Consider the following 122596-nt stretch of genomic DNA (forward strand, 5'->3'; position numbering starts at 1 on the left):
ATCTCCACAAGCCAAGGATTGGTCTGATACCCAGTATCAACAGCTTCCCCTCTCCAGTGGTAAGGGAAAAAGGTGGTATGAGCCTTTGCTACCCGAAACATCCCCTTTTTCAGCGGACTGATGATGCAGAGGGCTCTATCGTCACCAGCAACATGGTAGGTAGGAAGCAAAGCGAATAATGGACTCCTTGGAGCCTAACTCAATTGTTCTCCTTTGGGAGACCATATATTAATTGCAGAGAAATATACAAACCACCTTGTCACTCTAAGTCTGCCCTCCTTCTGTTCATTAACACATGACTGCCCTAGATGAAGCAACAATTCCATTACTCTTAAAATTCTTCTAAATGGAGTTTCTTCATGAACAGTCTCTTCAGTGCCTGAACTACTATTTAAAGCATGGATACATTTTCCAAAGGAGTACCTAGTAATTACAGAATCACAGAATCACAGAATCGTTTAGGTTGGAAGGGACCTCTGGAGATCATCTAGTCCAACCTCCCTGCTCAAGCAGGGTCACCTAGAGCATATTGCCCAGGATCGCATCCAGACGGGTTTTGAATATCTCCAGCGAAGGAGACTCCACTACCTCTCTGGGAAACCTGGTCCAATGCTCAGTCACCCTCACAGTGAAGAAGTTTTTCCTCAGGTTCAGATGGAACTTCCTGTGGTTCAGTTTCTGCCCGTTGCCTCTTGTCCTGTTGCTGGGCACCACGGAGAAGAGACTGGCCTCATCCTCTTGACACTCCCCCTTCAGATACTTGTACAGTAACTTGTAATTACTTCAGTAATTTGTACTTCAGTAACTTGTAATTACTGCTGACCATTTCTCTAACGTTTCCAAGGGCATTACTTCCCCCTTCACTAGCAAGGATTTCACACAGTTATAACCCCTTTCCGTTCACCTGACATAATCTCTTTCCTATATATGCAGTACATCCCTCTTCAGGCTGTACCTAATAATAAGGCCTGAAGCATTAAAGCATAAAATATTCAAAACTTTTCATCTTCAGAAGATATCATATGTTTAAAGAAAAGAGCTAGACAGAAATGGCAGCTCACTAAAACCAACCATAAAACATGGATTTTTGATGTAGTTTGATTAAGTGAGATTTCCTCGTATCAGCTTCTTCAAACAAATCATATGGAAACAAATAACACAAACCGCTTTCAGAAGATTTATGAATCAAATCTCTCCTTCTATATCTAAAGGAAGAATGCAACCTTTTTTCTAATGCTAATAATATCTACAGGATTGGTACAGTCAATAAGAAGAATATGATGACAAAAGCAATACAGATATGAACCTAATACAACTCATGAAGAAAACCAAGGAGAACAGATAGCATGGAATCCTCTGATTCTCTGATTCCTCTGATCCGACTTTTCAGTCCGTGATAAATATCTTCTTGACAATTCAATTATTTGAAGAAGCAATCTAATTAAAAAGTTTAATCAAAGACTCTGGCTTTTTAGAACATACACTAGCACTGGGCACTTTCTTATTTTTATTACAGTATTATTATGGATGTTAGCCAAACTGATTTGAAGAAGGCTATCATGTTTTGACAGCACATTAGGTTTCATTCTATTGCTTGGATACAACCTGCAGCTCTATGCCAAAAACACAAATCTCAGGCAAAGAATTACAGCAGAGGGCTAATTCTTTTTTGTGACATTTCCAGTATCTTTCTTAGCTGTATCCCAGGTGCTAACAGACGTTTCTTGCACTTGTCATACGGATTCCCAGACACAACTAGCCAGACTATGGGAGTCAGCAGAGCCATCTGGAAATTATCAACACTACTAAGACATGTGGAGATATGCCTGTTTTTAAAAGAAATTGACTTGAATCTCTGCATTATCAATTATGACTAAAAAATGTTGTGTTTTGGAAGAAAACTTAATGTTCTATGTGTTTCTATGTTCCTTGTCCAAACTGTAAAGCAAAAGAAGAGCTTCACACGCAGAGCTCTGAGGACATTTTAGAGATAACGGAGTGTGTTTGTGCCTAAGGATGTCTGAGTTAAATGTTCAATTCAAAAGATTTTCTGCTCTCAACAGCTGGGAATAAGGAATGGAACGGCAAAAGGAAATTGAATAGCAGGCTACCAGGCCTTTCCTCTGTAGGTCACTAGTTTGAATCCAGTCGCAGTTAGGGTAAAGCAAAATTTCATATTGGATAACTGTCTAGCAACATGTATGAACTGCATCAAGCCAGGCGCAGAGCAACAGAAAACGGCTCTGCTGGAAAAAACTTCCTTTTCAGTTACCACATCACAAGTCTCATCAGTGAAGCAAAAAATAAGATGAGCCTTGAAGCAATTCATTTGATGGATAATTTTCCAGTTTCACTTTAACAGGAAACTTCCTAGTCTTTGCCTCAAGGACTCTTAATGTATTAGCTGTACAATAGAGAGGTAACATCTTACTCTGTTTTTGGTTTAGGCACAATTTAGCTAGCAAGTGAATACTGAACACTTATCCTGGCTCAAGCGCCCTGGTATAGGGAGAGGAACAACTTTGTCGCATGCCCGGCTGGCACAGCCACCATGAGCTCTAGGCAATGGGCTGCCAAAGTCCTGAGATATTTGAAGGAACATCCAGAAGTTGAACTTCATGGGCATGGTGAATTTTAAAATGAAAAGTCAGGCACATCCAAGTTAGAAATCAATTTTCTAGTTTAGAAGTGCACATGACAAAGCGATTAACCAGTATGTCAAATAGGCATGCCATCTTGAACCCAGGGTGGTATAAGGTCATGACTGTTTGCCTTGGGCATTTTAAAAAAGTACCTGAATGGTTTTAAAATAAGAAGGGTGATCCTGGAGATGAGAAGAGCAAGGGAAGCAGCTATCAAAAAAGATTTTCTCTGAGACTGGAAAATATACCAGGTGGCTTTATTGAGAAGCAAAATGAATTTGCCTCACCATCTCCATTTTCCTTTCCTCAGATGTCTCGGTATTCAGAAAGAAAATTCTATCTATTTTAGCTAGCAGTTATTTGATTTGTAACTCATAATCATATTAGGACAGAAGAGATTATTTGTTTCCATTCTCTGAAAGAAATACTGATAACAATTTTAAATGGCCTGTTTACAATGATTTACTCCATTTCCAAAGACCATATTATCAATGCTCCACATTCTCTTGGGACTCTAAGGATGCAGATTCTCTTTCCTTTACCCTACTGTCAAAGGCAATGCATTCCTAGTTAACACTGATCACCATAAATCTTCTTAACTTTTGTGATATCATCTCCCGAGCTACCCTGAGGATCAGTGGAAGATGTCTGACTCTTCAGATGGCTTGGAGAAACATGTTAGGGTTCTGGCCACTGAAAACGTGACCCAGAACTCTGCTTTAAAGATGAAGTGCCATAGAGATGTTAGCCAGCCACCTTGAAATCCACATAGCCAAAGTAAAAAAAAAAAAAAAAGCAAATAAAAGCCTTTATTTTTTAAAAAGAATCAAAATGAACAGCATAGTTGCAAAGTTTACAAATATTCAGGTGATGGGCATGGAAGTAAAGCTACATTTAACGTACTTAGTCTAAGATCAGATTTTAATTTTTTTTTTAATAGTAGTTTGTCTCCTTCTGTATATCCCTACAACGAACTATTCAGAACATGCAGGGTGAGGGACCTGGTCTGTGTGCATGTACTAGGTCTTCAGGTTGTATTCAAAGCAATAAACTTTAGTATGAAGAAGATTTCTTTCTCTAGGCTATTTCCTCTTCAGAATTTCCCTGATGCGTAATTACACTGTCAGCCAACCATTAGCCCGTTGTAAGGTAAAAGGCTCTTTTCTTCCTGGCTAGACAATGCAGACAATCCACACTCAGACTTTCACAAAGCATATAACTGGACAGCCAAAGATTATTCAATCGTATAAATAGGACTAATGTATTCAGTTCATTACTGCCTCCTGTTTGTGACCAGACAAAACAGTAGTTTATCATTTGGGGTACTAATATAGGGTAAATTTACTTCACCCTTCTCCTCCCTCACCCTGTCTCTCTGAACTTGAAATCTCACAGCTGGAAACTTATTTCATTATTCCCACTTCCAGAAAGTTATTACATCAGAATCTAATGTGGAAGATCGTAATAAAAGGCTAAGATGGAGTGACTTTAAAGCTTGTTAATGGAATATCCCAAACATTCTTGCTTAAAAATCAAGCAAAGACCATAATATCCTAGTTGTGTAACAGTTTTTAAAGATTACAAAAATGTTATGTGATAGAAGATGGCAAGAAGCAGTAAGCAGTTCTGAATACTACCATGTTTTATGTTAAAAACAAGCTAATGTTCTTTCATGAAACAATATGAGTCCACACCTCAAAAGCTCATATCCTTGCCCTCAGACTCATATTTTCCTTCCCTACCACCATCAGTTCTACCAGATGAGTAGCAATGAGTTCTCGCTAACTTCTTCCTCTCAGATATTATTATATTGTTGATAGATTAAAAGAAATATAAGATCAAAGGTCTAGATCATCTCCAGAGATCATCTCATCTAACCTCCTCAACTAGAACAAAATCATGTACGTTTGTCCATCCCTGACAGATTTTTCTGTAGCCTGAAATTAACAAGTTCTAGTGAAAGGGATTTCTCAGTCCCTCCAGGTTATCCAGTCTTGTGTTCCACCATCCTACCCACACATTTCCTTGAAGTTTCCTAATTTTTTGCACTCGAAATTGTCTTTGGTGAAAGCTAAGCTGATTTCTTCTGACCGTGGAAAACAGTTAGGGATCACCAGTATTATAACAACCTATAATCAAGTCATCCTTGGTCACCTCTCAGCAAGCCCAGTTCCCTCATTGGTCATGCTTTCCAAATCCTTTACTATTCACACTGCTGGATTGTTTCCACTTTGTTTTCATCTTAAAAATGCACTACCCAAAACCACACACAGTACCTACCAAGGCTTCTCTGAAGGTAAGTGACAAATATAACTCTCTTGTGTGCAAACCTCTGGTTCATGAATCCAAGAACAGGAACTACTTCCCCAGCAGGACGACCTGTTTATAAACTCAGTTTTGGCTTACCACTCACACTAATTGTATGCCTTTTTCTGCTGGACTGCTTTCTTTATTCAGTTATCCAGCTTCAAATTGTCATTTGCTTTCTTTTAAGTGCAGAACTTTGTACTTGTTCTCATCAATATTAAATATCACCTTTCTGTTTCTGACCAACTCTCCAAACTGCCAGCAGAATTTTTACTCTTTTTCCCAAAATAGTTAGAACTCCTTCCAGCTTGGTGCAAGCCATAAATTTAGAGGTATATTCTCCATTCTATTACCCACATTTTTTCATGAAAATACTAAGTAGAACTAAATGAAAAAATAAATCTTTATGGAAATCCAATCGGGATGTCCTACGTTCTATGTGAACCAAATGATACCTAAGTTTTCAATTAGTTATAAAGTTACCTGCAAGCAATTACATGCATGCCATACTTTGTTAACAAACTTGTGAGAATTTAATGTTGGAAAATGTCTCAAAAGTTTACTAAAGCTAAGTTATAGATACTAAAGTTTATATATCTATATATATATGTTCTATATATATATGTATGTATATGTTCTGCTTTTCCTTTCTATGGTAGGCTGTCACCCTTCCCAGAGGAGGTAATCAGACAAGTTTGATCTGATCTATGCTTGACAATTCCCTGTTGCTTATTTTTATCACCTTCTCATTTGGCAGTTACTTACTATTACTTTAATAATTTGTTCCAGATTGTTTCTAGGAACTGAAACTAGACTGCTTGATCTATATATAATTCCTCAACTCCTCTTTAAAAAGAAAAAAAATGTTTTCCTCTAGTCTTCTAGGATTTCTCACGTCTGTGAATTCCCAGAAATAATCACTAATCATTCAGAGATTACTTTGGCTCCTCTCTTAGGGTGAATTTCATCAAACCCTGCCAACATGAATGTACCAATCTTACATAAATATTCCATGAACTGTTCTCTTCTGTACTCTGGCCTGCATTCCAAACAACTTGTTAAAATTAATGTGGTGAAGTATCCAGCACAATTTACTTTTTCAATGAAGATGAAAGCAAACAATTCAGCTTTCTCTGTAGAACCTCTTGTTTATTCTCTTTTCTTATTTTCTTTCTTATTTCTAATTTATGCATAGAAACGTTTTTGGTTTTTTATGTCCCTTGCTACTTGGAACTCATTTAGTGTTTTTGTTTTCTTATTTTATCTTATCTTTCTTATTTTATTTTATTTTTCTTATTTTATACTTATACCATTCCTTTGTATTCATCCTTATTTATGAAGCAGCTTGGCTTTGTTAGATTAAACGGCAGGCATTTCCTTATCCAGTTTATTTAGACTGAAGCTGGTTGGGAACACTTATTTGAGCAGCTCCAAGAGCAGGGCTGGGGAGACTGCAAAGCCTGTGACCGCCCATGTCCTGAGATCCTGATGAAGCAAGGAAGGCTGCAGAGGATATTGACAGTGTGCAAGAAAAAGAAAATGGGGAACAGTGTGCAGGTTTTACTTGTTCCATGCTTTCAAGCCTTTGCGCGCATGGTATATGCTCTCTCACAGCTTTAATGGCCATTTTTGTTTACTTGTGACCCTCCCCAGCCCCCATTTCCTTGGTCTCTGCACTGGTATTCCCAGAAATGTTGGATTCTGGCTGCAGCTAGAATGACCTGGTCCAATGACCACAGAAATCAACGATGGCATCTTCCTGCTGTCCTCAGAGGGCATCTCTTCACACCTTCAGGCTGTAAAGGTGAAAAGGGCCTTCAGAGAGTTGGGGAAAGCAGCTGCCACCTACATGTCAGATATGAATCATCATTCTTGTAACCAAGCATAGTAGAATCTGGAAAATCTGGAAGGGTTGAGATTGACTGAGATGAATAGCTTAGTGTCGGGTGTGCAGCGGGAGATACCCACTCTTTCTCTCTTTACTAGTGTGTAATTCTTAGAAAGTACCCACCGCCTCCCTCTACTGTAGATACACTGATCTAAATCCACTGATCCATAAATAGATAATATGGGTTTATCCTGGATTTTTTTCATATAAACCATTTCTGAAAGTGTTATGAAAAGATTCACATTAGACATTGAAAGTTACCGTCAGAAAATTGGAAGCAATCATATACAAGATGAGATATCACGCTCACTATGTCTTAGAAGGGAAATTTAGAATTATACTCAGGTCTCTCTGAAAAATAACAATGAGTCTTTAACTGATGTCTGTATAGCACTTTTCCCAAAGATGTATCTTCATTTTTATTTTCCTTCCAGCTTCTCTAAGTTACCTCAGCCCACAAAGCTGCTATAAAAATGACTTTCTAAAGAACCTTCTTTCTAAACATTTAATTTAGAATTTGAAAAAAATGTTTCTGACACAAAAGCCCTTCAGAAGATAAAGATGAGATCAAAAATCCAATTTCATTTTCAGTGCTTCATTCGTTTGCATTTACCCATAAGCAGAATAAACAGCCACAGGTTATGCTCCAGAGTAGATTCCAACAGGGCTTGTCTGAATAACACAACCAGACAGGGCCACAAAAAAAAATTTGTAGTAATTAGTCCTGCGCGTGCACTCTTCTGGAGATGATAGTTAAGGAATTGAACTAAGATGTAGGACATTTAGGATCAATTTCCAGTTCTACTAAAGGTGTATTTGGTGGATTTTAATAGAAATCACTTTCCTGCTTTTACTTTTTGGGTTTCTTTAGTAGCTGAAACTACAGGAGAAATAGCCTGAGCATGTGCACAGCAAGGCAGCCCAAGATAGTATGGTCCTGAAACCACCTGGGACCTGTGTGTATTCCTGCATTTATCACACAACAAATAATCAGAGATAAAGTTTGCTCGCCCTCTACAAAACCTTTCCTGAGACAGATTTTATTATGTATTATAAATGCAATGCAGACTTCACCACAACCTCTGCCAGTTTTTTTTTTTTTATTCTGCTGAGGTTTGAAAGCCATACTAAGCTGCCTAGAGTCGCTAGCATTGCTCTGTCCAACTGTTAGCTGAAAATACGGTTTCCCGGAGCTGACTTAATCTGATCTGTTCTGATTACGTACCAAAATAACAGAGGAAGAATCATAACAAATGTTGGTCACATACTCATTCAAAGCACTCAAGAAAACAAGGAGTGATTTATGTGGTCATATACATTCGTCCCATCAAGGGGGAGCATTTACACATCAATCTGACGGTCGTCTAGCCAAGGAGAACAGGTTGTTCTCAACGCAGCGCTAATGTTGGCAAAAGTCATAAATTGTGAGCAACTTTCATGGAAAACTATCAATGAAATGCATGTTTTAAAAAGAAAGTAATGAACTTTTAAGTCCTGCAAAAATAAGCTTCTAGCACTTAGGAAAGGGGGAGAATTTGAGGAGTTTTCACGGTCATGTAGCCATATTTTTTTGATATTGATATACAAGGATATCTACGCAAAGGGAAGGTTTCATAGGAGGGAAGGAGGGAAGGTGGGAGAGAGGGAGGGAGGGAAGGAAGGAAGGAAGGAAGGGGTTTCTGCTGGAAAGAGAGGAGCTAAGGAATGGTAAAAACACAGACCCCATCCCAGGTTTTCCTCTCAGTAGGACAGACTCCTCATCAGCGCAATAATTCAGAAAGCATTTGACTATTTAGAGAACTAGGGGAAGGGGTCTCGGTAGAGTTTTCTTCCCTCCTGCAGCTTTTACCCTGGAGAGTGGGCAGTTTGGGTAACATAAAAGTTATTCTGTTAAATGAAAGTAGATGAATTTGAATCTAGGATCAAATTCACTCTGGTCTCAGTGATGGGGATATAAACCGGGAGAAAAGTAACGAAATCAAAAAATCAGTCCGGTTCTCTGTGAGGGTATGAAGGAGTAGAACCCAGTCCAGAGAGTCTGACTTGTGCCCAACCTTCCTCCTCTTTTCTCTTTGACATAGAGGTTGCTAGTCTTACACATGATTATATTTGTTCCCTTTGATGACTTATTTGGGCTTGATTAAATATTTTTTTGCTGGTAGCACTTGAAATATGCAAATTACTTTTCTTCTTCAGGAATACCACTTTAACGGGAACGTACAAAAGCTCTGTCCCCTAGCAACAGCTCTCTGCAAGCTGTACTTATAAATCAATGCCAGATAGATGGAACACATAGAAGGGACAGAGATATTAAACGGGTTTTACTGGTCATGTCATCTTTTTTGTTTGTGTAAAATCCAACTTAACTCATTAATTAATTCAGTAAAACAAAATAAAAAAATCACTTTCCATCCTCCTGTTTTTCTAACACCTATTGATTATCAACATTGATTATCTATCTAAGAAGGCACGAACAGTTTTGCAATAATTAAATGCTACATGAAATATTATATTAAGTGGTTACTTTGCAGACTTAATGAGACCTGGGTGTTTCATTAGCAACAATAATAGTGCTAGATAATTGCACTAACTGTAAAATTTACTTATTATAGATAATTGATCTCTGTATGGTTTTCAGGGACTAGTTCTGCCAGTCTGGCTCGTGTTTAGTTTCCAGAAGCATTTGAGCAAACGATATATTTCAACCGCAACCGCAGCTGTAAGTGTAAGGACAGTTAAGCTTATTTTGCTAAATTTTTAGTTATTTTAGATATCACAGATCCAAATGTTATGCTCAAGATGTGAGACTAATACATTTTTAACTTGTTCTCCATATAATGTTTCTTCCTTAGGAAAAGAATTACTTTGATATGGAAAAACAGATACTATAAAAGGAAAATCCATTTTGCCAGTATTCAGAAGACAGAATTTAAAAAATGGTACGACAGGCAAAGCCAGATCAAGAAATATGTGTAATGCAGTTCAGTTGTATGCACTGCTTTGGAAGGACCTACATAGCAAGAACAAATGCTCTAGCATGAACCTGTTAAACTTTACATTTCTAACCTTAATAATTGAAACACCACTGTTGTTCAAAATAATTTGAAAAAATAACCTACTTTTCATTCTTAAAAACAAATAAATCTATTTTGATCAAACTCTCCAGAAAACCTCTAAGAAACATACCAATAACAGAAAGTTTCAACCCCCAAATGGTTAGAAAAAAACGTTAATAAATCAAAGGGCAAACCAGACAGAAAGCATTGAGTAATATACCTCAGCATAGCACTGGATGTAATTTAACTCAGAATTTGTTTGGCCACCCATAAGTCATTTATATTTTGGAAATGTGAAAAAACCACAAAGATGGAAGAAGTCTGCCATGAAGGAAGGCAAATATAGCCCCATAAAGGATCCCATTAACATCTCAGTAATTTGATCTTATACCCAATGCTGGCAGAAAGCTGATTACCCATTCTGCACTCCCTTCAGCTGTAAATATTTCAAACCTGACTGTTTTATATCCCTTCTCCATAACAAAGTTACAATCTCTAAAATGTTTTTAACCTATAGAGCTTGCTGTAAAGGCTTAATGGCCTTGGCCCAAGAAAGAAATTGTGCTCAAGAAATCAGCTTTGTTCCATTTTGGCAGATTAAATTCAAAAGAAATACAGTATTAGTATCTAAGCGATGCAGTCTCTCAAAATAAAAGAAAGGCAAGAACTGTTATGTCTAGAGTAATGAGCAATAAAAGCCAAGGGACCAGTTGGAAAGTAGCTGGGCTTAATATGAGCAACTTAGAGTTAGAAATGTCTTTCTCAGATGCAAAAAGCAAAGCTGAGATAGGCTTCATATTCAGGGAAAACCAAACAGCCACTTTTATACCCTATCTAGTTCATGGCACCAGTCACTGGGACATTTTTCTGATATAAAGTAGCATTTCTTAGTTTTATAGAAGCTCTGACCAGCCCCAGCATTACAACTCGGACAATCACGAGAAGCATGTGTGCCAGAGTGTACAAACTTCTGGTTTGGCCTAGGCAGCCCGGACACGCACAGACTCCACTTCCTCTCTCTTTTCTCTGTTACTAGCCAGCATATCTCTTATCAAGAACTGATGCACTGAAGGCTATGCCCTGGAAGCTCTCAGCTTCTTCAGTGGCATCACACGCACAAACACGATTCCTCACACAGTGCTTTCATCTTGCTATGACAGAAAGTATTTCCAAAGGAATTATAAAAGAATACAGGAAGGTGCAAATCTGGTGACAGTTCGGTTCATATTTCTCATAAATCTGGCCATGACTGTGGATAAATCTTAGAGGTGTCTTAGAGGTATAAGGCAAAATCCAGCTCCGTAATAGCAATGAAATGACTCAGATTACCTGCCAGAAGCTGGAATAGGAACACAAAAAGTGCAAGGGAAGAACAAAACAGTGAGGTTAAAGTGACCAAAACGTTCTGTGGAAAGCAGCATTGCACTTAGAACTTAGCCAACAGCTCCAACAGAAGTATAACAGCTCTACTTGAACTAAAGCAGATGTTTAGCCTTTCTGCACTCAGTGCAGTATTTTATGGTGCATTAGTTGACCTGCAGTAACCGTGCCATCAAAGTAGCTAAAATCTGTTGAAGCATTAGTTTGTATGGGAAACAAGGCAGCAGCTAGGAGGGAAGTACTGCAGGGCAGAAGTGCAGGAGTGTAGGAGGAGGTACAAGTCCCTTCTGCCGTTCTAGGAGCAGTGCAGTCAGAGTTGATCTATTTTGCCAGCTTTTTTGGTAAATCATAGAACTGTAGAATTTGGTTTGGAGACAACCTCAGGAGGTCTGTAGTGCAGCCTCCTGCTCAGAGCAGGATCAGACCTGCAGTCAGACCAGGTTGCCCAGGGATTTGTCCAGTCAGGTCCTGAAAACCCCCAAGGACAGAGATTTCACCAGCTCCATGGGCAATCTACTCCAGTTGTTAGTTATCCTCACGGTGAAAAATTTTGCTTCACATCTAGCTGAAACCTCCCTTGCTTCAATTTATGACTCCTGTCTTCGTTTTCTCACTGTGAGGAGCATGGGTCCACCTTCTCAGTAACCCTCTCAGAGGTACGGGCAGATTGCCCTTAGGTGTCCCACAGTAGCCTCTTCTCCCAGCAGAATGAGCCCTGCTCCCGCAGCCTCTCCTCGCGGGGAAGTGCTCCAGCCCTGACCAGCTCAGGGGCCCTCTGCTGAACTCACACTAGTTAGTGGATGTCTTTCTTACACTGCGGGGCCCAAAACTGGACATAATATTCCCAGTGTAGTCTAGCAAGTGCTGAGAAAGGAGGAGCAATCACTCCCCTTGACCTACTTACTGCTTATGCTTTTGTTGATATAGCCCAGGATGCTGGTAGCCTTCATTGCTGCCAGGGCACACTCTTAACTTATGCTTAACCTACTGTCTTCCAGGCCTCCCAGGTCCTTTTCCACAGAGCTGCTCCCCAGCCGATCAGTGCACAGGCTGTGCTGTTACAAGGGTTTCTTCCTTCTTGGGTGCTTGACTTACTTTTAAAATTACTTTACCTCGTGTTTGCTTTATATACACCTGGAGAATAGGTGCACTGGTAAGAAAGTTCAGAGATTGGGCACTTTTCATTACACTTTTGACAAAAATTAGTGAATTGCTGTTTTTGCTGTTTGCATTTTGTTGTTTGTACAGCCTTGCTCAGGCCTTGCACATACCAGATTTTAAAAGCCTGAAAAAGTGTCAAAAAGTTCACACAGTAATAAGAGGAGAGGGGAAAAAAGGGATAGTAAACTCTAACAGTGATCCTTTCAAATTGTCATAAAAGTGTTTCACTCATTCTAATTTTTCTCACTGAAGAGTACAACTGTGCTGCTACTGCTTGAGAAGCACTGATGGTTCTCCCCATTTTTACCTTTCTAACACTAAGTAAAAGCCAGGCTGCTTGGCCAAAGACTTTCTGTGTCCTTAGTGGTAAAATCAGGATAGGCTCCTACATTGCCTATATCCAAGTGCCTCAACCCTTCCTTTAGGGATTATTTTTAACCAGAGGGAAGGTGATCTGTGTCAAAAGCAAATCAAAAACAAGCAATCCCTTAAGCCACTCAGTTCTGCTTTATTTTAGGTTAAAGTAACATCCTCAACTCTTCTAATAGCCTGGAAGTGAGATTTAAAGCATGTTACATAGAGTTTGAGATGAAAGTTCAGGTAAAGCTCTGCCTGCAGGAAATTACCTTGGGCATTTACATTTGTTTGGAGCTGTCTCTGAAAGGCTGTCATTAAGCAAGTGGGCAGCAACTGGCTCAAACAACAACTAAGCCTTTGGAGATCGTTTCTTCCTCAGTCACCCTGACCTCAGTCAGAGTACAGTCCACTTCTTGACAATGTGAGTTATCCACATGACTTGAGGAAAGACATTTTAGGTGGGTGAATGTATTTTCTATTTCCTCCCACCAATGCCAACAAGAGTTATTATACACTTCAAGAACAGGCGTCTAAATGTAGCTTTTCTCCTAAGCTAACAGGAATCCAGTAGTGACTTTGTGGAGAGAGCTATGGGACTCGAGTTATAAATGAGTTACAAATATGAAACTCAAGTCTATCCTTTAATAATAACTATGGTGTAGCTGGATGTCAAGGCTGTGCCCAGCATACTTTAGACATTAATTCTCTGAGTGGTCTAAGAACTGCTGAGTCACCTGCATAGATCAGATAATGGACTGGTTTGGGACAATAGACCAACTTGAAACCAGGTGATGGATTGAACTCCTAGCCACTTTCACAATTAAGTGCTCGACTCTTTGTTCCTGGAGCCCATCAGGTAGGAATTTCGGGCAGTTCTCGCAATTTTCCCAGGAAGCTTCTGCCATTCCAGTCCAGTTTATAGATGTATTGATTAATACCCAAGGTACAGTGTCTCGGATATTCCCAGTATCTGCAGCAGAATAGATCAGATTGTACATAGATAAGACTTTCATAAATAGTCCGCAGCAACTGTTCCTGCAGATGCTGAAATAATCACAAAGAAGAGTCTGTAGTATGTAATTGAAATATTTAGCAGATGTTTGGCATGTACAGATACTGAATAGCATTGATCATGCAAGTGCTGGAGTCTTCATATAGGACCACAGATCTACTATAGGAATTGAGCAGACCAATGGTTTAGGGAGTTTCACCCAATTCAGCTGAAGATGCTGCTGCAAAAACGCTTGCAGCAGAGACCCCCATTGCTGCCCTCACAGCAGCCAACCATCCTGCTGAGACATTTGATTCCCCGTGTGAGCGTTACCCTGTGCCAAGATCCCAATAAATTAGTTTTTCTTTTTAACCAACTCTCTCTCTGCAGGAGTGTCTGTGCAACAAATTTCTGTCCCAGATGAAAATGCAACTCATGAGGCTTGGCATTGCTAAGAGAAAGCATGGCATGAAAGCAGTGTGTAGGTGGATAAATTGTGGCACCACCAGAAATGACTATGAAGAAACATGTATGTAAACTCTAGCCAACACCAGTACCTGAAGGTAGTCTCAGAGCTGTAGCAATTGTTGAGACCAGATCTTACTGAAGTAAGAGAAAGTCTCCAAAAATGCCTAATAAAGCAACTGTAAAGCAGAATTTAGGACACATTACGACACAATGTGCCAATAAGAAGCTTCACGATAAAGAAAAAAAGAGAAATTGGCAACAGAAGTTGTCAATGAAATTGGATGTTTAGATCACCACATAGTATCAGATTGGTGCAAAATTTGAAGAGCCTTGTGATGGATTCAAGAGGAAAGGACAAAGTACAAGAGATCCTCTTTATTCTGTATCTAGTTCCATCTGGCTGTGCATCAAAGAAACTAGAGTTTCACAATGTTGTGCTCAACTTTGCTGTCAAGGAAGTTCAGCCCTTCAAAGACACTGTCCCCTACTACATGATGGTTACACAGGTTTCATCTGTGTTCAGCAGCACATACACAAAGGAGGACTTTCTCCTGCACAGAGCTTTGTTTTACTGCACTGCTGGAGTTCAGCTGCTGAGAACATGGTAAGAGAAGGTATTCAAAACAATCTGGCGAATATAAAAAGAATGAAAGAAATAGCCTCCTTTTCAGGCCAGAATTAGGACAAGATAAGAATTTCAGGAGAAAACTATGGCAGAAAACTACTTCTAAAATGAAAGGGAGAAGAATGGTATGATTGGATCCCATACTGAAGTTCCTCCTTGAAGATTAAAGAATTGGTCCAATATTCTACTTTTTTTTTACAAACATTATGCCGAATTTACACTGTTACTGAAAATCAAAAAAAAAAAAATTATATTCCATAATCTTTATAATCTACCTACCAGAATTGCAGCTACAATTACTCTAAATCCTAAAATTTTTCCATACTCAAATGCAAGCTATCTAAAAATTTGGTTATACATACTTCTCGTGGGCTAACCACTGGCTCTATGGGACACAACATTGGGTCTATACCGACCTAGTATAGAGGAGATGCAGAGCAGGTAGAATCATCATGGTTTAATATTAAGCCAAAATGTTATTTACCTAATTATAGTTGGTGAAGCTACATGCTTACATGGATCATCAATATGGAAGACACTTTCCCTGTAAAACGAAAGGTTGGTAACTTCTGGAGCAAGTGGAGAAGTGATTTTACTTGGAGTACCAAAGATAGCACTAGTTTTACCATAAGACTATATTTCACACAGAGGAAGTTTTTCAATCCTAGTGGAGAGTCAAATATTAGGATGCTAACTGAGTAGCCCATAAAATAATTACAACATTACTTCTAGGAAAAAAAATCCTAAGACGACTTCTTCTAACAACTGTGGAAATATAGAAAATGTGTTAGCTGCCTGAGAAGCAAAAAAATAGTGCATATCATCCTTCACATAGGACATTTCACTTTGACAGCAAACTAAATGGTTCTGTTTTCTGAGATTCAGCCTCAGCAGAAAAGATAAATTTCAGCAAGACAAAAACTTCATATTTTTGTAATAATGCATTAACTCTTCTTATAATTAAAAAAATAAAAATAAAAACAGGATTAGATGAAAGGGGTGTTTCTTGTGACTTCTGATGCCTAAAGCATGAAAATTTCAAGAATGTTTGCAATAATTTTTTGTAACCATACAGCTGAAAGGAGAATAATCCCTTATCTGCTTGATTAACTTTATCACGGCAGTTAATCTGCATTAAGATTCTCTGAAAGGGAAGAAAGTATGTCACAACCAAATGATTTGAACATCAGCAAGCTAGCATCTTTTGCAGCTGATAATGCAAATGTTAACTTTAGGAAACACCCATTTGATTTAAATAAGGAAGAAAATGAATATTTTCTTCCTGCTGATTCCCTGATCTGATATGCTGCATCGTAAGATAAAGTGAACTATAGCTGAATTTCCACTGGATCTTGTAAACTTAAAAGTTTACAATCGTTTGTCCTTGTTTACCAGAAGAATTTCAGAATGACAAGAAATATTGTTTTCTGTCAGCATTAATACATGGAATATTGAGGCACATCCTTATAAGTGGGTTATCTCTATTCCCTGACATTGCAAATATTTTAAGGTGCTCTCTAGTTGTTAAAAGTTGTTTTTATACTTATCATGAGGATTGCCCAGTTGCAATTTTTAGGTTCTTTGAGGACAATGACAATGAATAGGACAAAAAATGCTTTCAGGAACTGAATAAGGTGACATCTTATTCAAGATATATTAAAATAGTTAGAAAATTAAAACAAACATTCTCTCTGTGCTCAGGCTTATGACAATGCATTCACTATATGGCTGATATCTGATCATAAACCTAATTTTTACAGAAAACACACAGCAATTTAAGCAGAAAAAAAAAAGCAGAAAGGAACTTAAATATCTATTTTATATTATCTCTTAAATGTCTTAAATGACTTCACACTTTGATTTCAACACAGAAATCTCCCTTAACCTGAACTTTCACTGAATTCTTAACTTTCACTTTCTGAAAAGATATGTTGGTTATTCAGAATGTAAACATCGTTTAAAGGTTGAAATTTAATAACAAGCTGGATATGGACTGTTTGTATGAGAAATGTTATACAGTGAGAGATGGACTTTGCATTAGGAAATAGTTTCAGCTATCTTCACATCTTAATTCTCTCAGTTTCATAAAAGTGTGACATTTGTTATGTCTAATCCTATCTCAACTGCAGCAGTTAGAATACTGTTCGCAATACAGTAGATTTGGAAAGGTTACAGAAACTTGCTAAATATTGATTCTATTTAGGCAGAATTTAGTATTAAAGTTTATTTCAATTTTGCATGTTAAAGACTTTATGAACAGATTTTTTTCAAGATATACTGAAGTAAATTGATGCTTTATAGTTGAATTATACAGTAAGAATAGCAAAAGTATGTACTTAAGATACATATGCATGAAATAGTAACAGAAATAGCACTTCTCTGAAAGGGCCCCTAAAAACAACTTTTTTCATTATTTCCCTTCAGAGATGATGATTATCCTAATGCTGAACATTGCATGCTTGTTGGCATTTGCAGACTCTTGAAAGTAACAGAATTCTTATTGCGATACCACATGTGGGTGTTTTTTGTAGGGTTTTTTCCTCAGTTTTGTGCTACATCATTTGTTGCGCCATACACTGTATTTGCTGGATTGTGATTTTTCTTCAGTGATGGTTAGTACAGGGTTTTCTCATACCCTGTGTGTTTTTGTATTTATTGTCAATTCATTCAACTCCCCAAGATCTTGTCAGCCTTAAATGAGTCCCAAATTCTTATTGAACCCCACTCTCTTTTCTGTATCTTATTTAAGTTACCCTTTAGTAGAAAGTTTAGGATTCATCAAATACTTGTATTACAAATTCTATACTCAACCTGAGCTAAGCTGACTGAAAGTCATTCAATAATCTGCTGTCAGAAATGAACCTTCTTCCTGGCACTTATTGCCTACAGATTGTTTGCCACGTTTCCAGAGATTTTCATCTCCCCTGGAAAGCTGAGTCTGCTCAGGACACTATTTTAGCTTCTTTTTAATCTTTCTGCTATGTGGTGTGCAACAGGGCCCGCTGCACTCGGGTGCCTAATTAACTTAAATTGTGTTTGCTGGTGCCTCTGTGCATCAGCAAGATGACAATGAAACTTGCTCTGCTCTAGGGAGAGACTTTCCCTCAGAAAGGCAGTTCCAAACACAGCATACCTATGAGCTTAGAAATATCGTTATCTAGGACTGTTAATGGGACTTGTCTGCAGAAAACATTTGTTGATTCTGTATGGAGATATCAGTTTGAATTCCCCTTTGAATCAACCCACTGCAGATGCCAGGAAAGAATATATATTTTCACAATATTCTCCTAAAACAGCTGTAAAGTAAGTTAATACTGCCAACTTCATCTGCAGTGTCTTACTGCAGCACCATCAGAAGTGCCCTCCCGGCCAAACACCATGGCTCTGGGCCACAGAAAATGTAGGAGCACCTGGAAACATCACAGCACATCCAGTGTGGCCCTTGGCCAGCACAGGTGGTCTAAGGGGGCCGTATCCTTGACAGGGTGAGCACCAGTGACCCAGGTCCACCAGTAAACGCTCCATAAGGCAATATAGTGGAAGGTGCACGTCAGTCCCTACTTCCCCTTCCTGTATCTAGTATGGGAAGAGCCCCTTGGGGCACTCCTCAGTGCAGTGCATCCAGCCACATCATTTGCTAGGTTCCTCTCAATACCCAACTAGCAACTAACTGCTCACAAAGGATGCTCGTACAGCTCCCATGCTACTGAGGAGTCACATGCACAGCTTCAACTAGTGGCTGAGCTGCACCCTGATGGGCAAGAAGCTCACTCGACAGGATGGTCCCCAGCTGCGTGCCCTGGCCCTCAGAGGCTGGTGGCCCAACACCAAGGCTAAGACCCAAATCTGCTCGACGGCCAGTCACCTCAAAGCCGGAAAGTCACAGGGAGCTTGCATGCCCATCCACTTAGCTGCCACCACGTACAGTCACTGCTGGTAGCTGTTCAGGCCTCCCTCCCCCCTACCACTCTTCTACTAACCAGTTTGAGCACTCACTAGGAAACGCTATGGATCGTGACTATACTGTCTCATCTCTTGGTTCAGTGCTACGATAAGGAGAAAATTCCCAATAACCAAAGCTCTACATTCCAATCCTTCATGTACAACCACGCAAAGATCTCCTTCCTCCCCCTGGCAGCCCGTGCCATGTCCCAAGTGCTGGAGAGGATTTCTATTCCATCCTCGCAGGAAGACATCCTTTACTATGTATGTAATAGGGGGGCCACAGGCCCAGCCCCTGGTTCACTTTTTTCCATCCCTCCATACTCCTTTGCTGCAGGGCATGGGCAGATAATGTCATAAGAGACAGGCAGTGCCCCATACGTAGGGGTTGTATTTGGGGGTTACAGAACCTGCATGGTACAAATGAGCAACGGCTGGGCGAGTGGCAAAAAGGCCATGCTGGAGGTACCACAAGGGTTTGTTATTGCTGAAGGTCCCTCAGGCAGTGCATGCTGGGACAGTGAGTAGAGCAGTCCAGACGTGTCCCATGGGCCATGGCTGTGGCCACAGCAGGTGCTTTGCCTGAGTTGCTTTTAAAGGGGCAGCCTGCAGGAGTCAACCGCTAGGGCAGCGCGGCCACATCTGCGCTGCCAAACTGCTACCAGCTCCGCCTATTTCCTATGCTTGCTTCTCTAAACAACATTTTTGACTCAGTTTCCATCTCCTGAGCTTCATGAAGGTCTGTCTGTAACTCCAGGAGAGCCTCACAGGAAAAAGTCAAAAGTGAAACTATGAAATGGGTCTAAGGGTTATTACCGTAGCTGAGGTGTACACCAGCTTATCTTGAAGTGGAACAGCCTTTCAAAGATAAGAAAAGGAAGAAAACTTCAGGATGCAAAAGAGATACAGGGCATTTGAAAAGTTACTTCCAGCAGCTCCTCAGAAAGCCATGATTTGGGATTACAAAGACCTTAGTCTTTTCCAGATATAGAGCGAACACCAGTTTCAATAGAAACCTGTTTGATGGAAGGTTCAGTTGAAATCTGTTTTGGGTTTATTGTTTGTTTATTAAGTAATAATAAACAAAATCAAATTAAATACAGTCCTTCATTAAAATTGGATCTCATTAGCCTACCTACAGTAATACTGCTAAACTTACATAAGCATAAACAAACACTCGAGCTGCAGCTTCTTGAGGAAAGGGAAAGAATTGGTTTTTTTATCTTTACCTTAAGTAAACCCACCCTTTCATCTTCCTGAGCACGAAGAAACTGGGAATGTAATTTCTATATTCAATGGTGCCCTCTGCTGGAATGAAGATTCAATGGGTTTAATAGCATGTTAAGAGTTCCTGATCCTTCAGGCATCGAGCACTGATTTCAAGTTAGCGCCCTTATTCGAGTGCAGGACAGGGTCAAAGTTACTGTCCTTTCCCTGATTTGTTTAAAGCAGAAGCTTTCAGGTTCCTGACAATGTTAAGCAGAGCCAGGATAGTGAAATTTTATTGCTTTCTCAGTAGCTAAATGTCACTGCTTATTTTATTGATTAGAAAGGTGTTGAATTGCGATTATGCTTGTTAAAACTGGTGTCACAGGATATTGATACATGATTCAATTATCACATAATTAGATATGTATCAATCGTAGAGCAGCCTGTGTAGTTAATCTGAATCATGAATGAAACAAATATCCCATTTCATCCAATATGCTCAGAGTAAATGAGAGTCAGGCTGGAAGGAAAAAGGTCGGGTTGGTACAGTTTGTAAGTCGCTTATTGCAAGCATTATAGTTTTATGCTTTCAGTTCTTCTTCTGGGTTCTCCTCCCCTGATGGTGCTCTGTGTGGGCACAGACCGTGGAGGTGGGCACCCCGAGCTCTGTTTGGGTACAAACGCATTCACTATCAGATTAGGGCCTCAGGTATGAGCGGAGATGTTCTGCCATGGAAAGGGTTGGGCAGGCATCTGCTGTGCAAGTCAGAAGTTAAACAACAACAGCACCAAATCCTGGGAAGCTGAGAGGAGAGTAACTGTAAATAATGCACGTGTAAATTTACAGTGTGATACAAATCTTGAAAAATGAGATAGCCAAAAGACTCAAAAATCCACTGTGAATTTGATAAATGCAGTAAGTTCTGATAGAAGAACTGGAATAAAATCCACTCTTTTATTCTTTGCATGCTTTATTTGATAGGCTTGTGAGAGCTTCAGCATACATTGTTCAGCATGCTGCACAGGTAGCTTGTAGCCTTGCTCTGGCAGAGACTGTGTTCCTCAAACACTGATGCAGAAGAAACTTCTTAGTCCACTAATAGTATTGATTGCAGTCCTTACCAAAAAAATTATTTCAGATTTAGCCAGCTTATATAAAAAATTCTCTCTAAATGGATACCAAAAAAGCAAATGCCTCAGTCACCTTTCATTTCTGAAGCCTGTATTCACTACCTGTATACACTAGCCTGTATACACTACCTTAGGTGGCCAGCAAACTGAAGAATAAATCGTAAATCAGATAGATAGGCAGAAATTTTCCTTCACAGAAAATTTTAAAATACTCGAGATCCAAACTTGAAATTAAAATTTGTAAAATGTATTGTCAAACAAGGTTTTCCATTTTTGACTTTTTTATGTTTTGATTATGGGCTTTAAAATAATTTTCTTTGGAAAAAACATTCAAAATTATATATAAATTTTATCCATAAAATATTAGAAGAACACTTTTTAACTTTATCAGAACTTTTTCCTTTAAAAATGAAACTGGTAAAGCCGTGCAGTTTTGGGAAAAAGTTTAAATTTTGATGGAGCAGACTATTCCACTAGAATGCAGTTTCTAAGGATTTTTTTCAGATGACTATAATGTCCATTATATGTTAGGGAATAAGAACAGTATTTTTTGACCAAATTATCATAATATATTATAACAATATTATTTGCCTAAATAAGGCAACAGATTCAGAAACCCTTATTAACATAAAATACTTTTGTGCATATAGAAATATGTAGTAACATTCCCTCTAAGACTGCTCTGTAATAGCATATTCCATGTGAGCAGGAATAACTGAATCTGCCCAAAAACTCTTTTCAAAAACTCCACTAGAATAATCTTTTCACTGCAGTGATTAAAATATAAAGGAAACCTTTTGATAGATATATTAACATTTTCTATTACCTTTGCATGGGGTAGCACACCTAAAATTTTCATTTGATGTTACTTCCATTTAACTGACATTTTATGAGTCAGTCAATTAAGCCAAGGCTGTCATAGTTCTTCTAAAGGGCTGCAGCAAAGCATCTCTGACAGAAACAGCAAATCTAAGAATCAGCCCCGTTTTTCTCATGATAATCTCAAAATTACAGATGATTTGGGCAAAGAAGTCAAACACTTTTTCAGTGTATCTAATTTTCAGAAGAGAAACTCACTAGACTGGTAGCTTTTTACACATGGGAGCCTGAGAAAGAAGCAGAGAAGTGAAGTGGCATGCACAGGGTTACACAGTGGCAGAGTCAGGGGTAAAGAGTAAGGAATAAAACCTTCACATGCTGAGGGGGGCTGTGGAAAACAGAGCTCATTGCAGTGTCAGGACTTAAATCATGAGACAGAATCTTAAACTAAGGCATTTTGGCACCTTCCTTCATAATTCAGCTACCTGATAGATACATAGGCGTGGTGTATCTCTACCTTCACCGTCACCTTCGCCAGGGACAGCGCTGGGGCAGGAGATGGCAGTCTTTGCTTAGAGTGCATTGCTGCCACCTGCCTCCCAGTCTCGTCCAGACCAGTAAGTCATTACAGGTGTGGACAGCTATCTTATTAACTCAGTGCTAGATTGCTCTTTGCAAGGGGTAGGAAAAAAAAAAAAAAACAAGGGCAGGGAGGATGGAAAAAAGTTGTTTCCTTGTGTTCTGCATGTCTCTAGGGAAAGAAATCCTCAATGTCTTGCATCTTTTATAACTTTGGGGTAACAGGTAAGCAGGTCATGAGTTTTAGTTCAGTTACTTATCCTGGTTCAGAACTGTTAAATTTAGTTCAGCTGCTAAATGCATAATTCTCCAGGTCTGAGCAACTCATGGGAATGAGGAGAAGATTTATTCAACGTAAGCAGGACTGTTTCAGTTTTTCCTGTTAGGATTCACAGTTCATTACGGAATGTTGGAAATGTCTTAACTGCTTATTTTGTCAATCCAGATGTTTGTGGGTGAATAAGCGTTTATAAATTATTTCTTCAAGGTGTGTTACTGTAATGAGCAGAATCTATTCTGATTAATCTAGGAGCCACAGTCCAGGAGAAGAAGTATTTGTTAAGACGAACAGCATCTGCAATGAAAAGAGAGGTCTGATAAATACAGGACTTACATTTCTTAATGCTCATTTGTTGTTTCATGATATGCTCATTTGGAGTTTTTTTGGTTTGATTTTTTTTTTTTTGAAAGAATCTCCAATTTTGGTATAAAAATCCACAGAGCTTAAGGTTCTCTTATGCCTGCATTTTCCATCTGAGAATTTCAGCAAGATTCATTTTGCTACGTTTGAGCAGCTTCCTGCAACTTCAGCAGTGAATAAGTTTTGGCTTGTCTAATTCCCCCACGTGATCAGACATACCTTTATGCTAAGTCACTGTCACGATCGGGTCACTCTTTTGTTTAAATTTAGAGTATGTGTGGGAAACTGAAACGAAAAGTTTTAGGTAGGTACTGGCCATCTTTGGATCTTCTGCAGGAGAAGTAGAGGATGCTGACTTTTTGGGAGGGAGAGGAAAGGTAAAAGGTCCTATAATTTCCCTCATGCATAGAGTTTTGGCCTAAACTTTCACCTATGCCACCCTCCATCACTGGACAACAAAATAGTAGATGCAGTGTAAATACGTCAACCCTAATATGCTCTCTCAGGCAAAGATGGTAGTGATGACAGTTTTTCCGGTGTATCTTTGAAGGAATATTTTGTAACTTCTAAAAAAAAATCCCTAAAAAAATACTCTATATTCTTGCTTCAAAATCAGGGACCTGTAAAGAGAGGTAAATATGATGTCCTTCAAGCCATACTCATGCCACTTGTGCAGAAACAATGCTGGACCACTAACTTTTGGAACTTTCTCCTTCCTCCAGCTCAGCCTAAAAGAAGTGAGGCCTGCAACTAAGGGCTGCCTACTGCACACTTACTTCAAGGAGGTGAAGATGCTTAAATGTTATCTGAAGGCAAGCCGTTATCCTTTAACTTTTCCCTCCAAAGAACAAATACTGTTCTCAATCGGTTGCTTAAACGCTTATCCTTGTATATTCCCTTCTTCCGTTTTAGCTCTAAAATCCTTTTTTTTTCCTACTGTGTAGAAGGAAGAAAATTTTGCATAATTTTGTGAGTGTAAACACATCAGTTGCCATGGGAGCAGGTGCTGGAGCTATGATTACTATCTGCAGTTGCCACATTTGCCAGGTACCCAATTCCCTTACCTGGTTACTCTAATTCAAGGGAGAACGAACACAATGCACGTTATTTAAGCAAAATACTTCTTGACTGGCAAGTGCAAGAGAGGTGGTCCAATGAGCTCATGATCAGTTGCTTGCAGCAGCATGCTTCATATATTTTCATAACACTATATGTTACATAAGGAGTAGTTGATTAAAAGAGACAAGAACAAGAAAAGAAACAAAGATGAAGAAATGAGTTTATAGAATACGAGGTAATTTTACAGTTTGAGACAAACAGCACTGGAAGTGGGAAGTCTGACAGCTGAGAAAGAGAAGAAAATTAAGCTCTTTTTCTACAGCCAAGTAGCTTTAGAGGCACTTCAAAACAGAGGTCAAACAGGTATCTGCCTTGGATGATGTCAGGAGCCAGAATGCCCTCTTCCTGTCTCTTAATTCTCCTGCTGACTTCCCTCATTTTGAAATCCACTTTATTTTTACTAAAACTTTTTTCCTTTAGGGGTGAGCCTGTTCTAGCTGGCTGACACAGCATCAGCCAGAAACCAAAATAAAGATTCATGAAGGATATATTTGGGTAACGAGGTTTCCCTGAGATTTCTTCTGTGGAAATGTGTGTATCAGTCAGTGTAAGTGTTAATGGAGACAGCAGAGAGGCAATGAAAAGCCAGGGCTATGTTTGCAACAAGCAAACAAGGGAGGGAAATCTTTTGAACTAAGTTCTGACTCGACAACGCCTTGAAAATATAGATGTAGAAATGGTTTTGTTTTATTTGAACACAGCAGGAAGTAGGACTCCTTGTTTGCTCTTTACAAATAAGCAGAACTGCATGCCATACTTGACTCCACCAGAAGTTCTTTCTCCTAAACAAAACTGACCCCTCTAGACCCAACATCTGGCTAACAACAGGCCAAAAGTGCTAATGTAAATGTAAGATAAATAGAATAGTATGTAAGGATGGAAAGTCTGGAATTTATTTCTACTCATTTCTGTGCTATGAAAAGCAAAGGACCTCTTCTGAGGGGCTGGGTGCTCTCCAGTACTACTGATGACAGGGCATCAGGTCATGTCCCAGAGTTTTATTCCTTTCCAGTAAGCCTTGTCCGTGCAGGGTCTGTCCTGGCATGTTTCCATAAACACACATGGAGGAATAAGATGAGTTGAAATGCCTGATAACTGCACGGGGTCTAGGCTCTGATAGCATCTCTAGTAACACCCTCAAGTTTTCTCATCTTTCTGTCCCACCCTCAGGAACAGGTTTAGTGTGCTGTAAGAGCATCTCCACTGGGACATCAATAGAGAAACTCATGAAGAGATGACCCTTAAAGTTCCCTTCTGTGGACAACCTCAGGCAGTCCAGGAGACCTGCACCACTGCTTTCAGCCACCTCTATCTCCCAGCACCTCTCCCACAAGGCAGCCCAAACACGTCCCGCAGCCAAACCTCACGCATCACATTCCTCTTGTGTAAACCTGTAGCACGGTCAGGTTTGAGGCAACTTCCTCACAGAGGACTGCCACCTGGGATTCTGATCAGGAAAGACCGTATAGGGCGTCACAGCTGGAGCCAGGGCCTATAGGGTGCCACAGCTGGACCACAGCCTGATCCCATCTTGCCAGTGCTAAGCAGAGCCTTTGCCCTTTCACCTGGCCCCTGGCTCCCATGCAGCTGGCCAAACGCAAAGAATAATCTGTCACTTGCCTTGTCCCCTCATTCAGTGCTTTGGAGAAGGACATTGAGTCCTCAGTCCTTTTCCAGGACTGAGAAAACTTTTCCAGGTTTTGTGTCTGTGTTTCCTGTGTGCAAACACAGACACAAAACCCCAGAAAGGAGCTTTTCCCTAGTCAATCAGTATCAAGTGCTGTTGAGTGGTAATTGCTCCAGGCCTGACCTATACCTGCCCTCTAAGAAAGAAGTTGCTCAGCAGGGAGATATTGGCAGGCATGGCCAGTAAGTCCAGGTTTGAGAATCTTCTGTAGGCCCTCTTCCTCCATTATATACTCCAGAGAAGTAGCTAATGGCCATGGCTTGCCAGATTTGGGGGCCAAACGACCTCTAGAGGAAACAAAGGTGCCCTGTGTTCATGTTCCCCTCCCCTTAAGCCTTTCTTAGTCTGATAAACAGTGGTGTATCTCAGGCAGTGTCTCAGGCTCGTCATTTCTCCAAGCACTGCAGGCAAGCTGAAGGGAAGGTACCTGCTAGAAACACTTTGCCAGGCATGTCACATGGGCTAAATGACAAGGTTACGGATGTGTCATCCAGTGTTTGAGGTAGAGCTGCTGATAAGGTATTCTTGTCCTGAGGACCCTTATGGGGGCAGCCCTTGGGAATGATTTAGGAAAGCAGGGCTGCTATCTAATAAACTACAAATCAGTCCAGCTCTAAATCCTGATTCATTAGATTATGTTATAAGTTTACTTCTAAAGGCATTACCACTTACCCACTTATTAACACATGTACTTAGAGCTCAAAGAGCACCCTGAAGGAGTGCTCAAGTGCTTTGCAGAACTGGGACACTAGCACGTATATATTTCTGAGGTGCTAAAGAAAACATATAAATTAGAAAATAAAGATTTGAATTATACTGCATGGATTTATCTGTCTATTTTAAGATAATTCACATAACAAATATTTCCTTCCTGTTCGAGGGCACCTGTTATCCAAAGAGACTGTTTCTTTCATTTATTGTGTTTCGTAAAAATCTACAACAAACTAAACTGAGCAGTGCCAAGTGAAGTTAAACCATGGATATATATTACAGGAAAAAAGCTTAAACTCTTTAATATATGAAATTAATACTTAAGTCACTATATATATTACAGGAAAAAAGCTTAAACTCTTTAATATATGAAATTAATACTTAAGTCACTAAGCTCCAGATAAGCATCCACTAGATTTTTTTAAAGACTATCTAGAAAAGCTACAAAAATAAAATAATTAAGCACTTTTGTGAATCCCACTGAACGTGAATCCAATTCTAACATCTAAATACCTTTGAAAATCTGGCCCGTGGATCTAAGGCAATTAATTCTAGATCATGAAGGGCAATGAAGTTTCATAAGGCTAGTGTTTAAGGCATATTGGTAATATAATGTCTAACACTGTGTAATGAAATAAGATCTTAACTGAATAGAGGCAAAAGCCTTAGTACTGTTAATCCTTAGCTTTTTATGAGCATTTCGGGTAACTCAGTGCATAAAGCATTTTTTAAAACAAAATGATATGTTTTTATTGTTTTTAACACAACGAAATATTTATAGTATATCTGAAGACACACTTCAGAGAAAAGGTAAGAAACTCTCTGGTATATTGTCTTCTAATTTAATTAATTTTCAAGATATTGTACATAAATATCTTAGCAAGGAGCTGTGATAATTTAATTTGAGATAGATGAAATGCAATTTGAGTTTTCCCCTAATTACATTGTCAGAGAGGAATTGGAAATAGTTTTAAAACAAACCTGAGAAAGTTCTCCAAGGGCCAAGAACATTTGTATTTTGAAGATACATGTGACTTGTACAATTGCGCAGATCGCATTGCACAGCATTTATAGTGTTGGGACTGCAAACACTCTTCTCAGACAGAAATTAACCAGTTTCAGCCAGGTCTCTGGCCTCTTTCTTCACTATTTAATCATTCAGAGGTTGTCGTGGGCAAGGAAAGAGAGCTGTGCAACCAAATTATTCCAAGTTTAGGACTGGACTTTAATGGATTAGCCATCTATGTACATAATAAATATAAACTAAAACCGTGAATACCCCTCACTACTGTACAGAATGCCTTTTTTCCTCCTTTTTTTCTATATTATGACAGTTAATAAACTGAATAGTCTTAGTAATATTTTTCCTGGGATTCAGTCTGTATGCCTGTGAATTAACTAAAATCAGGACTGAAGCTGTTTTTATTTACTGACAAAAAATAACCAGCAATGAGTAAACTATTCAGGATTCAGGATCAATATCAGCAATACAACAGACAAATCACCATACCGAGCACTTAAAAATGTTAGTAAACACCTACGAACCTCTAAACACCCTTCTAGAGTTATTCCCCCACAGTTCTAATTGCCTGTCCCAGACACACACACATTCACACAGTTACGCACCCACACACTCCCTGGCCTTGGGGATGTGGGGGTTACGGGTGCCCACGCCCTTTTCGGAGGATGTGGGTGCTCCAGCTTTATGTGTGCCCATGTGGTTCCCTATAACCCGCACGCCAGCAAGAACGCATCCCTCAAGGTTGCATGCACACACCCCAGATGCAGGTCCAGGCTTGCTGCACCCCATACCATCAAGTCCAGCAGCTGGGTGCAGGCTACTCACAGCATCCAACAGGGAGGATGCTCCAACAGGCCTAGACAGAGGTCATAATGCAGGGGAGGTGACTTCTGGTAGTGTCAAACCTGGTTTGGTTGGTTACTACTTCTCATGCCATGGTCCTTCTCCGTTGTTACAAATTGTTGTACTTCTTTTATACATCACACTGACTCCTTTTCTCAAAAATCTCTGGGCAATTCCTGGTTATTATTTAATCCTGCAAGTGGTCATCTCAGGTGAATTTCATTATTACTTTCTTCTTAGTATTACATGTTTTTGGTCAACCCCTTTTCCAGAACAGACAGTGTGGAGTACTGCAATCACTTGCGCTATTTGCACTCGCAAGGCCATCACACCCTCTCTGGGTATCCACAGCATGTTACCACAGGCGGGCTGTGCTGATTTCCCCACAGAGGGTCATTCAGGAGGAAGAGGCTCAACTAGACTGACACGCGTTACCATCAGCCCTGACCAAACTGTTACTAGTGCACTGCAAGCACTTGCCTCTCTGCTTTTTGGATCCTGGTTGACATTGCTACCTTCTGTATTAAAAACAAAAGCAAAAACAAAAGCATACAAACAAACAAACAAAAAACTCTATTCCAACAGAGGAAGAAGAAATAAGGAAATTATATTGATGCAAAATAGCAAGATCCCAAAACATTTTGGAATGAAATTCCAGTGATGCTTTGATACCTTCTAGCACACTGCAGGCCACCTTAAGCACATAGCAATTTTGGACCTTTCTGTGATCCATCACTGTAGCTTTTGCTATTCCAAGCTTTATAACAGCATGCTATCTTCGCATTCTCTTGAGGCAGACAAAATTCTTTCCTCACTTTGAAATTTTCTGCATATTGGGTGTTTTTTCTCTTTATATTTTAAAACTAATGAACAAGCTTGCTCCTGAAGTCTGTCTGTGCTGGCTCCACTGACTCTGCTAACATATATAGGTTGCAGCTGTAGGATGTAGGAGAGAGATTCATCATGTATTGAATTTATGTAGCTATTAAACAACAATTAGAACTGGGGAGAATGAAATGAATTTAATGCAATGCATTTAACTGAGTTTGTCATTCAGCTTATCATGGATTTCAATCATGTTTGCCAAAGTTCAGCGTGCCTGGTCTAAGGCTGTTGAGATAGTTGGAAACTGCTAAATTTTCGTTACTCATCTGTCTCTCTCACGATCAGGTACTTTTACTCTCAACAGTGCCAACTGGCATACCTGTGGAAGAAATCTTAGGTAAGAGCTGAGCTCCAGAGATTTCTGTCCCAGCAGTGTGCATAGTGAGAGGCTGATGTGGGGTTCATCGTCATTGTGCTCTGTGAACGTCAGGGGTTGATCATTTCAACCCCTGCGAAGCAAATGGCAAGTGTGATTGGCATGCTTATTCCAAGTAGGTTTACACAGCCCTGTTGCAAATATAGGTCATTGCATTCATAATAAATCTTCCTCCTGAGTTCTCTCTTAGGCATTCTTGCTTTTGACAAGTCACATTTAGAAATGTATTTGGTTTTTTTTCCAGTATGCTGCTTATTAGCACCCCAGTGGCTGCATCACAGCTGCTAGAATCCTAACAAAGACAGGATTTTGCTAGTTCTTGCAGTATGCCTACCTACACTGCATCTGCTGCTTTCAGTGTTATGACCCAGGCTGCACTGCACTTCACAGGACTACCTGTAGAAACTCAAGAGTGTTTGGGTATCTGCACACTGTACACCAGCTACGATGTACCTTTGGGTACCTCTGTGCCGGTGCAAACTCTGCAGCTTAGACTCTCTGGGAGCAACCAATGTCAAAGATAGGTATGGACCATCTACTTTACTTAGGCTCCCACCACAGTCAATAATCAAGCACAGCTCAGTGTGTCAAAGTCAGATACCTCTCCACGGAAAAGAGTAGGACTGCAAGGAAACTAATCTAACTAAATTAGCTATCTAAGACTGGTTTATAACAGCTGATTTATAACCCTAACCTTCATGGCCCCACACCCCGGCATGGAACAAACACCTATTATTTATACCAGAACACCTACCATATCTGTTCATTAATCTATGCAGTTGAGCACACATGTTGTTTGCTCTGTTGTCTATTACTGAAGATTCTGGATATGTTCCTTGCCTGGATCCTCAGCATCACTTGGACAGTGCACAGCCTACTGGAGGCAAACTGCTGGCCTCACACCTTTTCCATAGCATGCTAGCTACCAGCAATTTCTTATTTCTTGTAGAGTTACGCAGATCTAGCAGGTCTGCATTTCGTTTTACTGTCGAAAGTCTTCCGAGCTGCTGCCCATGAAGAGCAATTCAGAGAGAAACATGAGCAAAACTCTTCCTAATAAATTCCCAAACAAACTTACATTCCAAACACAGCAAAATAAAGCATTTACAGAGGAGAAGCATCTCCTTCCTTCTCACCATGCAGTGACAGATTTTATGTTGCACAGATTATAACCAACAGGAAAATCAACTGAAATTATGGAATTATAGATATACACAGGGTGTCCTCTTGTAGACTTATTTTAAGTGATATCAAGTACTTTCACATTCAACTGTGCAGTCATGAAGCAGATTTTCACTTATACTATCTGCAGCAACCCAACAAAGAAAACCAAATGAAAATTAAGAAATCATTTAATTGGCTGAAAGCAATTTAGAGATACCTGTTACCAAGGCAATGCAAACCTTCTTTGTCTGAACAATTACATGATACCATGATGCTTTAATCACCAAGCAATTCTAACATACTGCACCTCCAACAAAAGTGAGGTCTGCTTAAATTGAGATTTTTTTCAAAAATGTCTTTGAAGTCCATGCTTTCCTTGTCGACCAATAAAAAGAGACAATATCTTTGGCCTTCCCTACTTTGTCTTGGCTACTTATACAGCAAGCCCTACGAAGCAGTTATCACTGGGAAGGGGTGGGGGGGGGAAGAGAAGATTGCCAAATATCTAGCATTATCCTTATCTTAATTCAAGCTATTTTGTCCCACTGCAGTACAACAAAGGAATAATCATGATTTATTTAAGACATACTACGTCAGTGGTCCCAAACAATTAAAGGTAGTTGCAAGCAGGCAGCAAGAGGGAACAGCATGTTATATTGCACTCCGTAATTCACAGTAAAAAGAATGCGCTCCTGATATACTGTGGATGAAATTACTCACATTTGGCCAGAAGCAGGAATTCGAATTCCTCTGCTGTTAATTCTTGTGCAATTATGCTAATTCCTATTACCATCTCCTCACTAATTAGATCCGTTTGAGCTGTGTGTGTTGGCTTCTGAATTACACTTTGTCTAACCAGTGTCAATTACGGGAACATAAAGCCGAAGAAGTTCACTGCTGGTGGAAGGAGTGGCTATGAAGAACATCTTTTACATGTGAGTCCTATCCACAATGAATATGGCTCCCAGGCTCTCAAATGGCCATCACTTCTGCTTGCTGGATAAATGAAAATCCCTATACAAGTGATCTTTAATTTTGGAGGTCTTTAGATCTGGATCAATTCATTTTGGTTTAAACCTTTATAAAGATGTACAGGTGAGGTGCCTGCTGAATCAAATCCTTCTCCCTTGATGGACTCAGAAATCAGAATCTGCTTTTCTTTAAAACCTGTCATATGTCCCCCCAGGTTTCTACATTTATTTTTATCTTTGTCTTATTGGTTTTTCCTTCACTAGATATAGAAGGAAAAATTGTACACGCTTCTCAATTTCTCAGATTTGGTACACTCCTAGGTCTTCCACTAGGCACTTATACTGGATGTATTTAACAGAATACTTCTCCTTCCCTAAGGGGATATTACAGATTCAGCTGCTACTGCTTCTAAAAAGGACCCGAAAACGAAAGTACATAACATTTACAAACTATTCCTTTGGCTTGTGAAGAATACCTCCCATTAACTAACAACTATGTCAGCAAGTGATAGAAAAGACCTAATGAGGGTTATAAAGAGATTTCAGGAAAGGCAGGTAGAAAATAGTATGTAAGGTCAAGGAGGAGACAGCTCAGAAAACAAGATTAGCTAAACCCAAACAGCCTCACTTTAGTCGGTGTTTCACTGAGGTAAGAAACTGAACCCTTGCCATACACTGTTTTATAAAATAAAGGGTGACCAAAAGATAAGACTTCCTTCTTTCCCCCAAATCTCCTCTCAAACATGTAAATATAGTTGAGAAGTCCTACAGAAACAATCTGTAATGAATAGTTATATGTCAGATGTCTATCCAACTAAATTCAGTTAAGTTCAGTTCTCCAGTAATGACAGGAAAATAAAATGAAATGGAAAGGCAAAAAAAAAAAAAGTCGGAAGACTGCTAGCTGTCTGGATGCTCTTAAAAGTGACAGTTGGACTTGGAGATAGTTTGTATGATGTTCAGTGACAATCCTTATTATAGCTCTATCCTGATGCTCAGGTTAGCTCCTGGTGACCTGGTATGTCTGCCTAACATAACTCAGCACCACATAGACGCATCAGCTCAGCTGCCAGAGTCAGTATATAAATGTCAGAACAACCCTTCCCCAGAGTGAACAATCCCGGTCTCAAAGTATGTCAGTGGGTGACACAGCCGTGTTGCTACCAGTCCCACAGCTAGCTTCTTCAGTGCCAGCTCAGGAGTCACTATACTATATTGCATGCCTGTAGTAAGGGCTTTTTCTCACATCTCCTCACCTACCTCTGCGCAAGGACAACATTCAGTCTTTCAATAGCTATAACTGTCTTCTGGATAGCCAGACAGCTTGGCAAAAATGTTTTTTCATGGATAATAGGACTAGTACTTTTTTCTTCAGAGATTAGAACTACCTCAGGTAGACACGATGACCAGGATTGGCTTTTGAAATCTTCTCCACCCAGTCTAGTTCATGTAGTCTAGCGACTAAAAAGATGCAAGAGCAAGAAATATACACCCTAAAAGCCTTACTTCTTTCCAAGTACCTGTTATAGTGTGTTTTTCCCAGTGACCTGGTACGTCCTTGAGCCAAGAGCCTGTGTTTTCTGTAGTTCTCCATAGCCCACAAAAGATTAATCAGTAATCTTCCTTCTAGCACAATCTCACTTAGACCTTTTCCCATGAAGAAAGAGGTATATAATTTGCTGCCCTTCTTCCTACTGTGCATCCCAGCTGGCTGAAAAAGCAGGAAGCCCAAAAAGGTTGTTTAGTTCCAGTTCCACTCGATTTCCCTTGGCAATTAAACCACGTCATGGGAAGAAGGTGGAAGGATGGCCAAGCACAAAGCCAGAGAAGGTCCATGTTCAATGATTTAGGCATAGACACTAAGTCCTTCAGGCAAGGACTCCTCTGGAGTTCTTAGTGTCATTTCTGAACACAGGTCTCCTAAACAGTAGCACAACATGCTGCCACTACCTCATACTGGGAGTCGATGTGCCAGTTCATATAATTCCTGGATTCCCAGGGTTTTAATTTCAGACTAAGAAATTAAGGAAAGAAAATAGCAGTGGGAGAGCTCCTTTAATGAAGCTGGTGACATTTTTCACTATAGCAAAGTTCTTCCAGTGGATATATCTATTTACAACTGGAGTAAAAGTGAGTACAGAAAATTTTTTATGAAAATATCCTTTTTTCATTATTCTAGACTTTTTTCCATTATTCCAGACTTTTTTCATAGAGCTTACAATATATTTGGGGAGAAGGGGGTTTAAATACCTTCCTCCTACTGAGCAATCGCATCTTTACGGTTCTTTCCTTAGAAAATTAAGTCTTTAGGGGGTCAGCTAAGGACAAACTCTGGTAGCTGACTCAGCCACCTTCTGCTTTTCCTCATCTGACATTCAGTAGCCTGCATCCTTGTGTTCTTTCCAGACTTATCTATGTAAAAAGAATTTTTAAAAAAAGCAAAAAAACAAAAAGCCTCCCACTATTACTAGCAGTTCATCTGAACAATAGAAAATCAGGGGTAAGGCAAGATTTTGGCTGCCGATATAACTATCAGCACTGCTAAAAAATCTCTTTTGCAACTGAATTTGCTTTATAGGGTGTTGTGCAAGCCATTTAGGAAACTGAAATCCTGTCTATACCATGCTTCCTGATATAACTAACATCTTTTCAATTTCAGGTACATTACTAACACTGGGAAACTCTGCTTACTTTTCCAGGAATGGACGACGTCTCTGTGAGACACACCACAGTTAAAGGCACCCAGCGTAGCTGACGCTGCCTTCCTCCCTCAACGTGTAGATAAACCTACCTGAGTGGAGGCTTCCCAACCAACTCTACACTTCTGATTGACTCTGATTTCTGATGAGCTACAGCTCCCTAGAAACTTTGTTTTAAGGAGAGCTGTGTTAACAGAAACTCATTTTGACCTATACCAGATCCCGAGAAACTAAGTGATATCACGTTTCCTTGGTAATCGCTTCAGGTCTGGAACAGAGATCACGTGTTTTCTCCTACCTTCACCTGTTTTAGCTCCCACAGTCGCTAGGAAGAAACTCTCTTGAAGACGTACAAGTTGGCCCATTGTAATACAATATGGTCACAATTGTTAATGGTGGATGCACAGATTATAGAATATTTTGAAGGTCTAAATTATGCCTACTTATGTGGACAAAGAAATTCACAAGGCAAAAGGCATTGAATCAGGAGCTTTCGAGAACTGGTCTGTAAGAAACACTAGGCTTAGAGACCCAGGTGGAATTTAGGCTGACCGAATATGACCAATAATATTCAGCAATATAGAGCAATTCTTGGAAGCTAACTAAGCTGTAAATCACTAATAATGTGTTTTCAGGGATCAAGGAGTAAGACTAAATGTTTCCAGCACACCAGTAAAATTCAGCTGGTGACAGCTAACAAGGACATTTTAAATATAAACTAGAATCTGAAATTAAATCTGCAACACTTGAAAACTAGATTATCTGTATGGACACATTACCTCTACACACAACCAAAGCTGTGATGATGATTTGTGGCACGCTGTGACTCTGAATATCTCACCTGCACTCAAGCCCATTAATCCAGCTTCATCCAGACTATTTCTAGCACTGCAACCCCTCAGCAGCTTTCAAAAGCTGCCTCAAAAAAATGTCAAACTGCCAGATAAACTTTCCAAAACAAATATTCGTTTGAGGCCTGGGATTTGGTATCATTTAGTTCCTCTGTACCCGTACAAGACCTGCTAAGGCTGTAAAGATCTTCAGACTCCTGAAAAGGGGGTGACTCAACTTTGCACCGGCACAAGAAATATTTGAACAATTGTAAGATGTAAACTCCTACTGACATAACATGATTACACAAAGAACAGTTCCTCTGGGGAATTTTCAAACACCTCTAAAATCTATTTCACTCTCTGTGATCCCTGTACAACTATAATGGACGAACTGCCAAAAAAGATGTCTTTACCATATAGTATTGACCAAAAAAAGCTTCTGTATAAAACATGCATTAGGTTGTTAATTCATGATGCAATAATATAATCACCATAGCTACTTAAGATCCCCATCATTATATTCCTTTCTGGTAACAAAACCATCCACACAAAGGCTAGTTAAACTTTAACAGGATACTATCATATGATGTTAATAGCATAGATAGATGGCTAACAGGCCATTCCAGTTTCCTGACCATTTTTGACAGGCTTTCAGCAGAAGAGCAAGTTGGACCAAAGAGAAATGAAGAACAAACACAAGTCTTCTCCCATCTGGGTTGGTTACAGCAGAGAAACCTTTGTTCAACTGTTCCCTAGGTTTACCTTCTGGATAATGAACATAAAAATAAGCCCTAATGAAAAGCCCAGAAAAATAAATGCCCAAAGCTGGATTTTGCTCTGCTGGCTATTTAACCTCCCAGTAACTCACAGTTTATATTTTCCTTTCACTGGCACTGGCTTCAGGCCAGAGTTTCCCTCAGTATCTGCAGAGGGCCCAGGCACACAGCAGCGCAGGAAGAGGGAAGATAAGAAGGGCTTTGCTACCTGCCAGCAGACCTGTCTACCCAGGAGAAAGAGCTGGCGGAGGGAGCGAGGCTGCTGCCCAGCTTTATGGCGTCACTGGAAAAAAATCATTCCAGCACTGTCAGTAACTTAGGACTGGAGATTCAAGGCGAGAACCAGGAGGAATACACTTTTACACTTGACTAAATATCATCAGGTTTTTTTAAATTGACTTCACACCTCCTTGTTGAGGGGTGTCTCACATACAGCAGGGTTTTCATTTTATGTGCATTGTCGTTGCCTGGTTTTAACAGTGTTTACTATATTTTTCTACACTGAGAGTAAACTAAACATAGCTCAGGTGCACCTTTTATGATCTTCCTTACACATTTATATTTATAGTACTGCTTCAATGCTAATACTGACAGTAATATTAAAAGCACCAGAAATAATGGCTTTACAACAAAATGAACCTCGTAATATGTCTTTTTACTTAGTTAAAAGTTATCCTTCTACTTTTGTAACCAATCACACTTACATTACAGAAACAGGTATTTGAGTGGAGTAAGTAAGATAGAAAAAATCTACTCCACTGAGTCTGTCATTTATCCTCTTGACATCTTTTGCTCATAGAAATATTTATGAGATATGATTTTATGTTGAAATCAATGGCAGTCTGCCCACTGAATTCAGCAAGGTCAGTATTTCTTCCCTTTCTGATGAATGGCAAACCTAGTGGCAACTGGACAAGAGACAGAAAAGTCTCATGTATTTAACTGACTCCCTGTGCTTTACTTGCTTTTCGACAGCATCTCTTCTACGACTACAATGGTGGTCTCTCTTCTGCGGTTTTGATGATGCCTTACCTTTTCAGAGTGTGAGCTACCCATGTGCTTCCACATAGTGGTCAGAGAGAACTGTAATCTGGATTTTTTTGGTGGGGCTGGGTAATTCTGGTTTTGGTTTTGTTTTTTTCTGCAAAGATTTTTTTTTCCTGGAAGCAGGAAATAAACTGATTAGCTGCCCTTTTACAGGAATTCCATCAAGAGGAGATTTAATAGTGCAGCACTAAGTACTTTGTTATTTTTTTTTTTAATGTAATTGTCTTTTGTGCCGTTAGAACTCCATTACAGAGACAAATCAGAAATGCCATTAGCGGTACAGTACGTAAAGTGGGAATTGTCTCTTGCCCCGTGGCCATGATTTAGCAAAGTACTGAAACCACTTACCAAACTTCATGCAAATTGTCTTAAAGTACATTGGCCAATGTTGATGATGTTACTGCTGAATGTGTGCTTCAGTACACTGCTGAAGAGGAATCAAATGATTTATCTGCTTAAAACTGAATACTCAATGAGCTCTTTTAGTGTAGCAGGTCCTTTTCTGAACTTTCATACATAGGCGTTGTAGTTCCTCTTTTCTTTCTGTTACTGTTTTCTAAGTGGCCACAGTCACATGCTGTGAGAAGCCCTATATTTTAACATACCAGGCGGGCTGGGCCTCCAGGGATTTCCAGTGTTGCTCCCTTGAGTTTCTGGATCCTGACTGTGTTTTGTTAGAAACCGAGCCACCTAGTGTAAGATTCATCCTGCTAACTTTAGCCATCTACAAGTCATATGCCTCCATTTATAATGACTCCTTTTACAGTCAGTGCAGAGAAACAGGAATGTCTAAACAATGACTCAACTGCCTTTTTTTTAGACATGTGCATAAGAGTGAGTTGAAGCATCTATTTCTCTCCAGTGACCTTAAAATGAGTTTTAGGGACCAATTTGGATAGCAAATACTAAAATTAAGAGAGAGAGTTCACATCATGACTGCTCAGGCTAAGGCAGCTGTCATATCGGGAGGGACATAAAGAGACCTGCAGGCACCCAGGCAATGTCAAAGATAGACAGACACTTAGTGATTTTAGGAGTCTCTTGACTTAAGAGCCGTTAGATGCCCAGGCCCAGAAAACTGATTAAAAAGAAAAAAAAAATCTGATCTGTTCCACACTACTTAGAGCTTTTCTGTGGATGTTATCCCCTAGTTCCCATCCCTATATTTTGCTCCAGGTGAACAAATCCGTACAACCACAAGTCCTGGGGGCTTCGATCTATTCTCTATACAGTTTGCATGCATTGGATCTGAATCAGCAAGCAAGTTAGAAAGAAGTGTTAAAGAGATTTAATCAGAATTCAGCAGGGGTACACAATCTGTGTGTGCAGTTACTGGATCCATAAACATTAGGTACACTGCCCTAGGCTGCTGCCGTTTTGAAACAAAGGTATTTAATGAGTGCATCCTGTTAACTTCTGCACCAGACATATAAATATCTAAGATGGGAAATAAATCACAGAATCACAGAATCGTTTAGGTTGGAAGGGACCTCTGGAGATCATCTAGTCCAACCTCCCTGCTCAAGCAGGGTCACCTAGAGCATATTGCCCAGGATCGCATCCAGACGGGTTTTGAATATCTCCAGCGAAGGAGACTCCACTACCTCTCTGGGAAACCTGGTCCAATGCTCAGTCACCCTCACAGTGAAGAAGTTTTTCCTCAGGTTCAGACGGAACTTCCTGTGGTTCAGTTTCTGCCCGTTGCCTCTTGTCCTGTTGCTGGGCACCACGGAGAAGAGGCTGGCCTCATCCTCTCAACACTCCCCCCCCCCCTTCAGATACTTGTACACACTGATGAGATGGTCTCTCAGTCTTCTCTTCTCCAGGCTGAACAGGCCCAGCTCTCTCAGCCTTTCCTCTCAGTCTGGAGAGATGCTCCAGTCCCCTCATCATCTTTGTAGCCCTCCGCTGGACTCTCTCCAGTAGTGCCATGTCTCTCTTGTACTGGGGAGCCCAGAACTGGACACAGTACTCCAGGGGAGGCCTCCCCAGGGCTGAGGAGAGGGGCAGGATCACCTCCCTCCACCTGCTGGCAACACTCTGCCTAATGCACCCCAGGAGACCATTGGCCTTCTTGGCCACAAGGGCACACTGCTGGCTCATGCTTAACTTGTTGTCCACCAACACTCCCAGGTCCTTCTCTGCAGAGCTGCTTTCCAGCAGGTCAACCCCCAGCCTGTACTGGTGCATGGGGTTATTTCTCCCTAGGTGCAAGACCTTGCACTTGCCTTTGTTGAACTTCACAGCTACTAAAGTATTTCCTTCCTCATAAATCAAACTATTCCTAGTAATATTTTGCAGCTTACACATTATGGCTTCTCCACACCCACCCACATGTATTTTATTTCTATTTAAGCAATAACATAAGTGAAATAATACTCTGACATCCCACAGTGCTTTCTCGTACTGCCAGATAAATAATGAGACAGAGCCAAGAAGTTTGTTTTTAGAAGTCGTTATTAGAGCTTAGATCTCCATTCTGCTCACATAGCAGTCACAATACTGCAATAGAAAGGCCCAGGTGCACAGGTAACTAGCCCTGTGCAATAACTCGTAGCTATCAGTATTCACCATAGTCAAACTGAAAAGAAAACCAAAGTATTTCAGAGCAAACAGAACACCAGTGTTCGTATATTAATGGGTCCTGGCCAAGGAAATTCAAGCATCTAGGTACATTTTTAGTCTTTAATAATTCTTCTGTAAATGTAACCTATTGTCTTAACTTCAGAACAAGTGCCCTTATGTATGGCTGAACTGTTTGAATGGACTCATCTTATGAAGTGGCTCGGATTGCTTTGCACTGCAGACTTGTCTGCTTTATTTTTAAAACACTACCCGGACGTTCTAATAGTTGCAGAATAAAGCAGCAACATTTTCAGGTTTCCTTCAAAAACTTAGTATTCCAAGGCCTCCCTAGAGCTGCACCTGCTGGAAAATACTGCATCTACAATTACAGCCTAGTACCTCTGATTTAGGCAACCACTCAGTATGTGCTATACTGATATTGCATTTTTCATATTTCTTGATCAAAATGTTGTGCAACACCAAGCCAAACAGCCTTGCAGAGGTCCATGTATAGGACACAGGGGCAATTATTTCTATCAAATGAGTCATCACAGACGACACCAAGTTAGCTGAGCTACATGATACCAGTTTTACATACATTCGTATTGAGCAACCTTAATTATATTATTTTTGCTTAAATTTGTTATGAGACCATTCCATTACTTTTCACTGATACTATCTCAAAGTGATTATAATGAGCCCATTATCCCCTTTACTGCTCTTAAACTTTGGCACCAGCTTCCAGCCCTGTAGAATATCCCCTGTATTTCAATACATTTGAATCTGTGCTAATAATTCAGTGAGTGCCTCATCCAGTCCTCTTAACGCTTCTAAATGTGAGTCATCTGTAACTGCTAAAGTAAAAATAGAAAACTTAGTTATGGTAGTCTTCTGTTCAATCTTTTTTTAACTCTAGAGCAACAGATGAGAAGTCTTTCAAGCACTTTATTCGTTCTGTGTATTTACCTTAGAACCCTCAACAACAATCTCAGTAGCATAAGGCCTGATAGGTCATTTTGATCACCTGTGCAGGCCAGTATGTTGGGTAAATTCAGCTCTTTCAGAGAAAGGCAAGAAATCTTTCAATAGCCAATGTTCAGTGATCTTGCTCCTTTTACTACCCACTAGTTAGAGATAGGTTTGTATTTCTGAATAAAAAACACATTTCTTTTGATAAGTTGTTTTGGTTTTGTTTTCATCATTCCATGCGTATTAATTTTTTTCTCATAAGATTTAGTGACAATACAGGGAGTGAACTGTGCTTGTGTTTAACGACATACTACATGCAGAAAATCTGAAATTTATTTCAGTTATGACTACTGTGGTAAAACAGAATACAAAATCATAACCTGTAGATACTTAAGCCTCTGGTCCACAAGTATATAAGAAATAAACTTTGTTTATAGGTAAGACTAACAGTTTTATCAGGCTGTGGAATATGCAAATTATGATTCCATTAAATAAATTGAAGTGTGAGGGAAGCCCTTTGCTTTGGCTGTGTTATAATTTTGTATCCTGTTGTATTGTAATTAAACTGATTCAGATGCTTTATACAGTTTTTAATACATTTCTGAGTTTAAAAAAAACATTAACATGGGAACAGAAGGAAGGTTTTCACACGTTAGCTGGCTTCACTGCACCGTTCTTTCCCTAACACTACTAACATTTTTTTCAGATCTCTTGATAACTATATGTTCTCTTCCTATGTTGGCCACTCATGTTTTGAAAAGCACCTGTGTGTCATAGAAGAGGTTCATGTTGCTGATTCATCTGACTGATAGATGCATTCAGCCCGTGAATCTCTTAATAACATAATTCATTTCAGTTGCAACCAGGACAGAATGTTTTTTGAAATAATTATAATAATTATAATAATTTTTTTTAATAACAGTCTATGATGTAAATTGTGCCCTTAATTATTCCTATTCTGAGTAGACCTTGTTGCTGCTAGCAATAAATCTGTCCCTTTGGGAAGCACTACTGTTTGATCCCCTGCCTTATTCACATTAGTTCCTTTTAGGGTATCTCCCTGACAATGTTATAAAATAAGATAGGGGACGATATATGACACAAGCCAATTATTAGCAAATGCAAGGTTATAAAACTTGCATTTAAATTTTTAGTTTGCTATAAGAATAATATATTTTAGCTTAGGTGAGAACAAAGCAGTACAGAAAGGATCTGCTCAGTCTTCAATACTTAGGAAGTGTTGGAGGTGATTTTGCAGAGTGAAACTGTAGAAAAAAATGAGTGGAGAGCAGAAATAGTTACTGTTATTAAATGGAGTTACAGAAAGATGACTTAACCAGAGGTATGTTTATTTTGTAAAGCTCTGTCCACTAGGTTTCCCCACTAAAAAAAGTCCTGCTACTTTGATATATCTATCACCGTTACTTTCAACCTAGGAAGGTAGGAGCAATTGGCCAAAACATTTCAGTATGAACTCATCTTTAAAGTACTTCCTTTTGAAATGTGAACACTTATATAGAGAGGAAAAGAAAATCAATATTTTGATAGAGACAATATGGACTCCATTACCACTCTGTGGTCTCAAATTGCAAGGCTAGAATGAGTTCTTTATATAGGCTGGATAATTTCACTCATGATCACTGCATCATACCCAAAATCAAGTTCTTGGTCCAAAGCTTGCCTTTTAGAAAGATAGATTCTCAAGGCTAGATAAGCCAAAGAGTGAAGAATTCACTATTTCCCTTTGTTAGGAGTACAGAAGCTTGAACAATTAATTCAACAGGAGGTTCTACAAGGAAATAAAGAAGAAAATCATCATAGATTTAGAATCAAAATTTAACTTTCCAAATGTTACTTTATTTTACCTGAAGCAATTGCTTATGACCAAAATGAGAACCGTTTTGAGAACCTGAGGCCAGAGGTTTTGAAATAGTCTTCGACACAAAGGTCTTACTCTTCCAGTAAGTATTTATGCATGGTACAGCTTCTTCTATAGAAACTATCAGTTCAGGAATATAGCTCAGGAAAGGGCCATCAGGGTCATGAGGCTGAGTTCTCAGAACCACATAGAACCGTGAAAGATGTGCTAAAATCTACTCTCTGCCCTCAAGCTATCCGTGGCCCTAAAGTTTCCTTCCTGGGGGAGGGGTGCCACCACCACCAGAAATGTGTAGCGAACTTAGGACCTTTAGTATAAGACTAACAGTTACCGTGTGCTCCTGGAAAAGAGTAAGAGGGCTTACACACATCATAACTGTCCCAGGTTCCTGCAACAGTGGAGACTTTATTGTGTGCCAATGCATAGGCAATACTAAGAAATGAGTCACATCCCATGCTGCCACGTGAGCAGAAAACTCCTGAAGTCTCTGCTAATCTGATATGGACAGAAATTTCTTCCTGACAGTAAATCTGAACAATTTATTCTTGATGATGATTTCAGTAGTAGTAAAAGTGGTAAAATAAATAATAATGATATAGGTAAATGTAAGTCTCTGAAGCATAAGTGAAGGCAAACCTAGCTGCAGTGATTTTTAGAAACTGCCTTCCTCATCCTTCTGCCAGATGAAATCTCGTAGGAAAGTTGGCAAATGGCAATGTATAGTTTTATGACTACTGTTCCAGAATAGTTTGAATACTTGCTTACACCACCAAAAAAAAGTGGGAATGGACTGAGGACTTTGAATTATAGTTTTTAAGATGCAGGTAAACTTTTCCTTCTTTGCTGTAGTAGAACAGTAATCTCCAGAGAAGGGCAGAAACAGAAGAGGGCAGTTTACAGCTTGTATCCTCCAAACAAATGTAGTCCCTACCAATTTACAAGGAAACTTGAGATTGATCCAACTTTCACTGACAACAAATAGTCTGTGGTTCAGTTGTCTGAGCAAAGCCTTGTGACTATATAGTAAGATAATCTGAATTTAATTATAATAATTATTTCACTTTACCACTGTTTTCTGGAAGGACTATGAATTTTAAATTTTGCTTTTAGGGGGAAATATTTTTATCCATAGCACTCTTCTTCTTTATAAATTATCCAATTATTTTCTGGCTTCTTGCACCTTGGTACCATTAGGATCATATTCCAGCATTTCTTTGAAGTAATTGCTATTGAAAGACACGAGTCAGAAGGCTAACCACAGCTAAAAAGGAGACATGCAAATATTTTTTTTTTCCTCTCTCTAGTCTCTCTCAATTTAGAATGTTAATGGGATTATGGATAGAATAATCGTATTTAATTCATAGCAGATTAAATCCAGTTAAGATGCAACTAAACAGCTGGATCCAAAGAAGGACGGTGTTCAGTAGCCTCTGAATAATTCTGGAAATGGAAAAGAAGAGATCAAATACAACTAAGACCCACTCACTACTTGGACTTTGGGCATTACTGTAATACCAAGAATAAATGTCATAATTTTTTCAAATTTGAAAAACTAAGGCAAGTACTGTTTACTGAGCATCATCAAAGAATTTTCCTTTTTTGATGCTTGGGCTACACACCATTTTAATGTTGGTCCGGTTTGATGCAGATCTTTCTGATACATTTTCTGTTATCAGCATCCTACCTTTACAAAATGAACCACTAAATTCATTCTGTATATAATCTGCATCCAGGAAAGTTTAGTACAGAAAATGATATTTTAAGAAAGGAAAGGAAACAGCAGAAAGATAAAAATAACAGATCTCTCTATGTTCAGATGTTATTCTCTAATATATATGTTTTAAAGCATATGCTGCTAAATTTCTGATTGAAGTTAGCATACAAAAATACAAAGGGTTCAATCTTGCTTCTACTCATGGCCCTTCTGGGAAATTTCCCAAGAGATACAAATGGTATTCAGTTGCTGCCTCCCTTACATGTTATATTCTTTTTCTCTCATTATTAAATGGATCCTGAGTCTAAGACTGCTGTAAAACAATTATTGTGTCAGTAGTTCTGGAAAAAAAAAAAAGGAAGATGAAATAGCATTTAAAATTTTATGGCTATAGTTGAAAATTTTCTCATAAAATATAAGGCAGCACTTGTTTGACTTTCAATATTTAAATGCTTTTTGAAAGACCTTCTTAAGTCTTCAAAAGACTGGCAAGAGAGTGACTTGGGCTAGAACAACTTGTAGGAGTGCGTGCTGCCATCCACGTTCCCAGAGGTCTGCCTGCGTTCTCATCACTGCCGCCCCGGACTTAGCCTCTTTGAGCCATCTGCTGACACAGAGGAGAAAAGTTCTCCAGCAGGGTTTTTATCAGCTTGTGCCTTGCGAATGTGCAGATTGGCTTCATTCTTGCAGAAACTGGAGTCCCCCAGAGACAAAAGCCATCTACTTGCGATTCGGTCGGGAATGCAGGCAAGTAGCTATGAGCTCCACAGCCACCTACAGGCTCTTGCTCTCTGGGTATTTTGACTCGAACCCACAGCACCAAGTCCCATAAAAAAGAGCTACCTAGGCCAACGTGAGAAAGGCACAGGCTGTGGCACTCCCATTGCATTTGTGCTCGGAGCTGACAACGTGCAAGCCAGCTCCAAACTGGCAGCTCTCTGGTTGCTTACACTAATATAGCACAAGTTAACAAGTTACTTCACTCTCTACTTCTCAAGTTTTAGATTTTCTCCCTCAGGGCTTCCTGCTTCAGCGAGATATTTTAAATAATTCCTTTAAGGAATATTTTGTGTTAGTACATTTCATATTAGTACATTCCTCATTAAGATCTACGGATGTCTGTAAGTTGTGTAAAGTTTCCAAAGTATCATTCTTCTATACACAGTGTCTTGCGCATAATGTATGATTAGGTATTTTTAGTCCGCAAGAATTAAAGTTACAATGGGACTACCATTACGAAAAGCTTTCCTTCAACCTGTTCATAGACTTCTAAAAGACACTTTCTTTTAGATTGCATTTTTTACTTTTCTTTTGTCTGTTGAAGGCTGGCAAGAGTGCAAGACCCGGGCAACTAGAAAGGGGAAAAAAACTCATTTACGTGGTCAAGACTCTGCAGCGAAGTGGGAAACTCTGGGACTGTAATCTCTGCCCCTGGTATTCTTCCTGGGAGTTTTGGCACAATTATTTTAATATCAAATTCATAATTTCCTGAGAGAAGTGACTACAAGCCAAGAACCTCTCTCCATGTTTCCTAATTGTGTGCTGTAGCTGGTTACACTCCTTCTTTGTAAGTTTACTTCCCCATTTCAAGAAATCCATTAGATTCATACTTCCCAGTGTACATGAGGTTTTAAGGGCTGATACGGTCTCCACAAATATAATAAATATATTCTGTGTCTTTGGATTACACTTAGTTCAGTCACCACTATTTTAATGTGTCCTATTACAAACCTACTGTTTTCAGCATGGTAGATTAATGAATGAAAAAAATATTCAATAAAAACACAAATGAAAAATTTCGAGAATCCCTTCCATTGTTCCTGAACAGCTTCCTGTTTCTCAAAAATCTGTTTTAAACCTATTTTAACTAAATTATCAAAATTATTAGTTTATCAGAAACAGTTCTAAGTACAAGATAGGTAAAATAAAATTGTAATAGTAACTTTGAAAATTGCTTCAGTATTTTGTTATAAATATTTCAAATATTTTGATGGCATAAATATTGTTTTTTCAAAACATTTGTAAATAGAAAGGCTTCTTTTCCTTATTTGTTTGTATACGTTATCTCAACAGGCTCTAACTTCCTGTACAGGGCACTGTCTGTTTAGACAGATTTCAAAAGAGAAAAAGATCCTATACTTGAGACTTTATACTCTGAAGATCTACAAGCTCAGTGGGAGAGAAGCTCCCTCCTGTGGAATTTGTGGTCTCTGTAACTTCTCACTCACACATTAAAAGTCCCCCACAGAAGGAAGACTTCCCCAGTAACATTTTTAGGCAATCAAGAAAGCAGGATACTTAAGTAAAAGTCTATTATCAAAATGCCTGAGATTAAAAAAATCTGGTCATTAAACTCTCAGTGAAGGCTCAGCAAAATCATTTGCTGAATTGATTACCATGGAGCTGAAATTTCTCCCTTTATTTGAAAAATATTGATCTGGAGACCATATTTAAGGATGCTGTTTTCAAATATTCTAGAAGATCAACAAGATTTGAAGAAACTGATGAAAAAGCAGAGTGATGCAGGAATTTTTAGTTCAGGATATTTCCTGTCTAAGAAGGGTACCTTTCAACACCTATGAAAATAAGTGGCTCAAGAAGAATAAATCAGCAAGCTCTCCTAATGACAGCCTGTCTTTGTTCTTCTTCCCTGTTTACCAAAAGTAAATAGACTGTGAGTATTTGGAAACGTGCAAAAAATGTTTCTTATCATTAAACAAAAATGGACGATGCTGACTTTATTTAATATTCTCCAACTTTTCTCAGGGAAAGAGAATAGAAGTCTCTTAAATACCAAATAAATTGTAGTTCCTTGGTAGATATCTGAAAGCATATTAAATACTGTTTACCTTACTATCAAAAGTCTAAAGTCCAAAAGGTATATTCAGCATAGTCTCAGGATTCATTTTCTCCCTTCACACTCATATACTTTAAAAATGTTTGGAGAATTCTTGGCGCACTAGGATATTCACTGAAGAAAAGCAAATGGTGTTATTTATTACTATTAAAGAAATTTAAAAACTATACTGTATTTCTAATCACATTTTATTTCTGGGCCTTTTTAAATTAATGGTATATATGGAATATCACTGTTATGTTGCCAGTGCTCCATTTCTTGCTGTGCATCACTTTTGAAGAGTCTAGTGCATTCTGGTTATATAGGAAAATCAAAACATTCAATCAAGGAGAAATATTTGTCTGTATTCTTAATTAGTCTCATTAGACTTGTTTACCTGCATTGCTACACTACCTAGATATTAAAATATGCAAGAACAGATGAACAGTACTGTATATCCATTATATTGTTTCAATTTTTAATGACCTGTTTCAGCTTACATGAGCAAATTGCCTCCCCATGTATTTTATCCCAAATATATAGGATCTATCACAGTGAGAACAAGCAAAGCACTCCATTAATTCTACATGCATACCCTAGGCTTGCAGGAATATATTTTACAAGTAATTGTGGAAAATGATTATCTTAGTTACAGAGCTCTAAAAAGGATTGGTTTAGCAAATTCAAATGAATGTACTTTGCTGTATCTCACTTTTGAACATTGATTATTAACTTTCACTCTCAGGCCAATTGCTGTTTCTGAATAGGTTACTCCCGTTCAGATGTTACTGGTTTATAGAGTCAATACTTCCCCAGGTAATAAAGATAAAGTTCAGTTTCTGTTCTCAGTGGCTATGTTCCATTAATTTCAACACTGTTGCATAGTAGATAGTGGCCAGTTTGTTCTTTAAATTATTGTGTTACTTCTGACTTTCAAAAGACTAAAGTCGAAAATGTATACTCAGCATAGTCTCAGGATTCATTTTCTCCCTTCACACTCATATACTCTAAAAATATTTGGAGCACTCTCCAAAGTAATCATAGTATATGTTTTGTCTCTTAAGCAGGAGCAACAGGAAATGTATTAAAAGGGAACGATCGCCCAAGTTCTGATCTTCCCTGAGCACTTCTGCGCCGTTAGCATCCGGTCAGCTGATCTAATACTTACATTGTTCTTTCCTTTACTCTTTGCTGAAAAGAATTTTAAAAACATAGTTCCATCCTGCTCAGACATCAACTTTCATGTCAGTCCTGTATTGCAGGTTGAGAATGATGTGCATGTTAGCAGGCAATTTTTAATTCTTTGGAGCTTTTCATGTCTCTATATCACCTCTGATTAAAATGTAAGATGAAAATTTGTATTCTGCTGAGATGGAAACACCTACTGCAGTTTTCCAGATATAGTGCTGAACCTGTTTTATTCAGGTAGAACTAGCCATATTTTCAAATGGCTAACATTTTAATGAGATATATAGCATACATGTATAAACACACATAAACAAATAGTCGTATTAGTATGCGAGAACAATTCCTAACGTGAAAGATATTGATCCCATGTCTGCCAGTTTCAATACACTTGTATCAAGTTCAAATGATAAATGTCCTATTCCTCAACTAAATGGAAATTTCTGTCTGTATCCAGCACAAGCTGGTAGTGCATATGTATATTTCTAAAATGATTATTCTAATATTATTCAGCAAAAGGACAGTAACATGGGCTAAGTGTGTGTTTACAAGTCAGATAGCTCCTCAGCTTAAATTCCATTTTGCCATAGTGAAGTGGCAAATTATCTCACTCCTGATTAAAATGGCTCTCAAAAGTCTCAGTAATTACACACAACATAAGTAATTTCATTTTAGAAAATATACAAGAAGGAAGATGATCATCCACATATTAAAATCCAATACTGCAAAATCAGATGCAGCTCAGTGTAGCAGGTCCTACTGCAAATATAATTACTCCTCTTGTAATTAGTTTTAATTATGTGAGAAGAAACTAGGTAGAGCAGCTTAGTAAACAAACCTTAATAAACATAATCAAGAATGATGTTGTATCAAAACATCCTGCTAACACTTTCTTTTCTGCTATTGGGTACTTAAACTCATCTATTTTTATCTTAAAATAAGCACATTTAATTGAGTCTCTGCAACAATATAAGTTTTTGTGATATATAATGTGTGCTACAGAAATAACTTTGTTCCATTCTAATCACTATATGCATTTGTCCATGCCTTGAACAGGGTCAGAAATTAAATTGCAGGCAAATTAGATCCCTAGATTAGACAACATTTTTTCAAGTACATTTTGCATCTTATTTGGCCATGCAAATACCTGGATTCACAGAATCTCAGAAGCCCAGAATCAGTGAGGTTGGACAGCAATGCTGGAGATCACCTAGTCCAGTCATCCAGCTCAAAGCAGGGTCACCTGGTGCAGGTTCCTCAGGGCTGTGTCCAGTCAGGTTTTGAATGTCTCCAAGGATGGAGACTCCACAACCTCTCTGGGCAACCTGTAACTGTGTCCGATCACCCTCTCAGTGAACACTTTTTCCTTATGTTTAGAGAATTTCTGGGCACCACTGAGAAGAGCCTGGCTCCATCTTCTTTACTCCCCCCATCAGATATTTACATACGTCTATAAGATCTCCCTAAGCCTTTTCTTCTCCAGGCTGAAAAGTCCCGGCTCTCTGCCTCTCTTTATATGAGGGATGCTCTAGTCCCTTAGTCATCTTCGTGACCCTTTGCTAGACTCACTCCAGTCTGTCTATATCTCCCTTGTACTGAGAAGCCCAGAACTGGACCTAGCACTCCAGGTGTGGCCTCACCAGAGCTGAGCAGAGAGGAAGGATCACCTCCCTCGACCTGATGGTAAGGTTCTGCATATGCAGCCCAGGATACCACTGGCCGCCTTTACCACAAGGGCACATTTCTGGCTCATGGTCAACTTGTTGTCCACCAGAACCTCCAGGGCCTTTTCTGCAAAGCTGCTTTCCAGCTCGTGAGCCCCCAGCCTGTACTGGTGCATGCCAGTCCTTGCCAGGTATAGGACTTTGCACTCCCCTTTGCTGAACTTTATGAGATTCCTGTCAGCCCAGTTCATCAAGAGTCCTTGGAATGGCAGCCCATCCATCTGGTGTATCAACCCCTCCTCTACCAAGGGCAAATCTTCATTGCTCTGGAGTTTCCCACTGATCTCAGGTATCTCGGATTCCTGAAGACAAATACCCGGGATATGTACAATATTCAAAGCAACTGATGAATGCGCAAGACTGACCAAACGAAAATTTTCAGGTAAAGTTCAGAAGCAAACTACATGGAGAAAAAATCCTAAACGAAACCAGTCTGGATCCCACTACTGGGATAACGCCCCTGTTTCTTGGAAAGTATTGTTGAATTGTTCGAGCTTTTTTCGATTCCTGTTAAAACATTTATCATTTAGTTGGGCAGCCATTGTCCATCCAGCTACTGCCCCAACAGCATCTCCTGTTTTCTGGACACAGGGAGAGCACTCTCTCCACCTCCTGGGCTGAGTCATCACCCAGCACACACAGAGGTCCCATCAGCAGTTTGCTCCCGGGATAGAGATCCCACCCTGTATGGTAGCTAACTGAGCAGGCAGATATCCTCCAAGGAGGTGGCTGGCAGGGGGCTTCTCCCACTGCCTTTTGAGGCTGGGGCAGAGGATAGGGCTCCTTGACCTGGAAACCACCACATTTTTGGCCTATCCAGAGCTATCTGAAGTTAGGACTTCCTCCATCCGATACATGACAACTGATTAGGCAGGTTTGAGCCTGGCACTGAGCACCTGGCTTTCCCCTGCCTCTTCTCCATGCAAACTGAGAAAGAATAGGAGGTGGTATCATCACCAGTTTACAGTCTGTGATGACTCTAGCAAAGGCTCTGCATCAAGTCCCTTCCTCTCCCTTAAGCCATGCCAGTGAGCACATCCTCTGCTGTTAGATCCATCTCTCATTCAGCATCAGCAGCCATCTCATCAGCCTTTTACCCTTTCTGAGAGACCAGCCCTCCGCTCACAACTCACATCTGCCCTGTAGCACAACTGGCACTAGTGACAGGGAGTCCTCAGTGGTCTCCACCCAAAACCATGAATGTGAGGGCTGCTGGGCCAACTATGCAGCCAGGCACCTCTCCTTAATCCCAGTTGGAAAAGTGTGGTGGGAAGGATACCCGCCTAGGGACTCTTTTCTCAAGGTGGCACCAAGCTGGATTCGTTTTACCACTGAAATTTCATATTTTGAATTTTTTCTAATTACTCATGACAATGACATCATTAGGTACTTTTAAGATCAAAACCTTTGTTTTATCACAGAAGTGGAGTGGCAGGCAGAACTGAAGTGTAAGATATTCCAATATTACAGTTTTATCATCTGCCTTAATGAGGATTTAGGGGATTCGGTTCCAAAGAAGAGAGCATAAATAAAGCTGTGATGTCCCACTGCATTTTTGGTCTCTGCTGAGGCTGAGAATAAAGGTCACTTACAATGATTTGTGAAAATTACCCTGATCAATTAAAATTGGACTGGTGGCCTCATCTTATCTCATACAGACAGCCTAATGCAACAGAACAACAAATACCAGTCCCTGAGAAGCCAGCACTGGGGTTTGAAATAGTATTTTGAATTTCTTAAATCATCAGCCCTAGACTGTTTTGATTTTCCCCTTCTCTTGCTTTATGAAAGTCACTACAGCTTGGAGGACACACGAATGAACAGTTCTCCAACACCTGGGTCAGCATCCATAAAAACAAACACACAAGGCCTTCCACAGCTGTCACCCTCTTGTACCCCAGACATACAATATAGTTTCTGTAGTAGCCTTTTCTGGAAGCCTCTGACAGAGGAGGTGTGATGAACTTTTGAACCTTTGCAATATCTGTATCCACTTTCCTAACTTTGTTTTATCTGTTTTCACTGCACCATTGGATAGTACGCAGCAATATCAAATTTCTAACAGAGCTTCCCAAACCTTTAATCAGAAAGAGAAGACTAAAGAGGGCTGTATAGAGGGGTCACCACCTACCACCATATATACCACCTCCTCCACAGAACTTCTGTGCCAAGTTCATCCTACAAACTTACCAGTGCTCACCTGAGAAGCTGTTTAATACCTTGCTTTTTCCTTCTATATGACATATGTTGAATAATGTTTTTTATATAGGCATTTGCAAGTTTGGTGACATCAGTCATCCACCTGACAATCTGAATATCATCTCCTTCTCCCCACAGGCTCCTCCAAGGTCCTCCTTTAAACTCCTTTCCATTTTCGTCTTTAATTTTTTAACTACAGTGTTGTCGACAAGCATAGCAGTGCATGTGTGAGTCAGTCTGTTACAGCCAATTGACATTTTTCCATTGATGTGATTTTGGATTGTATGCTTCACTTCGTGCTTGACAGTTAAGAAGTTAACTGAATAAATCTAGGCATAATTAGAAATTATATCTAGGCATCATACGAATTGACATTAGCTTGTACATCCCACATACTACTTGTAAAATGTGTTCTTTATATGTCAATTGCTGGACAATTAGTGTATCTGAGATTGTCAGATGATAGTTTAACAATCTGAGAGCACGAGATTAAATTTGAAGTTTACCAAATCTTAATCTTCACACTTTGTTTTTTTTTTTTTAATACAGTACAATTCAGCTTTCTCAACAGAAATTATCTGTGGAGTTTTAAAACACACTTAGAACCAGATGCTAAACCAAAAAGTAGCAAGAACATAGATTAAAAAAAAGACCATAATTAAGTTAAGCAAATGAGATTTAAAGTTAATTCCACAAAAAAAATATACAATAGGAAGATCCTAACTTTATTAGATATCTGTTTTTATGCCTTCCCAGGTTTCCTTATGCTAGTCGCTTAGGAATGTGACTTAAAGCAAGGACAAAAAATATTCCTTGTTTTAGGAGCATAAAAGCCTTGACAGACTGAACAACAGGGTTCATATTCAAATTAGCAGATTAAAAAAAAAAAAGTGGGAACTGCAGCAGTCCTTGAATTTTTTTTCTTCATTCCTAGGAAGAGACACCCTTCTATGTCATTATCAGCAAAATGAATTGGAAAGGTAGATAGCACATTTCTCACTCTTAATGACTTTAAATAACTACAGCATTCAACTATCATTCAAAATGATAGGACACCTTGTCGGAAGTACAAGCACACAATCGTTTGTTTGATATCAGAAGGAAGTCTTAAGCCCCTGGCTTAAGCCCCATAAATCTTCACAAATGAAATATGTTCATGGCTTCACCACTACCAAGTCACTGAAGCACCCAACCCTCCTTCTGTATTTCAGAAGATATTTGCACTCTTTCAAACACTCCTGATGTGACAGCGGTTTACGCTGTTGAAAAATCAGCAAAAGCAGGCGTCGGAGAGAAGGTAGTTCAAGGCACTATAAATCTGAACAGGTGACAACAGAAGAGTGACTGAAGATAAGAAGGGGTATTTTGGTTAATATTAGCAGTCAGTCAAAACAGAATTACATAGAAAAACAAAATGAAAGAGCTGTTTTAAGAATGCAGCTAGTGTGTGTGTGTGTGTGTGTGTGTGTGTGTTAAAATAGAACGGATATAATAAAATGACCCCTCGGTAGCACTGCTCCTAGTAAATGCTCTATACCATACTGACACTTATGCAATTTATGTGCTTCTTTAATAGTTTACATATGTAAGAATACAAAATTGTGTTTTCATTTTATACTGTTTCCTATTTCATTTTGAAAAATGTCATGAGATTATAAAGAAATATCATAGGTCAATTATAATCCATAGAAATAAAATCAATTTCCAGTTGATGGCCAATGCAGATATTGAGGACAGCCCCTTGGGCACTCAGTTACCTCCACATGACCTGCAAAATACACACAGGACATATCATACGCAACATTTTCTGGCAAAGTCATTTTTATTCTTTAATTCTCGTTCCTTCATGTTATAGTTTTTTTTCCTTCTCTCTAGTTTTATGGCATGAGTATAAATGAACTTGCCAAATTAACATCTAGGTAAACATCATAAACTTACTTCCTGAAGAAGCTCGGCCTTATTGCTGAGTTTGGATAATTCTTCCTTTATTTGAGACATTTTTAAAATTGTGCTTATTGCAGACAGGTTCATAGAAAGTTCCTTCATGTAGTGAACAAAACCTAAAATTGTTATCATATTAGCAGACATTTAAGCAACAGAAGAATCATTTTGGGATATTTTGGAATAATCACTTGACTTTCCAATGCTGTTCCTCCTTCCATTGTTCGCTCTCTTCCCTATTGCTATTTAATAGTGCCTCTGCCCTTGATTATTACTCTTACTCTTCCTGTTACAAGTTTTTATTTTAAGTTATTTATTAATAGATTTCTACTGGCCAGGCTAAAATCGTACATATTCTATGCACTTCTTAGTTCTGACTGGAAGTCCTTTAATTTATAAGCCTGATGTTATTTTCATGTAGTCATTTCAATTTAAGCTGTAAGCTCTAATTTACATTGTATGTCAATGGTTTGAAGAGTTTTATGCCAGGTGCTAAATCCCATAACATGTGACTTCTCAACGATGATAACTTTCTCCTGCAATTAGATGTAGAGATTTCAGGTCCTCTTTCCTCTGACATTGTTTCACAGAATAGTCTCAGGAAAGGGGAGAATGAAATCAGCCCTTATATTCTGTGCACTCCTGCTGTATTTCACCAATTAGTTCTCAGTATCAAAGTCAGAAAAAAACAAATATCAGAAGTTTGCAGGGCTATAACAAGCATTTTGCTTTCACAGAGCCAGATCTCTTCCCTTCCTCTTCCTCCCTGTCACCCACTCCCTCTGCACTTTTCTAATTTGTCTCTCTATTTCAGCTGAGCCATCTAGGCCAGCCATATTGCTTCTCTCACATCTTTTCCACCCAGCAGGATTGGTCCCCCGTTGCTTTGTTTCCTTTAGCAGATGGCCTATGCAGAGCTAATAAACACTAACACAGGTGCCCCACCAGCCAGTCCTCATGGTCTCAGTAATTCCCCTGGCCCCTTTGGAGCTTCTAATTCATGCTAGCCCTGCTCTTCCAAACTAAAACCTTCAAAATCACTGCATCTTAGCCTTGGTGCTTTGTTAACTCGTGGCTTAGGCTGAAGAGTCACATGCAAACTACTCAAGATTCATGGCAACCATATCATGCACAAAAAGCAGAAAATGAAATGCTCAGCCGAGCCTGCAAGAACTTGCTTTCATATATTGCTTTATTGGGCAGTTCAGGGGCATGCCATTCTGCTGTAGACTTTGTACACACTGCAGAGGAGTAAAATACAATAAAAGATAGCTGGCCAGCAACTCCCAGAGGAATAAGTCATCCCACGTTTCATAAAGATCCAAAAGGGCGGGGAAAATCACCCAAGCATTGTATGGTGGCGTAGGAAGAACAAAGAGCAATAGACTAGAAAGATAAACTGAAGGACATAGGACGGCGTACATAACGCTGCTAGCGTGTATTTGAAACCTCCAAGCAATGGCTTCACCTGATTCACCTTAACACTTGTTGTTTGCTTGACACTACTGGAGTAGTTCTTCTTATTTGAAAGACAGTCAAAATGAAGGTTTCATTTTGACTTTGGAGACTCCTGATTTAAAGCAATTGAAAGAGAGAACGAAGACTAAACCCCACTCTTTATCTTACTACCATTTTAACTTGCCTCCAACATTGCAACAAAAGCAGTTGCCAGGTAACAATAATGCTACTAATTCCTACCCTATATCATCTTTAGTGTGCAGTGCTTGCATCCAACAGAAGCCTATCCGGGGATTATTTTCAAAGGTTTATATAATTATTGGATTGTTGCTATCCATATATCCATGGACTTAGCTCAGTTTAGCCTGCCTCTGTCATGATACAGGGTCTTTCTGCAAACTGGGGCAACTCTGGTGGATGAATAGCTAAAGTGACCTTTTCATTCTTCTCTGTAGAAACCACCTATTTTTGTGAGAATTTTAAAATCATTCATGATTACCTCATCTCACATGCATCTCATGGAGGATAAATTTAAAACTAAAAGCTCTCCTGATAGTCATAGCTAAAGTTCACATCTTTCAACCCCTCATTCTGTTCGACATGCAAGAAATGTCTTTATTTCAACCATGACTTATCATTCATACTTCAATGTAAAAAAAAAAAAAAAGACAGTATTTTTGCTCAAAATAAATCATGCAGTGATTTTTCCACCTTTGGTGGTCTCCAAGTTACACTATGCAGTCATTTCTTAATAGCCATCATATTTTACCCTTGTTTCTACTAAAGTGTTGTGCTTATATTGAAATACCTTTCTAGGGCTGTAAGCTCATAGATGGCTTGTAATATCTTTGAGTGTAATTGTCATTTTCAGCTGAGAAGATGTATATTGCTGTTCACTGCTGAATGACATTTTCAGCCCGTTGGCTGCATTTTATGGGCTAATGTTGTGCCTGTGCCTGCTATGGTTCAAGCCTCTTTCAGACCATGGGGGATGCTAAACTAAGTTATGTAGAAGGCAAATCATCCAGTGTGAGGATGATAAAAAGGAGGCTTTGGCCCCTCATGAGTCTAACTTCAGGTTTGAAGATAGAGGAGGGTTGGTTTTTACTCATCTTGAATTGCAGAGTGTTTAGAAATGTGATTCAGAGGAAATCAAGAACCCACATACTGAAGAAGTATGAGTGCGCATCTTTCAGTATAGAATTATTTCCTCTGAAATATTACCTACTGCAGTGTTCAGGCTAGATCTGAACGTCCAAAGTACAGCCACTTAAAAAATCCACATTCCAGATAGCTCACTGTGAGGACTTTTCCTTGATACTCAGGAACACATTTCCATTTCCAAATAGCATCTCATTAGTATTGATTAATCGTTTATTTAGCATTGTTAATCACAACTATCAAAAACCGATTTTTCCTTCCATATCATATTTATCAGGTACTGCAATTTATATATTCTTCAGGGCTCAACCCCATGGCATGCATCTGCAGATAAACCTGCCGTTCCTTACATAAACTGTGTCTGTATCCTTTGGGCCTCACGAGGACAGAAGACCCCACAATGTAACCATAAAATATTGATGGATCTCTACAAAAATATTTTCAATTATAATCTCTTTTTAAATATTTGGAAGTCGTATTTAACTGATGTTATCTGCCATGAAATTGCTTGAGGTTTTTCTGTCAGCTTTTTTACGGATCATGAAAATTCATTAGTATTTTATGAATCTCCATTTCAGTACATGGTGTGACTGCTTCAACCCACCCTTTATTCTTTCTTATATAACAAAACTTTCTAAAAAAGTTTACAGGCCCGTATGAGGAAGCAGAACTTTTCATTTTTGTTTACTGTTTGTCTCATAAAAAAGATAGAAACGGAAATCTGAAAATAAAGTATCTAAACTTTTAATGAGACATTATATGATATCTCAATACACTTCTACTTTCAGAAAGTTATTTTACATTTTCAGATTGATGTTTATTACAACAGTTTAGCATATTTATAGTCTCATTACTATGTTTATTGTAATACGTAACTTTTCTGTATTTCCAATTTTTCCCCCATTAGAGAGACATTAAAAATGCAAAGGGACAGTTCAAGGGTCATTAAAGTTTGGAGCAGACTAACTCGACCCCAGGTTCAAATATTTTATATATAGTGTTTTCTTGTAAGTGTTGCACAGTACATGAAGGCTTTATTTTCAGTGCAAATGAAAGCTAACATTCTCTTCCCATCTCTTTTTATTATTCTTTCTTCCTTCTTTTACCAGACTTTTTTTTTCCCTGTTAGAGAACAGAAAATGTCACTTTCTCACAAACAATATGCTGGAAGTAGATTCTGCCTTGCTGAAGCTAAGCCATAGCTTCCCTTCTCCTTACCTCCCAATCTTTGGTTGTGTCTAACAACCACCGCCAGTTTGAAGTCAAAGAGTTGGCATGCTTCATGTATAGGACATCAAATCAAAACTGTCCCCTTCCAGAACATACAGAACTGAAGAATCCCTTGAATCCTGGCCATCACTGATAGTGCCAATGATGCTTTTTACTTTTCCTTTCTCAGGACTGCCTCGATAGCTCTTCTCTTTGGTTCTCAGTTAGGATTCCCTAAGACATCTCTAAATATATGCAACCTTTCTTTATTGCCATCAGTTATTTCCATGTGGATTCCATCTAGCAATGTGAAAGTTATCCTTAACACTTACTGTGACTCTTCCTTTTATTCTGGTGTCCAGGTAGCCATTACTGCATTTACTGCATCTACTGCATTTACTTAAACTGGACTTCAGATGTCATGAAGCATATTCCTCACAAAAAAGTAATAAATTCCCATTAACTGATATTTTTGTGATGACTTTTAATCCTCAGTTGTGCTCATGTTAATCGGGTCCTTTTCTGTCTCAGCAACGGAACAACAGCAGCTGATATAAAGAATAAATGGTGCCAACAATGAGCCGGTTCTTCTCTTTCTACTATGTATCCACTGATATTTTTTTCTGCTGGCATCTCACCAGCAGAATTCTACTTTGTCTTTACTAGAAATTTCACAGGGTATTCAGTCTCCACTCATATTTTCCTGTTATGTCTTCTGATAACAGTAACGTATCAATGCAGCTCCACTTGCTTTGGTGGAATTATATATGCGTGGAAGGAGACTGAGGTCTCACATCTGCATAAAAGGAAATATACTGGAGTAAAGTTAGTCTCAGAACTTAACTGCAGTGAGTGTTAACATGTGACTTTATTAAAATAGAGTATTATATGAGCACATTATCTTACCTCTATCCAAATGTCAGTAGCCATAGTTTAAATAGCCTTTTCCTAAGTTTAGAAAAGGAAAATAGATAATATTTTGAGCAATTGTAACTCTAATCAGAAATTTCATTCAGGGAATAAATCACAGTGCTTTTTTAATTTACTTCTCAGTAGGCTACAAGGTTGTATCATTTCCACAAAGGAATATCATTGTGTGGGAAAAGCAGCTGATAAACACAATCACACTTCTCCTCCTTATCATCAAGAAATAATGGCATCAACTGTAAGCCGGTTTTGAAGAGACAACACAGATACAACCTTCTGTTTGACAGTTGTAATTGTATTGGAGGCAAGTATTTAATGTTTGATGCATACATTCTTTCTTTCTATTAATCACATTTCTTTCACTTTGAAGCTTGTCATAATACATACAGCTATCTATTATAATATCAAAGATATTATTTATCTTCTCTAGTACTTCTCATTCTGTAAGAGTCCAAAATAGGGATAGAAGATCCCCTTATTTAGCTGAAGAGCATTATTTCTACAAGATGAGGGACCGTTTGATGATAAATATAACAGGAACGGCTCAAAGAGTCAAGGCAATTCATAATTACAATAACTGAATTGTCTGCAGAAGGGTTGAAGCCCTGGACCGCAGCTCAGGATTCCAAACCTGTATGACTTGAGGCAAGTGAAGCAGGAGATCTCTTGGAGATTTCCATTATCTCCATTTTCTAACTGGCAAGCTGGGAGTCATAATATAGCTGTTCACTGCCCTGTCTATTGGGCAACTGACCTACTGTGACCATTTCTGAACTGAGGGACTCTAGAGGGTTTCAGAGGTCCTATGCTGAGGTGGATACAGACTGTGCCCTGGCCAAATCCCAGTCTATACAAAGATGCAACTCACAGTGGCCTTACTACCTTTTCACACTTCTCCTCATACCTTGGCTTTCACAGGAGGGAAGTGTGGACACATACATCCAAACATTATACTGTGCAGCCCTGTTATATGGTGGCCAAACTTCCTCACTGAATGATCAGGGCACCAGAGAGCATCCCAAGACATTTCCTCATGTCTAGTGTAAACAGCAGTGTATGAGAAGGCTAACACTGAGCACAATGCTGCTACAGTTTGGGGAATACATTAATAACAAAGGATTAAACTTCTCTGCTAGTCTAAATGCATCCTTTGGTGCCACCTACAACCAGTGAATGCATAAATCTGAATTCTTCCATTTTTCATTCTTTGGTCTTTTGTCCATGTGGAACAGCAACAGATTAAAAGCTCAACGTCTCTGGAAAACTATATTTGCAATCCTGTTTCACAGATATGAATAGACAAGAAATTCAGAGTTTCCTCCTCCCCAGTGAACTCACCTGGACCGAAGAATGAGAGAATTAGTCTGTGCATGTCTGTACATATCTGTGTGTGCTCATACACAAGGAAGAAGAGTCATGTCACCAGTTACTAACATATAGCCATACCTCAAAGCAGAACACAGCACAGCACGCAGCAGTAGCTCAAAAAGCTCGGAGCAGCTTGCACAATGGGGTAGGAGAGGGAACAAGGAAAAAACAACCCTAGAAAACTGATACAGCACCAGCAATCTAGATACACAGAATGTAACTTTCTTGATCTGAAATACAGCCAAGATTCTGTTTCAGAGCTGTGGAGAATAGTATAGATCCTGTGAAGGCAGAACCCTTCTTCAAAGATCTCCCTATGATGGAGAAAAGAGTGGCTAAATGACTCAGGGCAGGAGGGACCAAATGAGCTGTTGGTGATGGATCCCAGCGGAAAGAAAACTAATGGAAGGTAACTCACACAGGATTTCCAACTGTCTGCAGGTTCTGCACAGACACTAATTTTCATCCTTTATTTACATAATATATGTAGCGTGTAGTTTACAAACTACATGTGTAGTTTACGTATACGTATGCCTATATATTTTTTGATGAAACTACTTGTTTCCAGTACTGTGCATTCCACCACGTCAAAGATACGATTGCTTGCAGGAAAGCAAGGCCAGTTTCTTCTTGTCTACCACTCCCTGAATTCGACTGAATCCTTTGGAGAGAGGGAGAAACGGAGATGTTCTCTTTTTCCTCAGAGTGAAGATGCTGAGCTTAAGGGAACCTTCTGAAGCACAGAGGCAGGCAGGAAAGGAGAAATTCACTGAGGAAAGGGCATAAAGCAGCGATAGAGACTGTGAAACTTCTAAGAGAAGTGAGGGGGCAGCCTCCAAGAGGATGCAGAGCCACATCCAAACCTTAGGGTGCAGTTCCAGGTTACCTGCCTGCAATTGCTGGAGGAGTTGATCCTGCTCCTTCACCTGCCAATTTCAGAGAAAACTAACCTAGCAAAAAAGAAATTACTGGTTTTCCATCAGCAGCAAGTTAAGCCTACTTACCCTGCAACCAAGCATTGTCACAGCCTACACAAAAGAAACTGCAGAAGCATTTGTTTGAAAGTGCAAGGGAAAAAGTAGGAACAACCATTTCAGCAGCAAGCGATTTTAGAGGTGGCTTGAAATGGTACCCTGAGAGGTGATGGAAAGACAGACATTTCCCTAGGAACCCAGAAGAGGGTGTATGGATTTGTTTAAACCTAGAAAGTCAATGAAAGTTGCCGGACTGGGGAAAAGGACCAGTCCTGCAATGAACACAGTAGGTAGGTGAGAGATATGCTTTATTTCATCTGTTCTAACTAAAAAACACTGTGAGTTATTTTCATATCCTAATTTATTATTTTCTATTCTAAACAGAACATTGATTTAAAGATTGAAAGCCTTTTACGTTCATTTGGACATGGAAGCCTTTCCATGTTCATTTAAAAGATAGGGGGAAGAAATTCCAGTTCCAGGTCCAGTGAGGAAAACTCTGAGCAGGCCTTTTAGAGAGGCTAGCAGGAGACCTGTCAGTAATGCAAGATGCCCACAATGACCTTTCCAATTAAACTACTGGCCACTGCACTCCCAGGAGCTGGCAGATGCTGTTCAACTTCATGCAGTCTTTTCTTCCAGCTAGGACCTAGATGAAAAATGTCCTTGCCTGCTTAGCCCATTCTTCAGCTGAATGAACATTCCAGTTTTAATTGCCTACTGAGATACAAGCTTCTTGCAGCAGCAGTAAATAAGTTATCACCAACAACACATCTAGGGATCCATTATGTCTAGTCAATATCGGAGAAAGCACAGCTTGAATAAGAATAGCCAGTCTGGACTCAGATTAGTGAGACAGTGACTAACTCATTAAAAAAAAATCATACATATTTTGCCAAAACTAAATGAAACAGATTTAATGGGCACCAAGGCAACGTTCATTCTTGCTGTATTCCCATTATCACCAGTGGCTTCACATCAGAGATACATTTGGCTGGATTTCTTTAGATTTGCAGGAAGTGCTTTACAAACTCCCATATCCCATCTGGAGTTACTGTTGAGAGCTGACAAAGAGGTATGAAATACAATGGTTGCTGGCACAGTACATTCAAAATAATCTGAAGTGTAGGAGAGAAGGAAATTCCTATAGCTGCATTTTCAGTAAGCTAAAAATGAAACTACATAGACTACAGATAACCAACAGGACACTACTGAGACCAAAATGGGGGCGCATATATTTGTATTGTTTATTTAAAGGATCCTACAAACTGGCAAATGAGGCAATAACACCCAAATCTGCTGTTGATATTAAAATGATACTTAAATTCAGAGACATAATACATAGCAAGGGACAATCCATTGGCATAGAGAACTTGTGCTATTTAGACCTAGAACCTGGATTAGCAGATGGCAAATGCTGCAGTACGGATAAATATACATGAATTTATTATACAACAAAGGAGCAAAAGGGGGGAGGGTTTAAAAGTGCTTGAGCGTATCGATCAAGGCACAGTTAGAGCATGTTAGTAGAAAAATCCCTGAAGTTTTATTTCATTTTGCAGATGGCCCTAGGTAGGGAACTAGCTGCCAGTTATTCTGGTTTTGGTAATGCTATCAAGCTTAGTTCATGCATGTTTATATGTGTAAAACACCTGGCAATATTTGGAACAAAGAAATGTAAACAAGCATGTTATTATTATTAAATACAATCAGATGAGTTATCATTACCAGGTGTTTGCTCAGTAAAATATTTTCAGTCAAGAAACAATGGAGACTAGCTTTATATTGAGTAGTTTTTATATCATTAAAATGTATATGCTAAGCTACAAGCTGGTGACAATTTCGAAACAATTGAAATGAGCTAGCATGATTCGGATTTCTTTCAAAATTCACTCTCTACTGGTAAGAACTGTTCTTCTCTTGAATATTTTGTTTTACTTCCTTTTGACTCATTCCTCTTTTTTTCACAGATGAAGGTGATGTGTTTGTACGTTTGACTTTCGCAGTTCAATCTGAAATATATCACATTGCATCATGAGACACCTTGTGAGACCACCAAAACTACAGCCATGGTTGGATGTCCAATTACAAATATCAAATCACATACAGAAATGTCAGGTTTTAAAATTAGCTTTTTTAAAAAATGTTGATACCTAGTAATCAACTCCTACGGCAAAGTATACACATTGCTGCCAATCAGGGACAAGATAATGATGGATAACAATTGTGACAAGGTAGTAAAAATCAGATTCAGAGTCTGCCAGGACTGGAAACACCATAATAATAAGAGAATTTAATTATTCTCATGTAGATTTAAATGTCATACTGGGGTATTTTTAGACCCTTTGAACGACTGTTTCATGGATAAGCTAGTCAGGGAACTCAAAGGGGAGAATCAGGTTTCGACTTTCTTCTATGCGTTTTCGGCCTGTGTCACAATGTCACTATCAAGGATTCATTCTGTGATAATAACTGAAATGTGTCTATCTTCAAAATTCTTGCAGAAAGCATAAGCATCCTCTGCATCAGTGTTTAACTCCAAAATGTCACGTAAGAACAGACAAAAAAGCTAACTGAACGTTAGAAATTATTAGGTGCAGAACAGAGAACCAAACAGGAAATAATGAGCATGTCACTGTATAAATCCAAGGTGTCTCAGCATCTTAAACACTGCATGTAGTTCTGGTGCAGCTCTATTTCCAAAGATAGAGTTGAGCTAGAAAAATTAAAGTTGTAAAGATGATTAAAAGGTTAGGTCTTCTTCAGCCTGGAAGAGCAATTGCAGAGGAATATAACTGTGAATGGTAAAATCTGTAGCACAGAGAGGATGAACAGGAAATTCTTATTCTTTTTTTTTGTTTTTCTTTTTGGTAATACCAAAAAAAGATGACATCAGGTGAAATTATCATCTAGAATGTTCCAAAAAGCCAAAAGGAAATACATCTTCACAGCTCATAATTAAGCTGTGTAGCCTATTACAAAGGATTAGAGCAGGGCCAAAGCTTACGGATTCCAAAGCCAAAGCTTATGGATTCCAAAAGACATTATTCAAAATCATGGGGGGAAAATCATTAAAGACAATTAAACACAAAGGTGCTGCCTCTAACTAAACATATCCCTGAGCTGCACATTGCTGGAAGCTGCAGAACTATCCTAAGGGAGAATCATTCTATGTTTGTGCTGGTTTTGTGCTGGGCATCCAGTACTGGCCACTACGATGGCATAGTAGGCTAGCTAGATCTTTGGTCTGATCCAGGATAGACATTTTTCTCTTCTTATGTCCCTAAACTTTATTGGAAATGCCTAGAACATAAACTTGTGATGTATAACACCCACCCGTGTCTATGCTAACAACAAAACTCAAAAAAGAGAAAGATTCATAGAAACTGAAAATTGTAAGAAACAAGGCAGTTATTTATACTCCAGGACCGGTTGCATTTATTTTGAGCCAGGAACAGGTTGAACTGTACCTTTCCTGACCTGGTTCACCCATGACAAATTATTATAAAAAATGTGCCTGTAAAAAAGTTAATGAGTCTGATTCCTTATGGAAAAAAAGAGTAATATGAGTTTAGTGAAAAATGACTCTGTTCATACAGAAGCTCTCAACAGCAGTTCCTGCTGGACATCTGGAACTATGTTAGACCTGCTCGTCTTACACAGAGATCACTTACGAGCTGTTCTGGCAACTAGAGGCCATCTGAGACTTTCCTTTCTTGAGGAAACAAGCCAGCCAGCTTTGTGACTGCCAAAGAAGAGTTCCAGAGCCAACCCAAAATGAATATGCATGTACACTTTGGTTTTCTTCCAACTTACGTATTAGTTTATTCTGTCATTTTCTTAAGGTGACTGGTCTGGATGCATTAATCTGGCATTATGCAAATGAGTATCTAGTATAATAGAAGATCTTCCATGTCTGCATCCTAAGTTTGTGGAAAAGCAGTATTATATAGAAATAGTCTCCCATCATGCAGTAAATAACATAGTAAAAGCAGGTTAGATAGACATCTGTGGTGTTTTACATATAGCTAAGCCTACTTCACAGCAGGAAATGTAGTAGATGTCCTCCTCAGGTCCCTTCTGCCCTGTGTTCTACAACTTTAATAAATCTAATAGGAAAAGTAAGAAATAAGGATATTTTAAGGAAGCTAATAACTTTAATTTTGCAGGGTTTCTTCAGGGCTCTTATTTCACAAAATTTTAGTTTTAATTCGAAAGATGCTTCAATTGGTGGAAAATACCACCAATAAAGACTTTCCATTAACACTACAAAGAAAGACTGTTTTGAAATGCTCCTCTACCGTGTCCTTCAATAGCCATCTCGTACACCTCAAAATTAGCAGCCAAAATATAAAAATGGTTTTCAATTTCCAGGTGCCCATATTTCTTTAGGAATAGTTTTTAATTCTTCCATCCCTGCCTTGTAGATAAAGATGATGCAACAGCCATTTGGTTGTATTGTTTAGTTATATCTCAAGATGAAGACAAAGACCTCACATTATAAGTAGCACCTCGCAAAACAGGAACCTGATAAAATTCAGATCCTCTGGGTGATATTGCATGTAATAACAACTCCAGTAAAAATTAGTATTGTGCTCCTGTGTCAACAATTTAAGAGCACTCATGCCTCCACCTACATATACAACATGTTCTTTTACTACAGTGACCAAAATGCTAATGCATGGAAAAACAACTACCATCTGAAACAGCTGAATAAATGTGTTACTCAGAGCAGATTACTGAAATTAGCTCTGCTTCATTCTTTTCATTCCCAACCTTGCACACAAGTCACATCACACTGTTGCTCTTTTTCGCACAGCATCTGATAAGAGCATTTGCATATATCTTCCTGCTTCTTTCCTAGCTGTCTCCCCAGCGTCCAGATCATTCAAAAACTGACAGATACAGAGCACTGTCCTTGTTCCAATACTGGTTACGTGCATCTCTGAGCCTAAAAAGAAAAAAAAAACTGTTATTATATTTAGATTTATATTGTTCCACTTGATGATTAAAGGAGATCAGGAGTCAAGGGATAAAAAAGGGAACATGGAACTGAAAAGAAAAGAAACGATGAGGCCCTTAGGCACAGGCAATTGCCTAGGGCAGCAGGTCAAGACAGCAAACAGTCCAATACACTGGCCATGCTGCCTACTTTGTTGCCACTTAAAAGAAGCATTAGCCATGCTTCCCTACTGCTCATTTTTACCTCCTTTGCTAGCAAGCCTTGAGCCAATTTATTGTGGAAGAGGAGAGTGGTCAAGTGAACATTATACACAAGACACTGATCAGTGCTGGACAGGACAAAAAGAGTTTTACCACGTCCCCCCAAAACTTACTGCCCCACTCCAGTTCATAGTGTGAACAGCAGCTGATCTTGCCCCAGGACACAAGGAATCTGCAAAGAGATGTAAAATCCAGGCTTAACTCTGTCTCTCCTACTCTTGCTCACTGAAAACATCATCCGAAGAGAGTTGTGCACCCAGGCTCTCACCCGACCACAGTGCAAAGAGGAGCCCACAAACAAATACAACAGACCAAAATTCCTCCTGGGGAAACTCTGTAGAGATGATTCTTGGGCCTGTTAAAAATCTTATCTCAAGTCTCTTTGTTCCTGCTCTCTCATCCATTAGGTCACATCCTTTTCATAAGGTCACAAAGAAGGATGTCATGGTATATAATGGCAGCTATAAACACACATACAAATATACACGTACATGGGCACTCCTTTCTTTTGGCAATGTATCAGAGTACAATCTAACCCTACAAGTTGTGCTGGGCATAACATCTATAAATATCTCCTGGTTGAACGTATCCCAGTGTAGATCTGTAGCAGTGGCATCCCGTTCATACCTGAGCAAGCTGCAAGTGACTGTGACAGTATTCAAAACTGCTGAACGGTCTGCAGCTCACAAGAGGTCCAAGTGGAGTTTTTCACTTGGAGGCTGACAACATGTGACCAACATCAGCTGCCATCCCGGTGTAGGTGGGCTAGATAATCAACACCTCTGTTGCGGGGGCAACACAGCTCTAGGAGGAAACAAATTGAGAAAGACTGCTGAAATCAGCATTACCTCAACACCCTGGGTCACGGTGCAAGTTAGTCCTGCCCTACTACACAACAGAAAAGGAATATGCCTGCTAAGCCACTGTTATCTCCAGCTTCAGGATCACCATGAATTCCTGCAGTCCTTGGCTCTCTTGAAACATAAAGCGTGGCTCTTGGCCATATGACAGTTTTGATATGATACTTGTAAAGTCAGGAGGCTGGCTTGCTCAAGGCTAAGGCCTGACGTTCTAAGCCCAGCACCTGCGTAATCACTTCACCAAAGTGAAGACTGAGTGAAGGTTTATGATGTTTCTAGACCTAGCTGCAGATTATTGCTGTTTTGTGTGGGTGTGTTTCTTCCCTCAAGCGATCTGCTGCTTCTCTAGCTAACGTAGAAAGTCCTCATTATGGCTCTTAACACTGTTATTATCACAAGTCTGTCAGTCAGAGAACTCCTATTACATTTTCACAGAATCACAGAATCGTTTAGGTTGGAAGGGACCTCTGGAGATCATCTAGTCCAACCTCCCTGCTCAAGCAGGGTCACCTAGAGCATATTGCCCAGGATCGCATCCAGACGGGTTTTGAATATCTCCAGCGAAGGAGACTCCACTACCTCTCTGGGAAACCTGTTCCAATGCTCAGTCACCCTCACAGTGAAGAAGTTTTTCCTCAGGTTCAGATGGAACTGCCTGTGGTTCAGTTTCTGCCCATTGCCTCTTGTCCTGTCGCTGGGCACCACGGAGAAGAGGCTGGCCTCATCCTCTTGACACTCCCCCTTCAGATACTTGTACACCCTGATAAAATCCCCCCTCAGTCTTCTCTTCTGCAGGCTGAACAGGCCCGGCTCTCGCAGCCTTTCCTCATAGGAGAGATGCTCCAGTCCCCTCATCATCTTTGTAGCCCTCCGCTGGACTCTCTCCAGTAGTGCCATGTCTCTCTTGCACTGGGGAGCCCAGAACCGGACACAGTACTCCAGGGGAGGCCTCCCCAGGGCTGAGGAGAGGGGCAGGATCACCTCCCTCCACCTGCTGGCAACACTCTGCCTAATGCACCCCAGGAGACCATTGGCCTTCTTGGCCACAAGGGCACACTGCTGCCTCATGCTTAACTTGTTGTCCACCAGCACTCCCAGGTTCTTCTCCGCAGAGCTGCTTTCCAGCAGGTCAGCCCCCAGCCTGGACTGGTGCATGGGGTTATTCCTCCCCAGGTGCAGGACCTTGCACTTGCCTTTGTTGAACTTCAGGAAGTTCCTCTCCGCCCACCTCTCCAGCCTGTCCAGGTCCCTCTGAATGGCAGCACAGTCTTCTGGTGTGTCAGCCACTCCCCCCAGGTTAGTATCATCAGCAAACTTGCTGATACACTTTTTACCACTGCAAAAAATAACACTTTCCCCCTAGGTGGCTCTGAAAAAAATCTTTATTTTAAATGATTCTAGAGGACTAAAATGAGACGCTTTTCTGATTCACTGCTTCCAGAAATGATGCTGAGATTAAAAACTTAGATATGTTTCTGTAAGAGGGTATCAGTGCCTAGTGCAAAAAATAGCTGTATTGAACTTCAGTTCCATCTCCTGTGACAAATTAATTGCAATACAATACTGATTTCAGATTTTAAGCAAGCAGTTAACGCATTCCTTTGTATACTGCAAATCAAGACATTTTACAGAAAGCAAAAGCTTTGCAAGATATACTCTAGAAAGGAAAGGCAGAAATACGGATTAGGCTTGGAAGTGCTGTTCTAAAAAGTAGACACGCGGTGGCAGTGTGGCTTCTTTGTCTTCAGTGGGGTTTTAACAACACTGAAGAATTCACTTTCCCTCTGCACTGTTATTCAAATAAAATTAGAAGAAAGAGGTCAGATCTAGACATAACCCAGCTATTCCTGGCTATCCTACACTTGTATATAACACTTCCAATCATGTTATCCAAACTCTGTACAAATAAAAGGAAAAAAAAGAATGACACTTCATTTTCCATGTCTTCCTAAAGAGACAAATATGAATAATTTTGTGTGCATGTAAGAGGAAGCCCTTGCTGGTGAGCTGTTTCACATCTAAACCGAACACCGCAATGTTTATACTTACTCCAGTTTCCGTTGAGCTCCCTGCAGATGAAAATAATCTCCGTCCAGCATATCGTCAAAAACAGCTTGTTCCATCTAAATCATAACACAGAAAGAGGGGAAGGGAGGAAAGGAAAGAAGAGTGAAAGAACAAATATTACTACTCTAATATTACTTGAGTGGGGCTTCTGATGAAGAAAAGGTTGCATAGTTTAGGCCAAGCACACCTGTAAAGAACAACAAACAAAGTGTATAACGAAATTTCTGGTTTTGTGAGCTGCTTGAATCCATCAGACAGTGGACAGAAAATGGTCTTATGTATGTGATTCCTCATCTCTTAGTCACTAAATGCATCAAAATTAAATCTCTTTTTCAAAAATCTAATGAGCAAACATCCATCACAAGTTGCTATCCATTCAGGGATAATCCCAACTACATCTCTTTCAGTCTAAAATTGGCACAGGTAAACTATTTGCCTCTAGAAAAACTCATTTTTTGCAATTGACTGAATTTTGCAATTCAGTCAAAAAGTTTTTGCAATTTTTGCAATTCAGAATTTGCAGACCATCAATTTCTATTGATAGAGCAATCAGTTACATGAGATCTTATTTCCTTTGTGCAAGAAAATGTCTTATTTCATTTATATTTCAGATCTTTACTAAGCATTGTCAGAAATGCTGTGCAGGTCAGATTCTTTCTCCTCCCTACCTCAAACTTTCCAGTTAGTATTCCTAGTTACAGAGAAGGAAATCTGCCTTGGAAATCTCATGAAAGAGCTTTAGGCGCAGAGCACACTGCCATTCCTTTTGCCACAGATCTCACAAGCACATATAAACACACATACACATACTTGCAAGATAATAATAATTCAACGTTTCTCCCAACACACACAATGCCAATGTGCTAAGAATTTGTAAACCTGTAAGTATGTCAGTGGCATCTGAGCACGCCCTCTACAAGAGTATTTTCTAAATCCTGAATCCATTTCAGATGTATTTTGTGCATGAAACCGAATTGGTTGCAACTATAAAGACTAATCAGAATTCATGTCTGTTCTGGAGTTCAGGAATGGAGGAAAGGCAGGGAAAGGGGGGAAGGGGAGGAAATGTTTCACATTTTTTAAACTGTTTTCTAATCTCCTCACTCAGTACTCCTCACTCATACGTGCCTGTCCATTCTTGATGTCCAGAGAGAATGTAGTATCTATTGTTTACTGGAAATGCTTTTGTGACTTATCTGTGTTTCAGTAAAAGGTTCTAGCATAGTTTCTAACATAGTTTACATTCCTGCCTAGCTGTGATGTGTCTTCCCCATTGTTTTCCCTGCCTTATCCTGCCCATCCTTATGCTTCAACTTTTCTGTTACATTTTTCTGCCTGCTCATCACAGTTTTACCACATACCAGCTCCCCCTTCTCCACAAATCCCTGATCCTCCTTCCCAGGAGGTACCCTACAGCTTATCTCCGACCTTTCTGTTCCCATGAGTAACCTTTCCTCCTCGGTTATGAGGAAGGAGCGCGTCACTCCATCTCTCTTAATCACCGAAGGTATTTTCACATATTATAAGCAGCCACTAATGTGACTTCTCCTGCGATATGCCACATTACAGCAAAAGGGGATGACATTAGCCAGACCAAGGCACAGGAAAGGCCAGAGCTCCCTCCCTCCCCTTAAAGAAAAACAGAAGACGGACAAAAGTAAACCAGCGCAGAGCCAGAAGGATTCTGATGCCACAGCATGTGTCAGTAAGCAGGAGGCAATTCCCTAGAGTCCTGAGTTTTCAGGAAATCTTTATATACGGTGCCCCCGTTTCTTACTTTACGATTTAACTTGAGATAAGGATGATCTCAGTCCCGGTTTTTCCCCAGGTGTCCTGGGATCACTCTGTGCCCTCACTGTCATGTCTGAAGTACTATTAAAAATAAGTTATACCAGCTCGTTTTGAGTCCCAGTGTCTGTCTGAAGCAGCCACAAATAAAAGCCACATACATTTTTCACTTGATTTTAAGAAACATCAGCTTCTCCACTAAAATACCTGTGTTTAGTTTGTGAGGGATTTTTTGGAATTGTGCAACCCTTCACCTTTGACTTCTTCTTTCTTCCAAAGCAAACATGAAAGCCTGCACTTTCCCATCCACAATATGCTGCATGTTTCATTTGACTCCTCCTTAGTGTTTGTTTAAACATTAAGTCAAAGTTCTGCTCTGCGGTAACATGAGAAGTGAAGCCTTCATCCTGCCCCCATTTGCCTAGCTGTATTTCGACGCGTGAGAGGCTATTTCTGACAGAAAACGCATGCCCAAACAGCTGCAGGAGCAGACCCAGCAGGGCTTTTTCAGCCTGTCACTGTGCAATCGCCCCACCACTTCCTTACAACGAAATCGAGAGAAGGCGGCTTCGGTTCGTTTCCCTCTGCAAACCCTCGCCCGCCGCACCGTGAAAACCTCAGCCGGCATGACAGCCTCCCAAGCCGGCAGCCCTGCGCCCACCTGCCTACCGCAGTCCCTGCAAGAGTTTTACCTTCACAGCCAGGCACCGCTGTATTCAAAGCACAGTCTCACCCCCTCGTACTTTTAGGTCAACAATTATATCCGCACGCAGGAAATGCAGCTACGTGTAAAATATATAAATGCGTCCAATACACAAAGTAATCCAAAAGAGCTATAATAGGAACTGCATTAGGATAAATGAATAAGAAGAGGTATACGTTGAAAACGGGTAGGTATATACAGGTTTTTGTGGGGTATACGTGTGTGTGTGCGTACCTACACAACAAACACCTCCTGCCTGGGCTTTTCCTGTTCTTTGACGCCTCCCGAGGGTGAGGGACAGAAGCAGCAAAACTCCTCTCCGCCAGCCCCCACCGCGGTTGGGGCGGGGACCCCCCCCACGCCGGAGCGGGGCGGCCCCGCTGCCTGAGGCGGCCGGGCCGGCGCGGGGCCTTGGCGGGAAGCGGAGAGGAGAAGGGAGGGGAGGGGAGCGGAGGGGGCGGCCCCGCTCTCGCCGCCCGCCGCGGCGGGGGAGGAGCGCGGTGCCGGCCGAGCCTGGCACCTGCGCGGCCGCCGGGCGGGGCTCGTCCCTCCGCGGCCGAGCTAAGCGCTGAGGAGGCGGCGGTGGCGGCGGCGGCGGCGGCGACGCAACAGGTATCTCCGCGCGGCGACCGCCGGCGCCCATGGCGACCCACAGCTCCGCCGCCGAGCAGGGCTACATCCGCACCGTGCTGGGCCAGCAGATGCTGGGGGAGCTGGACAGCTCCAGCCTGGCGCTGCCCTCCGACGCTCGGCTCAAACTCACGGGCGGACAAGCCGGCGAGGAGAAGGCGTTGCGGCTCCACCGGCAGGTCCAGCAGACGCTGGCCAGGAAGAGCAGGGGCTCGGTGGTGAACGGTGAGTACCCGGCCCGGCCCGGCCGGCGGCTTCCCTGAAGCCGCTGCCGCCCCCGCTCCCGCCGCGCCGGAGTGAACGGCCCGCGGCCCGCGTGCCCCGCCGCGCCCAACGGCTCCCAACGGCTCCCAACGGACTCATGAGTGAAAGCCGGGCTGTGCGGGGAGAGCCTCTGCGGGCCGGCGGAGAGCGGGCTTGCTTAATAACGGGCTTCGTACGAGCGGCTTCCCTTCGCGACATCACCGGTAATGAAAATCTGAGCTGTGTCACGCTTTTCCCTTCTTTTTTTCCTTTCTGGTTAAGCGAATTAGGTGTTTCTCCCTCTCAGCCACTCCAGCTGTACTGCTGCCTGAGAGACGAGCCGAGGCTTAATTCTCCCAATGCCGTAACCGTTGCAGTGTGCTTGTTTTAATAACTGAAGTTTTACCCTCTGGCCCTGTTTGCTAAGTAAAATGGAAAGAAATGGTCGGAAATGGTTTTCCCTATTTTACCTTGAAGTAGAAGAGAATGGACAAAAAGGAGGTTTGGCAAAATAACCCTGGGAAAGGCATAAATAGGAAACGGAACGATAATGCTGCTAAATTCTTTATTTACCCTGTTCGTTGACGTGCGCAGTACAAATTGAAGTCAATCAGTCCTTGCTCTTAAGCTCTTGCAGTCAGCAGGCCTGATCCTTTGATAGGGTCCACCGTGCGGTGGTACCTATCATGCGAGGGGGATCCAGTTGCAGTGTCAGGCCCCACCTGGGTGACTTTGTCAGGTGCCGAGGGTTTCAGGCAAGCTGCTGGGGGGGGGGGGTTCGTCTTCAGTATTAATGGAAAAGAGATGCATTGTCTTTCAAGTAAATCAAACAAATCTGCAAACATGAAATTAATTATACTGAAAACTTTGCTCCTGTTTTTAAATAGGACGATATGACTGACTTGCAGGTTATTATACCCTGTTGCTCAGTTGTCATTATGGAAGCTGTCCCCTTTTGTTTTCAAAAGACTGAGCAAAAGGGCTTCACGTTTATAAATATACTTCACTCATCTGTCTTGTCAGACAGAAAAATATTTCCTTGTACTTCAGCTGGCTTCCATCTAAAAAACACCTCTTGACTAAAAATGCATACAATGCAGGCGCGGACATATTCTACTCAGAAAAAATAGGAACATGAATCACATAAGCAGGTATACACGGCTCAGCAGTGTGCAGGTACACATGCAAGTCCTCAGGTGGAAGCTCTTGTTTGAATAAGGTTCCTGAACATTTTTAGAGTAACTTCATTAGTTTTTCTGGTACTGGAGAGGACCTCTCTGGAAAATGCTTTTTAAACGATAGTTAACAAATGAGTTGGTGTCATGAAGCTGAGATGCCGTCTCTAAACTATGCATAAAAATCTATGAAGAGAAGTTCCAGTCCTCCTAGCTCCCCTTACCTTCTCTGGAACACATTAACAAAACTGATGGATTAGGGGATAGTTGTCTTCATTAGCGTTGTTTTTCTAAAGATCAAGTATTTGGGCACTTTGTGTTTCTGAGACAGCAATACTTTCATGCTTAGGAAACAGGAGTAGTAAATCATGTGTGTTACATGTGTTACTCATACATAAAAGGATTTTCTGCTTTTCTTCTTTCAAACATATACTTCTGCCCAATTCATCGCACATTTTTAGTCCTACTGCAAAACTCAGAAAAAATGGAGCAGGAATGTATTCCTTATATAAATACATATATTTATTTATATACACACAATATATAGATACAGCTATGTATGTATCTGTCTATCTGTATCTCAGATATCTATATAATATGTGTCAACTGCCTGTCATGTGTTCAACATGTTGACTTTTCTGAAAAATGTATGGATAAGTGTGTGTGAATCCAAATGTGCTTTTTCCCTAAAAGACTTGCTCAAAATTTGACTATTCTTTGAAAAACATTTCAATTTGTGTGTATAAGCTGCTTTTTAAAGATGTGCACTATTTTACATGCAAAAAATACCACTTCACTAAATTATAATGATTTTCTAGAGATACTCTCTAAGGGTCTTAACTCATATTGTTCGAAGTCACAGGGAGAACTCTGTAAAGATTTAAAAGGAGTAGGAGCAGGTCCCTGTGATACAACTGTCCTACTGTCCTATCAGTAGAAGTATTTCAGACCCTGTTGAGCAAAGTACTTAGCACATACATAACTGGAGTATTCACATACATGCCTAAAATTAGGCAACAAATCAGTGGTAATAAAGGTCTTACCCAGTATACTCTGTGCACATCCAGCTTCCACCAACAGTACTGGGAGTTTAGAAGCACAAAGAGTACGTTATCAGGCAGCATAACTTCTCCTTAAAGCTTCAAATTAAAGGTGGCTGCTTAGGCTTAAACATTACCTTCAGATGGGAAAGCCTTTTTGTCTCCCTCACCCACATTGTTTGCTATTTTATGCCCTTTTTCTCCCTTCTTTGTTTTTTGAAGGTGTCTTGCTTTTTATAATGGAAATTCAGATAATCCTCAGATTTGTGCTTGGAGGATTCCTTCAGGTGCAAAATGATTAAAATTATGTGCTGCCTCGAGACGTTTTAAAACGCTGTCGAACCTTTTTCAAGCAGTAGTTTGCCAACAGCTGCAACTTCTCCACTTCATCAGTTGCTATACCTTTGTAAGTTAAAGATTATGCCACGCGGAAGTAAATGTGAGCCACTAGAGCAGCTGTTGAAAGATAGCATGGAGTGATACGTACTTCAAAAAAATGGCATTCAGAATCATATACGTTAATGAGTGGTGGCTTTCAGCTCACACATATAGCATTGATTATTTCATGTATAATTTAAGAGTTGATTAAACCATGTTACGTTTCTGATTCCACTTGCCTCTGATCTTGTTCTCTCTGAGTTTTGATTGGCTTTTAAATTCCTTTGTGATATTCCTGTTTCTTGAGTGTAATTCCTGGAACAAAGTCTTCCTTCCTGTACAACCTTCTCAGTTTTACTGCATAAAATGAGGGCAGAATTTAGTAGTACATCTTACAAAACCAAACAGCCCAGTGAACTGCCGTCTATGCAGAGATACTTTCTCTGACACAGGTTTGTGTTTATGAACTTAGGAGGTTTCCAAATGACCAGTATTAGATATAAGGCAGTTACAATCAGAGCCTTATTTCTTCCTTATATTTCTTCATTTTTACAATTCTTTGTAGTGTTTTTCTTAAACTGTTTTTTAGGGGTTCTTAGGGATTTCTTATCCTGGGTCTTCTGTTTCATAGATTTTTGACCAGGCTCACTGCTTCATAGTAGTTTTGTTGTTGTGTCTTTGTAGAAAGAGAAAGTAGACAAAAAGTATTTGTTTCTTCTGCTTCTCATTGGTATCGTTAAATTGCTCACCTGTGCTTCCTGAGCCGAAAGAGATCTTTTTCTTTAATTGTGAGCACTTGTATAAATGGGTACTGACCAGTGCAAAGTACAAAATGTTAGAAAAAAGTCCTTTGGCTTGCACTGGCAGAGCGATGAGAGGGAATGACCAGAAAGAAGGCTCGTTCATCTCTAGATTGAGTGATTCAGTGAAATTTTTGATATGCCATTGTTAAAATGCCACCATCTTAGTCCATGGGTGGTGGTGTATGAAAAAGGATTAAAAGATGGCAAATCAGCAGCAAGGAACACAAGGAGTCTCTGCTGAGGATATTATTACCCCACCCCAAACAAGAGTGGACAATATAAATTCATCAGGTGGGTGCTTGGGATGCCTGAAAATAGCACAGTCTCTCATAGACTGTATGCACAGGGTATGATTATGTTGATGCCTGCAGTGGGGGATTTAAAGCCAAAACTTGTTTTTTGTGGAAACCATGTAAATACAAAATTGCTGAAAAAGACTCATAACTGAGAGATAAGAGTATACAGAACGTAAAAGGAATCTGATACGCCTAGTATCCTTAGTAGAGACTAGTAATCTTCTTCATATATCATTATAACGTAGACACACCTATTGTCATCGTGATTTTTGGAGGCCTATCACAGAGGAGATTGATTTGTCTGAAACAGTGGCCAGTACGGCCAGTAATCACTGGGGAGGAGCTTTCAAGGCCTGTAGAGATATTCAGGATACCACATCCAAGGGAACAAAGGAGGTCTGAGAAGAGCCACTGTGACAATAGATGGGATTTTTTTCTCAGTCATCTCTTCAGTCTCCTTCCTTATGGTGCAACTATTTTGTCAGGTCTCCAAATTTTATCAGAATTTTTGTGAGATTAGGTGATTCTTGGATGGCTTTTATTTTGGGTGTGAGGAAGAGTGAAGAGGTTTTAGTTTTTCTCCGCTGCTTAACCACATCCAAAAAGCCAGTGTTCTGAACTCCTTTGGTTGCATATTGGCAGGAAAGAAAGGAGAGTGAGATAAAGGTTCAGTTTAGTTGCCCACACATGGGTGTTGGCTGCTATTTGAGATGCCCACAGTTTCCAAAGGACCCGCATGGTTTGACAGACATGACACAGAGCCTGTAGGAAGTCCATGCTTTTCCTGACTGGCACCTGGAAATCAAGTGGGCTCTCCCTATGGCATGTCAAATAGGTTTGGACCCCTATGGGTGAGTAACTGAATCAAGTTTTTAGTTTTTGAAGAGAGAGTTTCTGTGAGACTTAGACTACTAGGTCTTACAGTCAGAAAATATTAATAGTAGTACTAAATGAACCCATAATATATTAAGAAAATCCTTCATGGCTTGCTTTCTTTTCAATCAATGCACTGAGTGTTTAAGGACTGCCTAATAATTTTTGAATGTATGTAACACTAAGAGGTGTGAGAAACATGTAGGCTTTTGTACTGTGATGAAAAAAAGCTGGAAGTAGCCTCACTGAGAGATGCAAGTTTTGATCAGATCACCTGTTATGTATCTCAGAGCTAATGAAGACGCAGCATTTCAGTTACTGCTTTTTCCTTTAGCACACTGGATTTTGGCACAAGTAGACAGCCCATCTTACAAATTACGTTTTATGTAGCTAATAAATCTTAGGTAAAATGCTCACAAAATAATTTACTGATATGGTAAGATATACTTGATACTGTACCTGCAAAATGAAATTCCAGAAGCCAATGTCTACTGTGTTTACGTCTGAGAGAGAAAAATGTTTTGTTTTACTGATGGATAGTTCACAGGAAGACTGAAGGTTAAAAAGGGAGGACTACTTAAAGCTACTGTTTAGCAAAGATATCTGACTGTTGTGATTTCTGATTGACTGTATTTTGCTTTTGCAAAGAGGGCAACTGTTAGATATGTAGCTTATCCTACACTCATTCATGGGCAGCTTTATAATCCTCATTATTTTGTTATTAGTTTAGTAAAGACAGAGTTCAGAGTTTTCTAAAACATCAAGAAATGCCTTGCTCAAAGGATCTCTATGTTCTAAGTAGATAGGTAACAGAGAACAGTTTCTCACTAGTTAAAGTGAACTGGACAAAAATACTAATTGTAAAGAAACAAGGAAACATTGTTAATATGTATGTGTGTTTGTGTACATTTAAAGACTGCTTATATGAGAGTATTTTCATAGATAACAATGAATAAAGTTAATCTTTAAAAAGGAGGCATAGGCAGTAGACTAAGATGGAGTCTTATTGGCCGCTTGAAACTGAAATATGAGAATTATATCACACAGGTTGTATGAACGTGCAGGTTTTTGTTGTCTGTACACATTGGCAGATTTTTGTTGTCTGTACCCATTGGCAGAGCTAAGCAGGAAGTTTTTTCAGTGTAAAATAAGCCCCTCTCCTATTTCTGCCTCGTCATCTATTTGGGCAACAAGGGCTATGTTGAAACACACAGACTTTTAATGTAGTGTAGGAATTCTTACAATCCAAATCATTAATTTGAGCAAACTGTATCATTTCAGTCTCATGACTCAAAGTTACAATGAATGTGTCTTAACAAATCACCTAATGCATGTTTAATTCTGTGTTGCACGGCCAAAGCAAAAGAGCTGGAAAATATGATTAAATAGGCAAAATAACTGGAAAGTATGATTGAACTGGACCTCAGATTGTTAAACACTGATTTTTATTATGCACAGATTTAGTCTTATCCAAGTGGACCAGTGCTAGTGAGAATCCTTGGCAAATTATTCTTATGTTCTTGTTTGGTTCATCCTTATCAAGCCTTTTACCAGCTACAGTAACTAAAGATCAAGGATACAGGATTATTTAAGTCCCTAAGGAAACCCATATGCACCTAATAAAGCGAGGAGCCTAACTGCATAAGCTGAAAGCCTCAGCTGTTTGGCATACATACACAAGGTGCTTTCAGAAATCCCGCTAGGCATTTACCTGCTTGTTTTGGGCTCTGTTGTGTACATGGCTCCTAATATTTTTAGAAGTGGAAACTTCATCAGTTTTAACCAAGTTAATGATTGGGTTCTTTATTTTCTGTAGTAGCTCAGGCGGTATCTGCTATTTGGAAAATTCATGGCCAATCAGTGTATCTGACTTCTTTGTTAATCACTGTTACCTAAACTTCTACATCACACACTGGCCCGTTTGTGGCAGATTTGGGGTATGTCTTGCCTTCAGCTTTTGACTTCTGTTTCACCTCTTTAATCATCTTTGTAGTTTTTATATTCCTGTAGGCCGATTCTCATAACAGGAGAATAAAAAATCATTTCAGCAGTATCTGTTACAAAGCTTTAAAATTATTTTGTACTAACAGAAGCATTTTCCTGTAAAGATGCATGGTGTCAGTGGAAAAAAAAGCAGCCTGATAATTGTTTTTTTTTTAATTAAAAAAGAATAAAGTTTTAACAAAAAAGAATAATCACAATGCACTGTTTTATTTTCAGAGCTGGGTATTCTACACTGTTGGTGGGATTAGTGAACCTTTCGGATACAGATTTAAAGTGTCATTAAACTCCCCCCCACTTTTTCAGCATCATATGTCATATGTCTCCATAAACTGTAGAGTCTGTTCATGGACTCTTGTGTTCTTTGGGTGAAGCACTGAGCAGCACTGATGAACAAAGCATTGCTTGCTCCAATATATTATCATTAAAGTAGAGCCTGAGGAAAAAGAAACATCATCATCAGAAGTAGGCAACTATGAAGAAAACAGTTTACATTCAGTGTATGCTATTCATTTGCAATGGTGTATTGTAAAAATTGCACCTCTAAGGTATACAGTAACAGGGGTATAAACCCATGTTTGACTTAGACTTCTAAGAGTTAAAAATATCTCCTCTTACGTAAAATAAACAAGAAACTGGAAAAGGCCTGGTGTCTTAAGAAGGCTTTGCTTAGCCATATTCTGAACATGATACACAGACTACAAACATCTTTGCATCCTTTCCCTGTCTGCTTTTCAGCTGGTATATATTATTAGCATTGTGTACTGGGTCATTTCCCTAGTACTGTAAATCATTCTTTATGGTAATATAATGTTTTATTAAAATCTTACTAATCTTAGTCTTTGATTACAGGCAGGTTACACCGTGCTTCCAGTGTTCCAGAACATGTTTATAACATGGGGATTACTGAAAATGATTTTGTACCAAGAGCTCAATATGGTTTCTCATACTATCAATCAAACCAGGTGAGGAAAAGGAGGCGATGAATAGAAATAAATATAATATCACATGTATAGTTGACTCATTTTGTTAAATGGTATTACAACGTTAGATTGTTTGCTTGCTTGTTTACTATTTAAAGGAGGTTTTAGCTACTGAGGTACCTGTCTGTTAACATTCCTTCCCCCTTCTGGTGACTTCTGATCCCAGTGGCTAAATTCAGCTCAATTTGACAGACTTTTTGCAGATCTATTGATTTTGGGAGAATTGGCATCGGAGCAGAAAATGAAAAACCTTGTTAACACCCCGCTAAGACAAAGGCTGTTACATGTCAGATCTTTATCCATCCCAACAGACTGTGGGTCAGTCAGCACATATGTAGCTCCAAGTGGCTCCAAGGCCATGCTGCCACTTACCCAGCCGAAGAGTTAGCAGTTGCTTGAGGGAGCTCAGGGATCCTGTGGGGTGAAAAGTGACAGCATGTTGGGCACATGGGTTGGAGTTGGGAATATGATGAAAGAGGTTAGGGAATTAAGCATCCAAAACCACAGGAGAACAGATTGCATTAGCTTCAACGTGACAGGTGGAGTGTTCCTTATCATTTTAAATAATCCTGTTGTAACCTGTTTAAGCATTACAAGAATCTCAGTGCTAGAGTCCTTTTAATATAATAGTGTTTCTAAACTGTTTCTAATTACAACTCCACTTCTTATAGTGACCACACTTGTCTTGGGTTCATGCCTTAACTGCTAAAATAAATAATTGATTTTCTGCTCTGCTGGTTCATGACTCTGGTCATAACTGATAGGAACCCAGTTGCAGGGGCAACCACATGACTTGAAAATCAACACATAGCTCAATAGCAATGCTGCTGTATGATCAACATGAGTGAACTGGAACCAATTCAACTAGTGAATGGGAATACTCAAATAGAGTCCATCAGTACAATAGCTGTATATGGAAGGCCCAGTTCTGTCTCAGCTTTAGATGAGGCAGGAATTATTCTGTACTTATGCTCATTAAAGGAAATAGCCCAGCTGCCGGCCTGTTAGTTAATTAAAAATCTCTGGCTCTGTATGGCTAGAGGTACAACGGCTTACTTAACTACATTTCCTTCTCTGTCCTCCCTGTTCTCACATGTCATCCAGTCCAAAATCTTTGATGAGTCTCTTATTTTTTAGAAAAGAGCAACAATGGATAACTAACAGTAACATATGATGTCCTTGCATAGCTCCTGTATAATAAACAAATTTATCCGATGATCGGAACCCATACTTACTAGATTTGGTAACCTTTGCTCCTTTTGTGTGTCCATTATACCCATCGGTAGCTCTTCCACAGCGAAAGTAAGGGTTTTCAGTCTGGCCACACAGATATGGTTTTATCCAAGCTTGTAGGCAATTGACTTATACGCATATTTCGAGTTAGCAGTAGAAGCCTAGACTCTTAGACTTTGTCTCCTAATGTTTAGACTATGCTTGTTTCTACTTTCATTAGGCAGATGCAAAGAAGTGTAGCGGAATCCCTTTTCATGTACCGTTTTGATGATGTTCCCATTTGATTTTCTTCTGGTAACTGACCTCACATTTTTTATCTTTTCTTTTTGGCTTGATGTATTTGCTGTTAATCTTAAATGCTGTGATCTTGCCATGGCTCCTGTTCTTTTATGTACCCTTGAACAGATGGCTTCGCCAACCCCTTATACAAATGGCTGGGGGTCTAGAACTACTTACAAGACGATGGAAGAGAGATCTCAAAGGCAACCTCTGAAGAGATTAGAGATTTCTCCCCAACGAGGCCCTGAGAGATTTGCATATGTTTCCAGTGATTTTAATTATGACAGAGGGATTCAAGCCGGATTCTCTATGAGGCATGGAGATAGCAGGAGATCCAACATGACTGTCCCACCAAGATATGCTCGATCTGAGATTACTGGTTACGCTCTTCATGATTCGGTGAACAGGGGACGGTCTTTTAAAAGGCAATCCCACATGGGAGCTTTTAATGACACAGTCTTTGATGGTGTCCTCCCCAGCTCCACTGTACCTCTGTACCGGCAAGTAAGCAACAGTCGCAGTATGACCAACCTTTTGGAGAAAGAGAACTACCTGACCTCAGGCAGTCCCACAGGACAAGTCAGGTCACCAGTTGCTTCCCATATTGGGTCTCAGAACAGGCAATCTTTGAGGTCCAGCTGGCACCAAACTACTTTCAGAAGCACCCAGACCAGGAGGGAAGCTTCTCACCAAGCTTCAGTAACCACTGTGGCTGCAGAAACAGATGGGAAGAGGATGCCATTGACAGCTGCTGTGGCAGCAGCAGGAAGAAATGGTCTCCTGCAGAGTGAACAAGTCACCATCAGTGGATCTCAGCTAGGGTAAGCATGATGCAGAATCTGCTGTGGTTCACAGTTACCTGGGAGGTTCATGGTTGAAAAGAATCTGTTTGTTTAAAAACAGAAGATGGACTGCCAGCTATTGGTTGGCCAGCCAGCACAGTATATAAAACGTCAATGCAGAGGACACAAAGAGTAGATTTGCTTTTAAAAATCCACTTGCAATGCAACAGAGGAAAGAGAGAAAAAGTGTATGTATATGTACATACTGCAGGGTCCACAGCTTCTGTTCAAGTTTGGGGCCCTCTGTTGCCAAGACTTAATCCTTGAGTAATTTACAACCTAAATCATGGTACACCCTAAGATATTGACAGAATTTGTGCTCATAAGAAGCCAGATGATTTCAACTCTGATTCTCACTAGAGAAATCTGCCAATGAAACAGCTTTTAGCGGTTAAAAATCCTTCCTCATTTCAAGGGAACGCTCTGGTTTTGGCAAACTTCAGTTAAAACACAGGCAGAAATTTCTCATAGCTCTGCTAGCCTGTAGCACCATCCCTACAATGAACATAGACTGCTCTAAATTTCAGGACCCCAAAGGTTCTCCCTGCCAGGAGAATCTACAAACTCTGAGGATGCTATTTTAAGCTGAGGCTCTCTTAGCTCTATAGCAGTAATTCCCAGAGCTGCCCTCAGATTTCAGAAAATTATTTAAAATGTTAGAAGCATTCAGATTTTTTTAATGACTTTTTTCCTGAATTGTTCCATTTTCAAAAAGCAAATTTGTCCATCAGTGCTGAAATTCTGTTAAGAAGTGAATACTCTTTTCATTTTAGAAAAGTCTGAGTATTTTGAGAACTCTAAGTTCCAAGTTTCAGTGGACAGAACAAAACATTCAGTAAACAGAAGATCGTTACTTACACTGTTTACTGCAGTTTCCATTGTTGTTTCATAATCCAAAGAGGATCCCAAGGTTTGTTGTGTATGTTAATTGTGGTGTTATTACTAACAACATTATTAAGAAATGTCCCTTTTTTCCACAGTTGCACAGCTGTTAAGTTCATTTTTCCAAAGGCAGCCTTTCTTTTCTGTGTTTGCTACCGTATCAGGTTAGGCATCAGCTGATATCACTGCTGTATACAGATCAGGTATTGTCTTTCATAAACTATGTATCGTATGCTGTGATTAGTTTTACAAATGTATAATCTTTTGCCCATGTCTAATCTGGATCAAAATTTTTGCTGATTGGTGATCCAGAAGTTCAGAGATCTGGTATTAATGATATGGCCTAAAGATTCAGTCTTTGCAGCACGTAAGTTCAGAAAACACAACTGGGAGCTGACAACAGCTAAAGATTTGGCAGTAATGATGTTGAAAATAGGAAGACTTTGTTTTTCAAGAAGACAACTTACAGATAGGCTTATAATGGATTGACTTAATCATTTACTTAACTGGAAGTACATTCTTGAGTGCATTTAAGCCACAGCTAGCTACTTTAATTTTGTGTAGGAGCAATTTTGGTTCTTGTTTTGCAGATGCAGACACTAGAATTTAGTTATCTCACTGCAGAGATGCCAGCCAAAGTGCTTTTCGTATCTGCACTGTGTAAATATCCAGCTTCTGTCATTGTGCATGTGGCTTGCTTGAGACCATGCTGAACTCCAGGTGGAAGGTTTGTGACCCAACAGAAACCTTTTGAATAGTGTAGCTCCTTAAGTTTTTCAGTTCATTTTTTTACTGGAAACTACAGAGGAAAACAACTGGAGGCAAATGTTTGCAGGTTTCGTTTATCTCCGTACTTCTGAATTTTTAACTTGTATTTTCAAATATCGTAGTTTGTAGTTTGGATTCGTAGCTGTCTTGAGTTGGGGTGGGATGAAGGACTCTATTTTACCCAAAGTTTAAAAATGTAAGTATACTTATATAAAAATATAAGTATACATATATAAGAGCTTATATTAACGAGAGGCTAGTGAAGAATAGTATGTAGGATATAATTCCCCAAAGAGATTTGTTTCACTGAATTCTTAAACAGTAAGAAAGAAACCATAGCCAATTTAGCTGAATGAACTCTGTGTTTGTTACATAAGCTTAGGTAATAAAGTACATGTGATATCCACATATATGATGTATAAAAATACATGTGTGGTAAGTTCCCTTGTAATTCTCGTCACTAGAAGGACTTGATGCTTAAATCCTGTTTTGGTTGTAGTACATTGTGGTTCATCCATGGTTAACTATTGCTCAGTTTAACGTAGAATGAAGTATTTAAAACCTAATAGACTACATTTTGCCTTTGGGTACCCTGCTGTCAAACCAGACATTTCTTTCAGTTAAGTCTGTCATTCTTCTGTCAGTACAACAGCTTCTTCACACGAGACTTCTCAGTCTAAGGTGTTAGTAAGGACTTTCACATTTCTTGTCGCTTCCCATTCTCTTTGATTTTAAGGTTGCATTATGTGATGCTAATTGTTGTTCCTGTAATAATGTAAGGGAAAAAAGATAATTCCATGTTCCAAATCATTTGATTTTTTTCAGAAATCTGTACGTTTTTATATAATTTACAATTTAGATCTTTCCAACGTTAACTGAGAGGTTATAAAATAGTTGTGTAAGGCTAAAGAGAAGTGCAGGCTAGCTGTGTATAGAATTTAAAATATGCATAAGTGCATTTTCAAACTTTCTGTAGAATACTTAGCTCATGCTATGAAATTAGTGCAGAGAAATCAGCCTATAGAAATACTATCTTTGCATTTGCTGGTAGAATGAAGCAGTGAAAAGCAAGCTCATATCAAAGGCTTAGGAAAGAGAGGGCTCCAGCCTGAAGCTAGGAAACAACTGCTTACAGAATCAGACCTGCGAGCTGTGACAAAATGATCAAACAAGATGGTATATCTCAGAAATGATATACTCGGGTAATTAAGATGAAGTCACCATTTGTCAAACTGTTGTTTTGTTTGACAGCCATTGCTTGCAAGTCCATTTGTTTGTTGTCATTACACTTGTTGATTAGCTATGTGGCTATTAGTTTGCCTGTAAACTTTCTGAGGGTAGGAGAGAAACATTGCAAGAAATTCTCTTTTGACAAAAGTTAGAGTGCTCTAACTTTTATGAATACCATTGAGGGTCAAAGGCTATATTGCATCTTTTATTATTGTATTTATTATTATTATTATTATTATTATTATTATTATTATTCATTTTAGTAAATATAAATTTTATTCTTACCTAATGAAGAGCAATCCTAATATGACAGCGCACAAGAGAGAATAAGATTTTAGCTACTACATATGAAGGAGTATCAGCCGTGAAGGGACAGTTCTGGTGAATCATGGGCTACTCTTAGTCTCAGTGCAGATCTACACGTACAGCACTTAGAAGTTTGCTCTCTGGCCATACATCCATCCATTTATCTCAGCCTCACAGGCCGGTGACTGCTGATGTACCTTTATGGCTGTAGGCGCTGACTGCCATCCTGAGGCTGAGTTCCCACATGGATGTCCCTAATGCCCCATGAGGGATCACCAGCTCATGCAGCAATCTTGACCTTAGAAAGTGCATGGATAGAGCCTCTCTCTTCATTAGTCACCGAAGTGACTCACTATTTAAATCATCTCAGGTCTCTGCCTCTCTGTAAAAAGTGATTAACACTGTCCCAAGGCTTCCAGAGTTACTGCAGTGACAGGCAGGCAGACATGCTCACATGGGTGCATGCAGAACAGGGTCACAAAAACCTCATTGATTTAGGAAACCTGGCTAAAAACCAAGCTTGAAAAGCTTGTTTTTCTGTTCCACTTAAAAGAATAAGAAAGATGATCTGGCTTGTTTCCATTACTTTAAGATCTTCGAGTGGGTTTCTGATTAGTGTATCAGAATTGCAACATGGAGTAACTTAGAAACTGCTTTGTTTTAGGTCAGGGCCCTGAAGTAAGCCCTGAAAATCTAGACGCTATAAGCACTGACAAACCAGAGCCCAGGGTACTAGAGATATTAACAGTTGTTGTGTTTAATTTCACTTTGATTTAACTTCTCCATTGACATCCTCAACACACTGTCTCCTTCATTTCATCTTTCATCATCGTCTTGCACAAGCATGCTGCAGCATCTGTATATACAGCATATTTGCTCAAAACACTAACTCAGAAGAGGGGAGAAGACAGGAAATAACGTTGATTTATAACAAATGGAAATAAAAAGGCATGTGGAAACCTCAGGGTACTGGACTATAGTTTCATTTGCAACATGAGCACCAATATTGCTTTTGTTTTCTTTACTGTCCTTGTAGCCATCTTTTGCCTTGTGATGAAACTCTGCTAATAATAAATGTTGATTTACAGTGGAAGTTGGCAAGGAAAGTTCTAACGAAATCCTTTTTTTTTGTCTCAGAGCTTGTCAGTTCATCATAAATATTCTAAGGAAAGCAGTCTGATTTCAGTGCATTTGTAGTAAGGCTATGTATGAGAAATCCGCCTAATTACCTCCTAGTTTGTCTACTTTGCTCATCCACAGCCCATTACTGGGCAAACCTGAACTTCTAGGCTGTTAGCTCCTGACAGTCCATTACTGAGATAGTCTCAGAGCTTGAAGAACCTATTGACTCCTGATGCAGTCCACAAACACATGCTTTAGAAATATCTTTGTTGAATCAGTATCAAAATATTTCATATTTCACTCTTCTGAACATCATTTATTTTTTAACTTTTATTTTGGTTAAAAGTAAAAAAAAAATCCAAAAGCTCAGAATTTGAATGTAAGCAAATTTATATCCCAAGCACCTGTTTTGCCATGTAAGGTAATTGTAGTGAGATTTCTCATTTTAGATGCACTTAGTGAGATGATTTTCAAATAAATGTTCTGATTCTGGTAGCTCTGAAGCAGAGAGCTATTGCCCATGACTTGTTTCACTGTCTTTCACAAACTGCCGTCTGGTCCCTATCTGGCCAGTCTGTGATGCGATTCTGCAGAATTACTTGGTTTCAACCAGAAAATAGAATGCCCTTTTTTTTTTTTTTTTAATCTGGGTAGGGAATGTTTGAAAGAAAAGTTGAGTAGAAAGCCTGGGGACTAAGACCGTATATCCCAGAGCTACTGCATCCTGAATAGTCCACCCAGTTGTGCTGCTGTGAATTGCTTTATGTTCCCTTTACTGGAGAAAAAATAAAATGCGTGTGGTGACTCTTTTTTCCAATTTTTGATATGGTTATCCAATGCAATTACTATTTAAGCAAAAGTTTTGGCAACTAGGGGGAAGATGGCTAATATGTCTGTAGTCCTACCACAGGCAATATACGTATTTGATTTAGTATATGGCACTTTAATTTTGTCCCACCAGCAAAAGGCTTTGCCCATCTGTTTCAAACTGGGGAAATTTGTATAAGCTCAGAAAAGCAAACAGAAACAGAGAAGCTGAGAAAAGACATGACAACAAATACAACAAAGCTACCATCACGTTACTGAGATAATCCATCAGGATATCCTCATCATCAGTAAAAGACATTCTAATTTTGCTTTGGCCTTCTTTAGGTCTTAGTACTTCATCTGCTGATGTTTTCCATTTTCTTGCAGCCTTCTTTCACTGTATCTTGTGTATCTGTACTTTTAGGAGCCCAGAAGGTGAGATGACTTTGGAGCGTGCAGTGAGCATACTGAAGAGTGAAAATACACAGTCACCACCTAGGATTCTTGCTGCATTGACTTTCATACAGCATGAGTGTTACCAGAAAGCAGAAGCCAGAAGAAAGGTAAGGAATTATTTTTATGCCAGTTTCAATCAGGTAAAGCAAATAACACTGCATGCCAACGTGAAAAAAGACATTTCAAGAAACCTTGTAGGATACTGATGTTGAATATTTTCCCTAGACTGTGCTGATGCTTTTTGCTGCAAATTCATTTAAATCAGTGGAATGACACTGATCGATGCCAGCGAAAGACTGGTCTTTAGCATTTTGTAATAGGAAGCATGGAGATGTAGGGTAAGAAGGAAAATCCAGAGTTCATCCAGACCATCTGTAATTACAGATGTTTCTGAGCAGCTTTTTAAAAAGCACAACAATTAGGATCCCACAAGATGGTAAAGGAACTATACTACCCTGTCCAATAAGGTGTAACTTAAGTCTTCCTTTTGTAATCTAAGTTAATTAGTTTCTGTTCTGTCTTGATGAATATGGTGAAAAATGTCTGTTTCTGTCCTCCGTAAAATGATTTTTCATATGCTTTAGGGCAACTAAGTGTATATCCACTTAATCTGCTCTTTTCTAGGCTAAACAAACAAAAATCTTTCTGCCTTTACGCATAAGTCATGTAGTCTGAACTGAAGTCTTATCGGTTTAATTGCTCCCCTCTGTCATTTTTGACTGATGTAGTTAACACCACTGGTACAGAAATAAGGGAAAGTTCTGGGAATATGGTGCAAAGTTATCTAAGCTTCAGGGCTTGCTAGGACTGCACAAATGCATTAATGCAGAGGATAAATTAACCAAACTGGTAAGTCCCTTATGCCCTTTTGAGAAAATTATATCTGAAATACTCTCTTTTTCCTTTTCTTTAAATTTCAGTATAGGATAGAATTATGGTACTCTTGCTGGGCAGTTCTGTACGTTGATACGTGAGGTGGTTGTTTATTTTATTGTATCAAAGTTTCTTACATTTGCTTTGTTTCATAATTTATGCTGTCTCAGCCTTATCTCAGCCTTATCTCCATGTGCAGTCTAGTGACAGTCCAACATCACTCAGTCCTTTGGTAGCTTTAACTTGCTCCACAGTAGGTGAAAGCAGGGGGAAAAAAGCAAAAAAAAAAAATCACTGCTGTTTTGGAGAAAGCACTAGCATGACTGACAGCCTTAACTTCAATCTCAGGACAGAGCTTCTGAATTGAACATTTGAAGATGGTTTAGGATGGTAACATCTCTCAGACAGCTTCTCTGAAAAACGGGTGGATGGGGAAAAGTTCAAACCAGAGCAGTCAGACTGAAGCCATTTTCTGTTTTTCTGTCCATCCCACACATCCTAGCTAAGTTTCTCTATTTGGTGCCTGTCAGACTTTTTCCTGTTGGTATTGTCTTGTCCCCTATGTAGCCTATCAACATGCATTCCTCTCTGTGTCTCCTAATGCTTTATTCCCTGTTACCTCATAGTCTGTGAGTCTAGTGGCTTTTTCTTGTGACCATGTGGTCTTACAGCGTTTTGGCAGATTTTGTCTGCCGATGAGAATTTAGGTCAACAGCTTTTGTAAATTCTCAGCATTTGGCTCCAAGTAGCACCACTTTGTTTTACAAGAGCTACAGATCACTTAAACTTAAAATTACCAACAGAAGATCACTTACACTTAAAATTGCCAACAGAAAGCCTGCATAACTGTTTAAAGAAAAAAAATTAAGGAAGCAGTGTCAAAAGTAACAAAGTAAGTCAGTGTGCCTTCAGAGAGTCCTATGTTCCATTTGCTTTAAGACAAATATTTCTGTAGTTCATTCTGTAAGAATCAAGATGATTGTTGAAAGCAGGGGGAATCAAGTCAGCAGTGTAGTAGCAAGAAACTACCTTTTATTCAACTGAATCAGAGGAAAGACAGGCAGGCAGCGTAATTTGACACAGCATGAAGGGCAAAAGATTTTGTTGCATTTCATTTCTTCCTTTTCCCAGCACCTGTTGGTCAGATTAAATTCTTTTTATCATTAAGCTCTGGACTGCTCAAAACAGCTGTATCACATTTCTAAGTCTTTCATGTACTGTCAATTCTACACAAGGATGAGTTTGTCCACAAAACCATATGGCAATTTGAAATGCTAGAGGAAATCATCCTCAACTGGACATGAATGTCAGTTATTTTCTGTAGTAAACTCATTCCTAAAGAAGTCAAGTCTTATTTATACCACATCACAGCTCATACGGGATTCATCATTTGCCACAACATGTAGAACTTGGGAACTATTTGTTTCCCCACAGCTGCTGTGAAATAAAAAGTCCTTTTAATTCTTCATTCATTTGGGGCCAAAACCTTGTTTTCTAAAGAATTAGACGCTGAAGAGTACTGTCTTGTTAGGTGTGGGTAGTTCAGTAGTTAGCTACTTTGCAGTGTAGAATGATCTACATTTTGAAATATACATTTACTAGATTTTTCTCAGTATGCCACAGATAAGAAGTACTGACTAAAATGTATTCTTTTTTTAACACACATCCAACACAGGCACAGAAGTTAACAAAGAAAAATACTACCTTTAAACCAGATGCTAAGAAAAAGTAACAACTTGGCATATCAGGAAGACTTTACATCCATAAATCTCAACGCAGCTTATACATGTTCCAGAGTTAAATCTCAAGTATCACCAGAGTTGCACCATTACTGTCCTGTTTTACCAACATAAAAGCTAAAATACAGAGCAATTGAATGTCTTGTCAGAGAGTACAAATCTGTGGCAGAGCTGTAACAGATCCAGTTTCATTCCCTCACATTTAATTATTAAAATGTGATGTCTCCCTCAGTTATGGATTTTAACTGTGAGTCATATGAAAACCTAGAAGTTACAGTCATGTCAGATTGATGATCTGTGCTTCATGTTTTTCAAATAGGAGCAAATGAAAAACGTCCTTACAGGTTTGGGTTAAGGTTATTGTTTTTGTTTTAGGTTCTTTTGTTTTTGAAGTTTGTCATTTTCAATATCTAGTTGTTCTCTGCTCTGTTTTGTCTCCTCACAGGTTTTCTCACTTGGTGGTATTCCCAAACTTTTACAGCTTCTTGACATTCAGAATGAGGACATTCAGCGAGCAGCATGTGGTGCTCTGAGAAACTTGGTATTTGAGGACAATGACAACAAGCTGGAAGTGTCAGAGCAGAAAGGGATCCCCCTGTTGCTCCGTGTACTCCGAAACACCAGGGATATAGAGACTAAAAAACAAATAACAGGTAGTGTTCTCTGTGCTTGCAAGCATGAAGTGCTGCAGGTAGTGCACAAGCTTTCTATGTGAGGTGCCTGATTGTTTACTTAGGCCAATGTTTAGTGACTAAGAACAATGACTCGAAAGGGCATTGTTACCTATTTTAAGCTCTTCCTTTAGGTGAAATTCCAAGGTTCTTCCAGTCTGTTTTTAGGATAGCAAGAAGAGACTAGGCATTGCAACTTCCTCTCTTAAAGCTTCTTCAGAAATGACATGTGTGCGTGTGTTTGCAGGGAGCTCAAAGTCCTTGATATTCCAGAAAAGAAAGTGAGAGTTCAAATAGCAAATCCTTTAGAACCATTCAGATGAGTACTGATCCGAGCAGTACCAGAGGTGGCTGGGACCATGATTAACGCCCACTACTTCCACAGCAGCTCAGCCCTCATTTTTTGACACTGTGCTGTCAGCGGAGTTATGCTGCTGATAGCACCTTGTAGGAGACTGCATCGGATCTGTCCCCAAGAACTTTCAGATGCTGGGGATGGAAGGTAGGTGCTGTACTCTCAACAAACCCTACAGCCACAAATATCTGCTTTGAGCCATCTCAATCCTAGCTGTTTACATCCCAGAATCTACCTTCTCAGATCTGTGACAAACAAAGCACTGCAGCAAGGACACCGTGCTTCCTTTCTGCGTGCAAGGGAGAGAGCTCCTCTGAGGACATCCACTTGATAAAGATCATATGGTACTTGATTATAAAGATCATATCAATGGTGCAGCTTGCATTCTTGATTAGTCTTTGCAGACATTACCTTCTCACCCTTTTTGTTCCAGTTTCCCTGAGGGAGAATAGTTAAAATGAGTATGACCCGTTGTGATTTGGAAGGAAGAGGCTTTGGATCAGAAGCCCTATGTTATGCCTCTTGTTGTACATCTGCATAGCAGAAGAAAGGGCGGGAGGAAATGGCCACCATTTCTTACAAAGAAACCTGTGATTACTGCGCTGTTGGCTTTGCAATAGGCAACAAAAGAGTTTGCCAGCCCCTGCCTCCCTTTGCTTCTGTTTGGCCATAGAGCATCTCTAGGAAGTCAGCCACCAGTGACCCATATTTATTTTAGTTAGCATGCAGAGGAAGAGTAGGCTTACATTTCACAAACTGAAGAAAACATAATGAGCAAACGAATGAGGCTTTATTTCAAGTGGTCTTTAAAGACATCAGATTAAAATAACAGTGCTTTAAAGGATATAGGTGTCAAACAGCCCTGCCTTAAAGCAAAGGCATGTTGAGACCTTCTGTAATTCTGCATTCTTTTGAGTATTTGAAATACTGTGCTTCGGAAGCCAGGGAACAAAGCTTTGTATTGTTGACTCTTTTGGCTCAGTTCAGCAGCCCTGTAACATTAAAATGTCTTAAAGTCTTTCACATTCAGCCGATGCAAAATTGAGTCATATGATAAGTTATTGTATAATGCGTTCTCTCTTGTGCATTTACACATCAGTGACAGAAGTAGTGAAAACAGTGGCAAGGTAGCCAAAAAGCCTGTGCTTTTGCTAGCAGTTTCATCATTTCTGACAAGAGCTTTGACTCTTTCAGGAGAAGGGCTCATACAGATACAGGTATTGTGAGTATATCTGTGTTCTGCTTCACCAGCCTGAAAGTGGATGCAGGGACACCTTCTTTCTGCAGTTACTGGTGTCATTGAACGTGAATATTTGCTTCAAAAACATGCAACACACCAACCAAATATATAAACAGTAATGAATAGTATGTTGTCATTTGCATAAAACAAAATATTCTGATAAACTTTCACAGCTATCAGCTGCAAGGGATCGCTTTAAAAATACAAGAAAAGAAAAGAAAAGCATTGCACTTTGTTCGAGATAAAATGTGCAGTCAAGAAGTATGCTAAGTCCCATGGTGAAAATGGTACTAGGAGAGATGTTTACCACCACCTGAGGAATGCTTCCCACTCCTTAGCAAGCTGCAAGGAGCCCACAGGGCAGAGGACAGCCAGGTTGAATGAATTTCTCTGAGAATATTAACCTTACTTCCAGCCCCTTTTTTCCCAGCCCACACTTAAAAGGCAGGCAAGGAGCAGGCTGCAGGCAGGGAGCAGGCTGCAGACAAGAAGTAGACAGTGGCTATATAGCATATGCTTACTAATGTCAGTATTTCCAGATGATCTTGACTTGTATAGTGATAACTGGCAAGCCCTGGAATCACTGCCACGTGCGGATTGACTGGATGTAGCCAGAGAAGGGCTGTGTCATAATGCCTTTCCAAGCAGAGTGCAAACCTCTGTGTGCCTCTCTACTAGGATGGTTGGACCACACTGAGCTGAAGTCTAATCTGTTTGTAGATAGATGAGTGGTGTTTTGTCTCTGTCCCACATGGCAGACCTGTTGCATCAGTTTTACTGGATGGTTTTACTGATGGCATCAGTTTTACTGATGGCTCACCTACAAGTTTTTTTTCCTTTTTTTTTTCCTTTAGCTTCCTACAGGACTAGTGGAATAACTGTCTTACCATATCATACTTATTGCTTGCCTACTTTATGACTGTAAATTAGAAATTTCCATATGTGTGATATGGTAATTAGCTGAATGTCTTCCCCAGTAAGGGATCACCAAAATAATATTGGTACGTGATAATACCACACTGAATTACTGTGAAGGTGAGAGACACTTGTCTAAGGGTCAAAAGCATCCTTAAGAAAGATGTTTAAGCCCAACAGAGGCAAGCTTTTTGTTTTTACTGCTGTGTAGAAAGCATGGTGCCAAGTGTTCTACCTGAGAAAAATACATGAAGATAAGGAAATTGTTGAAGAGAAGGAAATTAAAACTCTTAAGATACAGAAGTCTTCTCATACAGTACTTCACTACTTGTTGGAAATATGATCTAATAGTTGTGCACATGAGAAAAGCACATCTCAGCCTTAGAAGCTTATCTTTAAGGTCACTGGCTATTAGTGCCAGCAGTGTAAATACAGGCAAACTCCTGCCAGGTCTGGCAATACTAAGCCATATTAACAGACCGTCATGCGTGGTATATCTCAAAACATATTTTGAAGGCCAGTATTCTCTTCTGACCTGTTCTACTGACCCTCCCTCCCCTTTCTGTCTTTCTCAGTGTGCAGAGAGGAACTAAAAACTCTCGCGAGTAACAGAAAAGTAGAGAAAATGTCTCCCAAAATAAAAAATGTGACTCTCTCATGTTGATTTCACCACCACATAAGAACGTGCTCTTCCCTTTGTACATGCTCTCCTATGCACACCAGAAATGCAGATGCAGGCAAACGCTTAGGGTGAGGAATACAATCTGAGCGCTGTCATGCAGTGCCTTGTATCATTCTGTGGAAGGAGTAAAAGCAATGAAAAAGTATGGGGAAAAATGCTAATTAGAGCAAGTGCTTTTTCCTACCGCACAATCTGTGCATCTCAGCAGCACACACAAAAAGCACCAAACCAGTACCCCCGCCAAAGTGTCTGGGTGCTTAGTACTGTGCTTTGGAAGCTGCCCTCGACCAGTTTACCTAATGCCCACATTCAGAAAATAGCTGTGAGGTTTCTCTGTGCAATTTCTGTGCTCATATGACCTTCTCTTAGGGTGGTTAAAACCTCCTCGAGATCACATTGACTGAATTTGCTAGCTTCATAAAATCACTGATAGAACTAAATAAAAGGAACCATAGACTCTGTCCTTTGTGTGACATACATACAAAAAAACCTCTTGCAAATCTTTTGAGGAAAGGAGTGGGGTTACTACTGAACCACAGGAGAGAATGTCACTTTGAGACAGTGCAGGAGCCAAGGCAGGAGTGGCATTTTTTTAGTGTTTAGTGAGCACACTAAGGAACAGAAAGTAAAGTGGCTGTGGCATGAAAAACAAAAAAAGCATAGCCTTTGAAGGTAAGCCAGATGAGCCTCCAGGGAGTATCCAACCTCTTGATCTTGTTATCATGCAGCATAAATCTAAGAAATGAAAGAAAATTCTTCCTGGAGGGAAGATTACAGCACAAACAGAGAGAACTGTCATAGAAATAAATGTACATTTATAAGGACACCTCGCCCATTTTCACAAATAACCATCTAAGGGAAAAATATGCCACTGTAAATATGTGATAGTGTATAGCTACAAGGAAAGACCCCACTCCTAAAGACATTTTTTAATATGAATAAATTTATTCACATACACAGTGCCACTAAGAGAAACCTTATGACCCTGGTGTGCTTGTGCTTGTGAGTGAAGGTAGGATTTACGTGGGAAAATTTATAATGTGTGCAACTTCTCAAATTCTGTCTTGACAATTCTGACTTCTCTTCTAGGTATCTGTCTGTAACTCAGAATGCACTTGATTTCTTTGTGCCCGTGCATTTGTGCTGCTCTGTCATAACACGTTTCCCTTACCAGTGTTTCTAATTGCCTATAAGCCCTACTTATTCTTCAGGGCAATACATTCTTCGTTTTTTCCCGTAATTCAGAGATTATGGAGTTGCTCCCAGGAGAAGAAATAAGCTTATTTTGGCTGACTTGTGTTTTGATTTTACTATCGCTCATAATAGCAATAATAAAATACAAAGTGTAAGGAGATGCAAAAGAAACATTTTTGTTGTGAACTGATGAAAGGAACATTCCCCCATATTCTGCTAGAGTTTGGAGGAGGAGGTCTTTGAAACTTAGAACAGCAAGCTGGGGAAACAATAAATGCCTTTGTGGTGAAAGGCAGAAATGCATGTCTTTTGCCAGAAAACTTTTTTTTTAAAGATTTATGTCATCTGTTGAAACAGAGCACGAGCAAAATTACTCAGTTATACAAAATTATATTTGAAATTTGTTTAAATGTTTGGAGACTGTGAGCAGACAAGGTGTGTAGTGTATCCCCTTAATGACTTATATGTTCACAAATGGCTGGACAATAACAGCCTAGCAATGATTACAATTTTTTCACTCCTGTGAGGAATTTTGCTATCAAGTGTTAGAGAAACCTGAAAGCGGGCATCTTTCATCAAGTTGCCTGCAAGTTTATTCTCCAGCACATTGGTCTTAACTTGGTACCTGGAAGTGCACGTAGTCCTAACTGGTATCTAGAAGGGATGAATTTATCTCTGTAAATGTGTCCAATGATCATCGGCATCAAGTGTTCTTAGCTCTGGTTTAACTTCATTACTTTGGTAATTGAGAAGATGATTGCTGCAAAATTGCAAGTTGGCAATGCACGTGCAGAGCTATAGGAGACTGCACTTGACAGTAGGGCATTACATTGACTATACAGAGATCTGACTTTAATTACATGGATAAGTGTACACTTTTTTCCCCATTTCCACATCTTCAGCTCAAAGTCCTGTCATGCAGGAAAAATTCCCTCAGAGTTGCAACACACTGGAGTGAATGTAGAAACGCATCTCCCTGTGTCAACCAACTAACTGCATCCTCAGCAGTGGGAGTTTTTGGTTAGGAAATACTTTCTTTGTAAACCTGTCACAGCTGAAGGACATATGGTCAAAATGACAATAATAAATGATGCAATAGTAAACATACAAAAAGTTATTTGTTTCTCTTTTCAGTATTAAGATCCACCTTGTACTGTGCCCTCCAGTCACAAAAGTATGTCCAAAGGCTCTGTCATTTACCCACAGTATCAGAGGGAGTTGCGAGGGAAGACGCAGGAAACAGGTTCCTTATGTATATGTTTCATTTTCCTCCTTTTTCGTTTTCCCTTGAGGGAGGATACATCAATCAGTAGGCACCAGTTTCAAACTTCTATGATGTTCAATACAAGAAGTTCTACCTCTGACCCACTTTCAGGCATAGAAACTTCACAGTGTGGCTCAGATTCTTTTGACTGTCATTTTAGTGTCCTTTTGACATACTTTTTACAGCTAATTACAGTAGCTCAGGATAAAGGAAGAGCAGTATTGTTCATTTAGTCCATTTACGACTCAATGCCAAAATGCTTATCTCGTTAGAGAAAGCAAGAAAAAAGCTTCCAGAACTCATGTGCAATCACACGTGGTGTGGTATCATGTGGTGACAGGCTTCTTCACTCATTAGCTTCAAGGAGTTTGAGATTAGGTCTTTCACACTGTGGGGGAGTCTTTTTGTCACTCTGATTTAATTTTGGATATTGCAGGTTTGTTGTGGAATTTGTCCTCCAATGACCAACTGAAGCATCTATTGATTAGAGAAGCCCTACAGACACTGACAGAAACTGTTCTCATTCCGTACTCCGGCTGGCCAGATAGAGATTACCCAAAGTCAACTGTCTTACCTGACCCTGATATCTTCTACAATGCCACAGGATGCCTGAGGTGAGCATTCAGTCCATAAGTACCCAAAACAATCCTGATAATAAAATAAGCCTGCATGCTTCTTATTTTCTTGGTTTCTCTGACCTCTGATGGCGCCGAGAAAAGAGTTTGCATAAGATCATGTTTTCAGATGCATCATGTTCTGTGTATCAGACCAGAGGAATTACTGCTCAATACAATAAAAAAAACTTTTCTTTATAAAGCTCCCGTAGCTTCCTCTGATGGGTACTCCATAGGCTAAATATATCTATTACTGAAGATAATAATCAGTAGCCTATTGGTAGCGCATGGTTGCATTGAAGCCAAAGAGATCGTTCACTGAATAATAGTTGTGGGTATGGGGTAAAAGATTAGCCCCTGACTGATGGCAATAGTAATACTAACACAGCTTTTTAAAATAGTCATAGGAACAGTATTATCAGTTAGCATCTGAGAAAAGCTAACAGTAACTTTAAAAAAACTTTAAACTTCTGAAAGCCTTTTAAAGTTGTTTTAAGACTAGTGTATATTTAGCATGGTGTCTTTCAAAGTCTACGTCTTCAAAACTAGAGCTGTATGATCTACTGATACAAATACAGTAAGTGACCTTTTCATAGGATAGTCAAGTTCTTTGAATCATATATGTATTGCTTACAACCTCCTCATTCTTTTACAAACAATTCCTGCTTCATTTTCGTTTCTAAACTATATGGAGCACAATAAGTGACTGTCCATTGGAGCTGCATAAAAATATGTCTACACTTTTTTTCCTTCCTGCTCTACGAACCCAAAATACTTAAAACTCTTACACATAGCTTGAGTATGTGTCTGTACTTCTGATTGGCTGAGCAGGTTTATGATTGAGTTTGTTGAAAAGTAACAGAGCAAAACCAAGTGAAGAGGTCTAGACTATAACAAGTAAATTGGTACAGTTTATTTCTTTAAAACACAATTTCTTATTTATGCTGGAATGAAACACTGTTACAGACAGTAATAGCTCTTTTTATCATCACATGCACCCATTTAGAGAACTTAATCCTACGTAAACAAATGACATATAAACAAATTCTCTGACTAGAAACTGGCCTTCTATTAAGACTAAAGAAAATTCACTCTATTCACATATAGCTGTTTCAGGGTAGCCTCAACAGAAATTTACTACCATGTATGTTTTACTCTAGTGTGTAGCTCTGTGTGGACATTCATGCATTTAAAAATGCATAAAAGGATATAGATTGAAATAATTTATGAGCAATTATATGAGTGCAAAGCTGTGGCCAGAGTTTTAGACTCTTCTTACTAAAGTCTAAGAAATTTAAATTGAAATTTTAATTTTGAATTTTGAATGTTTTACCTTACAGATAACTGTTTTGCTGATGTCTCTCAGAGCAGAGTAGTTGCGTCTATATTGCATGAAGTTTACAGTGTAAATAGCTCTGCATCTAACTCATAAGTGGTTTCAGAGCACAAAGGAAGTGATAGCTATACAAAATACTCAACAATAAAGCATCTTTTTCTGCAGAAACACCTGTCAGCCCACTAACTACTAATTAATTCAACTCTTAAGTAATAATTACCTTTCATTACTCTGATGGCTCAAAAATAAATACAAAGAAACATTAACTACCATGATAAAATTTCCATCACCAACACTAGTGGTATGGTCTGTGAAATGAGGAAGGTTTTCTCTTTTCATATCAGTTAGCCTGAGCTGCATTTGCATAGGAAACAGTATGACTCTTAGCTGCACCACTTTATGGTTGCATTAGGTGGGATTCGTTACCTGCTCTTGCGTTTGGACTCTGGAACAACATCTTTTCTCAATGAGCCAGCATGTGGGGACCGAGAATTATTCACAGTTTTAGTGTGGTGTTACTCTTTCAGAGCTTGTTGTAGTGACTTGACACAACTTGATATGTGACAAATGAGGAGTAAGAGACACTGGGGTTTTTTACATCAAATAAAAATAGATTCTGAATATACCTTACTCCAAACAGAAAGCCAGTGACTGTGGCCACTCTCAAGCTGCAGTTAGCTCTGCAGCCTTAATAAAAAGTCTCTCAAATTGACCTTACCTAGATGCCCAAAGATTACCTTTAAAATTTTATTACCTTTACAAGTTATATATTTTTAAAATATAATGTCCGTATTCTAGTCCTTCTCCCTTTAAAGAGCTTAAACTCTATAAATTCTAATTGAGAGGAGAACAAGAAGGACTTGAAAATTCACAGGTAAAGTTGATCTGCAGGATAGCCAACATACTTTTCGGCAAAGAATAGTTTTTAATGAGACTTACTGTATTTGTACAGACCATGTATCCAAGATTTTTAAGATGAACCAGTTTACTTTTCTTCATTGGAAGTTAACACACCTCCCATATTAGATCAGCAGAAGTATTCCTTCCTTAGGTATTAATTTAAAAAAAAAATTCTCCACAAAGAAACGCTGAAAACTAAAAGAACAGCACACCACAAAAATGAAAAACTGTGCATTGAGGGAATTATGTTACCAAAGAAGATGTTTAAATAGTATATATATTTGCCAGAATATAAATCTATAATTAGTCTTTCCTTTTGTAATACTAACATGTTTGTTGTGCATGTTAATAAAGTCTATAGCCTGCAGCTTCTATTACGGGGCAAAAGTAGTACTTTGAAGTGCAATACATTATGTATAGTACAGTACTTAGTTATGGGAGAATGCCAAAACTGCTTTTCAAAAATGTACATACAGCCACTCACTGACAGGGACACCCACAGTCCAAATCTAATACTGTCATCTGACATGGGTGTATGCATTGTGCCACACAATTACCAGCTAGTAAACTAAAGCTCTCTTCCTCCTCTTTGACAGAGTTGCAAGAGGGGAAGTGTATCCTCATCCAGCTGATAGTATTGCAGATACCAACAGTGAAATGAGTGAATGACCAGAATGCTCACTAATGCTCTGCTTATCAATCATTTCACGAAATGTTATGGAATCCTGAGTGTAAGGTGCATGTGTCTATGTATGCAGTCAGAGTGATCAGGAAGTCTGGTTTCAGAAGGATTTGCTAATCCTCTTCTGCTGCTCTAGATCTGTAATCAATCTTAAAGTTTTGCTTTCACCGCATTTTGCAGGACCTGCAGGTAACAAAACTTAATATAATAAAATGAAGCTGTGTACACCACACAATTTTGCATTAGCAGTTAGAATAAACAACAGTATTGTTCGCTGCTGAAACATGATGAAAAGCACTGTGCCCCAAGCAGGCAGAGTGCATTGATCAAAAGAGTACATTGGTTGCCTGACAACCAGGCAAACAGGTAAAATCAGCATAATGAACTCTATAGAAGAGTATTGCAGACTTTCTGCAGACAAGACAACTCTTGTTGAATTTTAAAGGTAAAGTCACTCTTTCTTGGCCTGAAAGTGCTACGCTTCATAGTTTTGTCTCCAATTCCAATAGAAATGAATTGGCTAAGTATCCTCCCAGTCTGAAAGGGTAAGATGCCAACAGCATGTAGAATATATGGGTTTAAATGTTATTTATACGTAGTGCATTTTTGGCATGATTCTTTCTTTGCAGTAAGAGGAAGGCCTAATACCTGGTTGTCTGTATTATACCTTGAAAGCTGATCATGATTTTGTTCCATTTTTAGCTTGAAATACCTGTTCCCAAAGGTTCTGTAATGCGGAGTGTTTCTGTTCTTCAGGGACAGAATGTGATTGTTCTGCTGAGAGGAAATTATCCTGGGTGTTTCCTTACGCGTTTTGGAAAGTTCGGCCCTACTTTTACTGGTCACACTTCCTCCTGCAGAACTTTTCATTTAAGAGTTTTGAAGTTAATGATCACAACTCCTGCGTTTCATTTCTGTGTCCTTTTAAACTGCTCTGTAACTGGAGCATCCAGTGGCCCTGCGTATCCTAACTCTGCAGAACTTTTTAGGCAACTGTCTTCAGAAAAGTCAGCTAACCTTGCTGTGCCTCGTTCCCCAGCCAGTAAAACAGGGATAATACTTCCTTTTTTTATTATCATTCACCCTCTGTCTGTCCCAGCCCCATTGTAAGCTCTTTGTAAATGATGTGCTGACCCATAAAGACTGTGGAAAGCTGTAGTTACAGCGAGCAGTTCCATTTGATAAATAAGGTCAAAATTCTCACTTGTATGTTGAAAAGTGTAATGGCAGCTCAAGTGTGCGATGGAAGCTTCTAGATGAGACTGTAAAACAAATGACTGATGATAACAGCTCTTTGAAGCAAGGCTGTTTACATACTATCATCATTCCTTTAGGTTTATTTCCATTCATTCTTATCTTTTCTTGTCTCCTCTTCAGCTTCTCTACTCCCCCAGTTCCTGAAAGGAATTTTGTTATTTCCAGCAAGCAGCTTGCAGACTAGTGCCTGTAGGTACTAAGTAGATCCCTGGATTCCTTTCCCTCTCTGATGTGTTTTTAAACTGTGTAAGGCATGAAGGGAATAAAGCTTCCTGAACTGCTTCAGGAAATAGTCTCATAATTTAATTTAAATTCGAATCACCAGTTTTGGCAGAATGAGTCCTAGGAGCAATGAGTCTTCTTCTTCTCAGTAGTGTGAATCCCTTGTAGCAATTGAAAATCCTTTCCCAACATAGCCTGCTAGTGGGTGACTCAATGTGGGCTTGAAGGAAGTATCCCTTTCATTTGTTTCGATTTCCAATAAAACTGAGCATTTATTGTCATTCTGTTTCTTTCAAAATGACAATTTATTTTACTGTGTTACAATTCTTTTTCCTTATATCCACCTTACATCTCTGGACCATAAAATATTTTCCAGTAGGGAATTGGCTGACCCTCCGTAATCGCGACTGGCAGATAGGCAAGGGGTACACCAGCTACAGATAAAGTTACACTGTGCATGTGTGCAAGAAAGAATAGAAGAAACAAGTAATGGGTGAGATAAATGGGTCACAGAGGTTGGTAGAGTACACCCACATTAGCATGCACTATAGTTTGGGCATGTCACCATGGTTAGCATCTTTGGGTACGCCAGAAGTCAGATTTTTACTGGCTACAGGATCTGCAAACTTTAGTTCTGAGTCATTCAAAAGAGAGCATCCCTACAAGCAACAATCTCCCTAATGCTGCATTCTCCCAACCATTCAGTACCAATGCTGATATTAGAGATATCAGGAGCTGTCTTGCAAAAGGGTTTTTCTATAAGAAAACTCTTGATCTTGACTCCAGGTGATTCTCTTTTCCACAGATGTATTTGTGTCAGTGACCTAGGTAGCCCTGAAGTCTCATTGTGAAATTTCCGGGAGCCATAATTCTGGGGCAGCCCAACCATAGCAATTGCCCAAATTCTGGATACTTCAAGGCCTTAGGAACTCTGCTATAAAACAGTCCAACTCCTGAGCTTAGGGGAGGTGTTCCAATTGTCAGAAGCCTCAAATCTTGTGAAGCCACGATCAAGTTAGTTTTGCAATTTCCTAAGCAAACTTAATCTTTTTTTTTTTAAGGGAGATCAACTCTTCTGTAAGACTTCTCAGAAACATTTCTATTTCTTTTTCCCAATTCTAATAACTTTTTTTCCTGGAATTTCCTACAGCTTTAATTAGAAGGCAGACTTTTGGCTGCCAGCCCATTGCCCTGAAGTTTTACCTGAAATGTTCTTCTTCACCTTCAAACCAGCTCTCACGCTACTCTATTCAGAGTTAAGCAGTTATGGCTGTAATTGGATGGGTAGGAGAGTGAGAGCCCTTTCCTTCCCTATCCAATTGTGGTATTCAGGAAACAGAGAAAGATGGAGAATAAAGTGGCCATAAGTGTACACACACACACATGCACATCCGCATGCACACACACACACTCATACACACATATTTCTGTCTCTATGTGGATAAGCAGTCACATACGCGCGCGCACACACACACACACACTCTTGTCTGATTGGATAAAGAGTGGAGCATAAGCTACTTAACAAAACAAAGTTCAGTAATTCATTTCTTCTGCAGAGCAGAACAGCGCCTCCAAGTCACGTTCTTCTGTGCTTCCTGGGTTGTAAAGCTGTTTGCCACACCTGTTGGGCTAGATAGCAAGGATAAATGATGGCCTTTCTTTGTACAACCATTCAGCGTGATTATAGTTGTCAAAAGTTTGGTGATTTTTAAAATAACTCACTGTGACAAAATGAAATGCTGTATCAGCTGAAGTGTCTCTGGTGAGGGAAATTCCACACTTATCTTTTAACAGTATTTTTAGTCTGTGTCCCTCAGAAACTATTTTTGCTATGCACTACAAAGGCTGTAATATGTACATTTCTGCCAGCATAACCATAAACTGGTGAAAGGATGACATGCCTTGAATGTGTCATATGTAGGCAAAATTAAATTCCAAAGTGATGCCTATCATAGGCCATACTGAGGAACCAAAATATTAATTCTCTTGTGTATAAATGCATGAGAGAAATACTGAACTCATAAAAAGGGACATTAGTAACAGCATGACCTAAAATAAAACTGTAATTACAGTGCATTTGTATTTAGTCTGAGTATGTACTTGCCCAGAGGAGACACAGAAACTAAGTGCATGGGCAGTTTATAAAATACCACATGAATTTTACAATCATAAACCACAGGAAAGTTGAAGAAGGTGCCATACCGGCTGTGTCATTAATGAAATTTTAAAACATTGTTATTTCCACTTCATACAGTGAGCATGCAAAATAAACACCCTGAACATTTCTAAAGGGACATTTTCGTCTTTGTTTGTGATGGATTTTTATCTTGGACTGTATTTACTATCACTGCAAACAACCCAAAATATGATACAGCATGCAGTCTTCTGGCCAGCAGAACTGCTGGAGTCCTAAATAATGAGGCCGAGATGCGTAATTCCAGCATTCCATAATTCAGAGCTTATTCAGTTGTAAAAATAATTATACCCCAAAATTGTAAATGTTGTTACTTCCCTGATAATCAGTAGCTTGTTTCCATCCAAACTTCAAGCAGGAAGTGTATGTTTTTTAAGAATTTTTAAATCACTTTCATAATCCATTTTAAAGTTGTATTCCACTTACCACAAAGCACACAAAATGTTATTTGAAAGCAGGGCAAACAGTGGCCTCCTTTCGATCTAGGAGACAGCAAAAGGTGCGCACAGCAGCATCGGTGCCCCTGTGGTAGAACGGCAGAAGGCCTCTGTGCTGGCATTTCCCCCACCGCAGCTGTTAGCATTTTCTGGCATTTTCAGCTTTTTCCTACTTAGATGCCTGTAGCCTGGGAAGCTGGGAATCAGCATTGCACAGTATATTCTGGATGGACACTTTCTTTCCTCTTCCTTGTCCCAGCACATTTCCTACGTGTTGGGTTGTGAAAAGCTCAGAGGACTGCCTTGACAGCTTGAAGGCCTTGCGCTGAGGGGGCATTCAGTGGAGTAAGGAAGCCATTCACTGCTGGTAACGCCCTATATGTCAACAGAGAAGCACAAAGAAGCGTTTGGCACAGTCAGCTGGTGTTCATGAGAAACGGTACAGAAGACATTCCCTTCCTCATCCCTCATGCATCTCTTTTTCTGCGAGCCTGAGGGAAGCAAACATTTTTAGCCCATGAGGTAACAGGCCTACTGTTCAGCGCAGGGCCATGAGAAAGCATGGCAAAAGAGCAAACTAAGCAAGGAGAAGTGCTCAGCCACCTTTTGGTCTGTCCTTAGAGCACTGAGGCAGAGCGGCAGAAGCTAGATAAGGGAATTTTCCCAGGTGATTGTAGCAAAATCTCCCCATTGTTGTCTGTAGCAAAAGCTGTGGTGTTCTCACACTGCTCCTTTGGCAAGGCTTGCAGCAGCGGCCGCGTTGCAAGTCATCACCTCAGCCTCCCACCCAGAGTTGGGCAGGGCTGCTGCTGTCATGTGCAGAGCAGGCTGCCTTCCCATTGCCTTATCCCCCCCGTTAGCACTGCTTTTGAGAATTTCCCAAAATGTTACCGAAAGAATTTGGCCCTGTAGCTTAGATCAGTTATCGTCAAGTGGGAAAAGGTGGGTTTATTTTGTGGTTAGTTTTGAAACGGAGGAGTGAGGTTAGGATATAAACAGCTGTTCTCCGTTTTCCAGAGTTTTGCAGCTAATTTACAACTATCGCTAAACTCTCAGAACATGTGTCTGTTGCTGGGTGAACTTGGATCAAGAGTTTGTTTGGTTTAGGTTAATGCTAAAGGAAATTTTTGCGCATGCAAAACTTAACAGCTCTTTTTCCTCTGATATCTTGTTATAGCTACTGTTACAAATATAAAAAATGTAACTGAAAATGAAATAATGGAAAAAAGTCTAGGTTGTTTGACAGTTTTAAAAGGATTCATTGAATTTTGAGGTGAATATTTGAGTCAGGTCTTATTTTATCCATCCAAATACAGTAACTTGTTTTTCTGGAGTCTTTGTTATAGTCTGAGTGTGCTCTAAAGTGAAAATTTTGCTTAACTGAGGCTCATATTATTAATGTTTTCTTACCGCTGTATTCCTTCCTGCACAGAAACATGAGCTCTGCCGGCCCAGAAGGAAGGAAAAAGATGAGAGAATGTGATGGATTGATTGATTCTCTTGTATATTATATTCAAGGAGCTATTGCAGATCATGAGCCTAATGACAAGGTAATCTTCAAGATGAAAGGTCTTTTCCTAGAGAGAATCACTAAAAGAACAATTTTTTTTTATTTAGAAACCAGTATTCAGAAGCAGTTGTGCTGAAACTGCCAAACTTACATTTATTTCCAAGGCTTTTAGAAGTGCCATCAATGATGAAAATTCCGAAAGAAGCTTTTTGAAGTGTTTTTTTATCCTTCTGACTGAAAGAAAAACATACCTTGGCTTTAGGATAACAGTTTCAGAATCACCAGAGAGCTTAAAAACTTCCATCTCATTTTTAAAAGCGATATAAAGTCACAGCTTTCAGAGATACTGAAACACCTAAAGAGGCTGATATCACCTTTTTAGTGGTCTAAGGGACCTGGATAGATAGGAGCTTTAGAGAATTAATCTGGGCACTTTCCTATATCTTTAGTGCTAAATACTCCTAAGGAAATGAAGACCCTAAATCTCTTTGGTTAACAGGGTAACTAAGGAACTTACATCTTTTAGAATAGGATTCATTTTGCCTAATTTGTTTAGAAGTCATGCGTTCCGGCCAAGCTAGTAACTACAGATAACACAAAGAAACAGACACCTCCAGAAGCCGGTTCCTCTCATTCTCCCTTCCTCTCTCCACTGACTGCAGGTGAACTCTGGACACATTGCTCACATTAGAGGCTTGTCTTTTAGCTGGGTGAAGTTAGGTCAGAAGACCCGCAGTCACTTATGGGAAGGTTAACCATAGCCTGTGAAGCACTTCTAGCCTGCCTGCTGTAACATGTGCAGTGTAGCACTAATTACTGTACATTTACAGTTCTCTTCTAGCATTAGTTAGTTGAGTTTCACCATCTCCCTATATTCAGTGCCATTAGCTTCAGGGAGAATCACAACAAATAACACTTGTGCCAATAGCTCTCCGCTGAAATTTGTGTTAAAACCACTCATTCCCTTTTCATTTTCAGAAAAGGAGGAACTGGTAATAACTATTTGCCACTAGACTCATCACTCAGAAATTGCAGACCTGACCTTAGCTGTCCTCAGAAGGGCAGATCAAAACAGAAAGAGCACTTTTATCACAGAAAAATATTTTCTCTTTCAGAAAGACACAAAGCTTTCCTATTGCTGACACTATGGCTAGGCGTGTATGTGATTATCTTTCCTCTTAAGCTCTAAAACATTCCCTGGCACACTTCTGGTCTGTGCCAAATAGCACTCGCCCAAACAATTCCCAGGCACAGTTTGGGAATTATAATGTCCCAGGATCGTTTCCAACAGTCATGTACCCCACTCTGAATGCAAGCCCTTCTGCGCCAGCTGGCCTCAGTGCTCAGAAACATCCCAGGGCATGTTTAGCTTCTCAGTGTAAATGCAGTCTTGTAGATCACTGGCCTGAAGACTAGCTCTTCTTTAAGCTCTGCAGTTAGTTACTTCAGATGCAAAAAGGAGACTTCTTCCCGTGTCTATACATGTCCATTCAACACATGCAAGAGCTTTAAAGGTTTGTATTCTTTTATTATTTTAGGCCACAGAGAACTGTGTGTGCATTCTTCACAATCTCTCCTACCAACTAGAATTAGAGCTCCCTGACAGCTATGCCCAAAGAATCTATATGCAAAGAAGAAATATTTCTTCCAGTGATAAAACACCAGGCTGTTTTGGAACACGGAGCAGAAAAGTGAAAGAGGTAAAGCACATGTTTAGTTATATCTCATTTTGTTAATCAGTTATAGCAGCATCTGGAGAATATTTAGACTGCTTCTCTGTTAGTTATATAGCTACTAGCGTGACACTCATGCACCAAAAATGCGAATTTATCAATAGCCTTTCCTAATACCTGTTACCTTGTTCAAGTTGCTGATGATGAAAGTGACACAGTAATTCACGATTTCATTAGTTAAATACTGCCACGCAGTTTCATCCCCACTGATGCATCTTCTGAAAAAACATGTGGTGTATATCTCATGTATAGCAACTATAGAAGTGCCGTACTGATCAGTGATCAATGTCATGGACCTTCACTGAAACCATCGCAAGGTACTTGCCACTTCCATGGCTTGCTGGCCTTTGGCCTATCATCTCAGGACCTCTTCTTTTTAAAAGTTATTGTTTGCACACATACCTTGATATTATTTGCTGAGGAGCTTAAAAGCTGAAGAACAAGTGTGAACACAAAACTGAACCTGTTGTGGTCATCAATTGCTACAGTGTTGATTTCAATTAGTAAAAGTGAAGCAAAATTAGGCCTATTCTAAGCCTATGAAAGTGTGGAAGAATATGATTATATGAAACACATGGCACAATATGCAATACATCCTCAAACGTTTCTGGTTTTACTGAGGTATTCCTATGGATATTCCAGGAAATTGTGGTTCTTTGATGCCACGAACATCACGGAGTTATTCGGATTGCATTCTCAATTTTTTATTATTATTTTATGACACCAATATACTCTATTTTCTGAGACATATTAAGAAGGTAAAGAAGAGCCTATACATTTCTGGAGGTTGTTTGACTGATGCATGCTTTTCAAAGAGATCCCAGCATGCAAAGCATAAGCATATCCTGTTTTATGCTTCATTGCTCATTTTGATTAAAGCCTGCCCAGAGGAATTTCTTTCTGTTGGACAATGCTGAGTCATCAAACACAAAATTGTTTGGTGTATGCAGTGATTTTGACTGGACAGTCTAACTTCCTGCCAACTCCCTCACTTCCTGCTGAAAGGCCTTCTCAGCAACTCACCTGTAATATCTGGTTTTAATACTTATATCTAATAAACTTCGTAGATCTCCTCAGTTAAATAGGGGAAGTCAAAAGAAGGATAAAATATTATCTCTCACTAGTCTGTTAGTCCTCCCCTAAATGTATTCTTATTTCAACATATGGCAGTATAACAGCAGCAGGACTGTAGGAATGAGCATTCTTGGCTATGTGGTACTAAATACCAGGATCTTCTCTCCTGACAAATGCATCCCTATTTCTATTTATTTGAATACTTCAGGTTCATTCCATAAAACATCACATCCCCGAAATGTTTTCACACATGAGCCTATTGGTGAGAATTCTTGTTGTAGCATGATTATCCAACTGTCTACACTGTCATGTAGCAGCTTGATTGTCTAACTGCCATATTTTGACTCATGTGATTGATAATAGAACTTGAGATAGTTGGTGGGCACTTTTTAACCTGTAATTCCAACATGTAAATGATAAAAACAAGTATAGGATTTTAGTATTGTTTACTTTCAATTGCAGTCCCCTATTCAGCTAACAGGGAAGGGTGATGAAACCACAGTCAGAAATACGTATCTTGGAAAAAGAACATCAATCAGCTTTTAATTCACTTGGAGTTTTTTAGATCTTTCAGTTGTTGAAACGGGAGTGACAATAAGATGATTATCAATATCTATCTTACTTTAATGTTCACTTTCATTCACATGAAGAAATTAAACTGCGTTCAGCTCTGCAAAATCTTCTGTTCATAGAGAGTTACAGAATGGCTAGTTTACATCGTGATGCATTAAGTCACGTATAAGGTCACTGTTTCTAAAGGCTTGATCTGTTTATATGTTTAGAAGCAACAGGACACCCCGCTACCGGAGGAAAAGAGCAACCCCAGAGGTGTAGAAACGCTCTGGCATTCCACACTGATTAGGATATATCTTTCCTTAATAGCAAAGAGTACCAGAAACTATACCCAGGAAGCATCCCTGGGAGCGCTTCAGAACCTCACTGCTGGCACTGGACCAGTAAGTCAGCTTTTTCCTGTTTGTTATCCTTTCTTTCTGAATTTAGATGCATGGAGTTAAGGGCTGCAGCGCAATATACCCACTGAACTGAGCGCAGATAACCACTGAGAAGTCGCTGGCTCACACACAGGGTTAATGAAATCTAAGAACACTGAAAGGGAAAGTCATAGCCAACACTGCAGCTATTTCTTGCTTGGCAAATATAAGGACTGATGCTTCTCATCCCATGTATGTACATCTCCATATGTGCAGTTTCCTAACTAATTGCACGAAGGAGGGAGGAGTAAATGCTAGAAGAATTTTTTAAAAATATTTTTGTGGAACATAGTCATTCCTGGATAGACCATTCCCATGGGGAGAGAAAATCTTTGGCACCACCACAGATCACTTTCATGGTAAAGAAACTCATGACCTCTGTCATGTTTTGGCTGCGGAACTGGCCAAAGAGCATGTGGGAGAAAGGGAACTTGAAGTTTCCTTTATATCACCTTACTTTCCTGTTGTGAGTTATGTAGAGCCCTAGATTAAAACTATTTTAAACATTCTTTAAAATGATGTAGAGAACCTACTAAAGGCTGTTTATGAGGCTGTGCATTCATGGTAAAGACATGTCATTGTTGCATGCCTTATAACAGATGCCATTTGCGGTGGCCCAGACTGTAGTTCGGAAGGCAAATGGCCTTCCGAGCATTCGAAAAATGCTGCATGTAAGCAACCCGACGGTAAAGAAAACGGCGGTCTCATTGCTCAGGAACTTATCTCGCAACGCCTCTCTGCAGAGTGATATAGGTAAGCAAAGGCTAACATTGACTCTGAGCCTTTTTTTTCGCTGTTCTCTTCATCTTAAGCTTTTCTTCTTCAAAAGAGAAACAAGCAAAAATCTTCATACATGGGTTTAGTAGATTTTTAGGTCAGATATATGCAGTCCTTATACAAGGTTGAAAATCAGAGTTTTCTGTAGATTGTGCGTGCCCATCAGATAATTCCATCGATGTTACTTTCAAAAAATACTGGAAGTAAGATATACATAGATTTGGAGAAGACTATTTTTCTTCTGCTTAAAATAAGGTAAAGGAAGAGGAGTGCTGAATTCTGTGCTGCCATAGCTGTGTAAACCTTTGGGAGAAATCCAGAACACCTGTAGTTTTTCTAGCAAACATTGTATTTTCTTCTTTTAGACACAAAATTTTGGAAGCTTGCGTCTTGCACAGTTGGCCTGCATGAGTTTTTTGAGAAAGAAAACTAGAATATGCTATAGAGAAAATAGCTTAGTCTTTTTCGAGGACCATATTTCTAAAATGTAATTAGTTTCACATCAGAAGCCATTTCTATTCTGAGTGTTTTTTATTTCAATTTAATGTATTTTTGAATCTTTTTCCTACTGATAGGATGAAGTGAATTCACTTCATTTGTTGTCCTTTTCTGTGTTCCTGCAGAAGGGAGAGGGGAAATTACAGGCAAACAGCTGCTTCATGTGACAGATTAACTTTCAGAATTCTACAGAATTGTCTCCTGGGCACCATTTAATCTTTAGAAAACATTCCACATTGATGAAAATATTGTAATAAGTCATTGGCCTGATTTCAAAGGCATAATCCATGTGGTGTTAAAAATTACAAGTGGTGAATCCACAAGAAAGAGTAGGGATTGACCTGAGAGGAAGAATTAAGCATTTCATCAAGGAAAACAAGCTATAAAAGAATGTGGGAAAGAAAGAAAAGCATGAAGCTCTGAGTAAGGTTCTTCATCTTGTACCTGTACAATGTTCTTCTTGCTTTACCCATGGCAGAGAGAACTTGGGGGATTTTTTCTGGTAAACTCTTTCTCCATGGAAACAAGCTGGTTTTGGTTGACTAAACGTGTGGATTCGGGTCAGATTCTCCAAGTAATGTTGGCCAAAGGTTTATTTTCGCCAAACATTTGGAAAGGCAGAATGTTTCCTAGATGAAAATCTCTCTATTCATAAGGCAAAATGAAATCAATTGAGACATATTTAATTTAAACCATTTCTACAAATAAAATGACTGATAAAACCACAACATTTTGTTTTACCTAAAAAAAAAACATTTTTTCTGAACTGACATTTTCAAGATACAGTCAAATGTAGATTTTCTGAAAATTGCCTTACTTGGTTTACCAATGGAAAGAAAAAAGGATAATGACAGGACTAAGGTCCTGTAGGTACTCAGATAAAACTGCACCTGTTAGTAATGGAGTCGTTTATCTCTCTTTTAAACTTCCAGCTAGAGAAGTTTTGCCTGATTTGGTCTCGATACTTCCTGATTCTGTCCCAGAATCTGATATTGCTTCTGAAACCACAGCTTCCATCTGCTACACCTTGTACAATTTGACACAGAGCAGTTCCCACAATGCACGGCTTCTCCTGAACACTGATGGCCTACCAAAGTTGATTACCATCAGCATGAATGACATGTAAGATGTGTCGGAAGTCTTTCCCTCTCTCTTCTTTCCCTAGGGAAAAAAGGAAACTGCAACATCTGCCACTTGGGGCGTGGGGGGCACTGTATCTTAAGGGAGTATAGACTGCTTAAATAATTGTGCTCTGAATAGAAACAGAAACAGAAAAATCTCTTAAAACAACAGTTCCATCCACAGCTAAATTGCCCATGTTACAGCATTTTAAACTTATAGAGTGGCTGATCAGCAGATCATATCTACCCAGAAGAAGTTTCTGTATTTCCTGTTCTTCATAAAACAGCCATGATAGTCTCTAACAGTAAAGTGTGGGGATATGTTTTATAGAGTTGAAAGAACTGTACTTAAAAACTATTTATCAAGTGGCATTTTAGATCATTTTAAATTTTCTTTAATCATCCTTTAATATTTAATCAAATGCACCCGATATTTAATGAAAGAGAATGCTTAATGCTTTTTGAATATGAATAATTTTTCTGTTTGCCTTCCTCTTTCCTACAAAATGAAAGAGCCTTCTTAAAGAGGAAGTTCATCTCAGTAAAGGAGGCCTGATGAGGCCCTTAATAGTATAAGCCCTATCTAGCTAAACAGAGATTTTACCCACTAGAAAGATGCTTCTGAATCCTTGTTATGCTGAGGTGTATGTTACTCAACTGAATATGAACAGCTGTTGAAGATGAAGGCTCTAGAGTACTTCATTTCTCTCTTATTTTTGAGAATAAGTAAAACAGGAAGGTATGTTTCTTGCATTAGTTTCAGTAGTCAGGACAGCGTGAAACGTGCTTGGATACCTGAAGAGCAATAAAACAGCATCTAGGAGGGAACAGACAGAATGAATGCTAAAAGGTACATTTGCTAAAGTATGCGCATGCACCAGGATTTTGAAGTGGGATTTTAAACGTTTCGTTATTTATATTTAAATTGCAGTAACATGTTCAGCAAAGCTAGCAAGGCTGCTTCCCTCCTCCTCTACTCCTTGTGGTCACATACTGATCTCCATAGTGCTTACAAAAAGGTAAGATCTGGGTTGTTGCAAAGACATTTACTCTATCCTTTCAGTTGAGGACCCTCTCCTTTGTCCTCTGGGACACAGCACTCCTGTACTGTTAGGAGCCAACCTATGATAGGAGTTTAAGCAGTCTCCTAATTGTTGGTTCTATTACTTGTACATATTCCTGCACAAGTGAGCAGGAATTAAGCACATGCATTATCAGTGCTCCTGTTCTCTCTCTCTGGGATTTTACATGCGCTGGCAAAATTTGTGGAAAAAAAAAAAGCAGATGTTGCCTGCCTGAACTGTCAGATAGTGAGAAATGATGCATAGTAGGTGTCCATCCTCCCCTGACTGAGCCAACCTTGTGCATGGGGAAGAAGGTGCCAGCAAAAGCAAAGGAAGGGTGAGGCAGCTTCTTGCTTTACAGTCAGAGCAGTTTTGTTCTCCTTGTTGTTTGTAAGGTCTTTTAAAGCCAGGTGTTAGTTACAGACAAGCAAAAAGGTAGAGCCAGGGGCGGGTGTTGGCGAATGGCAACTGCCAGAGTCAAAATCAAACAAATGATGACCAGCATGAACTGGCCAACAAACTAGGTGGTTTCTTTCCTTTCAAGGCTCTTTGACTGCTTTTTGAATCCACAGCTCTGGTGACTTTAACCTGTTTAATGCTTTGGGTGGAACTCTGCATTTTAAACTATTTTCATTCCGTATTTTCCTGCTGCTTAGAATTTCTATCATCTAAAATTCCCTATAAACTAAAAATATTCCGTTTTTCAAGCTCTAGCCTTTAACATTTATTAGCCAGCTTGTTTCTTAGAACAATGCATCTGCAGCTGCTAGATTTAAAAATGGGTAAGAACTACAGACTTTTTTGTTGAAATTTGCCCAAGAGAAGTTACTTAAGAGTAGTATCCTTTAACAGTCTTGCATCATATTCAGCAGTATACTGCCCAAAAACCAGAAATCTGTGCTCAAGAATAAGGGTGCTGTAACCAACTAACCTTTAACTAGATTTAATTGTCTCTGGTTTTTTTGCAGCTACATTCTTGACTTTACTGTACCACAATAACCCTGATGGCATGAATTTTCTGAAGTCAATGTTACTTTGGGTGTGCATATAACAGAAAATGCTGATTACTTGCTGTTCCACTGCAAATCAGGTCCCTTAGAGGTATCAAGTAGGGAAGTGAAAACTACAGGCCCCCTAATATCTAATCACTTTTGCAAAGTCAGTCTAACAAGCGACGGAAATCAGTTAATCAAATGAGACTGATAGAGCCCTGAGACATTTTGGCATTGTCCTGTACTGTCCTTTCAGACAGGATTTGTCTCAGCTGACATTAATCACCTGAAAATTAAGTGTCTGTAGAGCTAGACTAGAGGAGTAGTCTCCCTGTACAGTCTGTGGATAGATTTAAGCAACTCCCAACAGTGATTCATTTTGCCTATCTTAGGCTAAACTGAGTCACTCAAGGGAGACTCCTATTCTGTCTCTGTTAACTGTAAATGAGCCTAGACCCCTAACACGGCTAGATACCTAGCTTTTAGATAGGTGAACCTTCGCTTCCCTTGCAAACTTGTCACTAGAGATCATGAATGCTTGTATTTCTTTCATTCCAAAGGCTGGCTTTAAGAAGATAGTTTTCATCAATAACAGGACCACAAAAGCCTATAACTCCCTGAAAGATTGAATCTGATCATAACACCACTGAAGAGGAATGAGATGATACGTCAATTACTTTAATTGCCTTCACACAATTGGTGTTTCCACCACAAACCAGGAAGTATCTCAGAAACAGAGGCTGATATTATATAAGACTTGAGTGACCAGAGGACAGCTGTTCAACTTTTTTAATCTGAATCACATTGTTGTCACTTGCATATACCAATATATGAATAACCAAAGACTGATTCTTCAGGATATCTGAGGCAAAGTTTCCTCCAGGTTTACCACTAATCAGAGCTTCAGATGACTCCCTTTAATCTCACAGGCATTTATGCAGAGATGTTTGAAATGCTGATTGATTGCAGCAAATTCTTTACACTGCTTTATACAGATAGAATTCTACAGTGGGTAAGCATCAAGGACATAGTAATGCTGCTGCTCAGGACATAGTAATTTTTCACCTTTTTGTTTCTTCACGCGTATTAAATAAGCATCTCCAGACTTCGTGAGTGTGCACAAGAAGCTGTTTCACTACCTGCATTATGAAAGCACCAAGGAAGGTAAAATGATTATTTTTGTATTGCTTGTATTCATGTGCTCACTGGTTCTTAAGCCTCTTTGCTTTGAGATTTCTTCAGCAACAGCAACAAAACTGATTGATTTTACATAGGTCTCATCATGCTTTGCTCCTCCCATCCTCCCTCACACAGCTGTTGGAATTGATAACTCTGTCCAAAAAGGGTTTTAAGTAGAACCAGTGTGTGTCAGACACTTTGGGCTGAACTCAAATCCATCGTTCTTTGTCAATTGTTGGAAGAGGTAGTTGCTAGTGATTCATTGATTATTTTAAGAAAAATGCATTTTCAAAACAATTCTGTTGATATCTATATACATAGTAAAGGGAGCGGAGTCTTTGTTATTGAAGAGATAGAGATACACACACACACACACACACACACAGAAGATTAGAGTCATGGTTGCTTAAGGAATTCATCTTATCCTGCTTCATACTCTCTTACTTGAAATCATGATCCTCCCTACAGCAATTACCTGAAATGTGATAACTGAAGGAGTATGTCTGCAGATGTGGGAATAGGTAATAGGAGGACACAAATTCCTAAGCACCTGAAGACTGTTCCCATGGATCCTAGGGGAGGAAGAGAAAAGAAGCACAGAAACACCCATCTAATACCTTTTAGTAAGTGGGAATTATCTCAGCCAACCAGCAGTTAAATTGTCCAGGACAATTAACAGGTGGTTAAACCCACCGGACATAAATATATAAAGCTCTATGTCCTGGATTATGAGCTGACATGATCTGACATTACTCTGATGAAGTCAGGGGAGCTAAGCTACATTCATGGCAACCAAAATGTATTTACAGCCTTACTTGCAGGAAGGCTAGGTACTAATTGCTGGAGCTATTACAGCTGTTCTTATCCAGAATGGGACGCATGATCCTTAAAGCAAGGACCTCAAAGAGGTCTGTTCATCAGGTCTGTTCATTTTAACACTCTTGAACAAAGTTTTAGCTCCTACCAGGAATTTACCACCAGCAGATTATGACATTGCAGCATGTCCAAATGTATCTCAGGTTATCAAGGAGCTAAATGCTGCTTGTAGATGCACGTGGTTCTCATTGACTTCCCAGGAAGTCACGTAAATGCATCCAGAACAGAACATGTCCTGGAAAGTTAAACAAACAACCCTGTTTGTTTTCCTATCACAGATCATTTTCATAGGTTTGTTAGTCCTTTTTGTTTGCTTTGAATAACTCATATCAAATGCATTCTAGTAGGAGGTTCTAAAAATACTATTATTTTTTAGGAGATCATTTTCAAAATACGCCAGGTCCAAAAACAACACAGGGGAGGGGAACTTAACAGCACTTCTTGTAGAGGGAAGTGATTGTATTATTTTTTTTAAATGTGACTGAAAGCAATTAAAATCTAAGCTTTTCTTCTAATGTGTTCACCCAGATAACACTGCCTATACCATAAATGAATAAACACCAAGGAGACTGGGACTAGTCTATTTTCACTGCCCAAAAAGTAGTGGTAGGCAAAATTAGTATACAAAGAGTAAACGTAAAGACAGAGTAGCACAGGAACAGAGAACTCCAGTCTAAAGATCAGGAAGGGGGCTTTTAGAAATACTCAAGCATTGGTCTGTAAAACTCGGTCTGTTTAAAAAGGAAGACCAGTGCTGGGAGTTTTTAGATGTCCTGCTTAGTATGCTTAACTCCCAGTCAGATGTAATTAAGAATAGGACGCTAATTTGGGGGGTTGTTTTTATTCTTAGTGTCCCTTTAAAATCACAAGGGTATTCAAAAACAATAAAGAGGAATGTGAAGCCTGCCAACAATTGAAAGGTTATAAAGGGAGATTAGAAACAAGGACACACCTTATTACAGCTGATCTCTTACTTGAATGCAAACAAAAACATTTCAGCGGGACTCCAAAGAGAGCAAGAATGTTAATGAGAGAAATAATAAAGCGTTCTTTCTAATGCAAAAAGTCTGTCTTTTGTCTTTGTTATTATTAGTGAAACTACTTGCTGAGATGCAGCAAAAATTTTCAAGCCCCGTCCCTTCCATAAAAAGGACCAAGTCATTTTTAAATTAAATCTAGATACAGAGATGTAGACTTGTCTATAACAGGAGAGTGCTACTGAGGACAAGCCGTGTAGTGCTCCTGATTGATTGTATCAAAGTGCTCCTGCAAATAATTTGTTTGCACTTACAAATCTGTTACATCTCTCTCTGCCTAGTATTACTGACATATCAAAGCGTCTGGCATCCTCTCTCCTCACTAGTCTTCAATTGGTCTTTACCAGTAAACTTTTCTATGGGCCACATCACTACATTAGTTCCCAAACATTAGTAGAATCATCTTCACAATAGTCTTAGAGTTGGGAAATAAAAACTCCCCACTTCTTTTATAGAGGGAAGGTTTGAGACCTAGAATTTAAATCTATTCAGTGGCATCCAGCAATTATTTGGCTGAAGTAGGACTTGACCCCAAGTCCTCCTATCTTCAGATGGTGTCTTAACCAGAAGCAAAACAAATTTACCTTTCACTCGATTGTTTTAGTGGAAACTCTCAGTTAATATGGGTAATGTTGTACTAGATACCACAAAATACAGGGATTAATTCATTGCGAGAATATTAGTCATTCTGTTCCTCATTTCATCTTCTTACCTTTTTTCTGATATCATTGCTGCTAAATATTAGTGCTCTTTCTTCTCCCTCCCTTGTGAAGTAGAATTAAACTCTATATAAAATATTGCGTAGACTGTGCACAGACTTAGGGGTTGGGGTATTGGTACTTTTTGGAGTAGGAACATGCTATATAGGAAGAAAGGTTCAACCCTCCCTTCTGGGCCCCTACAAAAGTCTACGGGTGAGATGAGCAGGACCACCATGAGCCATTATACAAGAATCCCAGCCCTTTCCCCCACTGCTGTTGAGCCTGGCAGTACGTCCTCAAAAGATAACTCATTAAAGCTGAGGGACTGTTTCATAGGCTGCATCTTTGCTTGCTACTATGTTTAGCTCCGAGGCTCCAGCTTGCCAAAAGCATTATATTTTCCTGTGTTTGGGGTTCAGGGCCAAAAAGCCCTATAGTATCACTTCAGAGGCCTTCCAGAAGTGGGGATAGCCCATGCTATCCCCACACACTGAAACCCTTGTGGCAAATAGGGAAGAGTCACAGGGATCGGCATAAGGAAAGTCCCCCTCTGCCAAGCTCTACCTCACTGTGCTGCTCCCTATGGTAGGTGGGAATTTGGGATATTCCCCTCCCCAGGCTTCAGCAGTACCAAGACAGGCTTCCATGGAAGCCTAAGCTTCCGCTCCCTTATTTACATCCTATTATTTTTAGTGATACTTCTCTCAGACCAGACTAAATACCCACACACATGGAAAAGAGAATGACTTTTGCTTGACACAACCTTAGCAACTTACAGTTTAGAGGCAATACTGCAAATCCTCATCAAGATACCAGACCTTCTGAATATGAGCACATACTCATTCACAGCACGAGCAGTATTGTGACTGTGAAAGGGAAGTGGGACACCAGCTGCAAATACAGTCATGGACATCAGGTTCTTCTTTCACTGCTAACCAGAGAGTCCCTTTGAAATTGGGCAAGGCCCTCTCTGTCCAATGCCTCCGTTTTCCAATCTGTGAGCTGGGGTCAGCTGTAGTAAATGGTGCCAGTTGCAATCACTCACACCTTGGAAGATGTTGCCTTCAGAGTTCCCTGCCAGCCCTTGCTTTCTGGGACTCAGAAGGACACCTTTACTACTTTGAATGTATTTAGGTATTTGGGAGCCCCCAGCTTAAAAGAGATATTTCAGATCTTCCACAGTTACAAAGTTTAGGGATATTGCGTGATCCCAAAAAAATGGGTTTCCACCTCACACCTCACTGTGTGCATTGCCTGTGATGTACCTAGCCCCGAAAGGCTGAAACAAGATTTCCTACCCCATCTCTGACAGACCCGAAGGGAGTGCTTTGCCCCTAGAGGTCTTCAGGAGGCCACAAACAAAAGGTCACTTAAGAGAGAGACTTGAAGTAGGAGAAGGTGAGGCTACCAGCACCCTTCCCAGTGCAGCCACCTGGCTCAGCTTTGTTTCAGGATGCCTGAACCTGGCAGGATCCTGCCAGGTGAGACTAAAGACCAGGTTCCCAGCTCAAGTCAGGAGCCCCAAGAGGCCGATGCCCTCAGTAAGCATGAATCAGGGAAGGTGCCACTGAGAGGCTGGCGATTCCTCAGACAAGAACGAGATAAATAGTGGGTACTATACAGACAAGGGGGACAGTGGCAAGACTGGAGAGAGATAAGAGCTGGCTACAGGCAAATTAAAGCCATAACTAAGGTTTCTCGCTTGAAATCTTGTAGCATTTATAGAGATCCTAGATAATGGGGGGAACTTGATGCCCTGACGTTGAAGACATGGGGCTAGGTTCACTTTGCTCAGAATGGAGCCCACAGCCTGCAGAAGATACCAAAAGGCTGCCATGGAGGAACCTTGATCCTACAGATGTTCATTAGGAATTGAACACAGAAAAATGATGAAGAGTAAGAGGGGCTTTCTTAGGGTGAGCTTAGCTTCTAACAGAGCGATGTCTTTCAGAAAGTTCAAAAACTTTCCAAAGCCTATGAAGGTCTTAAGACAATGGCTGCAGCCAGAATAGCTGTATTTGACTTGGAATAATAACAAAATAAACCAGAAATGTTGCAATATCAGTAATGAACTCTGTCTGGAAAGCACACTGTGCTTCAGGATACATGAGTACGCTGGTTTAATTCAAAACATCTGGCACTAGGTATGGCCCAATTAAAAGCTGTGCAAGGGTTTAAAACCCTCACAGCTCTTCAAGGCTGGATAACCTTGGATGGGGCATGCAGCTGAATGCTTTGTAGCAGAGATTAAAACACACCCTGTAGGGGGAAAAAAAAATACTATTAGCAAAAAATGAGGGAATAGTAAAAAAGGGGAAAATGCCTTTTTATCATAAAACGTTTCCTTTGTAACAAAAGTGTTTTTGGGCGGGGGGTGGGGGGGGGAGAGAAGGAGACAGTTCTATGGTATGTGTTTGGGCCATGGTTACCGTTGGGTTTGCACTGCAATTAAGACAAAGGCACGCACACAGGATGCTGCACAGAGAACAATGGAGGCTTTCAAAGCCAGTCTTTATCCCTGCAGAGGGATAGACAGTCCTCGCAGACTGGTAGGGCTCCCTGTTCACCAGCACGCTGAGTTTAGGTGTGTTAGCCAGGATCTGCTTTTGTGCCTAAGACCCTGGAAAGCTGGGATTATAGGAATTTTCATGTTTGTTTTTGAAAATGAAAATAAAGATCCTGAAGCTGCTCCTTTCATGATGCTAGGAAAAATCTGCTCTAAAGTTATGCTAGATAGAGCCTTGAAATAATGTTTTGTTTTGTATTTGTCGTTTGAAAAGCATATGGAAGATTAGTGTTCCTTTTTAAAACAAAGGGAGGTTGTGAAGAGAGGCCTGATTATCCACATGCTGATTAAAAGGGGAATCTGCAAAGTAATACTTGCAAGCAGATTGTACTTTTTTTTAAGTTATTGTTTCTTAACTTGAAAGCGTATATAACCTGGACAACGCTAACTGATGCTTTAGATAGCAATAGTACCTGCCAGTGCTATTGCAAAAGTTTTTGCACAGCATAAATGACACAGCGATGGAAGAAAAATTGTCTTCTGGTCTAAAAGATAAAAGCAGAGACATACGGTTCAGCAAGGAAGGGGACAGGAAAGCTGGAGTAGAGGGAAGTTAAAGTTGGGAGGAGGGAAAGAAGCTGGCTTCTACCTGATGACTGAGGGAGGAATGTAAAGCCTCTGATGAAAAGTGTTATCAGACAGGTTCAGCAGCAAATGCTATGCTTGCAAAAAAGTATTATATCAGTAAACTGTGAAAAAAAGTGAGAAAGGATGAGCAATTAGTGTGGAAAAGAAATTTCAGAAGCTCAGCAGAAAATAAGACCTTGTGGTCAGTCCCTTAGAGAGGCTTCCTACCTGCCCTGGCAATCGCACTAAAGAGGACTTCTTCCAAGAGCCGCTCAGTGCAAACTGCAAACTCTGACAGGGCTGCACACAGCTCGCTGCCCTATATGTGTGTGAGAAGAGCAAAGGAGAAGCTGGATTTGGTATTGTCAGGGTTCAGGACTGGGCGTTTTTTGAGGAGTGTTGTTCTGCAGGTTTCTGAGGTCCCACACACTAGGCTTGGGAAACCAGTGCTAGTCTGTCATTAGCGTTTTGTACAATAAGATCTGCAGGCTGACCAATGCTGTGCCTTCTAAATAAATCAGGGTGTATTACCTGTCTACTAAGGGCTTTTTTTTCTAATTGGATCAGTTATTTACTACTGTTGTTATGAGGAAATATGGACAGGTCCATCACTATTTCTGCTTAAGATTGTAATTAAAGATATGGTGAGATAACTGTGGATAGGAAATAGAGCACAATGAATTCTGTAGTCTATAATGTGCTCACCCAATGAAAGAAGAGGTTTCTAGTAGATATGAAAGACATGGGCCTGGGTTTTACAGGCAACCTCATGTCCCTTACGTCTACTCCAGAGGCTACAGACATAGATTTGTTAAAAGCAATGAAAAAAAAAAAAGATGCAGGAGAACATGAGGTGGCCTGATCAAAGAAGGTGTTGCCCAGCACTGGAGCAGCTTTGGCAGAACGTTTG

General features: G+C 39.7%; 1 protein-coding gene and 1 long non-coding RNA gene across 2 annotated transcripts; one reads left to right on the top strand and one right to left on the bottom strand.

The window, feature by feature from the left end:
• Positions 1-62660: 62660 nt before the first annotated feature.
• On the bottom strand, positions 62661-72506 carry LOC104147306 (uncharacterized). The gene is made up of 5 exons (XR_694876.2): positions 72312-72506; positions 69569-69642; positions 67287-67463; positions 66773-66831; positions 62661-66387 (listed from the first exon to the last, which is right to left on the bottom strand). It is a non-coding gene; the product is annotated as an uncharacterized lncRNA (long non-coding RNA).
• Positions 72507-72530: 24 nt separating this feature from the next.
• PKP2 (plakophilin 2) lies at positions 72531-117883 on the top strand. Its single transcript, XM_068945976.1, has 13 exons — positions 72531-72932; positions 80369-80481; positions 82138-82832; positions 88393-88531; positions 91482-91689; positions 97794-97971; positions 106432-106549; positions 108048-108209; positions 110099-110272; positions 110908-111061; positions 112516-112705; positions 113636-113723; positions 115321-117883. The coding sequence occupies exons 1-13, from the start codon at positions 72719-72721 to the stop codon at positions 115387-115389; spliced, it is 2502 nt and encodes an 833-aa protein (XP_068802077.1). The 5' UTR covers positions 72531-72718; the 3' UTR covers positions 115390-117883.
• Positions 117884-122596: the final 4713 nt, after the last annotated feature.

The sequence above is a fragment of the Struthio camelus genome, chromosome 1 (assembly GCF_040807025.1).
Source record: "Struthio camelus isolate bStrCam1 chromosome 1, bStrCam1.hap1, whole genome shotgun sequence".
Lineage (NCBI taxonomy): Eukaryota > Metazoa > Chordata > Aves > Struthioniformes > Struthionidae > Struthio > Struthio camelus.

Excerpts from the sequence above, each read along its gene's own strand:
- PKP2 (XM_068945976.1), top strand. The coding sequence starts at position 72,719 with ATGGCGACCCACAGCTCCGCCGCCGAGCAGGGCTACATCCGCACCGTG. Across the intron at positions 91,690-97,793 it reads GACTAAAAAACAAATAACAG|GTTTGTTGTGGAATTTGTCC; the intron begins GTAGTGTTCTCT and ends TGGATATTGCAG. Across the intron at positions 112,706-113,635 it reads ACCATCAGCATGAATGACAT|TAACATGTTCAGCAAAGCTA; the intron begins GTAAGATGTGTC and ends TTTAAATTGCAG.